Source organism: Arachis hypogaea, chromosome 1 (genome assembly GCF_003086295.3).
Source record: "Arachis hypogaea cultivar Tifrunner chromosome 1, arahy.Tifrunner.gnm2.J5K5, whole genome shotgun sequence".
Classification (NCBI taxonomy): domain Eukaryota; kingdom Viridiplantae; phylum Streptophyta; class Magnoliopsida; order Fabales; family Fabaceae; genus Arachis; species Arachis hypogaea.
The window spans coordinates 102,802,342-102,946,064 of record NC_092036.1 but is presented as its reverse complement, the minus strand read 5'-3'; the positions used below and the strand labels follow the sequence as shown (position 1 = coordinate 102,946,064).

General features: G+C 30.9%; 11 protein-coding genes, 3 long non-coding RNA genes, 1 other non-coding gene and 1 pseudogene across 20 annotated transcripts; 10 read left to right on the top strand and 6 right to left on the bottom strand.

Annotated features, from left to right (window-relative positions):
- Nucleotides 1–474: 474 nt before the first annotated feature.
- LOC112705329 (uncharacterized) lies at nucleotides 475–4,321 on the bottom strand. Of its 5 annotated transcripts, none has more exons than XM_025756164.3 (5): nucleotides 3,631–4,321; nucleotides 3,439–3,542; nucleotides 3,263–3,358; nucleotides 3,035–3,181; nucleotides 475–679 (listed from the first exon to the last, which is right to left on the bottom strand). In XM_025756164.3, the coding sequence occupies exons 1-4, from the start codon at nucleotides 4,029–4,031 to the stop codon at nucleotides 3,036–3,038; spliced, it is 747 nt and encodes a 248-aa protein (XP_025611949.1). In that variant the 5' UTR covers nucleotides 4,032–4,321; the 3' UTR covers nucleotides 475–679; nucleotide 3,035. The 5 variants fall into 5 exon arrangements, with proteins under 5 accessions (XP_025611949.1, XP_025611960.1, XP_072057605.1 ...); XM_025756175.3 differs by having other exon boundaries at nucleotides 3,035–3,178; XM_072201504.1 differs by having other exon boundaries at nucleotides 3,035–3,174.
- A 27,161-nt stretch (nucleotides 4,322–31,482) lies between these two features.
- On the top strand, nucleotides 31,483–32,148 carry LOC112762755 (carboxylesterase 1-like; annotated as a pseudogene).
- Nucleotides 32,149–36,647: 4,499 nt separating this feature from the next.
- On the top strand, nucleotides 36,648–39,333 carry LOC112705320 (endo-1,3;1,4-beta-D-glucanase). Its single transcript, XM_025756157.2, has 7 exons — nucleotides 36,648–37,024; nucleotides 37,482–37,503; nucleotides 37,974–38,100; nucleotides 38,404–38,494; nucleotides 38,599–38,688; nucleotides 38,775–38,875; nucleotides 38,963–39,333. The coding sequence occupies exons 1-7, from the start codon at nucleotides 36,877–36,879 to the stop codon at nucleotides 39,101–39,103; spliced, it is 720 nt and encodes a 239-aa protein (XP_025611942.1). The 5' UTR covers nucleotides 36,648–36,876; the 3' UTR covers nucleotides 39,104–39,333.
- A 3,111-nt stretch (nucleotides 39,334–42,444) lies between these two features.
- Nucleotides 42,445–45,267, top strand: LOC112705310 (endo-1,3;1,4-beta-D-glucanase). The gene is made up of 7 exons (XM_025756147.3): nucleotides 42,445–42,826; nucleotides 42,925–42,946; nucleotides 43,207–43,333; nucleotides 43,435–43,525; nucleotides 43,723–43,812; nucleotides 44,229–44,329; nucleotides 44,924–45,267. Exons 1-7 carry the CDS (start codon nucleotides 42,679–42,681, stop codon nucleotides 45,062–45,064), a joined length of 720 nt encoding a protein of 239 aa, XP_025611932.1. The 5' UTR covers nucleotides 42,445–42,678; the 3' UTR covers nucleotides 45,065–45,267.
- A 1,821-nt stretch (nucleotides 45,268–47,088) lies between these two features.
- Nucleotides 47,089–49,834, bottom strand: LOC112779467 (uncharacterized). Its single transcript, XR_003190720.3, has 3 exons — nucleotides 49,707–49,834; nucleotides 49,557–49,610; nucleotides 47,089–47,217 (listed from the first exon to the last, which is right to left on the bottom strand). It is a non-coding gene; the product is annotated as an uncharacterized lncRNA (long non-coding RNA).
- A 20,701-nt stretch (nucleotides 49,835–70,535) lies between these two features.
- On the bottom strand, nucleotides 70,536–78,862 carry LOC112705300 (uncharacterized). Its single transcript, XR_003155461.3, has 6 exons — nucleotides 78,452–78,862; nucleotides 77,937–78,042; nucleotides 77,541–77,838; nucleotides 77,163–77,414; nucleotides 76,875–76,963; nucleotides 70,536–70,804 (listed from the first exon to the last, which is right to left on the bottom strand). It is a non-coding gene; the product is annotated as an uncharacterized lncRNA (long non-coding RNA).
- On the top strand, nucleotides 74,194–76,102 carry LOC112705291 (inositol transporter 4-like). The gene is made up of 3 exons (XM_025756128.3): nucleotides 74,194–74,733; nucleotides 74,818–75,531; nucleotides 75,620–76,102. The coding sequence occupies exons 1-3, from the start codon at nucleotides 74,194–74,196 to the stop codon at nucleotides 76,100–76,102; spliced, it is 1,737 nt and encodes a 578-aa protein (XP_025611913.1).
- Nucleotides 78,863–80,157: 1,295 nt separating the features above from the next.
- Nucleotides 80,158–81,463, top strand: LOC112705283 (small ribosomal subunit protein uS8z/uS8w). The gene is made up of 4 exons (XM_025756123.3): nucleotides 80,158–80,303; nucleotides 80,479–80,616; nucleotides 80,733–80,893; nucleotides 81,107–81,463. Exons 2-4 carry the CDS (start codon nucleotides 80,484–80,486, stop codon nucleotides 81,203–81,205), a joined length of 393 nt encoding a protein of 130 aa, XP_025611908.1. The 5' UTR covers nucleotides 80,158–80,303; nucleotides 80,479–80,483; the 3' UTR covers nucleotides 81,206–81,463.
- An 8,101-nt stretch (nucleotides 81,464–89,564) lies between these two features.
- LOC112705272 (mitogen-activated protein kinase 15) lies at nucleotides 89,565–94,267 on the top strand. The gene is made up of 12 exons (XM_072201472.1): nucleotides 89,565–89,723; nucleotides 89,854–89,894; nucleotides 90,458–90,582; nucleotides 90,842–91,250; nucleotides 91,375–91,502; nucleotides 91,593–91,652; nucleotides 92,000–92,149; nucleotides 92,234–92,389; nucleotides 92,477–92,688; nucleotides 92,954–93,055; nucleotides 93,184–93,344; nucleotides 93,537–94,267. The coding sequence occupies exons 3-12, from the start codon at nucleotides 90,559–90,561 to the stop codon at nucleotides 93,818–93,820; spliced, it is 1,686 nt and encodes a 561-aa protein (XP_072057573.1). The 5' UTR covers nucleotides 89,565–89,723; nucleotides 89,854–89,894; nucleotides 90,458–90,558; the 3' UTR covers nucleotides 93,821–94,267.
- A 601-nt stretch (nucleotides 94,268–94,868) lies between these two features.
- On the top strand, nucleotides 94,869–98,453 carry LOC112705251 (uncharacterized). The gene is made up of 2 exons (XM_025756091.3): nucleotides 94,869–97,825; nucleotides 97,910–98,453. The coding sequence occupies exons 1-2, from the start codon at nucleotides 95,702–95,704 to the stop codon at nucleotides 98,339–98,341; spliced, it is 2,556 nt and encodes an 851-aa protein (XP_025611876.1). The 5' UTR covers nucleotides 94,869–95,701; the 3' UTR covers nucleotides 98,342–98,453.
- Nucleotides 98,454–98,625: 172 nt separating this feature from the next.
- On the bottom strand, nucleotides 98,626–105,358 carry LOC112705259 (uncharacterized). Of its 2 annotated transcripts, XM_025756103.3 has the most exons (15): nucleotides 105,045–105,339; nucleotides 104,841–104,929; nucleotides 103,696–103,777; nucleotides 102,889–102,992; nucleotides 102,627–102,753; nucleotides 102,438–102,532; nucleotides 101,795–101,918; nucleotides 101,609–101,689; nucleotides 101,269–101,367; nucleotides 100,517–100,675; nucleotides 100,360–100,420; nucleotides 100,191–100,261; nucleotides 99,886–99,930; nucleotides 99,445–99,618; nucleotides 98,626–99,346 (listed from the first exon to the last, which is right to left on the bottom strand). In XM_025756103.3, the coding sequence occupies exons 2-15, from the start codon at nucleotides 104,876–104,878 to the stop codon at nucleotides 98,789–98,791; spliced, it is 1,818 nt and encodes a 605-aa protein (XP_025611888.1). In that variant the 5' UTR covers nucleotides 104,879–104,929; nucleotides 105,045–105,339; the 3' UTR covers nucleotides 98,626–98,788. The 2 variants fall into 2 exon arrangements, with proteins under 2 accessions (XP_025611888.1, XP_025611881.1); XM_025756096.3 differs by having other exon boundaries at nucleotides 104,841–105,358.
- A 1,953-nt stretch (nucleotides 105,359–107,311) lies between these two features.
- LOC112705234 (glutamine synthetase leaf isozyme, chloroplastic-like) lies at nucleotides 107,312–110,820 on the top strand. Its single transcript, XM_025756074.3, has 15 exons — nucleotides 107,312–107,452; nucleotides 107,604–107,860; nucleotides 107,942–107,981; nucleotides 108,069–108,172; nucleotides 108,265–108,313; nucleotides 108,396–108,502; nucleotides 108,615–108,702; nucleotides 108,814–108,942; nucleotides 109,030–109,104; nucleotides 109,259–109,312; nucleotides 109,383–109,420; nucleotides 109,500–109,659; nucleotides 109,749–109,809; nucleotides 109,986–110,120; nucleotides 110,674–110,820. The coding sequence occupies exons 2-15, from the start codon at nucleotides 107,607–107,609 to the stop codon at nucleotides 110,730–110,732; spliced, it is 1,353 nt and encodes a 450-aa protein (XP_025611859.1). The 5' UTR covers nucleotides 107,312–107,452; nucleotides 107,604–107,606; the 3' UTR covers nucleotides 110,733–110,820.
- On the top strand, nucleotides 110,752–111,808 carry LOC112705243 (membrane protein PM19L). The gene is made up of 4 exons (XM_025756084.3): nucleotides 110,752–110,907; nucleotides 111,020–111,239; nucleotides 111,325–111,370; nucleotides 111,485–111,808. Exons 1-4 carry the CDS (start codon nucleotides 110,790–110,792, stop codon nucleotides 111,593–111,595), a joined length of 495 nt encoding a protein of 164 aa, XP_025611869.1. The 5' UTR covers nucleotides 110,752–110,789; the 3' UTR covers nucleotides 111,596–111,808.
- Nucleotides 111,809–111,947: 139 nt separating this feature from the next.
- On the bottom strand, nucleotides 111,948–112,019 carry TRNAP-UGG (transfer RNA proline (anticodon UGG)). The gene has a single exon. It is a non-coding gene; the product is annotated as a tRNA-Pro (tRNA).
- Nucleotides 112,020–119,889: 7,870 nt separating this feature from the next.
- On the bottom strand, nucleotides 119,890–122,927 carry LOC112705224 (primary amine oxidase). The gene is made up of 5 exons (XM_025756068.3): nucleotides 122,080–122,927; nucleotides 121,612–121,993; nucleotides 121,389–121,502; nucleotides 120,364–120,902; nucleotides 119,890–120,277 (listed from the first exon to the last, which is right to left on the bottom strand). Exons 1-5 carry the CDS (start codon nucleotides 122,871–122,873, stop codon nucleotides 120,079–120,081), a joined length of 2,028 nt encoding a protein of 675 aa, XP_025611853.1. The 5' UTR covers nucleotides 122,874–122,927; the 3' UTR covers nucleotides 119,890–120,078.
- A 3,259-nt stretch (nucleotides 122,928–126,186) lies between these two features.
- Nucleotides 126,187–128,316, top strand: LOC112705216 (uncharacterized). Its single transcript, XR_003155460.3, has 2 exons — nucleotides 126,187–126,680; nucleotides 128,062–128,316. It is a non-coding gene; the product is annotated as an uncharacterized lncRNA (long non-coding RNA).
- Nucleotides 128,317–143,723: the final 15,407 nt, after the last annotated feature.

Sequence of the window (143,723 nt, the reverse complement as noted above, 5' to 3'; positions counted from 1 at the left end):
TAGTTTCTAACGTTCCCAAAACCCGCGATTCGCTTTACTCAACTCGTATATTATCTATGATAACCCATTAGTGCTTTCATATACAAAATTCACTAGTATTAAGCCGGCCAAACTTAATACCAAGAATTATGCAATGCAAGACTAACAGCATTAATCAATAGATCGTCATGTGCATAAGGCTCTAATTCTCGTCATTCGACAAGACCTAATACATGACAAACGTTCAGAGTATGCAACTGAAGCATAGTTAGTCCATTCCTCAGGCTCTACAGGAAGGACTGCTCTGATACCATAATGTAACACCCTAACTACCAAAGCTCACGCTTCCGGCTGCGCAACTCTGATAGCTCGGACATTACGACGACACTTATACAATTTAATACTAAAATATGAGCCTATTTAAAACTTTAAACCGCAATACCGCTCCCAAAAATACTTTTGCTATACAACGTACATCTATACATACCATACAACTTTAAGAAACTCATAAAGAGTACATCCATATATATATATACATACATATATATAAATAATATTACAAACATTATCCAATACAAATCCTATCCCTCTTATAGAGTATATCAAGATAAAGGCGAAGGTACAAAAATAATAATCTAAAGCAATACAGAGCATCTCAATAACAAATAAATAAACTCTTCGTGACTTCAGCGCCCATATCCTGAAAGGGAAAAAATGTAGGGGGGTGAGAACATTACCTCGAAAGGGTTCTCAGTAGAGGGTTTTTGGGAATTACTGTAATAGGATACGTGAAGATAAACCGTACCAGTGATTAATAACCGTCTTATGCCTCTTTTCAAAAACAACGGTTTACAATAAAAGAGAAATCTGAAATCCTTTTTCGAAAAAGGAACCATTCAATTCTCAAAAACTCAAAAGTCTTTCAAAACGGTTTATCTATACCGAACCAAAATAGTCTTTCATATTTTTTCAAACCAGAAACACAAAACCGAAACCAACCGTCGGTCCATCTCAATCCAACCACGGCCCTAGGCCCAAGCAATCCAACCATCAATCAAATCACCACAATCCAACAGAGTCCCAGTTGCAAACACAGATAGGGAGTTCAAGCACAAACAAACAGTTACAACAAGTAGAACAATTAGCAGTTAATGACAAAGGCAAACCAAGTACAATATGCACACCCAAAAAATGTCACATAGATGCATATGATGCATGCCTGTCCTAGTGGCTGATGATATCATCTGTCGGTTACCAAGCCAACCCGACGTGTCCGGTAGCTAACCCAGACACAGTCTCTCTGTTGCGCATTATTATCATTAGAGGGTATCTATGCCCTGTCGCCATTAGAGGGTATCGGTGCCCTGTCGCCATTACAACCAGAGAGAAAATACAAGCATACTCGCTTACAACTTTCATCTCAGCCATTTGGCTTAAATTCACAAATCATTCAATTGTTTACATGCATTTATATTCAATCATGGATCACCATCCATCTCAGCCATCCGGCTCACGGTTCAATCCAGAACCAGCCAATTTATCAATAAATACAGCCCTTCGGCTTAAATTCATAATTCATAGCCAGCCATACGTCTTATAACTCATTCGGCAATCAGCCATAAATCAATATCACCCACAGCCATTCCGGCTCACAACAAAAACAGTACTTCTATCATTCAACATCATCAAATTCATAAAACCGGCATTTAAGCCGTAACTCACTTTTCTCAAGCCATTTCACTTTGAAATCAAATTTCAACTCTTTTCAGCCTTGGCTTTAAAGATCTCATTTCTCAAATCATCTCAGGCTCATAAGCCAAATTTACTCAAAATGAGTTCCCTTTTTAAAACAAAGCCACTCTCGGCATTCTCTCTCCAAAACTTCCAAAACCATGGCAAGTTAAGGATTTATTTCAAAGTATTCAAAACCACCCATCCAACAATGGGATTTTATAACAAAAGTTTCTCGGTAGAGTCCCAAGTCTTTAGGGAAGGTCAACTTACATCAATTCTTTAAAATTCATTGAAACTCTTAAAATCATAGATTCTCGGTTCAAGTAAATAAAACTGAATTTATTATGAAACTGACCATACAAAATCACAAGTTTCAACCCGGTCCAAAAATCAACTCATTTGAAATGGAACCGGTTCATTTGAATCAAACCACTTTCAGGTTTCTTTTTGGAACCCTTTTTTTTTCTAACTCTTCCAAAATGCCTCAAACTCAATTACTCAATCGAAAGTCTAGATTCCTTTAAAATCACTAAAAACCCCTTTTTGTATTGAAATCAACATTTGAGCATCATTCTTTCCTTCAGTGATTCAAACGGTAAAAATTGTTCATTTCTAAATGAGCCAAACTCAACGCATAAAGTTCATTAAATAAATTAAGCTTGAAAACATAATTATTCTCTTAATAAATCAAATAATACAATTTCTCAACTCCAACTCTTTTTAAAATAACTTTTCAAACAAGACTAGGATTTTGTAGAAATTTCAGCAACACCTCCCCTAAAACTTGGACTTTTGCCACCCGGTTCGGATCCCAATTAAACCGTTTCTCATTCCTTTTCAACAGCTCAAAACCAGAAACCAATTCAAAAGCAAGCTAAATCCAATAGTCGCCTCAGTGGCATATCTCAAGGAAACCAATTCAAAAATCAACTCAATATCAATCGATTTAACTCATTTCTAAAGCTTTAAAGAAACGGCTCAATAACAAATGATTTGCCCAAAACCAAATCAATTAAAGTAAACCAGGCTGAATTCGAAAGTGCATTCGACTTTTCACATCATCAAAATAATTAACTCAATTCAAATCAATCCTCAACGGATTAAACTCAGATATCAAAGTTTTAAAAGAATCAACTCCCAAAGCATTTCGTTTCACAAATCCACACAACAATCCATTCATCAAAATCAAATAATAATTACATTCATCTAGGACAATCAACATCACATAAGGCTTATACAATCACCAAATACATTGTCTCACATCAGTATCCATATGTAATAATTCCAATAATAAACTATAGTTTTTGGAAAGCGCCCCTACCTCAAAACGCAAACCATAACCCAAACTTGTTAACTGATTCCTTTTTGCTCAGCTCGAAATCATTGACAATTAGAACCTCGACCCTGCTTGCTCCCTCTCGAAAGCAGAAACAGCTACAAGCGGCATAAACAAACCGGATTCTAACTACTAAAACCATTAACATCGCAATCACTTTACTACATGGAACATAACACCAATGCAGGGCTTTCGAAAATCAAACATGCTTACCGGAACGAATAAAGAACGGCTGAACCAAACAGCGGCGGTCTCCGAACCGGTTCGGCGGCAGCTTTAACCGTAACCCGCAATAACCGGAGCTTGACCCTATGTTACAAAACCTCAGAATTTCTGGCCAAACATAACAGCATATTGATTTTCAAGAGCTTCGGAATGAAAATGCTTACCATGAGAAAGCATTAAAGACTGAATCAAACTACATAAGCTCCGGGGATGGTTCCAGCGACCACAATAGCTTCTCCGGCAGCGGCAACGTAACTTATGATAGCCACTTCATTAAATACAACAGTTTCAGTGACAGCTTCAAAGTAAAATTGAATTGGCAGAACTAGGAGGAACCAGAAACAGGGCAAGCTCACCAAAACGGCAGCGATTCTAATGGCGGTCTCCGACGGCAGACCACAGTGGAACCTCTACTCTGCGGTTTTGCCTCCCTTCTTCCCAACCTCCAAGAGAAACACCAGCCCCAAGCAAGGCTCGACGGTGGTAGTGGAGTGGCTGACCTCAACATTGGCGACGTCGGGGAAACAGCGACGGCGACCAAGGGGCACGAACGGCAATGTTGGGACGACGGCAACAGAGCCCTTGCCGTGATGGTCATGAAATGGGTCGCGACAGTGACGTGCCATACAGCCCCTCTTCTCGGTGGTGAACCTGGCTCGCGGTCGTTCTCTCTTCCTCTGCTTACCCTTGACGGCGACGACTCCGAGGGTAACGACGAGCAAGGACGGCGGCTCCTCGTGCGACAAATCGGCGGCATGAGTTCTGGCGGGAGTGGCTGCGACAAGGACGGCGCAGTGGCGGCGGGCTGTGAACAGAGGCAGCAGCGTGGCTCACCTCCTCTTCTGATCGCAGCTCTGCTCCCTCTCTCTTAATCCGTTTTTCTTCTGCATCCCTTTTTCCCCTTTACTGCTGCGACTGATTTGAGAATGGAAAGGCTGGTATCACTGCTGTTGGGTCTGAGAAGAGAGCAATTGGGGTAGGATTTCGGCAGCTGAAGGTTAAGGAAAAAGGGGTAGGAGTGTTGTGTGGAAAATTAGGGTTAACGGCATTTTTGTAATTTCATATAAGAGTAGGGATAATATAGTAATTGAAACTCAATTAAATCCAACACTAATTATATATAGAAAATACTATTTGTTCATCACTTTCACAAATTATTTTCAATAAAATGTCTAAATCAAATAATTAGAAATAGTATAATTAATTTCTCTATTTTCCAAAATAGTTGTATTAATATTTAAAATATTAATTATTTAATCCAAATCATATAAAAATCCTTATTATTTCACAACTACCAACTTGTAATGAATATAGAAAATAATCCAATAATTATAAATTGGGTAATAATCATAACTCATTTCAAATTCAATAAATCAAAACTTGCCTTAATTGTCTTTAATAAAATAATTTCTAAAATTAAGGCTATAAATAACTATATGATTTGAGACTTGATCATAAAAAGACTTTTCAAAGATTTGGGTCTTACAAATAAAAAAATAAAAAAATATTCTTGAAAAAAAATAGGATTTTAAAAGGCAAAATTTTTCATTTTTTTGAATTTTTAAATTTAAAAAATAAATTTTTTATTTAAAATGAAAAATAAAATAAAGTCCAGCAATATTAAGAAGACAAAAAAAAAGATGAAAAATTTTTATTTTTAAATTTTGAAACTAAAAAAATAATTTTTTTTACCAAAAGATAGAAAAATAAAGAATTTCAAAAATATACAATAATAAAAAAATTTAAAAAGGTAAATTTCTAAAATTAATTTATTTTATATTTGTGAAAAAATAGCATTATCTCGTGAATAAAAAAACCAAAAAATATTCTTGAAAAAAATTTATGATCTCAAAAGACAAATTTGTTTTATTTATTTGAAATTTTAAATTTTAAATTAAATTTTTAATTAAAAATAGAAAAATAAAATAAAGTCCAGCAATATTAGGAAGACAAAAAAATAGATGAAAGCTTTTTATTTTTAAATTTTGAAGGAAAAAAATAATTTTTTTACCAAAAAGTAGAAAAATACAGAATTTCAAAAATATACAATAATAAAAAAATTTAAAAAGGTTAAATTTTTAAAATTAATTTATTCAGTATTTGTGAAAAAATAGCATTATCTGATGAATAAAAAAATAAAAAATATTCCTGAAAAAAATTAGAATTTTAAAAGGAAAATTTTTCATTTTTTTGAATTTTTAAATTTAAAAATTAAATTTTTTATTTAAAATAAAAAAATAAAATAAAGTCCAGCAATATTAGGAAGACAAAAAAAATGAAAAATTTTTATTTTTAAATTTTAAAACTAAAAATAATTTTTTTACCAAAAAATAGAAAAATAAAGAATTTCAAAAAAATACAATAATAAAAAATTAAAAAAGGTAAATTTCTAAAATTAATTTATTTTATATTTGTGAAAAAATAACATTATCTGGTGAATAAAAAAACCAAAAAGTATTGTTGAAAAAAATGTATGATTTCAAAAGACAAATTTGTTTTATTTTTTTGAAATTTTAAATTTTAAATTAAATTTTTAATTAAAAATAGAAAAATAAAATAAAGTCTAGCAATATTAGGAAGATAAAAAATAAAACCGGTGAAAGCTTTTTATTTTGAAGTTTTGAAACTAAAAAAATAATGTTTTTACCAAAAAGTAAAAAAATAAAGAATTTCATAAATATCCAATAATAAAAAACTTTAAAAAGGTTAAATTTTTAAAATTAATTTATTCAATATTTGTGAAAAAATGGCATTATCTGGTGAATAAAAAAAATAAAAAAAATATTCTTAAAAATATTTAGGAATTCAAAAGAAAATTTTTTTCATTTTTTAATTTTTAAATTTAAAAATTAAATATTTTGTTTAAAATGGAAAAAAATAAACTCCAACAATATTAGAAAGACAAAAAAATAAGATGAAAACATTTTATTTTTAAATTTTAAACTAAAAAAATATTTTTTCCCAAAAAGTAGGAAAATAAAGAATTTAAAAAATATACAATAACAAAAAAATTTAAAAAGTTAAATTTTTAAAATTAATTTATTTAATATTTTTGAAAAAATAGCATTATCTCGTGAATAAAAAAAATATTCTAGAAAACAAATTATGATTTCAAAAGACAAAATTTTTGAATTTTGTGAATTTTTAAATTTAAAAATTTAATTTTTTATTTAAAATGAAAAATAAAATAATCTCCAACTATATTAGGAAGACAAAAAATAGGATGAAAACTTTTTATTTTTAAATTTTGAAACAAAAAAAATAATTTTTTTTACCAAAAAGTAGAAAAATACAAAATTTCAAAAATATACCAGAATAAAAAAATTTAAAAAGGTTAAATTTTTAAAATTAATTTATTCAATATTTGTGAAAAAATAGCATTATCTGGTGAATAAAAAAATAAAAAAATATTCTTGAAAAAAATAGGATTTTAAAAGGCAAAATTTTTCATTTTTTTGAATTTTTAAATTTAAAAATTAAATTTTTTATTTAAAATAAAAAAATAAAATAAAGTCCAGCAATATTAGGAAGACAAAAAAAAAGATGAAAAATTTTTATTTTTAAATTTTGAAACTAAAAAAATAATTTTTTACCAAAAAATAGAAAAATAAAGAATTTCAAAAATATAAAATAATAAAAAATTTAAAAAGGTAAATTTCTAAAATTAATTTATTTTATATTTGTGAAAAAATAACATTATCTCGTGAATAAAAAAACCAACAAATATTCTTGAAAAAAATTTATGATTTCAAAACACAAATTTGTTTTATTTATTTGAAATTTTAAATTTTAAATTAAATTTTTATTTAAAAATATAAAAATAAAATAAAGTCCAGTAATGTTAGTAAGACAAAAAAAATAGAAGAAAGCTTTTTATTTTTAAATTTTGAAACTAAAAAAATAATTTTTTTACCAAAAAGTACAAAAATAAAGAATTTCATAAATATTCAATAATAAAAAATTTAAAAAGTTTAAATTTTTAAAATTAATTTATTCAATATTTTTGAAAAAATAGCATTATCTGATGAATAAAAAAATAAAAAAATATTCTTAAAAAAATAGGATTTTAAAAGACAAAATTTTTCATTTTTTTGAATTTTTAAATTTAAAAATTAAATTTTTTATTTAAAATGAAAAAATAAAATAAAGTCCAGCAATATTTGAAAGACAATAAAAAAAGATGATAAAATTTTATTTTTAAATTTTGAAACTAAAAAAATAATTTTTTTACCAAAGAATAGAAAAATAAAGAATTTCAAAAATATACAATAATAAAAAATTTAAAAAGGTAAATTTCTAAAATTAATTTATTTTATATTTGTGGAAAAATAGCATTATCTAGTGAATAAAAAAAACCAAAAAATATTCTTGAAAAAAATTTATGATTTCAAAAGACAAATTTGTTTTATTTATTTGAAATTTGAAATTTGAAATAAAATTTTTAATTAAAAATAGAAAAATAAAATAAAGTCCAGCAATATTAGGAAGACAAAAAAAACAGATGAAAGCTTTTTATTTTTAAATTTTGATACTAAAAAAATAATTTTTTTACCAAAAAGTACAAAAATAAAGAATTTCATAAATATCCAATAAGAAAAAATTTAAAAAGGTTAAATTTTTAAAATTAATTTATTCAGTATTTGTGAAAAAATAGCATTATCTGATGAATAAAAAAATAAAAAATATTCCTGAAAAAAATTAGGATTTTAAAAGGAAAATTTTTCATTTTTTTGAATTTTTAAATTTAAAAATTAAATTTTTTATTTAAAATAAAAAAAATAAAATAAAGTCCAGCAATATTAGGAAGACAAAAAAAATGAAAAATTTTTATTTTTAAATTTTAAAACTAAAAAAATAATTTTTTTACCAAAAAATAGAAAAATAAAGAATTTCAAAAAAATACAATAATAAAAAATTAAAAAAGGTAAATTTCTAAAATTAATTTATTTTATATTTGTGAAAAAATAACATTATCTGGTGAATAAAAAAACCATAAAATATTCTTGAAAAATATTTATGATCTCAAAAGACAAATTTGTTTTATTTATTTGAAATTTTAAATTTTAAATTAAATTTTTAATAAAAAATAGAAAAATAAAATAAAATCCAGCAATATTAGGAAGACAAAAAATAAAACCGATGAAAGTTTTTTATTTTTAAATTTTAAAACTAAAAAAATAATTTTTTTGCCAAAAAGTACAAAAATAAAGAATTTCATAAATATCCAATAAGAAAAAATTTAAAAAGGTTAAATTTTTAAAATTAACTTATTCAATTTTTGTGAAAAAATGGCATTATCTGGTGAATAAAAAAATAAAAAAATATTCTTGAAAAAAATTAGAATTTTAAAAGGAAAAATTTTTCATTTTTTTGAATTTTTAAATTTAAAAATTAAATTTTTTATTTGAAATGAAAAAATAAAATAAAGTCCAACAATATTAGGACGACAAAAAAAATGAAAAATTTTTATTTTTAAATTTTGAAACTAAAAACTAATTTTTTTACCAAAAAAAGAAAAATAAAGAATTTCAAAAATATACAATAATAAAAAATTTAAAAAGGTAAATTTCTAAAATTAATTTATTTTATTTGTGAAAAAATAACATTATCTGGTGAATAAAAAAACCAAAAAATATTCTTGAAAAAAATTTATGATCTAAAAAGACAAATTTGTTTTATTTATTTGAAATTTTAAATTTTAAATAAAATTTTTAATGAAAAATAGAAAAATAAAATAAAGTCCAGTAATATTAGGAAGACAAAAAAAAACAGATGAAAGCTTTTTATTTTTAAATTTTAAAACTAAAAAAATAATTTTTTTACCAAAAAGGACAAAAATAAAGAATTTCATAAATATCCAATAAGAAAAAATTTAAAAAGGTTAAATTTTTAAAAAAAATGGCATTATATGGTGAATAAAAAAATAAAAAAAATATTTTTGAAAAAAAATTAGGATTTTAAAAGGCAAAATTTTTCATTTTTTTGAATTTTAAATTTAAAAATTAAATTATTTATTTAAAATGAAAAAATAAAATAAAGTACAACAATATTAGGAAGACAAAAAAAAGATGAAAAATTTTTATTTTTAAATTTTGAAACTAAAAAAAATTTTTTTTACCAAAAAATAGAAAAATAAAGAATTTCAAAAATTTACTGTAAGACTCAGAACCTTTGAAAAGTCTTTTTATGATCAAGTCTCAAATCATATGGTTATTTATAGCCTTAATTTCAGAAATTATTTTATTAAAGGTAATTAAGGCAAGTTTTGATTTATTGGATTTGAGATGAGTTATGATTATTATCCAAGTTTATAATTATTGGATTATTTTCTATATTTAAATTATAAAGTTGCTAGTTATGAAATAATAAGGATTTTATATGATTTGGATTAGATAAGTAATATTTTAAATATTAATACTGCTATCTTGGAAAATGAAGAAATTAAAAGTAATATTATTTCTAATTATTTGATTTGGGCATTTTATTAAAAGTAATTTGCAAAAATGGATGATAAAATAGTATTTTCTATATACAATTAGTGTTGGATTTAATTTGGGTTTCAATTACCATATTATTCCCAATTTTATGTGAAATTACTATATTGCCCCTAACCCTAATTTACACACACACACACCCTACCAATTTTATGTTAAATTTGTGGTTTCGGTCATTTTGAGTTTCAAGAAGGTTTTGATGCTGCGCGGTTTTTATAGATGACCCACCGGAGCTTTTGGCCACCGCCGGAGCTGCTGTCGGGCCGGTTCGAAATCACAGCTGCTTCGTGTTGAAATTTCGGTAAGAAATTATGTTTCGAATGCCCTCCGTTAGTGTCCCGTACGTGTATTAAAGCCTATACGTTATTAATGTTCCTAGAGTTTAGTAACTGAGGTTGCTTGTTGTAAATTAGAGCTGATTATGCTGCTGCGAATATGTGTGGGGTTGTGCTTTGAAGCTGCCTTTGATTTTGAGTTGAGGCGAAAAGAACTTATGAGGCACTTGGATTATGGAATTGCGTTTGAGGTAATGGTGCTTTCCAAAAACTATGTTTTATGTATTGGAATTATTACATATGCATACTGATGTGAGATATTGTGTATTTGGTGATTGTACCTACCTTATAAATTATTTGATTGACTCGAATGATTATGGATGTTGGTTTGGCTGAATTGTTGTGCGGATTTGTGAACTGTAATGTTTGAAGTTGATTCTTTAAAGATTTGAAATTTGAGTTTTATCTGTTGAGGATTGATTTGATTTGAGTTAATTATTTTGGTGATTTGAGAAGTCGAACACACTTTTGAATTCAGCCTGGTTTACTTTAAATGACTTGGTTTTGGATAAATGATTTGTTATTGAGCCGTTTCTTTAAAGTTTTGGAAATGAGTTAAATCGGTTGATATTGAGTTGATTTTTGAAATGGTTTCCCTGAGATATGCCACTGAGGCGACTTTTGGATTTAGCTTGCTTTGAATTTATTTCTGGTTTTGAGCTGTTGAAAAGGAATGAGAAATGGTTTAGTTGGGACCCGAACCGGGTGGCAAAAGTCCAAGTTTTAGGGGAGGTGTTGTCGAAATTTCTACAAAAATCTTAGTCTTGTTTGAAAAGTTATTTAAAAAGGGTTGGATTTGAGAAATTGTATTATTTGATTTATTAAGAGAATATTTATGTTTTCAAACTTAATTTATTTAATGAACTTTATGCGTTGAGTTCGGCTTATTTAGAAATGAACTATTTTTACCATTTGAATCACTGAAGGGAAGAATGGTGCTCTAATATTGATTTCAATATAAAAAGGAGCTTTTAGTGGTTTTAAAGGAAACCAGACTTTTGATTGAGTAATTAAGCTTGAGGCATTTTGGAAGAGCTAGAAAAATGGGTTCCAAAAAGAAATCTGAAAGCGGTTTGATTCAAATGAACCGGTTCCGTTTCAAATGAGTTGATTTTTGGACCGGGTTGGAACTTGTGATTTTGTATGGTTCGGTTTCATAATAAATTCAGTTTTATTTGCTTGAGCCGAGAATCTATGATTTTAAGATTTTCAATAAATTTTAAAGAATTGATATAGATTGACCTTCCCTAAAGACTTGGAACTCTGCCGAGAAACTTTTGTTATAAAATCCCACTGTTGGATGGGTGATTTTGAATACTTTGAAATAAATCCTTAACTTACCATGGTTTTGGAAGTTTTGGAAAGAGAATGCCGAGAGTGGCTTTGTTTTAAAAAGGGAACTCACTTTGAGTAAATTTGGCTTATGAGCCTGAGATGATTTGAGAAGTGAGATCTTTAAAGCCAAGGCTGAAAAGAGTTGAAATTTGATTTCAAAGTGAAATGAATTGAGAAAAAGTGATTTGTGGCTTAAGTGCCGATTTTATGAACTTTGATGATGTTGAATGGTGGAAGTGTTATTTGTTATGAGCCGAAATGGCTGTGTATGGTATTGAATTATGGCTGATTATCGAATGAGTTATAAGCCGTATGGCTGGCAATGAATTATGAATTTAAGCCGAAGGGCTGTATTTATTGATAAGTTGGTTGGTTCTGGATTGGACCGTGAGCCGGATGGCTGAGATGGATGGTGATCCATGGTTGAATATAAATGAATGTATGCAATTGAATGAATTACAAATTTAAGTCGAATGGCTGAGATGAATGTCGTAAGCGAGTATGCTTGTGTTTTCTCTCTGGTTGTAAGAGTGACAGGGCACCGATACCCTCAAATGGCGACAGGGCGCAGATACCCTCTAATGGCGACAGGGCGCAGATACACTCTAATGGCGACAGGGCGCAGATACCCTCTAATGATATTAATGCGCAACAGAGAGACTGTGCCCAGGTTAGCTACCGGACACGTCGGGTTGGCTTGGTAACCGACAGATGATATCATCAGCCACTAGGACAGGCATGCATCATATGCATCTATGTGACATTGTTTGGGTGTGCATATTGTTCTTAGTTTGCCTTTGTGATTAACTGCTAATTGTTCTACTTGCTGTAATTATTTGTTTGTGCTTGAACTTTCTATCTGTGTTTGCAACTGGGACTCTGTTGGATTGTGGTGATTGATTGATGGTTGGATTGTTTGGGCCTAGGGCCGTGGTTGAAATGAGATGAACCGATGGTTGATTTCGGTTTTGTGTTTCTGGTTTGGAAAAGTATGAAAGGCTAATTTGGTTCATCATAGATAAACCTTTTGAAAGGCTTTTGAATGTTGTCTTAAATGAACAGTTTCCTCTTTTAGAAAAGGATTTCAGATTTCTCTTTTTTTGTAAACCGTTGTTTTTGAAAAGAGGCATAAGTCGGTTATTAATCACTGGTACGGTTTATCTTCATGTATCCTATTACAGTAATTCCCAAAACCCCTCTACTGAGAACCCTTTCGAGGATGATGTTCTCACCCCCTATATTTTTTCCCTTTCAGGATATGGGCGCTAAAGTCACGAAGGGTGTATTTAATTGTTGTTGTGATGCTCTGTATTGTTTCAGTTATGGTTTATTGTACCCTCGCCTTTATCTTGATATATTCTGTAGGAGGGATAGGAATTGTATTGGTTAATGCTTGTAATATTATTTATATATATGTATGTATATATATGGATGTACTCCTTATGAGTTTTTGTAAGTTGTATGGTATGTGCCGATGTTCGTTGTATAGCAAAAGTATTTTTGGGAGCGATATTGCGGTTTAAAGTTTTAAATAGGCTCATATTTTACTATTAAATAGTATAAGTATCGTCGTAATGTCCGAGCTATCAGAGTTGCGCAGCCGGAAGCGTGAGCTTTGGTAGTTAGGGTGTTACATTATGGTATCAGAGCAGTCCTTCCTGTAGAGCCTGAGGAATGGACCAACTATGCTTCAATTGCATGCTCTGAACGTTTGTCATGTATTAAGTCTTGTTGAATGATGAGAATTAGAGTTGTATGCACATGACAGTCTATTGATTAACGCTGTTAGTCTTGCATTACATAATTCCTGATATTAAGTTTGGCCGGCTTAATACTTGTGAATTTTGTATATGAAAGTACTAATGGGTTATCATAGATGATATACGAGTTTTGAGTTAAGCGAATCGCGAGTTTTGGGAACGTTGGAAACTATTTCTCAAGGCTATTCAGTTGTGTGTTTTGGATTTTGTTCGAGTCGACCTGTTCTTTCATAGCCTAACTTGAAGTTCTTGTTTGCTAATCCTTTAGAAAGGTGGTTTGATTTTCCAACTCTATTCCTATATTCATATGCATCATTGTTTGATATTAAAGTGCATATGCTTGTTTGAAACCCTTGTTGTATCTATCTTTCTTTGTTTGAGTCCTTCTTGATTCATGTATTCCTTGCTATAGATTTGAACTTGTCCTACTGCATTGTACATTTTAACTCCGGATTCCGAGTCCATTATTAGTGAGATTGTTGATTCAGTTTTTCTCTTATTTGACAGTGATCACAGCCAATGTTGAGATTTTATAAAAATTGTTATTATATACTTATCTATATATGAAACTGAGATACTTATACAGTTTAACAACTATTTATTTCTAATACCTCGCTTGTGCTTTTACTGGTTTATGGAACTGCATTTACCTTAAAGTACAATTTGACTTTCTAGCAATTTCACAAATATTGAATAAATTAATTTTAAAATTTTAACCTTTTTAAATTTTTTTATTATTGTATATTTTTTAAATTCTTTATTTTTCTACTTTTTGGTAAAAAATTATTTTTTAGTTTCAAAATTTAAAAATAAAAAGTTTTCATCTTATTTTTTGTCTTCCTTATATTGCTGGACTTTATTTAATTTTTCAATTTTAAATAAAAAATTTAATTTTTAACTTTAGAAATTCAAAAATAATGAAAAATTTTGTCTTTTGAAATCCTAATTTTTTTCAAGAATATTTTTTTATTTTTTATTCAGAAGATAATGCTCTTTTTTCACAAATTTAGAATAAATAAATTTTATAAATTTAAAATTTTTAAATTTTTTTAATTATTGGATATTTATGAAATTCTTTATTTTTTTACTTTTTGGTAAAAAAATTATTTTTTTAGTTTCAAAATTTAAAATAAAAGGTTTTCATCTTATTTTTTTATCTTCCTAATATTGCTGGACTTTATTTAATTTTTCCATTTTAAATAAAAAATTTAAGTGTTAAATTTAAAAATTCAAAAAATGAAAAATTTTATCTTGTGAAATCCTAATTTTTTTTCAAGAATATTTTTTTATTTTTTTATTCCTCATATAATGCTATTTTTTCACAAATATTAAATAAATTAATTTTAAAATGTTAACCTTTTAAATTTTTTTATTATTGTATATTTTTTAAATTCTTTATTTTTCTACTTTTTGGTAAAAAAATTATTTTTTAGTTTCAAAATTTTAAAATAAAAAATTTTCATCTTATTTTTTGTCTTCCTTATATTGTTGGACTTTATTTAATTTTTCAATTTTAAATAAAAAATTTAATTTTTAAATTTAAAAATTCAAAAAAAATGAAAAATTTTGTCTTTTGAAATCCTAATTTTTTTTCAAGAATATTTTTTATTTTTTATTCAGAAGATAATGCTATTTTTTCACAAATATAGAATAAATAAATTTTCAAAATTTAACATTTTTAAATTTTTTTAATTATTGGATATTTATGAAATTCTTTATTTTTTTACTTTTTGGTAAAAAAATAATTTTTTTTAGTTTCAAAATTTAAAAATAAAAAGTTTTCATCTTATTTTTTTGTCTTCCAAATATTATTGGACTTTATTTAATTTTTCCATTTTAAATAAAAAATTTAATTTTTAAATTAAAAATTCAAAAAATGAGAAATTTAATCTTGTGAAATCCTAATTTTTTTCAAGAATATTTTTATTTTTTTATTCCTTGGATAATGCTATTTTTTCACAAATATTAAATAAATTAATTTTAAAATTTTAACCATTTTAAATTTTTTTATTGTATATTTTTGAAATTTTTTATTTTTCTACTTTTTGGTAAAAAAAATAATTTTTTAGTTTCAAAATTTAAACATAAAAAGCTTTCATCTTATTTTTTTGTCTTCCTAATATGGCTGGAGTTCATATTATTTTTCTATTTTAAATAAAAAATTTAATTTTTAAATTTAAAAATTCAAGAAAATGAAAAAATTTGTCTTTTGAATTCTTAAATTTTTTTCAAGAATATTTTTTTATTTCTTTATTCACTAGATAATGCTATTTTTTCACAAATATTTAATAAATTAATTTTTAAAACTTAACCTTTTTATATTTTTTTAATTATTGGATATTTATAAAATTCTTTATTTTTTTTACTTTTTGGTAAAAAAATTATTTTTTTTAGTTTCAAAATTTAAAAATAAAAACTTTTTATCTTATTTTTTTGTCTTCCTAATATGGCTGGAGTTTATTTTATTTTTCCATTTTAAATAAAGATTTTTAATTTTTAAATTTAAAAATTCAAAAAAATGAAAAATTTTGTCTTTTGAATTCCTAAATTTTTTTCAAGAATATTTTTTTATTTCTTTATTCACTAGATAATGCTATTTTTTCACAAATATTTAATAAATTAATTTTTAAAATTTAACCTTTTTAAATTTTTTATTATTGGATATTTATGAAATCCTTTATCTTTCTACTTTTTGGTAAAAAAATTATTTTTAGTTTCAAAATTTAAAAATAAAAAGTTTTCATCTTATTTTTTTGTCTTCCTTATACTGTTGGACTTTATTTAATTTTTTCATTTTAAATAGATAATTTAATTTTTAAATTTAAGTCAAAAGAATGAAAAATTGTCTTTTGAAATCCTAATTTTTTTCAAGAATATTTTTTTATTTTTTTATTAATCAGATAATGCTATTTTTTCACAAATATTGAATAAATTAATTTTAAAAATTTAACCTTTTTATATTTTTTGTTATTGTATATTTTTGAAATTCTTTTTTTTTCTACTTTTTGTTAAAAAAAATTATTTTTTAGTTTCAAAATTTAAAAAATAAAAAGTTTTCATCTTATTTTTTTGTCTTCTTAATATTGCTGGACTTTATTTAATTTTTCTATTTTAAATAAAAAATTTAATTTTTAAATTTAAAAATTCAAAAAATGAAAAATTTTATCGTGTGAAATCCTAATTTTTTTCAAGAATATTTTTTTGTTTTTTTATTCACCAGATAATGCTATTTTTTCATAAATATTGAATAAATTAATTTAAAAAATTTAACCTTTTTAAATTTTTTTTATTATTGTATATTTTTGAAATTCTTTATTTTTTACTTTTTGGTAAAAGAAATATTTTTTAGTTTCAAAATTTAAAAATTAAAAGTTTTCATCTTATTTTTTGTCTTTCTTATATTGCTGGACTTTATTTGATTTATCAATTTTAAATAAAAAATTTAATTTTTAAATTTAGAAATTCAAAAGAAATAAAAATTTTGTCTTTTGAAATCCTAATTTTTTTTCAAGAATAATTTTTTATTTTTTATTCAGAAGATAATGCTAATTTTTCACAAATATAGAATAAATAAATTTTATAAATTTAACATTTTTAAATTTTTTTTAATTATTGGATATTTATGAAATTTTTTATTTCTTTACTTTTTGGTAAAAAAATATTTTTTTCAGTTTCAAAATTTAAAAATAAAAAGTTTTCATCTTATTTTTTTGTCTTCCTAATATTGTTAGACTTTATTTAATTTTTCCATTTTAAATAAAAATTTTATTTTTAAATTTAAAAATGAAAAAAATGAAAAATTTTATCTTGTGAAGTCCTAATTTTTTTCAAGAATATTTTTTTATTCCTCAGATAATGCTATTTTTCACAAATATTGAATAAATTAATTTTAAAATTTAACCTTTTTAAATTTTTTTAATTATTGGATATTTATAAAATTCTTTATTTTTTTACTTTTTGGTAAAAAAATTATTTTTTTTAGTTTCAAAATTTAAAAATAAAAACTTTTTATCTTATTTTTTTGTCTTCCTAATATGGCTGGAGTTTATTTTATTTTTCCATTTTAAATAAAGATTTTTAATTTTTAAATTTAAAAATTCAAAAAAATGAAAAATTTTGTCTTTTGAATTCCTAAATCTTTTTCAAGAATATTTTTTTATTTCTTTATTCACTAGATAGTGCTATTTTTTCACAAATATTTAATAAATTAATTTTTAAAATTTAACCTTTTTAAATTTTTTATTATTGGATATTTATGAAATCCTTTATCTTTCTACTTTTTGGTAAAAAAATTATTTTTAGTTTCAAAATTTAAAAATAAAAAGTTTTCATCTTATTTTTTTGTCTTCCTTATATTGTTGGACTTTATTTAATTTTTTCATTTTAAATAGATAATTTAATTTTTAAATTTAAGTCAAAAGAATGAAAAATTGTCTTTTCAAATCCTAATTTTTTTCAAGAATATTTTTTTATTTTTTTATTAATCAGATAATGCTATTTTTTCACAAATATTGAATAAATTAATTTTAAAAATTTAACCTTTTTATATTTTTTGTTATTGTATATTTTTGAAATTCTTTTTTTTTCTACTTTTTGTTAAAAAAAATTATTTTTTAGTTTCAAAATTTAAAAAATAAAAAGTTTTCATCTTATTTTTTTGTCTTCTTAATATTGCTAGACTTTATTTAATTTTTCTATTTTAAATAAAAAATTTAATTTTTAAATTTAAAAATTCAAAAAATGAAAAATTTTATCGTGTGAAATCCTAATTTTTTTCAAGAATATTTTTTTGTTTTTTTATTCACCAGATAATGCTATTTTTTCATAAATATTGAATAAATTAATTTAAAAAATTTAACCTTTTTAAATTTTTTATTATTGTATATTTTTGAAATTCTTTATTTTTCTACTTTTTGGTAAAAAAAATATTTTTTAGTTTCAAAATTTAAAAATTAAAAGTTTTCATCTTATTTTTTGTCTTTCTTATATTGCTGGACTTTATTTGATTTATCAATTTTAAATAAAAAATTTAATTTTTAAATTTAGAAATTCAAAAGAAATAAAAATTTTGTCTTTTGAAATCCTAATTTTTTTTCAAGAATAATTTTTTATTTTTTATTCAGAAGATAATGCTAATTTTTCACAAATATAGAATAAATAAATTTTATAAATTTAACATTTTTAATTTTTTTTTAATTATTGGATATTTATGAAATTTTTTATTTCTTTACTTTTTGGTAAAAAAAATATTTTTTTCAGTTTCAAAATTTAAAAATAAAAAGTTTTCATCTTATTTTTTGTCTTCCTAATATTGTTAGACTTTATTTAATTTTTCCATTTTAAATAAAAATTTTATTTTTAAATTTAAAAATGAAAAAAATGAAAAATTTTATCTTGTGAAGTCCTAATTTTTTTCAAGAATATTTTTTTATTCCTCAGATAATGCTATTTTTCACAAATATTGAATAAATTAATTTTAAAATTTAACCTTTTTAAATTTTTTAATTATTGGATATTTATAAAATTCTTTATTTTTTTACTTTTTGATAAAAAAATTATTTTTTTTAGTTTCAAAATTTAAAAATAAAAACTTTTTATCTTATTTTTTTGTCTTCCTAATATGGCTGGAGTTTATTTTATTTTTCCATTTTAAATAAAGATTTTTAATTTTTAAATTTAAAAATTCAAAAAAATGAAAAATTTTGTCTTTTGAATTCCTAAATTTTTTTCAAGAATATTTTTTTATTTCTTTATTCACTAGATAATGCTATTTTTTCACAAATATTTAATAAATTAATTTTTAAAATTTAACCTTTTTAAATTTTTTATTATTGGATATTTATGAAATCCTTTATCTTTCTACTTTTTGGTAAAAAAATTATTTTTAGTTTCAAAATTTAAAAATAAAAAGTTTTCATCTTATTTTTTTGTCTTCCTTATATTGTTGGACTTTATTTAATTTTTTCATTTTAAATAGATAATTTAATTTTTAAATTTAAGTCAAAAGAATGAAAAATTGTCTTTTGAAATCCTAATTTTTTTCAAGAATATTTTTTTATTTTTTTATTAATCAGATAATGCTATTTTTTCACAAATATTGAATAAATTAATTTTAAAAATTTAACCTTTTTATATTTTTTGTTATTGTATATTTTTGAAATTCTTTTTTTTCTACTTTTTGTTAAAAAAAATTATTTTTTAGTTTCAAAATTTAAAAAATAAAAAGTTTTCATCTTATTTTTTTGTCTTCTTAATATTGCTGGACTTTATTTAATTTTTCTATTTTAAATAAAAAAATTTAATTTTTAAATTTAAAAATTCAAAAAATGAAAAATTTTATCGTGTGAAATCCTAATTTTTTTCAAGAATATTTTTTTGTTTTTTTATTCACCAGATAATGCTATTTTTTCATAAATATTGAATAAATTAATTTAAAAAATTTAACCTTTTTAAATTTTTTTATTATTGTATATTTTTGAAATTCTTTATTTTTCTACTTTTTGGTAAAAAAAATATTTTTTAGTTTCAAAATTTAAAAATTAAAAGTTTTCATCTTATTTTTTGTCTTTCTTATATTGCTGGACTTTATTTGATTTATCAATTTTAAATAAAAAATTTAATTTTTAAATTTAGAAATTCAAAAGAAATAAAAATTTTGTCTTTTGAAATCCTAATTTTTTTTCAAGAATAATTTTTTATTTTTTATTCAGAAGATAATGCTAATTTTTCACAAATATAGAATAAATAAATTTTATAAATTTAACATTTTTAAAATTTTTTTAATTATTGGATATTTATGAAATTTTTTATTTCTTTACTTTTGGGTAAAAAAAATATTTTTTTCAGTTTCAAAATTTAAAAATAAAAAGTTTTCATCTTATTTTTTTGTCTTCCTAATATTGTTAGACTTTATTTAATTTTTCCATTTTAAATAAAAATTTTATTTTTAAATTTAAAAATTCAAAAAATGAAAAATTTTATCTTGTGAAATCCTAATTTTTTTCAAGAATATTTTTTTATTCCTCAGATAATGCTATTTTTCACAAATATTGAATAAATTAATTTTAAAATTTTAACCTTTTTAAATTTTTTATTATTTTATATTTTTAAAATTCTTTATTTTTCTACTTTTTGGTAAAAAAAATTATTTTTTAGTTTCAAAATTTAAAAATAAAAAACTTTCATCTTATTTTTTTGTCTTCCTAATATGGCTGGAGTTCATATTATTTTTCCATTTTAAATAAAAAATTTAATTTTTAAATTTAAAAATTCAAGAAAATGAAAAAAATTGTCTTTTGAATTCTTAAATTTTTTTCAAGAATATTTTTTATTTCTTTATTCACTAGAAAATGCTATTTTTTCACAAATGTTGAATAAATTAATTTTGAAAATTTAACCTTTTTAAATTTTTTATTATTGGATATTTTTGAAATCCTTTATTTTTCTACTTTTTGGTAAAAAAAAATTATTCTTTTAGTTTCAAAATTTAAAAATAAAAAGTTTTCATCTTATTTTTTTGCCTTCCTTATAATGCTGGACTTTATTTAATTTTTTTATTTTAAATAAAAAATTTAATTTTTAAATTTAAAAATTCAAAAAAATGAAAAATTTTGTCTTTTGAAATCCTAATTTTTTTTTCAAGAATATTTTTTTATTTTTTTATTCACCAGATAATGCTATTTTTTCACAAATATTGAATAAATTAATTTTAAAATTTTAACCTTTTAAAATTTTTTATTATTGTATATTTTTGAAATTCTTTATTTTTCTACTTTTTGGTAAAAAAAATTATTTTTTAGTTTCAAAATTTAAAAATAAAAAACTTTCATCTTATTTTTTTGTCTTCCTAATATGGCTGGAGTTCATATTATTTTTCCATTTTAAATAAAAAATTTAATTTTTAAATTTAAAAATTCAAGAAAATGAAAAAATTGTCTTTTGAATTCTTAAATTTTTTTCAAGAATATTTTTTATTTCTTTATTCACTAGAAAATGCTATTTTTTCACAAATGTTGAATAAATTAATTTTGAAAATTTAACCTTTTTAAATTTTTTATTATTGGATATTTATGAAATCCTTTATTTTTCTACTTTTTGGTAAAAAAATTATTCTTTTAGTTTCAAAATTTAAAAATAAAAAGTTTTCATCTTATTTTTTTTTGTCTTCCTTATATTGCTAGCCTTTGTTTAATTTTTCCATTTTAAATAAAAAATTTAATTTTTAAATTTAAAAATTCAAAAAAGGGAAAAATTTTGTCTTTTGAAATCTTAATTTTTTTAAGAATATTTTTTTATTTTTTTATCACCAGATAATGTATTTTTTCCCAAATATTGAATAAATTAATTTTAAAAATTTAACCTTTTTAAATTTTGTTATTATTGTATATTTTTGAAATTCTTTATTTTTCTACTTTTTGGTAAAAAAATTATTTTTTAGTTTCAAAATTTAAAAATAAAATGTTTTCATCTTATTTTTTTGTCTTCCTAATATGGCTGGAGTTTATTTTATTTTTCCATTTTAAATAAAGAATTTAATTTTTAAATTTAAAAATTCAAAAAAAATAAAAAATTTTGTCTTTTGAATTCCTAAATTTTTTTCAGGAATATTTTTTTATTTCTTTATTCACTAGATAATGCTGTTTTTTCACAAATATTGAATAAATTAATTTTAAAAATTTAATCTTTTTTAATTTTTTATTATTAGATATTTTTGAAATCCTTTATTTTTCTACTTTTTGGTAAAAAAAAAAATTATTCTTTTAGTTTCAAAATTTAAAAATAAAAAGTTTTCATCTTATTTTTTTGCCTTCCTTATAATGCTGGACTTTATTTAATTTTTTTATTTTAAATAAAAAATTTAATTTTTAAATTTAAAAATTCAAAAAAATGAAAAATTTTGTCTTTTGAAATCCTAATTTTTTTTTCAAGAATATTTTTTTATTTTTTTATTCACCAGATAATGCTATTTTTTCACAAATATTGAATAAATTAATTTTAAAATTTTAACCTTTTAAAATTTTTTATTATTGTATATTTTTGAAATTCTTTATTTTTCTACTTTTTGGTAAAAAAAATTATTTTTTAGCTTCAAAATTTAAAAATAAAAAACTTTCATCTTATTTTTTGTCTTCCTAATATGGCTGGAGTTCATATTATTTTTTCATTTTAAATAAAAAATTTAATTTTTAAATTTAAAAATTCAAGAAAATGAAAAAATTGTCTTTTGAATTCTTAAATTTTTTTCAAGAATATTTTTTATTTCTTTATTCACTAGAAAATGCTATTTTTTCACAAATGTTGAATAAATTAATTTTGAAAATTTAACCTTTTTAAATTTTTTATTATTGGATATTTATGAAATCCTTTATTTTTCTACTTTTTGGTAAAAAAATTATTCTTTTAGTTTCAAAATTTAAAAATAAAAAGTTTTCATTTTATTTTTTTTGTCTTCCTTATATTGCTAGCCTTTGTTTAATTTTTCCATTTTAAATAAAAAATTTAATTTTTAAATTTAAAAATTCAAAAAAGGGAAAAATTTTGTCTTTTGAAATCTTAATTTTTTTAAGAATATTTTTTTATTTTTTTATCACCAGATAATGTATTTTTTCCCAAATATTGAATAAATTAATTTTAAAAATTTAACCTTTTTAAATTTTGTTATTATTGTATATTTTTGAAATTCTTTATTTTTCTACTTTTTGGTAAAAAAATTATTTTTTAGTTTCAAAATTTAAAAATAAAATGTTTTCATCTTATTTTTTTGTCTTCCTAATATGGCTGGAGTTTATTTTATTTTTCCATTTTAAATAAAGAATTTAATTTTTAAATTTAAAAATTCAAAAAAAATAAAAAATTTTGTCTTTTGAATTCCTAAATTTTTTTCAGGAATATTTTTTTATTTCTTTATTCACTAGATAATGCTGTTTTTTCACAAATATTGAATAAATTAATTTTAAAAATTTAATCTTTTTTAATTTTTTATTATTAGATATTTTTAAAATCCTTTATTTTTCTACTTTTTGGTAAAAAAAAATTATTCTTTTAGTTTCAAAATTTAAAAATAAAAAGTTTTCATCTTATTTTTTTGCCTTCCTTATAATGCTGGACTTTATTTAATTTTTTTATTTTAAATAAAAAATTTAATTTTTAAATTTAAAAATTCAAAAAAATGAAAAATTTTGTCTTTTGAAATCCTAATTTTTTTTCAAGAATATTTTTTTATTTTTTTATTCACCAGATAATGCTATTTTTTCACAAATATTGAATAAATTAATTTTAAAATTTTAACCTTTTAAAATTTTTTTATTATTGTATATTTTTGAAATTCTTTATTTTTCTACTTTTTGGTAAAAAAATATTTTTAGTTTTAAAATTTAAAAATAAAAAACTCTCAGCTTATTTTTTTGTCTTCCTAATATGGCTAGAGTTTATTTTATTTTTCCATTTTAAATAAAGAATTTAATTTTTAAATTTAAAAATTCAGGAAAATGAAAAAAATTGTCTTTTGAATTCCTAAATTTTTTTTAAGAATATTTTTTATTTCTTTATTCACTAGATAATGCTATTTTTTCACAAATATTGAATAAATTAATTTAAAAAATTTAAACTTTTTAAATATTTTATTATTGGATATTTATGAAATCATTTATTTTTCTACTTTTTGGTAAAAAAATTATTCTTTTAGTTTTAAAATTTAAAAATGAAAATTTTCATCTTATTTTTTTGTCCTCCTTATATTGCTGGAGTTTATATTATTTTTCCATTTTAAATAAAAAATTTAATTTTTAAATTTAAAAATTCAAGAAAATGAAAAAATTTGTCTTTTGAATTCATAAATTTTTTTCAAGAATATTTTTTTATTTCTTTATTCACTAGATAATGCTATTTTTCACAAATATTGAATAAATTAATTTTAAAATTTTAACCTTTTTAAATTTTTTTATTATTGTATATTTTTAAAATTCTTTATTTTTCTACTTTTTGGTAAAAAAATTATTTTTTAGTTTCAAAATTTAAAAATAAAAAGCTCTCATCTTATTTTTTTGTCTTCCTAATATGGCTGGAGTTTATATTATTTTCGAATTTTAAATAAAAAATTTAATTTTTAAATTTAAAAATTCTAGAAAATGAAAAAATTTATCTTTTGAATTCCTAAATTTTTTTCAAGAATATTTTTTATTTCTTTATTCACTAGATAATGCTATTTTTTCACAAATATTGAATAAATTAATTTTAAAAATTTAAACTTTTTAAATTTTTTATTATTGGATATTTATGAAATCCTTTATTTTTCTATTTTTTGGTAAAAAAATTATTCTTTTAGTTTCAAAATTTAAAAATAAAAAGTTTTCATCTTATTTTTTTGCCTTTCTTATATTGTTGGAGTTTATATTATTTTTCCATTTTAAATAAAAAATTTAATTTTTAAATTTAAAAATTCAAGAAAATGAAAAAATTTGTCTTTTGAATTCCTAAATTTTTTTCAAGAATATTGTTTTTATTTCTTTCTTCACTAGATAATGCTATTTTTTCACAAATATTGAATAAATTAATTTTAAAAATTTAACCTTTTTTAATTTTTTTATTATTGTATATTTTTGAATTCTTTATTTTTCTACTTTTTGGTAAAAAAAATTATTTTTTAGTTTCAAAATTTTAAAATAAAAAGTTTTCATCTTATTTTTTGTCTTCCTTATTTTTCATCTTATATTTTCAATTTTGCCTTTGGTGAGCAAAGAAATACTGGTTGTTAGCTACCATGTCAATGAGATTTTGGGCCTCTTCTACAGTTTTCTTGAGTTGCACAGAGCCTCCTGCTGAATGATCCAAAGCCTCTTGAGATTTCAATGTCAAGCCTTCATAAAAATTCTGCAATCGGTCCCACTCATTGAACATTTCAGGAGGGCATTTCTTGATTAGAGCCTTGTATCGTTCCCATGCCTCATACAAAGGTTTAGCATCCATTTGTGTGAATGTTTGTACTTCAGTCTTCAATCTAATAACCCTTTGAGGTGGGTAAAACTTGGCAAGAAACTTGCTCACTAGATCATCCCAATTGTTAATGCTGTCTCTTGGGAAGGATTTCAACCATTGATTAGCTTTGTCTCTGAGAGAAAATGGAAATAACAACAGCTTGTAGATGTTAGGATGCACACCATTGGTTTTGACAGTATCACAAATTCTCAGAAAGGTGGATAAGTGTTGGTTTGGGTCTTTCAGTGGTCCCCCTCCATAGGAGCAGTTGTTTTGAACTAGGGTGATGAGTTGTGGCTTTAGTTCGAAATTGTTTGCATTAACATTTGGAGTAAGAATGCTACTCCAACAGTGTCTAGGATTTGCAAAAGTATAGGAAGCCAAAACTCTTCTCTGTGGTGGATTGTTGTTATTATTGGTGCCCCTCCTGGTGGATGTGTTGGGTTTGTTGATTGTTCCTCCATGTCTTGGAACTCTTCTTCTGAATTCTCTTCTCCGACAATGTTCTTCCCTCTCTCAGCTCTTCTTAACCTCCTGAGGGTTCTTTCATCTTGTTCACAAAAGGTGGGTATAGCTCCCCTTGTCCCTGACATGCAAACCAAGCATAAAAATCACATAAAACCAGAAAGACAATAACACTTCAATCCATTGCTAGAGTGAAATGTTAGTTAGCTTAAGCAAAAATTCAAACAGTTAGTGTGTTAGCTAAAAATTAAAGGAACAAAAAAGAAAAAGTGCTTAATCTAGATCTCCACTTCACTTAATCATTGTCAATCTAATCAATCCCCGGCAACGGCGCCAAAAACTTGATGGTGTATTTTTTGGAAAACGAAACGAATTCCAAACACCTAAAACTAACTGGCAAGTGTACCGGGTCGCATCAAGTAATAATAACTCACATGAGTGAGGTCGATCCCACAGGGATTGAAGGATTGGGCAATTTTAGTTTAGTGATTGATTTAGTCAAGCGAATCAAGTATTGGTTTGAGAGGTTTGTAATGGACAGAAACTAAATTGCTTGAAATGTAAAGGGAGAGGGAAGAATTGCAGTAAATTAAAGAGAACAGAAAGTAAAAGTGTTGAATCTTAAAGAACAAGTAAATTAAATTACAGAAGCTTAGATTGCAAGAAATGTAAATGACTGAATCTTAAAGTGTAAGAAAGGTAAATTGCTTGAATTATAAAAAGGAATTGGGAGCTGGGATTGCAGAAATTAAACAAGCTAAAGTAAAATGACAATTAACAAAGAAGGAGAAAATGAATCTAAATGCAGTAGATCTAAACAAGAGAAATAAAAATGCTTGAAGAATTTAGACAGAAAGTAGATGTATCTTGATTGCAGAAGTTAAAAGAGAAATGGAGATCTCAGGAGTGGAAGAGACTAGAAAACAAGTCTAGATCTCAAATCCTTCCTTGATCCAACAAGAACAATTGCAAGAGAAAATGGAAAAAGTAAATTGTAGAAGAAGTAGAAGAGAGAAAGCAGTAAACAGAATTTGAAATGTAAATCAAAGTTTCTAGAATTATGCAGAAAGATTAACAAGAGATCTCAAGGTGAGATTGAAACAGAATTTCTTCAATTCTTCACCCAAGATCCAAAGCAAGAAGTAGAGAATGCAGGGGTAAGAACAAGGAAGAAGAGAGATCAATTCTCCTTCCTAATTCTCCAAAAGAAACTCAGATTCCAAAATTACCAAGTAAAATTCTAAAAGAAAGTAAAAATTCTTAAGTGAAAAGTAAAAAGTTCAAAAAGTGCTTTCTAAATCAAACTAGCTTCTATTTATACACTTTCTATTCTTGGATTTTAGAATTTGGGTGGGCTTTTTAATTTGGTGAAGAATTGAATTCAATTGGATTTTTTATTAAATTTTTAGCCCATGTGTTGCTCCCAGGAGGATGCTCTGCTCTTGTGGGGAGCGGAGCATTGAGGCCTGTGCTGGATCCCTTTGTTGCGTACCAAGGCTTGAGAGGCATTCAGGATAGCGCTCCACTCTTGTGGGGAGCGGAGCATTGTTGCCTTGGTGTGGGGTGTCTTGCGCGCATCACTTCCTCATGGCCTTGTCAAGTTGCGCGCTCCAAGCTCCTGGCCGTGTCAAGTTGTGCGTGTTGCACCAAGGAGTAGCGCTCTGCTCTTGTGGAGAGCGTAGCTCTCCCTTTGCTTTGGAGAAGTCCCAAGTTCGAGACTTTGGGGATAGCTTTTTGGTGCAAATTTCCTTGGTTTCTTGTAGCGCCTTGCTCCTTGCTTCCTTAAGGTGCTGTGTTCGATCCTTGGAGGTGGCATTTTGGCCAAGTGTGGCTCATTTTCCCTTGTGAGTAGCGCTTCCCACTCCCCCTTGCTCATGAGTTCGATCCTTGGAGCAAGCATTGGCAAACTATTTCCTTGGATTTATTTGTGAGTGAAGCCCGATAATGCTCTTGAGGAGAGCGGAGCATCATTCTTCTCTTCTTCATTTCTTGGCTCTAAATTGTGCTCCGCTCTCAAGGGGAGCGTAGCATCATGCCTTGCTTTCTTGGCTCATAGTTTGTGCTCCCTTGAGAGAGTGCTCCGCTCCTGAAGAGAGCTCTATGCATATGCCATGCTTTATTGTTTTCTTTGCCACACTTTTCTCTTCCTTGGGCCACGCTTCTTAGGCTACGCTTTCTTATTTTCTTCTTTTCTTCACCTACAAGTAATCAAACAACCAATTGAAGTATCACTAAATTCACAAGGTTTATAAATCATTTTAATATCAATTAAATTTAGCTTAAACCTCATGATTTAGTATCAATTAAATGGTGGTTGATTGATTCAAAGGAACCATGCAATTCCATTTCAAATTACTTATTTATAATGCAAGAAAGTGCATAAAATCTAATAAAAACAAAGAAAAAGACTAGTAAAACTAGGCTAAGATGACTTGTCATCACTCATCTTATTTTTTTGTCTTCCTAATATGGCTGGAGTTTATATTATTTTTTAATTTTAAATAAAAAATTTAATTTTTAAATTTAAAAATTCAAGAAAATGAACAAATTTATCTTTTGAATTCCTAAATTTTTTTCAAGAATATTTTTTTATTTCTTTATTCACTAGATAATGCTATCTTTTCACAAATATTGAATAAATTAATTTTAAAAATTTAAACTTTTTAAATTTGTTATTATTGGATATTTATGAAATCCTTTATTTTTCTACTTTTTGGTAAAAAAATTATTCTTTTAGTTTCAAAATTTAAAAATAAATAGTTTTCATCTTATTTTTTTGTCTTCCTTATATTGTTGGAGTTTATATTATTTTTTCATTTTAAATAAAAAATTTAATTTTTAAATTTAAAAATTCAAGAAAATGAAAAAATTTGTCTTTTGAATTCCTAAATTTTTTTCAAGAGTATTGTTTTTATTTCTTTATTCACTAGATAATGCTATTTTTTCACAAATATTGAATAAATTAATTTTAAAATTTTAACCTTTTTAAATTTTTTTATTATTGTATATTTTTGAAATTCTTTATTTTTCTACATTTTGGTAAAAAAAAATTATTTTTTAGTTTCAAAATTTAAAAATAAAAAGTTTTCATCTTATTTTTTGCCTTCCTTATATTACTGGACTTTATTTAATTTTTTAATTTTAAATAAAAAATTTAATTTTTAAATTTAAAAATTCAAAAAAATGAAAAAATTTGTCTTTTGAAATCCTAATTTTTTTTCAAGAATATTTTTTTATTTTTTATTCAGAAGATAATGCTATTTTTCACAAATATAGAATAAATAAATTTTTAAAATTTAACATTTTTAAATTTTTTTAATTATATGATATTTATGAAATTCTTTATTTTTTTTTGGTAAAAAATCATTTTTTTAGTTTCAAAATTTAAAAATAAAAAATTTTCATCTTATTTTTTTGTCTTCCTAATATGGCTGAAGTTTATTTTATTTTTCCATTTTAAATAAAGAATTTAATTTTTAAATTTAAAAATTCAAAAAAAATGAAACATTTTGTCTTTTGAATTCCTAAATTTTTTCAAGAATATTTTTTTATTTCTTTATTCACTAGATAATGCTATTTTTTCACAAATATTGAATAAATTAATTTTAAAAATTTAACCTTTTTAAATTTTTTATTATTGGATATTTATGAAATCCTTTATTTTTCTACTTTTTGATAAAAAAATTATTCTTTTAGTTTCAAATTTTAAAAATAAAAAGTTTACATCTTATTTTTTTGCCTTCCTTATATTGCTGGACTTTATTTAATTTTTTATTTTAAATAAAAAATTTAATTTTTAAATTTAAAAATTCAAAAAAAAAGAAAAATTTTATCTTTTGAAATTCTAATTTTTTCCAAGAATATTTTTTATTTTTTATTCACGAGATAATGCTATTTTTTCACAAATATTGAATAAATTAATTTTAAAATTTTAACCTTTTGAAATTTTTTTATTATTGTATATTTTTGAAATTCTTTATTTTCTACTTTTTGGTAAAAAAAATTATTTTTTAGTTTCAAAATTTAAAAATAAAAAGCTCTCATCTTATTTTTTTTGTCTTCCTAATATGGCTGGAGTTTATTTTATTTTTCTATTTTAGATAAAGAATTTAAATTTTAAATTTAAAATTCAAAAAAATGAAAAATTTTGTCTTTTGAATTCCAAAATTTTTTTCAAGAATATTTTTTTATTTCTTTATTCCTCAAATGATGTTATTTTTTCACAAATATTGAATAAATTAATTTTAAAATTTTAACCTTTTTAAATTTATTTATTATTGTATATTTTTAAAATTCTTTATTTTTCACTTTTTGGTAAAAAAAATTATTTTATAGTTTCAAAATTTAAAAATAAAAAGCTCTCATCTTATTTTTTTGTCTTCCTAATATGGCTGGAGTTTATATTATTTTCGAATTTTAAATAAAAAATTTAATTTTTAAATTTAAAAATTTAAAAAAATGAAAAAATTTGTCTTTTGAATTCCTAATTTTTTTTTCAGAATATTTTTTTATTTCTTTATTTACTAGATAATGCTATTTTTTCACAAATATTGAATAAATTAATTTTAAAAATTTAAACTTTTTAAATTTTTTATTATTGGATATTTATGAAATCCTTTATTTTTCTACTTTTTGGTAAAAAATTATTCTTTTAGTTTCAAAATTTAAAATTAAAAAATTTTCATCTTATTTTTTTGTCTTCCTCATATTGCTAGAGTTTATTTTATTTTTCGATTTTAAATAAAAAATTTATTTTTTAAATTTAAAAATTCAAGAAAATAAAAAAATTTGTCTTTTGAATTCCTAAATTTTTTTCAAGAATATTGTTTTTATTTCTTTATTCATTAGATAATGCAATTTTTTCACAAATATTGAATAAATTAATTTTAAAATTTTAACCTTTTTAAATTTTTTTATTATTGTATATTTTTAAATTCTTTATTTTTCTACATTTTGATAAAAAAAATTATGTTTTAGTTTCAAAATTTAAAAATAAAAAGTTTTCATCTTATTTTTTGTCTTCCTTATATTGCTGGACTTTATTTAATTTTTTAATTTTAAATAAAAAATTTAATTTTTAATTTTGAAAATTCAAAAAAAAATTTTGTCTTTTGAAATCCTAATTTTTTTTCAAGAATATTTTTTTATTTTTTATTCAGAAGATAATACTATTTTTTCACAAATATAGAATAAATAAATTTTTAAAATTTAACATTTTTAAATTTTTTAATTATATGATATTTATGAAATTCTTTATTTTTTATTTTTTGGTAAAAAGATCATTTTTTTTAGTTTCAAAATTTAAAAATAAAAAGTTTTCATCTTATTTTTTTGTCTTCCTAATATGGCTGGAGTTTATTTTATTTTTCCATTTTAAATAAAAAATTTAATTTTTAAATTTAAAAGTTTAAAAAATGAAAAATTTTGTCTGTTGAAATCCTAATTTTTTTCAAGAATATTTTTTTATTTTTTATTCAGAAGATAATGCTATTTTTCACAAATACAGAATAAATAAATTTTTAAAATTTTACATTTTTAAATTTTTTAATTATATGATATTTATGAAATTCTTTATTTTTTATTGTTTGATAAAAAAAATCATTTTTTTAGTTTCAAAATTTAAAAATAAAAAGTTTTCATCTTATTTTTTTGTCTTTCTAATATTTTTTTATTTTTTTATGGTATTTTTTTTAGTAAACTACCATTTGTACCCACGAAAGTTGAAAATACTGATATATCTACTCATAGAAAAAGGAAATTACCATTTGTACCCATAAAAAATGATTTTTACGAGCAAAATTATCCAAACCCTAAAAATTACCTAAAATTCTTAAATTACCCTTATCTTCACCACCACATCACCTCCTTCACTCAATCCCCTTTCTAACCCCAACCCAGACGGCACCTTCACCCGCCTCCAAAACTATCCAGAGACCGCTCCCTCACCAGATCCCACTCTCCCCATACCCGTTCTCTCCAAGGACCTTACCATCGACCAATCCAAGCACACCTGGGCGCGGATCTACCTACCCCGCCAAGCACTCAATACTCCCCCTAACCACCCCAACCTTCCCCTCATCGTCTTCTACCATGGCGGCGGTTTCATATTCTACCGTGCCAACTCCACCTACTTCCACGACTTCTGCGTCCGCATGGCCAACGCCACCCAATCCGTCGTCGTTTCCGTCGATTACCGCCTTGCTTCGAAGCACCGCTTGCCGGTGGCGTACGAGGACTCGGTGCAGGCGCTGCATTGGATCAGAGCCTCCAATGACTTGTGGCTGGCTCACGCTGATTTCTCCCGATGCTATCTCATGGAAGAGAGTGTTGGAGGAAACATAGCGTACAACACGGGTCTACGTGCAGCCGCGGAGGCAGACTAGATCAGGCCGCTGAAGATCAAAGGGATGATATTGATTCAGCCGTTTTTCGGAGGGAAGAAGAGAACTCCGTCGGAGCTGAGGCTAGCGAAGGACTTGAAGAGGGTTAGGGTTAGAAAGGTGATTGGATGAATGAGGTGATTGGGCCTCTAAAGGTGAGAGCTTTGGTGAGAAGCCGTGAAAGACAGTGTCGTAAGTGTGAAGGACGGCGGCCGGAGGCGGCGGTTTCAGCTGCAGTGGCATGGTTGATAATAGAAGCGAGAGAAGGTTTGTACCAGTGCTTGTGGGTTGGGAAGATGTAGGGCTTGGCTTCATGGTGTACTTGCACCATGAAGGTGCTCTTCTTCTCCGGAGAAGCGACAGCAAGTGTTGCTGTGACTGTGAGGATGAAAGAGAGGAGGGTGTGGCAAGGAGCCATTGGAGCAGCGGTGGGGACTGAGTGGGAAGTAATGGTGAGAGGGTGTTAGAAAGGGAAAGAGGGGTGGTGGCTGGGTGAAGAGGGTGGTGGTGGGATTTGAGATTAGAAAGGAAAAGAGGGGTGGTGGCTGGGTGAAAAGGGTTAGGATTAGAAAGGTGATTTGGTGAAGAAGGTGGTGTGGTGGTGAAGATAAGGGTAATTTAGGAATTTTAAGTAATTTTTTAGGGTTTGGATAATTTTGCTTGTAAAAATCATTTTTCATAAGTACAAATGGTAATTTCCTTTTTCTATGGGTAGATATGTCAGCGTTTTCAACTTTCGTGGGTACAAATGGTAGTTTACTCTTTTTTTTAGAAAAATTCAACTTTAAAGAGAAGAAAGAAAAGCCATGGTATATTTTACCATTTATCAACTTCAAATACAATTGTATACTATTCGTGCAGCACATATAACTCAATATTAAATAGTTAAAAACACAATACATTTCACCATATTTATCACTAAGTTGCTTTTAAATTCAACTGTATTTCATATTATAAAAATTAAAGTACGCAATTTGAACATGATCTTCCTTTTTAAAATCAGGATTTGAACAACAAAAGTTGAGAGTAATTTTTCATTAAAAAAGCAGAGCTCATCCACAAATTTAAGACATTAATATACTAAGATATATAGCTAGTTAGAACATGCATTTAGCGCTAAAATTAATATATTGATTCAACATAGACACTTGTTTAGAAGTTCCAAACTTTTAAGTTAAATTTAAGTTAATTAGAAAGTATTTGGGTGATTGGGTTTTCTTTATTATATTTTAAAATTATTTGGACATATTGAAACACTATATCAAACACACATTGACATTCTCCCATAATTTTTTTTCTCTTAAAATGGTATATTCATCATGTGATATCTAATAGTTATTCTTGAAATTCCTAAAATGCTTAATTTACTTTATTTCATTCATTGTCATATATTTTGTCATTTTGTACAACCTCAAGAAGATCATAGATACTCCAAAATATAAGTGAATATTTTTGCACTAAATAAGGGGAACATACCCAAATTTTAACATCTGTGATAATAGGATGCTGATATTGAAAAGCAAACACTTGTGCAAGATAACACTATAAATAAGACATAAAATATACAAATTTTCATTATTGGTATTGAGGAACTAATCAAAACAATAAAACATTTCATTATTGGTATTGATGGAACCAATCACAACAATAAAACAGCAAATCGCATCATCTATATAAAAAGAGAAACTTTAAGTATGAAAATTGAATTAGTTAGTTGACAGAGAAATCATCTTTCTTTGGCCAAATAAAATGAACACCTTAAAAACAATGAAAGAAGAAAAATAAAAAATACCACAACATTTCATTTGATTTTTAATAATAGTTAAAACAAACAAACAGCATTACCCTGCACAAAACTTTTCTTACATTCCTATATTACATTTCTTGAGCTTACCGATTAACTAAAATATGATCTTATTTTTTTTGTTTTTTTTTTTTCAATCATCAATTGCATTGCAACATTAATAAATGGCACGCTGACTAAGAATCTAGATACATATTCAAAACGGTGCCATAAATTTTTGGTACAGGATACTCTTCTTCTTTTTGTTGATTTACACGAGTTCACAAAATGCAACAATGATGACACAATTGCAACATCATTTTATTAAAATATTTTCTAAAAAGTGATTCGCAAAAGAGATAGTAATATGACTATTAAAGCAAACATAAACAAACAAAATCACTTGTAATTAAAATGCGAAGAACAAAAACTTGATCTAAATGAGTAACAATGTAATATATGCATGTATGTTTACATAGATATATAAATGTAGATGCATGTCTGTTGTTGCAGTCTCTTGAATCTTGCATTCTGTTGTTGCAGTCTCTTGAATCTTGCATTCTCTTCTAGCAGGTAATCGACTTTAACCAACATACTACACTATAGAATCTCTACAGAAATTTTAAGGACCAAATTATCATAAATTCATCATAATGTTACTCAAATAATTAAAAAAGGGAGAATTATCATCATACTGCAAAAGGAGGGAGACTCCACATACAAAAGAACTAAGAAAAGTGAAAATTAAAAAATATCTTAAGTTAAAAAAAACAAATAAATAAATTAAATAAATTTTTTATCCGACATATAAAGCTAAAACATTGAAAACAAATTATTAATCAAAATAAAAAATAATTAAAAAAAAGTGATATAATCCATAGCAAAATTTTAAACTCAGGTCAAACTACCAAATACTTTGATCATTTTGAAATATTTAACTTCAAACTTACATGAGGAAAGAATGTTGTCCCGAGAATCCAAATGTAAATGTATAGTGCCTTGCATGTCTTCCACTTGAATCTTCCATGTCTCCTTCACTATCTAAAGTTCTGAACACACTAACAAAGAAACAAAATTGCAAACAGCTGGTGAGCAAAATGCAAGAAGGAATAAGCTGCCAACTTTAAAGGTATCCAACATCATAAAAATAAGAATTGAAACCGAATTTATAAAAATTAGAGATAAATGAAAAATGGATATTGATAAAATGAGTGTACCATTGCTTGAGTTTGAGAGCAGCATGAACAATGTCCTTACCTCATCATCATTATGAACCTGAAATATCTTTGAAATTATTATTTTAAAAAATTTGGCAAACAAAAATACAAAATTAAGTTAGGACAGTTTTTCAAAAGGGTATTTAACCAATTCTCTTTATGCAAATATTTCATATACTTTTGGAGGAATTTTCACTTATAACAGAAAGCACAGTCCCTTTCTTCTTCCCTCTCTCATCATTAACTTACTCACAATTTTTTCTTGTCAGTCCTTAACTCTTATTCTCCCATTTCGTAAAATAAGCTGAAAGATTTATAAAAAGAATCCCCTTCAACAATAAAAGTGAATTTGTCTTGGTAATTGTGAATTTGTGATAATGGAATGTATCACAAAAACAATACAAAACGTATGAAATTCAAGTATGAAAAGTAATAATCATCTCAACGAAACCAATTAGAAATTGAACTTAAGTTTAAAATAGTCTTGGCAAAATTTAATTTGGCGTTTATCAAAACACTAAAAGGGAAGATAAAAAAAATAGTGAGAACATACAAAAAAGAAAAAGAGGCAGAAAGTTTAATAAAAGAATCACAGAAACAGAAAAATAGCAAATCAACGTTGTGTTTCAAATTCTATAGGAGTTAGTCATTTTAAATGATTTTGTCCTATTTCATTGTTTGAATAGAGCTAGTCATTTTAAATGATTTTTTTCCATTTCATTGTTTGAATTTGAACAACAATATTTCACTCAAGTTCAATAATTTCATTTATTTCCTTATCCATTAAAGCAAACAAATCCTAGTCTAATATTACATTATGAACAATTCAATTCATCTTATAAAACCTGCAAATAATAATAATAATAAATAAATAAAGGGTAAAGTACTAAATTGGTCTCTTAAGTTTGGGCGTAATTCTGTTTTGATCCTTAAGATTTAAAGTGTTTTATTTGAATCCAAAAAAATTTCATTTAACATCAATTTAGTCCCACAGTGAGGTTAAAATTAAATAATTAATAAAATATCCTACATAACAACAGTTCAAGAACAAAATCAATAATCTGAAGAACAAGTACAAGTTCCAGAAGCATAAAAATCAACCATTAATACATCAATACATTTATTTATTATTTTTTTATAATATAAATAAAATATTTTTTATAAAACTAAAGAAAATATTTTTCCATAAAATGCATTTGAACTCGAAAGAGTGATTTGGGGATTGCTGAAACCACTTTTGTCTTCGATTCAGTAGATAAAAAAAGACCTTACGACAGTTTAAAATATTACAGAAGAGAGTTCCAGAAATAAGTAGTTCCCTCAGCTTCAAATGGGTTAAAACTTAAAAAAAAGATATAAAAAAGGCACAAATTGTAAATAACAATAGATATGTAGGACATAATTATAATTACATAAGAAACACGAATCTCTTGTTAGTTATCTTTATAATTATAAATTGATTGATTTTAAACAACTTAAATATATTTAATAATACACAAATTTTTTTTTTTCAGTTTAATCTTTTGTTTTTAACAAGTGTGTTACGTTGGATGTAAGTGCTAACGCAACCACGTGTATTCTTTTTGTCTTTTTCATTCACAAACTCACCCAGTTACACCTTCCACCTTTTCGGTTCAAACTAGACAGATCCTACCTCCTCCCTTTTATTTTTATTTTTATAAAGGTCTCTCTTAAGCTGCTAAACATTTACGAGAATTTAAAAAATAAACAAGTATATTCCATTTTATTCTATCTCTGTTTTTAGGTAATCAGTAAAAAATTTTGTAAGCACCAAAAATTTCACCTTCTATAAATAAGTAGATATTAGAATTCAGAACCAGAAAACCCCCTCCAAAAACAATGGCAGGTGCAGAGTGCTGCTCAAACCCTCCTACCCTGAACCCAAATGCAGGAATAGGCCATGTTGAAAAGTTTGCTGGTCTTGATTCCTATCTCACCGGCTCTTCTCACTCCAACCTCGCCGTTCTTCTCATCTCCGATGTTTTTGGTTCGTGCTTCCTACCATCACATCCTTTCACTTTCCATCTTTTGCTCTTCTTTTGTTGATCTGAACCTTTTGACTTTGGTTGTCATCTATGCCTTTTTGAGTGCGTTGACTTTTTGGGTGTGGTTGGATTTCATCATATGCTTGTCTTTAAATCATTATGAATATGTGTAACTAATTAGTTTAAAATTTGTGGAATTTAGTTTAAAAATCAGTTTCTTTAAGGGTTTGACTATGCAGGATTGCCCAAGTCACTCATTAGTTCTTTATAAACTTTTCGATTTGAAAGTTCTGAAGAAATATTTCGGTCTGAGGTTTCTCATTGTGACATTGAGTTCACAGCATAATACGTTAATAAACCTTTCTGTCTTTCAGGCTATGTAGCATAAATTTATTGCAGGTGTTAAACATTTTATGTATAAATTCTACACTCACTTCACATGTTTCATTTCTCTTTCAGGGTATGAAGCACCAAATCTAAGGTATGGCCACTTCTCATGTTTGTTTTATGAAACTAATTTACTAACTTTTAATAGAATGATTCAAGAAATTAAATTATTGTTTATGGATTTGCTTTGACAAATTCAAAGTAATATACCATGTAGATCATAAGGAAGGATACTATGTTGATTGATATTCACACTACTTGTCCTTTTAAAACAAAAATGGACATATTAGCATAATAGTATAGATTCATGGTTTGTGAAAGATATGCTGTACATGTTATGTTAGATTGTAATATTCTTCATACATTATATACTCAATTGGTTTTTGGTACAGTGGTAGTGGTTGTTTATCCTTTCACTTAAAATTTCTGAAGGTTTTGATAAATTATACCACCAATAGAAGCAGGAGGCTAATCTGATTCAATCTGCTCTCATTGTCAATTATCTCTGTTTCCATCTCAATGTGTTCCTGTCCTAAATAACATTGTTCATCTTTTGTTGTTTAGGAAGCTTGCAGACAAGATTGCGGCTTCTGGTTACTATGTGGTTGTTCCGGACTTCTTTTATGGTGAACCCTATGATCCTCAGAATCCTAACAGACCTATAGGAGAGTGGTTAAAAGATCATGGAACGGTTAGTTCTTTTTAATGATTTAACATTATTTCTTTGTTCATAACTTTCTTTATTGAAGAAAAGTGTGTATTATTGGTATCATCATTTAATTCAAATTTGAACTTAGATAACTCTGATTTTGGAGGATATGTGACTGAGTATTACACTATTACTTAGTTACTTAATCTTATTATAACTTGAAATTGGCTTGCCATAGTACCACTGTTATGGCTGGTTTATAATCTTAATGCTAAGTATCTCAGATCGGCTATATATACCCAAGTTGTGACACCTTTGATGCTTAGCTATTCTATTATTTATTAGGATAAAGGTTTTGAAGATGCAAAACCCGTTGTTGAAGCCTTAAAAAGTAAAGGTATCTCTGCTATTGGTGCAGTTGGTTTTTGTTGGGGTGGTGAGTGCCTCTTATTATGATCCTTATTGGTGGTTGGATTTAAAGCTATCAACACAGCTAAGTTAACACTGAACTCACACTATATGTTCTCTTCTTTCTCTCAGCTAAGGTTGTGGTTGAACTTGCAAAACCTAAACTTATCCAAGTTGCTGTGCTGTTACATCCAACATTTGTCACTGTTGAAGATATCAGTGGTATGTATTTCCAATATTGTAATGGCAGACAGATTCTTCTCAATTCTAACTCTTTCACTTAATCATTGGCCTTGATACCTTTTCAGCTGTTGATATTCCAATTGGCATTCTTGGAGCTGAAATAGATCAAGTTTCCCCTCCAGAACTTATAAAGAAGTTTGAAGAAGTCCTGAAGGCTAAACCTCGGGTCAGATATATTTCCTTTCCTTCAATTTGTTGTCAACCGGTGAGACATGTGATGATTGATGAAACTGATTTTATTGGTTTGGTGCAGGTTGACAGTTATGTTAAGGTAGTTCCAAAGGTGGCACATGGTTGGACTGTGAGGTATGACCCTCAAGATTCAAAAGCAGTGAAGGATGCTGAGGAGGCTCATCACTTTGTTTTGGACTGGTTTCCTAAACATCTCAAGTGAGAAATTGTGTCAAGAATATATCACTTATGTTTCATTGCTTGTTGGACATGAATATTACGTTCATCTATCGTTATTAAACTTATGATATGATGCTGCTCTCCGTGGTTTAAGATATCAAGGCATATATATGTTTTGATGTTTAACACTACTATGATTGTTCCTTGTTTCTTTATAGTAACTTGAACTATTTCTCCATGTTTATGTTTATACATAATGGTTTTCAACCGAAAGGAACTGCTCAATAGTTAGTGCATGAATATGATTACATCGTTTACTTCCGGTGTTGTAAGGATTTTCTAATAATTAATATGGACATAATCATATAATATACACATTTTATACGAAAATTAATAAAAATAATTAATGTCATATTGATCTTCTCGATGATAAGTAGAATACACAATATTAGGTGAGTACGGGAAGATTATGCCATTTGAGTTATAAATCTCCATTTATTTATAATAGAGAAAATACTCAGTTTGGTCTTTAATATATTTGAGTCTCAATTTAGTTTTTAAAGTTTTAATTACCTCAATTTAATTTCTAAATTTTTTAAATTTTAATCACGTTACTCCCTGAAGTGGTTTTCATCACAGAGTCAATTGAAAAGTTTAAAAATTAAATTAAGGCAATTGAAATTTTAAGAACTAAATTGAGGGTCGAGTATAACTTGATGATTAAATTGAGTATTTTCTCTTTATAGTATGTTTAAGGAGCAGATATTATTAAGAGTTTAATTAATGTGTTACAAGAGGATATGATAAATTATTACTTAAATTTTTTTTATAATTTGTTAACTTAATTATACTTATCGTACATATTTTAAACTTCTTGTAATCTATATGTATATTATGCAATAGCAATTTTTATTTAAAAAAACTATCAACCTTAGCTTTCACCACTTATGATTATTTTTGGAAATAAAAAAAATGAATGAATGAATGGAGCGTGGAACCTGCAACTCCACAAGCTCACCTAACGACTGACTAAGTAACGAAAACAATTTGATTTTGATAATTTATTAAGCAGCCAATACAGCAAGGATAAAAGAAAAAAGCCGCCTGAATAGTGTCAGCAATATCAAATCCAAATCCAAATCCAGATCTGGTATAATAAAAGTAGCACAATCGTGGAGAATGAATTCTCTTTTGTTTTTTTATTATTTGTTTTTACAAAGTGTGATTTTTTTATTAAAAAAAGTTTAATACAATAAAATAAAAACTAAAAATATATTGTTATATATGGTATTGCTATCAATAACCAAACGGATTAATATTACATCATTTTTTATAACTCAAAAACGACGTATTCTTAATTCCATTAACACATGTCTTTGAGTTCTGGAATATTCTACTATTTTGTTCTAACTAAATGTTCTAAATAACTGCAAAAAATCCTATTAGCTACTTCTTTTGCTCAGAGTTACAACCAGACACTCCAATCCAACTCTCAAAAAGTCCTTTGACAGTTCCTAAAATAGCCCAAACTCTATCAGCATACGTCAAACAAGTGCATCACACCTATCACGTAAACTCACAGCTAAAAAATAAATGATGCACAGATTCTATATCTTTTTTACACAAGAATTCTGCTAGAAAGACAATGAGAAATTTTAACAATCCGTATACAATTGGCTGGTTATTTAGCCCAATAGGAATAAAACCACTTCACAAATCACCCTAAATCCAAAAATTTCCATTCAGTTTTTTCACAAAAACAACCATCCAAACCCTAATTACAAACCGTTTTCACCCCTAAATCTTTCTTCCTCCCAAGGCGGCAACCATCCCGTCCTCCTTCACTAACCATCCAACCCTCATGGCGTTCAGCTTCAACTCCAGTCCATCCGCCTCTCTTGCATGCGTGTGTCTCCATCGCCGGCAGCCAACAGCTCGGACGGACGCCTCCTTCCTGTCACGTGGAGGCAAGCCATTGTCGTTCCGGTTGCACGTTTCTAGTGCCTGGCTCGCCGCTCTCTCCCACGCTGGTACCCAGCCTGGTGGTCGCATTCTGCTTCCGCCGCCCTAGCATCGTAGATCGCCGCACTCGTGGACGCTGAAGAGCTCGGCCTCTTTACTGCAACAGCACCCACCGCCAGCCGTTGTCGACCTGCTACCAAAGATTAGTTGTTGAATATGTTTAATTGATGAATTTGGTTTTACTTGTAACTAGATGTTTATGCTAAGAATTTGTTTTCTCTCTTCTTTAACACCTCTGATTTAATTCTGTTCTCTTTCACAATCTTGTTGTCGTTGACTCTATCTACCTCGCAAATGTGCTGGATGTTCAATTTACTAAGTATGTAGATGGTTATTTTAATTTTTAATTGGATAGTTATTTTGTTCGATTCAGTTTAAGTATATACAATTAACGATGATCATTTCACTAGATAACTTGATGATTATTTTAATAACTACGCAAATGGTTATTTGATGACGATTCCACCACGATGACGGGAGTAGGAAGAGTGATTTGGGGGTGAAATACCTGAAGAAGTTAAATCACATGCGAAGAGGGGAGGTTTGCGGTATACGTAACTGCTGCTGTTGCAAATTCTTATTTTCTTAATTCAAAATGAAAAATTATTAAAAATTAATTAAATTAATTATCATCTGATCTTAATTTCTTTTTTGCTCCTATTGTACACATTATACACTAAATTTATTATCTCTTTATATTTTTTCTTTATATAATATTATCATTATGATGAATAAAAATGTAATTTTTTTTATAATTTTTTGTTAAGTGAGACAAAAAAAAATATGTAAAAAAAAATTAAATAATGAAAAATTCACTTTCTAATTTAGATATGGAAGGATAAATAGTGTAAGACGTACTTATGGAGTGTATGCGTATTTTACGCAGTTGTGATGTTAAGAGCAAATCGGACCCTTCAATTTATATTTTAAAAAATAAAAAAAATTTGCAGTACACAAATCGGACTGTCCGATTTGTGTTTTCAAAGTAACAAAAATTTAAAAATACAAATTGAACCCTCCGATTTGTTCTTCCACACAAATCGGACTGTCCGATTTATATTTCTAGCTTTTTAATAAAAAAATCGAACAGTTCATTTTCTTTGATTCATAGTTCAAAAAAAAATTATTCGCACATTCATGTCTAACACCACTTATTTTCAAAACCATGCATAATACCCACAAAATTTACATATCCAAAAAAATGAGCTGAAAAATCAAACTTTATAAAAAAAAAATTGTGAGGACAAATTTTCCACAACATTGTGTTACGTTGGACGTTAGTGCTAACGCAACCACGTGTATTCTTTTTGTCTTTTTCATTCACAAACTCACACAGTTACACCTTCCAGGCTTCCAACTTTTCGGTTCAGATCCTACCTCTTCCCTTTTATTTTTATAAAGGTCTCTCTTAGGCTGCTAAACATTTACTCAGAGAATTAAAAAAAAAAAAGCAAGTATATTCCATTTTATTCTATCTCTGTTCTAGGTAATCAGTCAAAAATTTTGTAAGCACCAAAAAATTCACCCTCTATAATAAGTAGATATTAGAATTCAGAAGCAGAAAAGCTCCTCCAAAATTGAGTGAGCGATAGAACAATGTCAGGCCCAGAATGCTGCTCAAACCCACCAACCCTTAATCCAACCGGAGGCGCCGGCCACGTTGACAACCTCGCCGGTCTCCGCACCTATTTCAATGGCTCCCCTAACTCCAACCGCGCCCTTCTCCTTGTCTCCGATATTTATGGCAAGCACCTCCTCATGCTTTACTAATTCTTCTCTTCACAGTTCATTCAACTTCATCTTTTTAACTTAATAATATGCTCCGTTTGCTTTGCATTGCAGGATTTGAAGCCCCAAATTTAAGGTATTCCTTTATTCTCTAGTCTTGCCCCTTTTTGTTTTCTCTCTCCCTCTCTCTTGGCATAGCGTCATGCATATATATATACGAGAAATTTTTTGGTCATCAATTAGCCATCAATTTTAAAAGTGTAGGCTAAAGTACGTTGTTGAATTAGTACACTAAAAAATTTGGATTGATAAAACAGTAAATTTTGATGATTCTCTAGCATTTCTCTTATATATTATGATTATGATAATATGTGTAGTTTTTGTCTGCTTGTTAAGGAAACTTGCTGACAAGGTTGCAGCTGCTGGCTATTATGTGGTCGTTCCTGATTTCTTCCATGGTGATCCCTATAATCCTGACAATTCTGCCAGGCCTTTACCTGTTTGGTTGAAAGATCATGGAGCGGTTGGCTCTTACTCTATGAATTATCACACTTGGTTCTGTAAAATTCGTTTCCTATAGCTGTATTATTTTAAGTAAATTTATGCCATTCTTTTTATTAATAGGACAAAGGATTTGAAGCTTCGAAACCCTTGATTGAAGCATTAAAAGCTAAAGGTGTGTCTGCTATTGGGGCTGTTGGATTTTGTTGGGGTGGTAAGTGCCTCTCATTCCACTTATTTTGGTATGCTTTTTTTCATTTATTATTATTTTTATTCCTTTTGTTAATAACATTGTAGTAGTCTCATCTCTCCTAAGTGTAATTCCAATTTAATTTCCAGTTTTAAACAGAAGTATGATACTAAATTGGTAATCAAACTCGAAGGATGTACTTATTTTCTTCCTTTTTTCAGCTAAAGTTGTGGTTGAACTCGCAAAAAACAGACTTATCCAGGGTGCTGTGCTGTTACATCCTTCATTTGTCACTCTAGATGACATCAAGGGTAAGAATTTTCAATGCTCTGATTCTTGATTTGCACTTACTTGTCCGGGGAAAATTTGTCCTCTTCTAATGAAGAAAGAGTGTTAAAATTAAACCTTTTTGTCATACTATCAATTGAAGCATGTTTACAATAATTTGTGCTGCCTTACATGATTTAGTATCCTTGTTTGTCCACCCCTACTTTATGAATACTTGAAATTTGAAAAGGCTTATGGGGAGTGGACGAAACTTTTGTCGGAATGACCTGAAATGACTCATCATGATGGAATGTGCTTCAAATGCCAGCATTACATTTATACTCGATAAACTTGTCATTGGTCTTTCTGTTTACATTAAGATACAAGGAGCAATTGCAAGCTGTTTTTTGGAAGCAGCGAATGGGATCTTTGAATTCTAAGTCAATGGCGGATCTTTCAGGTGTTGATATACCAATTGCTGTACTTGGAGCTGAGATTGACAAAATGTCTCCTCCAGAGCTTCTAAAACAATTTGAAGAAGTGCTTGCTTCTAAACCTGGGGTGAGATGATACTTTCATTTCTTTGGTGGTGTATTTACCATCATTTTCAGATTACCTTTATGACTTATTGCTAGTGGCACTTTTGTGTGTATTTTTCAGTTTCAAAATTTTATGTTCTTTCTTCTCCTTTATTTATCTTTTTGGGGCTTTCGGACTGGTGAGAATAAGTTGTAAATGATGCATCTATCCCTAATTAGTTTTTGTTCAAATTTCAGTTTTATACCCCTCTTCTGTTTTCTCCCTATTGTCTGAAACAATCATTGTCACTATCTTGTCCTTTTGAATGTTGAAAACATATGATCTACACAACGCTAAGGAAAGTTTCTACGATAAGAATTGGCATTCGATTCTCAATATTTATAACTTAGGATCTCTCCATGCAATATAATTGAGAAAGTAATTGTTTTTCTTGGTCTTTGAATTTGCTGGTACACAAGAATGAATCTCGTCTCTATATGCAGCAAATCTTTGTTTTATTTGTGTACATGTGTTTTTTAACTTATTTTCAATGTGTATTTTTTATTTATAGGTGACTAATTTGGTGGTTGATATTTTGTGTATATGTGTATGTTTTGGTTCTGTCTCCTCTTGCAGGTTGCGAGTTATGTGAAAGTGTTTCCCAAAGTATCACATGGTTGGAGTGTGAGGTACAATACCGAAGATGCAGTGGCCGTGAAGGCTGCAGAGGAAGCCCATCAGGATTTGCTTGTCTGGTTTGATAAACATCTCAAGTGAGAAAATAATTAAATCTCACATCATTCTGTGAAGAAACTTATAAATGGATTTACAATGCTGCTCCTCATTTCTCATAGCACTAGTTTAATATAAAAAATAAATGCTTAGTATTATAGTGTATTGTGGAACATGCATCATCATGTTGCTACATTTATGTACCTATATTTAGCTTTCATGAATTATCTTAACTGTGTTAGGGATAAGACAGAGTCGGATCGGAAGCAAGCCAAATAATTTACATGGAGAGTGACGGAATCAATATGCCAATAAAATAGGTCAAGGAAGAGAGAGAGTAACACCAATATTTTAACGTAAAAAAATCTTTAAAATGAATGAAGGAAAAAGCCACAGGCCAACACTTTGAAATATATCAATTATATTAAAGATAATTATAATATAGCGTACCACAATAAGACATTCTTATACTACAATTAGTAGTATCTAGTGAGTACTAGAGAGTATAAAAACTACTCCATTTCACCTGCTTCAATCACTTTGCTTTCGGTGAATTGATAATGCAAGTTATTATTAATAGTTCTCCACATTGACTTGAATTGTCATTTGTCTTTGATTTCTGCAAACATTAACCAAGTTCAAGCGATGCTTAAACTTGTCAATCGACAACAATTTGGTCATCATGTTGCTCGATTCTCAGTTGTAGCTATTTTTTGAATTGCATTAGTACTATTGTTAATTATTTCTCTGACAAAATAAAGTTGGATGTCAACGTGTTTAGTCTTTTCATGATAAATTAGGTTTTTAGGTTTTTAGCCAAGTGAATAGTACTTTTGCTATCACAATGTATAATTGGTACATCTAAATTTAATCCAAGGCTATCCAAAAGACTTCGTACCCAAATACTTTCTTTAACAACCTTAGTCAAGGTCATATACTCAGCTTTAATTGTCGATAATACCACCGTAGATTGCAATATTGCCTTCCAGCTAATAGTACATGCAAAGACTATATAGATATAGCCTGACAACGACTTCTTTTATCAGGCATAATTCATTTCACATCCTTCTAATGTACCTTTTTAGGATTGCTCATAAACCTGCTTACTATACTTACAGCTTGTGAAATATTTGGTCTAGTGCACACTATGGCATACATGTGACTGCCAACAACATTAGAGTATGGTATATGAGACATGTGCTCTACGTCCTTCTCAGTTTTCGGACAATCCTTTGAGGATAGCTTAAAGTGAGCAACTAATGGAGTACCAACTGGTTTAACCCGGTCCATATTGAAGCATTGTAGCACCTCTATAATATAATTTTTTGCGTCAACCATAGCCTGCTAAGATGCCTCTCCCTATAAATTTCCATTCCCAGAATTCTCCTTTCTGCGCCTAAGTTCTTCATCTCAAATTTCTTTCCTAGTTGGGTTTTCAACATGCTAATTTCAGCTTTATTGTTAGTTGTTATTAGCATATCATCAATATATATCAACAGAGAAATCCTTGAACCATCTGGAAGCTCCTTAGAATATATGCAATTATCATATTGGTTTTCGTTGTAACCAATATTAATCATAAATGCATCAAACTTCTTATTACATTGCCTTGGGGATTGCTTTAAACCATACAATGACTTCTTCAGCAAACAGACACGTTCTTTCTTCCCAGGATTAGTAAATTCTTTTGGTTGACACATGTAAATCGTTTCCTCTAGCTCACTACTGTTTTCACATCAAGTTACTCTAGCTCCAGGTCAAACGTACTTACAGTAGCTAATAGGACTCGAATAGATCTATGTTTCACAACATGAGAAAATACTTTATTAAAGTCAATACCCTCCTTCTGACTAAAGCCATTTGCTACCAGTCTTGCCTTGAACCATAGCGGTTCAACTCTAGGAATCCCTTCCTTTCTTTTGAAGATCTATTTGCATCCAATTACTCTTTTTCCCTCTGAAAATTCTACTAGCTCCCATGTCTGATTTTTATTAAGAGACTCAATCTCTTCTTTCATTGCGGTTAGTCACTGCTTTGATTCCATGCTGTGAATTGCTTCATGACAAGAGTTTGGTTCATTTCCTACCACGTCATCTGCCATAGCCAATGCGAAAGTTATAGAATGTGCCTCTGCTGAGTCAAATATAGAAGAAGATGAATCTTGATATCTTTTTGGCTTATGAATTTGTCGCTTCTCTCTGTCAAATTGAATACAACAGAGTTTTAAAATTTAAAACAGCAACAACCTATCTCTCAAAGTAAGCCTCTAAGGCAACAGAGTATAATAACAAAAATGAGAGAACTTCAACATAATAACCAAAATACAAATAGATATCAAAAGATCCTCTGTTCTGTCACCATCCCACAACTCACCGAGGTGGGTTACAACTTGCATATGAAAAATAACAACAACATATGGTATAAGAACCGGAGGTTCTCAGTATGGTAACAGTGCCCAATATATAAGATATAAGGTTTCGGAACGCTAAAGGCAATCCTAGAACTTCACATCAAACAGAGATTCAAGCTTAACGAACTATAAAATATAAACCATAATTAGAGTATTCTAACTTAGGGGATTTCTAAGTAATTAGTCACCGCTGTCCCACAGCCTTCGCCAACCTACCCTCCGTGCGATCCCATCGCCACCACCTACTAATCCTCCTCAAAGCCAGTAGAAAGCACAAGTAATGCAAACAAGTAAAGTACATATACACCAAGTAGAACAATTAACAAGTAGGCATATGATACATTTAGGCACAATTGAAATTAGACAAAGCATAAAAACAGATAGAAGATACATATAATGAATGCCTGTCCTAATGGCTCGTGATATCACTTGTCGGTCCATAATTGCCAACCCGACACATTCTTTCGGATGTCGCCTTTCAGCCACGTCCGAGGATATAGCGCCTGACATGCTTTTGTTCCGAGGATATAGTGCCTGACACACTTGCATGCATCATTCTGAGGATATAGTGCCTGACACACTCTTCCAGCAGAAAAGGTTATCAATCATAATTCAATACCAAGGATATAGTGCCATGCACACTATCTTTCGAAGGATATAGTGTCTGGCACACTTTTAACAACTAATAAGCTCATCATTCCTTTTCAAGATTCAACCTCATCATAAAAATCATTACTTTTCAATTTCTCAAATCCATCCTAAGCATTCTCATTTCTCAAAATCTATTCGACGAATACTTCACAACTCAACATTCACCAATTTCATCTACAAACCTTCTAAAACCTATGTCACCGGTTTTAAACTTATAACCAAAATATCCCTTTTTAATTTACTTATTGTGTTCTCCCTTGATTCGAGGTCTAAATACTAGCGAAAAGGTTTTAAACAAGTGTCATGAAAGTTTACAAGCTTGCCGAAAAGGTAAAACAGTTAAAAACAGGGTTTTATGTGAAAAATAGGGCATGTGCGTATGCATAGGGCCGTGTGCGTACGCACGCACCAGAAGGCTTTTCCGACCCGTGCGTACGCATGATGTTGTGCGTACATACAACTTGAAACACCTGCTCTGTTCTGTGCGTACACATAGAGGTGTGCGTGGGGACACATGTCAGATTTCCAAATTTTCTGCAAAATCACAGAATTCAGATTTTTGACTCTAACTTTCGATGTTCATAACTTCCTCTACAAAATTCTATTTTCCTCAAACTTTCTATCATTTTAAAGATCTTTAATCATCTTTAATTTGAAACAAAAATCACTCAATTTTAAAACCGAGACTCAAGTTATAATCCGTCAAAATTGGTTAAAAACAAGTTTTTACCCAAAAAGCACAAACCCTTAAAATTTCCAAATCCTTAACCCTAAACCAAGAGTTCATAACCCAAAACAGCACTCAAGTCATTCCACACATATCCACACACTTTCATTCATCTCAACAACATATCACCTCCTTAAACCATCAAAGTATTCCACAATGTATTATCAAAATCCATAATCATCATCAACCAACAACATCAACAACTAATACAAATTCTTATCAACATCAATAATCATCACCAAACAATATCTAACGTTAACCAAATCCATCATAGTCTTTATTCCTCAAATTTAACCTCATAAAACTCACATCATTCACCACTTGTCATCAACATCAATATTCATACTTCTCATTAATTAACCTCAACATTAGCAATCATTATCAACATTCATATTACCACAATCATCATAAACACTCATCAACATCAACCAACATCATAATATATCATTAACACCAATAACCATCATACCCCTTATCAACATTACAATCATCATCAATTATCATCAATTCAATCCTATCTTACGGTTCACTAGCCTAAGATTTACGAAACATTACATATTACATAAAGGAAATCAAAACCATACATTGGCCAACTATTCTCCACGCACAAAATCACTTCACCACAAGCTTTCCAAGCCTTCACTCAATACCAAACAACACCAAGAACACTCTATAACATGAAGAACAACAAGAATAAAAGCTAGTGTTTATGACATACAACTAAACATAGGGGTTTAGTGATATCTTACCTTTTCTAACGAGTTTTGGGGTAAAACTTACTACTCACCCAAGCTAGATTACACCTAAACAACAAAAACACAAAGAAACTCAAAATTCCAAAGCTATTTTCGAGTTTTAGACTAGGGAAGAAAATTGGAGCTAGAGAAAGAGTTTTTTACCAAGAAAACTTAGTTAGAAATGACAAACTCAACGAGAGCTTCGCGTGATCACAAACGGCTCGTCAATCGGAACTCCGTAACTCAAGATATGGCCAAAAGAAGGAGGAGATGAATAGTGAAATCTCAATCTCTCTTCCTCTCTTCATTTTAGCGCCCCTTTCTTCAAACTAGGGTAGAAATGAGCAGAATGCTCATTAAGGGTGTTTATATATATTAAACTTGGGCCCAACTTGGGTCCGGTCTAACTCGTTAATGTTTTTATGCCGTCTGGCCTACTTTGAGTCCAAACCTTTAATATTAGTGCCCGACTTTTAATTCTAAATTATTTTTTTGTCTTTCCAAAACAATAAATTAAATTTTTAAAATTTTATTTTTCTCAATATGCAATACTGGACAGACTAAAGCCGGTACTGCCGGCTTAAGCACCGGTACGCATTTTCACAAAAACTTTTCGCAAAAGATACATTTTTTTACTCAGAAAAATTCATTGAATTCAAATTTCACCGTTAAATTTTTAAATTAAGATGTCTAATTTTTTGAACCAATTCTTAGAAATTAAATTATTATTTTATATTATGTAAACGGTCGATTTTAGTTACAGTTCTTACACATACCTTAGAAATATGCACCTTCTTACCCTCGTCTCAAGTTTACCATCACTCACATGGACATATGCAAGGCAACCAAATACCTTCAAATCAGAATATTTAACGGGTCAAATGGAGCATACCTCTTGTGGAATTTTCAGATCAATTGCAGTTGATAGAGATTGGTTAATCAAGTATGCAGCAGTATTGACTGCCTCATCCCAAAATAATTTTGGAAGACCAACATTGATTCGCATGTATCGTGCATGTTCTAGAAGTATTTTGTTCATTCATTCTGCAACTCCATTTTACTGTGGTGTTCCTGGTACAATATAGTGTCTCACTATACCATTATTTCTGCAGTACTCTATGAATTCTTGACTACAAAATTCTCCGCAATTGTTAGTTCTTCGTCACTTGATCGACTGCCCGGTTATTTTCTCGACCATGGCTTTCCATTGGTTGAATCTTTCAAACACTTCATCTTTTTTCTTCAGGAAATAAACCCAAACTTTTCTGGAATAATCATCAATTAGTGTAAGAATATATCGAGCTCCACCTAGAGAGTTGACAGGGGCAGGACTCCATACATCTGAGTGGATGTACTCTAATATCCCCTTGTTATTATGGTTTTCAGTGCTAAACTTTTCTCGTTTTTGTTTTTCAAAGACACAATTTTCACATAAACCAAATTTGCATCCTTCAAGCCTTTTAACAAGCCTCTATTAGCAAGTATGGACATTCTTTTCTCACTCACGTGACCAAGTTTCATGTGCCACAATCGTGTAGCATCATTATCATTCTCTTCAGAGGATAGAACAACAGCATTTCCGCTTACTATGCTTTTCTGCAATATGTAGATCCCTCCATGTAACCTTCCTTTCATCACCACCATCAAACCTTTGAATATCTTCAAGAAATCTTCCTTGCCTATGAATTTGTAACCATTTTTAACTATGGTGCTTAGCGAGATTAGATTTCTGCCCAATTTCAGTACATGTCATGCATGAAGCAATATATTGGTCGCATCATCTGATTTGATTTTGACTTGTTCTTCACCTACCACTGGAATTAATTGGTTATCTTCTAGTCAGACACTTCCATCCCTATTTTTGTAGGAAATAAAAATATCTTTGTTAGGTGACATGTGAAATGATGCACCAGAATCCAGGATCCACTCGTTTTCGTAGTTACCAGTGAATATGGTTAGAGCAGAACCAGCATCACTATCTTCAGAATCATCAATTATTATGATGCAGAATTCTTTGATTTTTCCTTTTTTTGTGGGCAATATCTTATAATGTGTCTTAATTGGTGACAATGGAATTACTTTATAGATTTTTGCTTTTGAAACTTTGACTTCGATATACCCTTGCTTGAGCTTGTGGACTCTCTTTCTTGACTACGACCTCTCTGTAGTGGATCTAGATAATAATTTCTGATGTTCTTTTGTCAATAATGCATCTTTAATAATTTTGCACTGTGATTTCAGATCTACCATATAACATGGTATCACAGAAATTATCATATGACGAGATAATGACGTGAACAAGATCACAACTTGATCAACATCTTCGACATTTATTCCAGCTGTAGCAACATCGGATATCATCCGATTAAAGTCATCTATGTGGACTCTCATAAATTTATCTCTTGAATATTTAAATCTATACAATCTCTTCCTTTGGTATAGCTTGTTGGACAAGGTCTTGAGAGAATATTTTTTATCCAAGGTCTTCCATAATGAATCAACAATTTTTTTTCATCCATTACCTCTCGCAACACATTGTCTATTAGGCATAAATGGATTGTACTTCTTGATTTTGCCATTGTATCTGCCTTTTATCACCAGACAATGTCTTCGACAATTCTATTAATCCGTCCAACGCCTTTGCTATGCCTTGCTAATCTAGCAAAGCTTGCACCTGTCATTTCCATAGCTGGAAGTTATTGAAACCGTCAAATTTCTCTATTTCAAAATTTTGGACCGATATCTTATATCAAGGTAAAAAAAATTTTTCTAATGTAGAAGATTTGACAAAGCTGCAACCACAGAGCATTCAAAGAATTGAACCTTCCCCTTAAACTTAAGTGGCTCTGATACCACATGTTAGAGATAAGACAGAATCGGGGTGGAGGCGAGCCAAATATTTACGTGGAGAGTGATGGAATCAATATGCCAATAAAATATGTTAAGGAAGAGAGAGTAACATCAATATTTTAAAGTGAAAAAATCTCCAAAATGAACAAGGCAAAAAACCACAAGCTAGCACTCCAAAAAATATCCACTATATTAAGGATAATTACAATATAGTGTACCACAGTAAAACTCTTACTATAATTAGTAGTATTTAGTGAGTACTAGAGAGTATAATCAAATTCTAATGTGTATCACTCACAACTTTCAAAATTTTATCACATACTCTCTATAATATTACACTCGTTATTTTACAAAAGAACTCACTCAAAACTAAAAAACCATACACACACGAAGCTAAGAGAAATGCTTTGTTGCTTTTGTGTTTTGTCTGTTGATGAAAAATAAGAATTCATTGTGCTATATTTATAGTTGAAGATAATGAACCACAACAACTCCTTCCTTCCATTATTTTATTACTAATATCTTCAATAATAAAAACTATTACCCATGGTTCTGAAAATTAGACTAGACCATCTAGTTGGATTGTGAATCAGACATCTTTGCAGGTCGGGTCAATGTTAAAAACCACCATACACAAAATTGTCTGGAAACTACTGATTTTGTGTGCGTTTGATAATTTTGAATCATCGAATGAAAAATTTATTAATTTTTGTGTGTTTGCTATTTAGTTTTATTTTATGTAACTTCAAATTTTACAAAATTAATTTTTCAATGGTTCTAGTTCTATAAATGACTGAATAATATCATAAAATATATTTAATATTATAGTTGAAAAAATTATACTGCTGATAAAATGTATCTTATATTTGGGTTTAGAGGATACATGCACCACAGACACAGTGTTACTCCATTACTAAATGATTTAAGCTTGTTATATATTGTGCAGGAGGGTGCTTTGTTCAAGAATTTAACAGAACTCTCTTACGGTTATTCAGGCTTCATATTTTCGATTCTGATTGCTGGTTTGCACTACATTAATATCTAAGAATAAATTCTTGATTCATATCCAATAAATAATATATAATCATAGACTAATAATCTAATATTATGATTATCTTCTATTGAATATTTTTTGTTATTTGACTTTTGAATTTGTACTTGGATGAAATTATAATATTTTTATTGATGTAGTATTTTTAATTCAGATTACATTTTAAAGTTTATATTAGATTATAATTATATTTTAATGTGTTTATTTATATTTTATTTATTATTTTATTATAAAACGGTTATTTTAGTCCAATTACAATTAAATCAATTGAACCAATAAACTAATAACTAAAATAATTTAATGATCGGTTCGGTTTTCAAAACTTTGGCATTACCTGACGTAATTACCAAGTTATTCCTGGAAGAGATGTATTTGTTACTCATCCCCCCTTTTTTGAATTATATAACATGTTACTAAATTTAATAAATGGTTAAAGACGTACGTTATATTGTGAAATCAAGAACAAAGGAATACCATAGAAGTTGTTAGAGTATAATTAGGATCAATAAGATCAATTATCATCGTTTAATTCCACCACATCCTTAATCCAACTCATCAGCTTGTTATGAACATCAAGGGAGACAATATTCTTGCTGCTGAGTAACCTTATCAAATCCTCTGCCTCCTCCATATCTCCATTAAATTTTAAGTACTGAAAAATGGCAACTAAGGATTCCGGTAGTGGCCTCCACTTACACCCCCACTTCACAGATAGAAACTGCCTCTTTCATACATCGAACAACCATCGGAAAATTTCTTTGTGGAATATATCCAAGCAAGAGCCCTGACCAAGTCCATAAATTTGGCTTTCCTCCCTTCATGATTGTCCTATTAACAATGGCTTCAGCTTCCTCCATATTGCCCTTTCTGTTGTAAGCTGCTATCATCATGTTCGGAATAACGGAATTTTTGAAATACCGGTTTCTAGATTCCCACTCCTCAAAGATACTCTTCGCAAGTTCAATGTCATCCAACTTGAGAAATGAACTTATTACAGCTGAATAATAGTCTCTTTTAAGTAACTTCCCATCCATCTTATAAATATTCCACAACCTCATCACTTCTTCTTTCTTCCCTATTGTTGCATATTGAGTCACAAGGTAAGGAAATGCCTCTTTCCAGATTGTAGAACTCAGGCGCTCCTCTGATTTCTTTAAAACGTTAAAAGCTTTATCACGAAGCCCGAGTTTTCCATAACAATTGGCTACCACAGAATAAACACTCCACCAATCCGCATGTTGGGAATACGATGGATTATCTTCTAACTGTGCAAGAAGTTTGCCGATTCCCTCTATATCAGATTTGGCCGCATATGTGTTAATCAAGGTGACAAATGTAAATCTATTGAATTGAATACCCTCTTCCTTCATTTCAAGCAAAAAAATTTCCACTTTGTCAAAGTTTTGTGTTTGATAGTAGAGATTAAGCAAAGTATTTCTTGCCAAAGTAGACCTTGCGAAACCTAAATGTTTCATCTGCAGCATGATCTTTTCAGCTTTATCCACATCCCTAACTTGAGCATAGCAATTAAGATGAGAGCTGTAACATTCTGCAGCTCTTGAGTATTTCGGAATGATATCAAAATAAGATTTAGCTTCTTCTATTCCCTTGGCCTTTGCAATCAAGTTCAGTCTTAAACTAAAATCTGCAGATCCAGGTTCAGAGTATCCTTTCTCAGACATCCAAAATGATACCTCGAGGGTGATTTTATATCTTTTGCGTGACCTAAGTTGCTTGATAACGACTAGCAGTTTATCGTAGCTAAGAGTTCCGCCATCCTGAACCCACTGCTCGAGAATCGTAACCCTTTTCAATGTTTATCAGGCCTAATAAATCATTGTCACCCTATTCTTTCCTATATGATTTTCTTCAGAGCCTCCAGCTCATTGAACCTCCTCTGTATGCAGGCTTCCATGTATTAACACATCTGTTGGAAGATATAAATGTAATTGGCATTTGGTTAGGAGATTGCATAGAGTTCATGAAATAACCCAAAGTTGAATTAGACTGAATGATCAACTATATATAATACTGCTTGTTAGAACTTAGAAGATTAGAGTGGTTAAAGTTCAAAATTCGAAGCGATATTAATTAATTAAAGGTTAACTACTAAAAACGTCCTCGAAAGAAATTAAGAAGAGAAAGTGTTATAATAAGATTTTGGTTATATTTTTTAAACACACGGAAAAAAGTACGACTTAATAATAAGGTTGTTATCTCTATGTCATTTACATTGTTATTTTTTTTCAAAGATAGAATATAATATTATTAATTGGAAGATTAAGCAACAAATAGAATTGGTCCAACTTTGGACAACACAATAAAAGAAAACCAAAACAGGGTACTCCAACTTAACTTACTTTAAAACAATCGAGACTAAGGTACTCTCACTTAACTTACTTTACTAAGGTATTTCCACTTAACTTATTTTTAAAACAACTGAGACTAAGAACTCAATAGTTACTTCATCCATGTAATGTCCTTGTAGCAAATTCCTCTTCCATCTTATCTGCTATGGAGAAAACTTCAAAAGGTGAGAAGTTCTTATCTTCGAAGATCTTCATATTACGTACTTTCCATATTTGTCAGAGGGTGAAAGCCATCTTTGCTATTTTTCTGTTTCCTCCATCTTCTCTCATCATCCTTCCACTCACATGCACCCACCATTTCCAGAATATGTCGTCATGTCCATCCATTTCTGATGGTTGGATCTTTGCCAAACACCATATCTGTCTTGAGTGAGAGCAAGAGGCCAAGCAGTGGGTCACCGATTCCGAAGGATTTGGGCATCTAGGGCATTGTGGCAGAACTGTTGGGAATCGGTGGTTCAAATTCCACCGCACTGGAAGACCGTTGTGAAGAGCACGTCAGAGGAAATTTTTTACTTTGGGAGGGCATTGGATCCTCCAAAGAGCTCGCCACATTTGTTTCTGCTGACAATTTTCAGGTAGCAGTTCCGGTGGATCGTGGAGCATTCTAAAGCCATAGGTGTAACCAGATTGAACAGAGTACTGTCCATTTCGCTCTGCTGGCCAGGTTAGCAAATCTTCTCCTTCGTTTATTAGAGTTTGTAGAATAATTTGTGCAATGTCTGGTTGAAATGTTGCTTCTATAATGTCTCTTTGCCATTGTTTATTGTGATCTATTAGCTGTGAGACCCATTCAATTTGGTTGTTGGCAGTAGTATTGTTGTGAATTGAAGTAGGATCCACCTGTTTTAACCATTTATCCTCAAAGACCCTGACTTTTTCACCTCCTCCTATCCTCCATAGACAGCCTTCTTCAAGAATTTTCTGCCCTTCCAAAATACTGTGCCACCCCCATGACGGATTGTAGCCTATCTCTGCCCTTAGAAAGGAAGTGTATTTAAAGTATCTGCTTTTTAGAACTTTGCTCAATAGAGAGTGAGGTCTAGAAATGATTCTCCAGCCTTGTTTTCTTAGCATAGCTAGATTAAAGGCTTTTAAATCCTTGAAATTCAATCCCCCTTGAGTATGAGGTCTACAGATTATATCCCAACCAATCCAGTGTTCCTTCTTTCATTCTTCTTTTGTCCCCACCAGAATCTCATTATCATACGCTGTATTTTCTCAATAAGAGTCTCAGGTAGCTTGAAACACCCCAACGTATATATCAGAATGGCAGTGGCTACGAATTTTATCAATGTTTCTCTGCCGCTGGCTGATAAGAGGGATTTTTTCCAGTACTTTAATTTCTTCGCCACCCGATCCTTAATATAATTGAAGGTTGCTTTCTTTGATCTCTGTATCACTAAGGGCAAACCCAAATATTTATCTTGGTTCCCAACATGGGGAATGTTGAGAATATCAGATAAAGTCTCTCGAGTTTCAGGATTGGTAATTTTGCTGAAAAATAAGGATGACTTTTGTAAATTAACCACTTGTCCACTCACCTCACTATAAGATTGTAGGATCTTGGCTATGTTAGCACATGCTTGGGGTGTTGTCTTACCTACTATAATTGAGTCATCTGCAAAGAATAGATGAGTAATGTAATGACATCTGTAGTTCAAACGAATTCCAGTAATCTGATTTATCTGTTCTCCTCTGTGGAGCAGATGGGAGAGTCCCTCTACACAGAATAAGAATAGATATGGAAAAAGGGGGTCGCCTTGTCGCAATCCCCTACATGGCTTAAAATAACCATGAGGTTGTCCTTCCACAGCAACAGAGTAGGAAACGATCGTTACACATTCCTTCATCCACTCCACCACCTTCTACAAAAACCCAATTTCTCCATAATAGCCCAAACGAATTTCCATTCAACCCGGTCGTAGGCTTTGCTCATATATACTTTCAGCGCTAGTTGTTCATCCCCAAACCTCTTATTCTTCAAGAAGTGCATAAAGTCGTGAACAATCAATACATTATCACTAATGAGTCGGCCCTTTATAAACGCACTTTGATTATCGCTAATAATTCTGTTCATAGTATGTTGTAATCTATGCACAAGAATTTCAGAGATAATTTTGTAAAAAAATTATTACTAAGACTGATTGGCCTCACCTGGTTCATTTTGCTAATGTTGGGGTCTTTAGGAATTAAGCATATGTGTGTATGATTGAAGGCTCTGAGCATCTTCCCTCCCTCAAAGAAACTATGAACAACATTAAGAACATCCCTTTTAATAGTGTCCCAGAAAAACTGATAGAATTTTGCAGTGAATCCATCATCTCCAAGTGCTGCGAGAGGATTAATAGAAAAAACTGCATCTTTGATTTCTTGATCCGAAACTGGTCTAGTTAGCCTTCGATTGGTATTGTTATCTACCCTTCTAGTCAACCCCTCCAGCTCCTCAATCGGTTCCTTTGGTTTAGAAGTAGTAAATAGATTTTCAAAATATTGCTGTGCAATAGTAGCTATTTGTTCTGGATTAGTACCAACCTCACCCGAATCACTTTTCAGTCTGTGCAACTTATTTTTCCTGTTCTGCATACGGAATTTGGCATGAAAAAATTTTGTATTCTTATCACCCCACTGCAACCACTGCACCCTGACTTTTTCTTTCCAGAATCTTTCCTCCCTCTCATATTCATCTTCTAGTTTTGCCTCTAAGACCTGAATCATAGTAGTGTTAGCCCTTGCACCTTTATCCTTCTCTCTGCATTCAGCTTTGAGTTTAATTCAGCAATATTTTTCTTCAAATTAGTAGACCAATTTTTCTGCCATGCCACCAAATTGTGTCTACATTGTTTAAGCTTGCTGAATAATACAAACATCGGCGATCCTTCAATCTCTATATTAAAACTTTTTGATTGTAAAATAATATTCATTTAAAATTTTAGGAGATAAAAAATAAAATATTTAAAATATTTGAATCAAATTAAAATTTAATCTAAATATTAAAAAGTTAAAATAATACTCAACTCTTTATATATATATATATATATATATATATATATATATATATATATATATATATAATATATATATATATATATATATATATATATATATATATATATATATATATATATATATATATATATATATATATACTCACGCTACCACTATTGACTTGATACACTTTATCTTTCTCCATTTAAAACTAACTCGTAATTGGAAAGTTTGAATATAGTAGATTTATCAAAAATTAACATAATAATTAGGACTGATAATGGGTAAATTAGGATAGGGTTTGGACTCTATCCTAATTTTACTCGTGGGTAGAAAACTTTTATAAAATTCTATTCTATTTTATTAGTGGGTTGAGAATTTCTCAACCCTAACCCTACCTGCACCCTAAAGTTCTAAACACTACCCTATCCGATCCTACCCATAAAAAAATAAAAAAAATTTAAGCAAAAATATAAAATTTAACTATTCTAAATTTTATACATATTAATAAAATAGAAAATAAAAAATTAAGTTCAAATTAAAATTAAAGATAATAAAATATTAAAGAAATCTAACATAAAATTACAAATAATATAAGCACCAACTAGTTTAGTGGTTATTTTACGCTTTTATAAGAGGAAGATTGTGAGTTCAACACTCACTTTCTTCACTACATACCAAGGTTCTGAAAAACGAATCGGTCATCGAACTGTTCTAGCTACTGGTTCACTGGTTTATAGGTTCAACCGGTTCGACCGTGGTTAAACTGAAAAAATCGTTTTATAAAAAAATAATAAATAAACACACAAAAATATAATTATAAACTAATATAATCTTTAAAATGTTATCCAAATTAAAAGTATTACATCAACCATAATATTATAATCTCATCCAAATACAAACACAAAAGTCAAATAACAAAAAAATAAATAAATAATCAATCACAAACCATTCAATTATTCACCATCTTCATATTACATGTCAAATTGCTGCATAGAGAATACTAACATTTTGATGTATTTAATTTGATCACTGCCAGTCTTCTGTTGTGTTGTTCATTTAGCAATAGGGAGTATATAAAGGCAGGATTGGGTGAACTATAGAGATGGTGTATTGAGGCCACTGATAAGGTGAGCACCAATCAACCATTTGAGACCATTCCTTCTATTCCATATTTATATCATAACCTGAATCTGTCATGCACAGTATGTTGGTTCAGCCTGGGAGGAACTGAAACATATTGAGCAAGCTGTAGGATTTCTAGTAAAAATTAATTTTACAGAATTTTGAATTCATATTCAAACAAACAAACGAAAAGAAAGTCAATATTGCTCATCTTCCATTCAATTCTTAATCTCAGGTGTTGCATCAGAAAACCAAAAAAACATTTAATGAAGTAACAAAGGAGCTCTGCCCAGTGAGTGTCCTCTTTTCAATTTATAGCTATATGTAGATTGATATACCTCAATTCCATTCTCTTCCTAATAACAAGAACAATTAATTAAGATCAACATCATGAACAATTTATCAAATTAAGATCAATAACATGAATAATTTATCAAATCAACATTAATAACATGAACAATTTATCAAATCAAGAACAGCAAACCATAACAAGAACAATTTATAAAATTAACAAATTATCAAAAGGTCAAGAACAACATAACAACTTAACAATAATCTCAAGTTCACAAATCACAACAAACAACATCCAAAATTATTCAAAATTATTCACAATTATTCAACAAATAACAAAATCCAATTTAGTAAAAGAAAAATCAGTTCAGTAAACAACAATTATTAAACAAAGTTCACAGTTCAGTTCACACTTCACAGAGCTTCATAGCCTTCACACTTCACAGTTCAGTATCACTATATCAGATTATCAGTATATTAGACTTCAGTGACTTCAGTTCACAGAGCTCCATAGATTCAAACAATTATTAAATCATACTCATTAGGGAGACAGAGACATGCTACAGTTATTCAATCAAACAATCATTGTAACGAGGGACAGAGACAAGGAGCAGAGTGACCAAAACGCCTTCAGTTCACAGTTCAAAAAATTACTTGGAAGCTCGAAGATGCCTTCAACAGAGCATGCAAGAGGAAGACAGACTGACAGAGACGCCGAGTGACCAAGACAAGGAGCAGTGGTGGAGCACCTTTGAACTGAGTTACCAACAGATCTAGGGACGACGGCAGCGTGGCTGCGCAACGGAGGCTTCGACGTTTCCCAGGGTGGCTACGCGATGGAAGGGGAGGAAGCTTGCAATGGCTGCTGCGCGATGGAGGAAAAGGGAGCAAGCCCTGTCGCGACGGCGGTGGCACAAGGCGGTGGTTGAAATGCTGAATGGAGGTGAGGGACGGAGGTGAGGGACGATGAGATTGGGAGGATGGAGTTAGGGCAAATTGGAGGCTGGATCTGGGATTCTGGACATATGGAGTTACCGAGAGAGATTGAAACGACAGCGTTTGGACGCGCATTCAAAAAACCGGCCAGGTCACGGTTCGGTTCAACCGACCAGTTCTCGGCCGGTTCAATGGCCCGACTCCGGTGTTTGGATTTTGCGGTTTTGCTATTTGTTCGAATCGTCTTTCTTCACGGTTCACGATTCAACCGGTTCGACCGACCGGTTCGAACCGATTTTCTGAACCTTGCTACATACATAACCTTTACATATATATTATATAACATACCCTGAACCCGTACTCTACCCTACCCTACTCGCAGCGGGTCAGGTAGACAACCTTATCCGAACGGGTTGGTCCGGATTGAGTACCTACGAGTAGAGTATATATTGTCAGCCCTACAGATAATCTTGCAAATAAAGGACACTTTCAATATTTTGGACTTCATGTCTATTTCTTACAGATAATCTTGCAAATAAAGGACACTTTCAATATTTTGGACTTCATGTCTATTTCTTTACTTAACGATGATTCAAGAAAGGTGTCTTGTTCATCTCTAATTTTCTTTTGTTTGAACTCTAGTCGCGTTTTTTTCCCCAAAAAAAAACATCTATTATTACTAAATAAAATCATAGTGCATGTTATGATGTCTATATATATTTACCTAATTTATATATCAATAAAGCTTTATATTCAAGTAAAATATTTAACCAAGTATAATCAAGTTATTATAACTTTTTAAATCACGCGCCTCCTTTTCTTTCTTCTTCTTCATTTTCTTCTCTTTCTTTGTTTTCTTCTCTTCCTCTTTCTTTTTTATCTTCTTCTCCCCCTCCACCTCCTCTTCTTCCAAATTCACTCACACAGGTTCTTCTTCTTGCGTCTTCTTTTTTTTCTTTTCCTTTTTCGTTATTGTCATCACTAATAACACTAACATTTTGCAAATATCTTTATTAATTCTAATTTTTTCTGTTGTCATCATTAAATAATTTTGGTCCATTTCTTAATTTATTTCGATTCATTTGTATGTTAATTGAGATTCACTTGATGCTGCTTATAAATATTGACCAATTTTTTTATTTCTTAAGTAATGTCGGTTTATTTCTTAGTTTAATTGATGTTCATTTGGATCCAGAAATGAATTTGATGTGTTTTTGTTGATGATTGAATTTTTTTACTGTTTGTTCAAATCTGAACTAATTTAATTGAATAAAGTGGAATCTAATGCAATTGAACAAAGTAATAATGAATAATTTCATTTTTCTTTGCTAAAAAATTTGGTCAATACTTATCAGCAGCATGTGAAGTTCAATTAACACAAACACATCGAATTCATTTCTGGATCTAAATGAACATCAAATAAACTAAGAAATGAACCAAAATTATTTAAAGAATAAAAAATTTGGTTAATACTTATCAACTGCATCATGAACCTCAATTAACACACAAATGAACTTAAATTAGTTCAGTTTCGAACAAATAGTCAAGAAGACTCAATTATTAACAAAAACACATTTAATTTATTTCTGAATTCAAATAAATCTCAATTAAACTAAGAAATAAATCAAAATTACTTAAGGAATAAAAAATTTGGTCAATACTTATCAGCAGCATCAAGTTAACCTCAATTAATTCACAAATGAACAGAAACAAACTAAAAAATGAACCAAAATTATTTAACGATGACACTAGAAAAAATTAGAACCAATAAAAATATTAATAAAATATTAGTGTTGTTGATGATGACGATAACAAAGAAGGAGGAGGAAGACGAGAGGAGAAGAACAAAAACCTATGTGCATAAATTTAAAAGAAGAAGAGAAAGAAAAGAAAATAAAAAAAAAAGATAAAAATAAAAATAAAAAATAATATATTTTACGTTATTAAAACGTGTATATATATATATATATATATATATATATATATATATATATATGCTGATATAATAAAAATAATTTTTATTGAGTTTGGGTCTAAGTTAATTAAATATAATAATAAAAAATACTTAAATGCATAGTTAAACTACCATTTTGACACAAACTTATGGGCACCCAAAAGTTTGCCGAAAAACATAAGGCTAATTAATACTCTGGCGATGAACCAAAGTTAATTCTTCATATGATGAACCGAAAGAGACCGACAGTTCACAATTCCTCTCTTTTTAGTTAATTTTTTTTTATTTGTACCAGAGTAATCATTAAATTGAAAATTTAATGACTAATTTTTTAGATACTGTAAAAATAAAATAGACGATCCTCCTCCTAAGTAAGTAAGTTTTATTTTTATTTTTCAATAAGTACCGAATCTAAAAAAAAATAATTAAAAGACACAAATTTTTATTCATTTATGTCAACTTACGTTGATCTCTATGGTTAATTTAGGTTATTGAGATGTTATAATTACTATTGGATAATGCATTAGGATGTTATAATTATTAATGATGATTAGTGTGTTGGATTTTTTTGTGTGTGTTTGGATTATAATTTGTAAATAGAAATTTGCATAGAATTGATTTTACAAACTTAATTTTGATGAAAAGTGAGTTTGTGTTAACGTGATTTATGTTTGGTAATCTTTATATTAAAATGGATTATAGTAAAATAGATGTTGTTTGGATTATGCTATTCAAAATCACTCTTAGATGAAAAATTACTGAAAGAGATATCAATTTAAATAATTTTTTATATTATTTTATCATTTTATTTTAGATATTTGAATAGATCTTATTAATTCATTTTATAATAAAAACGAAAATAAAATACAGTAAGAAGTACAATAAAAACAAAAAAAAATTCATATCAAACATAGTATATAATAATAATAATTACAACCAACAACATGTATCATATGAATAAAGAAAAATTACAATAAGAAGTAAATAAAATTTATATGAATAAAATAAAATAAAAAAACAAAAAATTTTATACACAACATAAATATAATACAATAAAAGATAAAAAAATTTATATAAACAAAAAATAATAAAAATATTATAAAAATTAATAAAAATAAAAATTTATATCAACAATAGTTGTCGTACGAATAAAAAAGTACAATAAAAATATAATAGAACACTAAAAAAAATAATATCAAAATACTAAAAAAATAATATAAAAAATATTTATCGTATAAATAAAAAAATACAATAAAAAATATAAAAATCAAAATACGAAAGAGAGTACTAAAAATAATAAAAAAATTAAAATTTTTACCTTGTCAGAAATAAATCTAAAAAATTTTAATAGAAAAAAAAAATCAGAACGAAAAACATACACAACAAATGAACGAAGAACTATTGTGAAAATTATGGTTACTTGTATTTATTTTATAGAAGAGAATAGAGGGTAGGGTTGGTGGAAAATAAATAAATTTTTCATCTAATTCTTTCCACGGTAATCAATTTTGCTAACGTGAACGCAGAAGTTAGAAATTTTAGCTTAACATGAACGTACCTTAAGAGGTAAAAGCACTTTTGGGTTCAGAATTTTAACAAATTGTCAAACATAAAAATGAGACGTTCAAAATATTCAAACGAGTTCTTTAACGTGAATCCCAAACATACCCTTTGTATAATATTGGATGTGGTGGATTATGAAGTATTGATATTCTAATATTTGAGTTTAGATTTGAATTTATTTATAAAAAAAATATAAACCAAATTTATATATAACACTAATAATAAAATTTAATTTAATTATTCTTTTAGTATGTAAGTCTAAAGTTCAAATTATGATTTGAAATTAAAAAAAAAGTATGTTGGAATTATATTTTAATTTTAATTGATAAATACATAAGTTCTTTTTTACGTCATCCGTTACATCTTTTTTTTCTCATCAATATGACTAGTTATATTATTATTATAGTGGTAATTGTGCATGAGAATATGGTAAAACTGTATTTTTGTTTTAAAAAATTATAGTTTAAAGATTATATGGTAATTACGAGAACATACGGAGAAAGAAAATGTGACGGGTGTGAATTATTATTATTATTATTAGTGTATGTTCCCGTGTCTTACACGGGATAATACATAAAATTATATATATTTTTTATTAAAATTTAAATAAAAAATATATATAGTAATTATTATTATAAATATTTTATAATTTAAAAATATTAAAAATAATTAATATTTATTTTAATTAATTTAAATTTATTAAATGGTTATCTCATTTGCCCGGTTAAACAAGTATTTGAAATTTGAATTTCGCCTTGTATATATCACAATCCATTAGTTAGCGATAGATCCTTAATAAATAGAGTATCAATATCAATATGTGGTGGATTAATTCTCGACTTGTCAAGTTAGAAAATCCATAAAAAAATGTATTTGTCTTTAAAATAGATTAATTTTTCATTAATAGAAATACTTATGAATTTTTGTCTCTGTTAAAATTTACTTGGGACAATTTTATTTATTGTTATAGTATTCATTCTTGAAATCAAAACAATATAATCAACATTGTTACTTATTGAAATTTCACATTTTATGAAATAATTTTTAAATTTTCAAATTCATAAACTTATGTCATTACAAAAGTTATTAGATCGATTAATATATTTTGGTAATATGGTGTATCGAAACACCATCGTTGAGTATTTGTTAGTGTGGAAAGAAACCGATAATAACTTTTGTTATTCAATATATAAATTATTCTCTTGAAAAATAAATTAATATTTTTTAAACTTGTAAATACATTTTCTTCTAATTTTTTACACCATTTTATTTGACAATATTTACCATTAAAAATAGTAAATGACCATACTATCTTATAATATATATGATGTATAAAATAATTTTTTATCTTAAAATTAATTTTGGTTAGTGAAATAAAATTTAAAATATATTTTTTTATTTTCTTACTCAAATTTAAATTTAAATTTAGAATTGATTAACAACTCATTATTTTTTTAATTTCAATGAAAAATAATTTGGTTAGATACAAAATATTCAGCATTTAATAATTTCAATCATTTAAATTTTAATTACTGAAAATTAGATTAAAAATTAATTATAAACTTAATAATCGATATTATATATATATATATATATATATTAGTACGTAAATAATAATATCCAATGTATTAATTATTTATTTTTTTTTACAAAATTAATGTATAATTTATTGAAGATTGATTTATTATCCAAATTTTTTTTATAAACTTTGTAATATGTGAAAATAGTAATATTATTTTTTATTATTATTTAAAAAATTCTTTACAATTTTTTAATTATGTAATTAACTTAATTAATAATCTTTATTATTACTTTTATACTAAAAAAATGTCAATTTATACTATTTATATATTTTTTCACTAATAAATAAATAAATATTTGCACTATTATACTTATTGTCCTAGATGATAACTTAAGTTATTTATTTTGTATGTTAAATTTATTAAATGTTAAGATGAAAAATTAAATTGTTCAATAAATTATATAAATAGTCATTACAGAAAAGAAAAAAAATTATATATCATATATAATCATTCTTGATATATATAGTGTCATGTATATATTAAGATTCTCTATTTTAATTATGTGAGTGATTATTGTTATTTTCACTTTTTTTTTACATTAGAAAATAATATTTAAAACTAAAAACAGAGATAATTAATTTTTTTAATTTGAATTAAAAAATGTCTTGCAAATATATCTAACTTTTACATATAAGATCAACTAAAATCTATTGTTAGGGTCCCAAATCTGACTTAGGTTCATTATCTTAAAGGCTCAATGCAGATAAAGTCCACGCGTCCCCTCTTAAATCGGCTCAGATTGGATCTCCGCTGCTAGTTAGATATGGTAATGAGGACTCAGGGGAGCTTGAGAAATCCACTTTCCATCCCTCATTTCTATTTAAAAAAAAAACGTCTCCATTCTTTCTCCGTCATTGCAAGTTCCTATTTAATTACCCCTCAGAAAACGTAGATCTCTTCGGGTATCTACGAATATTCTTTGAAATTTTTTTAAAAAATTAACACAAAAAGACATAATATAATAAATCATAAAATAATCAATTCAATATAATTCAATACAATTTATAACATATTCGTTATAAAAAATAACATTTCAAAAGGAGAAAACATAAAAAAATAATGCAACATAATAACATTACATAATTTTTTAGGACGACACTGAGCGACGTAGTGACGGACTTGATGAGAGGTAGAGAAAGTGAGTTAGAGAGAGAGAGAGGATCAAGGCTAAGAATGAGTCTAGAAGAAAAAGGAAAAATTTGAATTGGAGGCAGAAATTAGGGTTACTAAATTCAAGAAATGAATTTACGTATATATAAATTAGAATAAATTAATAATTTTATATTCGTGTATATTTAATAAATTAGGGGTACTTATGTCCCATATCCCTATTAGGAGTGGCAAACGGAAAAGTCTGCCCTATTTCGTCAAAGTCCGCCCCGCCTAGTAAGACGGTCCTGAATTCCCCCCTCCCCCCCCCCCCCGCGTCTAATGGTAGTTTGGCAGGATCTCTTTTTTTTTTATAGACCATTAAATATTAAACAATATATATAATTTCACAATAATTTCTAAAAACATAAAAAAATTATAATTTTTAAATTCACGCACATTGAAGTCTTTATAATTATAAATATGTAATAAATATAATTATAAATCAATTTTTTTAAACAAAATAATAAAACCAGCATTGTCCAAAGAAAAAATATATTATCCAAAATATATAATTAAACATCTTCAAGTTCATAATCAATCAAGCATAAAATATAATTCAAAATATAACTTAAAACTTCTTCAATTATCATTTTCATCCTCTTGTAGATCAATAACATCATAAAAATTTGTAAAAAAAAATGGCTCTACCAAAATAAAAGTTTGGCCTAGTGGGAAAGCCTGTCCTGTCCTGCCGAAGCCCGCCAAATCCTGTGGATTAGGCGGTGCAGGGTAGGCAGAATTTTTAAGTTTGGTGGTCATAAATTTCTAACACAACCCACATTTTTTGGCGGGTTATGCTACCAACTCGATAGGTTTCGACCCGTTTGCCACCCCTAGTCCCTATCCATTTTCGCGTGGCAGGTTGTGAGGATTTCAGAAGTCCCCATTTAACTCCAAAACGCGAGTAATTCCTGCAAATACTCGTTTTTAGCTGTTTTTGTGATAATCCTTATTGCTAGCATTCATTGGTTCGTGACGTGGAGCTATTCTAGCCACTCAACAAATTCTCAGATAATCAAAGTTTAGGTTATATCATTTTTATAAAGTTACATGTATCCTTATTATAACAATATTAATAAAAGATAAATGGATAAACACTAAACTATTGTTTGGATATAAGATAAAAAATAAGAGGAAAGAAAATGGAAAGAAAAGTATATTTTTTTGTGCTGTTTAGATGAAAAAAAGAATGAAAAAAAATAGAGAAAAATTTTCTTTTGCTTGAATGGAAGGAAGAGTAAGAAGAGAAAAAATCATAATAGAGAAAAATTATATTAATGTTTTTATATATTATATATAAATTATAATTCAAATGGTAACTCTATATTTTTATTCATGTTTGCATTTTTGAATCAGTTTTCTTCGCAACTTTGAAGAGAAAAAATTTACGTGAGCTCCATATACACTTTTATGTTTTTCATTCAATTTCTTTGTTGAACCAAATAATAAAAAATTGATTTTTTCATCCATTTTCTTCTCTAGCATGTTATTTCTCTACAAATTCTTCTAATCTAAACAATGCATAAATATGTCATCTATTCTATTTTATATATATATATATATATATATATATATATATATATATATATATATATATATATATATATATATATATTAGGCTAATTTACGTTGATAAACCAAAGTTACCCTAAAATTACCTGAATCCCCTAAACCCAATAATGTTATCTAGTTATCTCCATTTATATTTCCATATAAATCGAATTTAATGAATTTGAATTAGGGTAATAAGTAGTAAATCTAATTTATATTTAATAATTTACTTTTAACTTATGGTAAAAATGTAAGATATGATGCAAAAAAAAAAAAACTAAAGCGACATAAATTTTGTACTAAGAATTTTTTTTAATTTTTTAGACACGTATCTATCTTTTTAAGTTATACATTTTGATTTATATAAATTAATGATAATTAAATGTACAAAAAAATACTAATTAATAAAGAAATAAAATTTAAGATAAACATATCCTGAACAAATTGAAATAAAATAAAGATATTTTTTGTTCATTTTTTTAGACACAACTATTTTATTTAAGGTATAAATTTTAGTTGATATAAACTAATGATATTTAAGTATACCAAAAAAAAAGCAATCAATAAAAAATTAAAACTAAAATAAGTCAAATATGTTCTGAAAAAAATTAGAATAAAATAAAAACTTCAATTATAACTATTAATCATAATCATATATATTTATTTTAAAATTTATACTTCGAAAATTCATAATATTAATATTTTTTATCTTTTATTTTTTTTAAATTTTAGACTATTATAATATTAGTTGTTCTCTAATAATAGCAATCTTTTTAAAAGAATAAACATAATCTCATCATTTTAAAAATATATAATGATTTTTAAAATAACAAAAAATTTACAATTACCTAAAATATATTATTTTTGTTTAATAATTGAAATTTAATTGCCAATATAAAAATTATATATAATATCATAAACAAATAAGTGTTTAATCAAAGAATTTAATATTTTTATAATATAAAAAATAAATTAAAATTTGAGTTTAATCATAGTAAATGCTCAATTTTAAATTTTTATAAATCAAATTTTATCATTTTTTTCTTGAAGTAACTTATACAATGAAAAATTCCTAACGCATTATTGATACTCAAATAATAGAAATAATATATTAATAAATAAAAAATATTTTTAAAAGTTAAATATACAGATAAAAAATGATAACTTGCAAAAGTATCTCTAGAATTTATTACATAAATATTAAAAATTATGTATTTATATAAATTAAATTATATTAAATTGTAAGATATTTAGATATTTAATTAAATTTAAAAATGAATAGTATGCCAATTCAAATAATTTAGATTGAAGATAAAAAAGATATATAATCAAATTATATCATATAACATAATATTTCTATAAGTTTCTTTTATAAGAGATTTAATACAAAAATATTTATCATCATCTGTTTAACATAACAATTTAAATTTAGGTGAATTGTTCTAAAAAATATATTTTTCGAATTATTTATTGTTAATATCAGGTCAATTTTATAACATTCAATAATGACATAAATGATTATATTTAAACTACAAAGTTAACCTAAAATAAAATATAGAAACTGATGAGAACAAAATATTAGGACAAAAAATGATTAAAAGTGTAAAAATAGAAAAAAAAATCAAATTTAAATAATGTAAAAAAGAATCTAATATTTAAGATGTGAATTGTAAAAATAGAGGGATACATATATAAAGAAGAATAGCATGCATGCACATAAACGTTTTTTCACTGTATCATAATTTGCTCCAACTATACAATGAATTCAGCGGCAGTCAGCAGCTTCAAAAGTTTGCATCGGTGCACCTCGAGCACATTGTCATCCAATTCCATCAGCAACGGTAATGCTTAAATTGAGACATTTTCGAGTTATAAACAAACAATCAATGAAACATTATTCATCCATACCTTCTCATTTATCCATAAAGAAATTTTACATAAAGAAAAAAAAAAGAAAAGAAGAGTTGAAATAGCAAGAGCGATAAAAATAATAATTCTTATCATTTTGTTTGGCCGTCTATATATAGAAGACCAGAAAATCATGATTATCTAACAAAATTAATTTGTATTTAATGCATTTAATTTGAATAAGCAAGAAATGATAATATTTTTGTTTAGTATTTAATTCACATTACTTGAATTTGACTCAATACATATAATTTAATTTAATTTAATTATTAGTTAAAAATATCTCAATTACTTATTTTATTTATAGATTTATTATTTTAATTATCAATAATTTAATCAAATCAATTAATTAATATACATAATTTATACCTAATTCGATTTAATAAATTAAAAAATACTACCAGAATATTAAAAGAAATAAATTAGGAAATACTATTAAAACAAATGGATATAAATTATAATAATTATGTAATATTTAAATATCTAATCAAATCAATTAGTTGATATAATTAATCTCATAATAAATTATATTTAATGAGTTAAAAGAAATAAATCGAGAAATACTCTCAGAAGCATGCCATTCACGTCAGCTTTATCATTAAGTGTAGAAATCTGATTTTTATATAATAGAATAGACGTTAATTCATATATAGTATATAAACAAATTTAATTAGAATAAATAACAATTTATTTATTTTATTTTAGACTTTATAAATGAAAAGACTAATTCACTAATATAACGAATTATAATTAATGTAGTATAATTAATTAAGTAATATAAATTATAATAAATTATATTAAGAAAAGAAATATTTAAATATCTAATTAAATTAATTAATTGATATAATTAAGTCAGTGTAATAAATTGTATTAAATGAGTTAAAATAATTAAATTGGGAAACACTCTCCGAAGCATGCCACATCAACATCATCATTAAGTGCAGACATCCGATTTTTATATAATAGAATAGATTATTATTATTATTATTATTATTATTATTATTATTATTATTATTATTATTATTAGAGTTCCTCTTCTCTATTGGCAACACTGATCCCCTTTGATTTTTCATCTCACCCCCTAACTTACTCCATATTGGCCTTGGAATTCTTTTTCTTTTTCTTTAATTGGTTATTTTCTTTCTGATTTTGGGTTACAAATTGGGCAAGGATGTTATTTACCAAAAATGGCCCACTATACTAATTACAATTAGCCACATCAGTTTAGCCATAACTAACCACTACAATAGTACAATTAGTCAACCACATCATCAATAGTGATGTTTCTGCGTCAACGAACTATAACTCAAATGACATAATCTTTTCATTTTTACCTAGAGGTCTCGGGTTCGATGACTAATTGGTTGTGGATTTGAAAATTAAAACAAACTGAACCACTGCTAAAAATATTATTGTTCCATCAATCATAAATCAATTGTTATTGTTTGTTTATGCATGCAATTAATCTCATGCATTTCATAACATCATGCAGAAAGGTAATTATTATTGATCCTAATTAACCATGTAAAGTTGCGATCACATGCTCAAAAGTACTTAGAAATATATCCTATATATCATTATTATTTATTTATATATAAAGGAAAAGTACGATCTAAAAAAGATTTGAGATAAATTAAATAGACGAAACATGTTACATACTTGTACTACAGAAAAAAACAGAGAAAAAATGAGCTTTGTTATGGAAACCACACCACTCTAATGTTAAACTTTCATTGTATCTCTCTAATTCGTGTAATTGAGATCGATCTTATGCAGGTGGAAGGAGTCACAGAAGGTCTCTCAGATAAGTTGTGGTGAGAATATATAATATGACCTCAAAAAACTATGAATATATAAAAAATTATTGGTACATACATCTATATATGGGACTGTTGTGGTGACTTTCGGTATACATCTATACATATTTTTGTTTGTTACATATATACATAAAAATGAGGATCTAAAAAATATTGAGATGTAACAAATGAAGGTAAAAGATAAAAACACAAGGGAGTGATATATTTAATATGATGCTAATTGGAATAGCATGTTACCCTTCTTTTCTCTTCCATATTCTCTCCTTAACATGGTTACTTGGAGCATAACCTCTTTAGAACACATTATCATATTCGACAATTTCTGGGGAACATATATTATTACCCTCTATCAATTTTTTTATTAAAAACTAATAATTTATCTTAAAAATATTAGAGACTAAATTAAAATTTAGTACAAATTATATTTTTTTTGAACTCCTCGACAAATAAATATTCACTCCAAAACATGTTTCGAATTGATTAATTAACTCTTACTATTGGTTAGAGATGGGAGAATACATTTTGAATATAATAAAATGTTGAAATTTTCAAAATATTCAAGTGATATTGGTCTCCTTAAAAGTGTATCACCAGCACAATTTCATGTCTTTTAGAATAAAGTAATAATAAAATTACATAACTTGAAGGGTTTGACTTTTATATATTAGTTAAAAAAAAGCAGCTATTTTATTCTTATTTTTTATTTTATTTTATTATTTTGTTAGCGAACTTAGTTTTACTTAGATTATAAATAGATAAGATACATGAAAAAACATATCAATTTTAACAAAAAAAAACAAAACAAAACAAGAATTGGATAGGATTAAGAAAACTAATATACCGTTAAGACACGTTTGAATATAACAAAGGCAAATTTTGGTGTCTTGTTTGTTAAAAATATGAATATATTAGCTGCCATTAATGTGAAAGATTTATATATAAAGGAGAAAAAATACAGAGTTTAAACCAATAATACAAAACAATAAAGGAAGCATAATACCACACAACTGATCTGAGAAACTTTTTGTAAAAGTTTAACATTAGAGTGCTGTGATTTTCATAATAAAGTTTATTTTCTCTCAACTTTTTCTATAGTACAAGTACGTAACATATTTTATCCGTTTGATTTATATCAATTCTTTTTTGGATTGTACTTTTCTTTATATATAAATAAATAATAATGATATGATAGGATATATTCCTAATTGTTTTTGTGTTGCTTATCACAACTCTACATGGTTAATTAGGAACAATAACAATTACCTTTCTGATAAGGTGTTAAGGTCGGAATAAGAAAGAATATATATTATTTGATTAATTATCGTTAAGATCAAATTTTACTTTATAATTGAACGTCTGCATGATGTTATGAAATGCATGAGATTAATTACATGCATAAATAAACAATGATTGATGGAATAATAATATTTTCAGCGTGGAGTGCAAGTGGTAGAGGTAAGCTAGAAATCATCAATAGGGTTGACATTAAATTAATAAGGTGATCAGTAAGAATGGAAGGAGGGCTAGAGGCAGCGAGTAAGCAAGAGTTCACGGAATTCTGGAAAAGAGCAACCAGTTCGCCTTACATCATGCGTCTTGCTCTATCGGCCGGAATTGGAGGTCTCCTCTTCGGCTACGATACCGGTGTTATCTCAGGAGCCTTGCTTTACATTCGCGAAGACTTTGTAGAAGTTGATAAGAAATTATGGTTGCAGGAAGTCATTGTAAGTATGGCTGTAGCGGGAGCCATCATTGGTGCTGCACTTGGTGGATGGATGAACGACATGCTCGGCCGTAAGACCTCTATCTTGGGGGCTGATATTGTTTTCTTTCTTGGCGCAATAGTCATGGCTATTGCCCCTGCTCCTTGGGTCCTCGTCGTTGGAAGAATTTTGGTTGGTTTTGGAGTTGGCATAGCTTCCATGACTTCCCCTCTCTATATCTCAGAAGCCTCTCCAGCTGCCATTAGAGGAGCTCTCGTTTGTATCAATGGTCTCCTCATCACCTTTGGCCAGTTCCTCTCCTACCTTATCAACCTCGCATTCACCAAGGTATATATACACCTACTCGGATAATAACTAAAAAAGATTAGATAATTTAACATATTTGACTAAACTACTTAACATAATATACAGACTCCTGGAACGTGGCGTTGGATGCTTGGGGTGGCCGGACTTCCGGCGGTGGTTCAGTTCGTTTTAATGCTGACCCTTCCTGAGTCACCGAGGTGGTTGTACAACCAGGGGAAAGAAAATGAGTCAAGGAGAATCCTGGAAAAGATTTACAGAGCAGACGAGATTGAAGGGGAGATAAAAGCAATGAGAGAAGCCGTAGAACAAGAGAAGCAAGAGGAAGGGTTGATCGGTCAAACTCTTGGAGAGAAAATGAAGGCTGCTTTCAGCAACGTTGCTGTTCGAAGAGGATTGTATGCAGGCGTGACTGCTCAAGTCGCTCAACAATTCGTTGGCATCAACACCGTCATGTATTACAGCCCAACCATTGTTCAGTTTGCCGGCATTGCATCAAAATCTACAGCACTTGCACTCTCCCTCGTCACATCTGGTCTCAACGCCGTTGGATCTATCCTCAGCATGCTTTGCATCGATAAATATGGAAGGAGAAAGCTCATGCTCCTATCCCTTATTGCAATAATCATTTGCCTCCTCACTCTCACCGGAGTTTTCTATCAGGCAGCTACCACCGCTCCTCCAATTGACAACGTTGACACCCTCAGCTTCGGTGCTAACGCTACATGCCAGACTTATCTTGATGCCCCTAATGTCTCTTCATGGAACTGCATGAAATGTTTGAAAGCTGAATGTGCCTTCTGTGCCAGCACTGGGGGCAATGTAAGTTCATCACTTCCATCTCTTTCAACTTATCTATATCTATGTATTAGTCTAATCTAATCTAACATAATCAATGAACATGATGCAGCATCTTCCGGGAGCATGCCTGGCGGAAACAAAGGAAGTCAGAGCGGTGTGCGGTGAGCAAAAGCGTGTGTGGTTTTCTGATGGATGCCCAAGCAAAATTGGAGTGCTTGCAGTTATAGTGTTGGGACTATATATCCTAGCCTACTCTCCTGGAATGGGATCAGTGCCTTGGGTTTTGAACTCAGAGATTTACCCGTTGAGATTCAGGGGAATTTGTGGAGGCATAGCAGCAGTTTCAAACTGGTGTGCTAATCTCATAGTGAGTTTGACATTCTTGTCACTCATCCATGCACTTGGAGCTGCAGGAACATTCCTCCTCTTTGCTGGGTTTTCCACAATTGGGCTCATTGCCATCTATCTATTGGTACCAGAGACCAAAGGGCTTCAGTTTGAAGAGGTTGAGAAGTTGCTTCAGAAAGGTTTCAACCCTTGCGATTGCACCAATCCAAAGACACACGAAGAGAAAGCAAGTGCTAGTAAATAAATAATATGATATGATGAAGCTGTTAGTTCTCTTTCTCCATGTATGTCGATTTGTATCCAACACACTAAATAAGAAAAGAGGCACGTTGTATGCATACTTTTATTTTTGTTTTCTCTACACATTTAGCTTTTTTTTTAGGGATGGATTCCTCGAAAATAATCTAAATTGTGTATTAGCATCATTGTATGTTCTGCTTTTTCATAATTAAAAAAAAATCATAAAACATTGTCTTTACATAATTTACTTTTTTTTTTACAATAAGTTAGTGAGGAATTATACTGCCACCATAACAATGCAAAATATTAAAATAGTCAAATATTTTTGTATTTCACACAAAAATTACGAATATATAAAGAATTCAACCTCTTATTTATTCTATTTATTTTTACTATTAGATTAAAAAGTGATAATACAAAAAGAGAATATAATTTTTTTTAGATAAAATAAAATTTTCTCATATATACATTAGAATGTTCAAATCATTTATTTTTAATTAAAAGTTTCTAATTAAGCACATAATTAATATATTTTAGAGAATTAGGTTAAAATTTTCATAAATTATTTTTTTCTCCCAAGTCTCCATTCCAGAGCTGAGTCCAATACCACCAGTCCAGCGAAAGAGAAAAATGGTAAGTCAAGAACTAAAATATATGTTGTTCAAGCAGTTCAAATTATGAATCATATTTATCTTCCAGACCTCTCTAACTGATGACATGCACTTTCATCGAAATAACAATGTGTGCATAAAGCAATCATGAGATTGAAAACTAACCTGCAAGATTGAAAGAGACCGGACATTCTTTATGTTTGGTACAACTAGACCATTTGGAGTAGCCATGGCAACTCCAATGTTGTGTGAACCTATAGCAAGTAAACCCATCTTGTCAGATCCAAATTGACGGCTAATGCCTCAAATAAACTATTGAATTAACAGACACCACATATCAACCAACTATAACCAGAAAAACATTGAATCTACCAAAATTTAAACACATTCAACCTTCAAAGAAGGCTAGCAAGACATATCGAGAGTTCAGCCTGTAATGTTTAAGAGACAGACCTTTGAATATGACCTCCATTGAATCCTCTTTGAAGCAACTATTCAAAGAGGGGTACTTGGTGAGGGCCATTGACAATGATTTGACTAATATTGGCAGAAAAGTGTGCTTGACATCTGGATAAGGATTGTTTTTCTGAAACGCTGTTTTAAGCTCCACTAGACTAGAGCATTGCAGTTTATCTCATCTACATAATGGAAATGTGGGACCTTGGCAGCCAGAGACATTGATTTTACATTGCTCTTTGGTATCCCCTAAAAGAGAATAGAGAATAAAATAATTAACTTCCAAGCTATTGCAACATTCAAGGTTGACATGTATCATTGTCTCGTAAGAAAGACACGAAGAAAAGGGGTTCAGATTCATATGGATGCTTTTACCTTAGGGGAAGTATCCAATCCTCTGATGGTGATTTATACCAGGTGTGAGGTGTCACACTCTATCCTTCTGCTCCTTGAGGCTTCTCTACATTATCAGCATGCAAAGCAGCAGATACATTTCTAATTATTCCCTTCTTAGCAGCAAAATTGAGCACATCTTCTTTCAATACCCTTCCATCTTTTCCAGTTCCACATACTTCATTTATGTCTATACCATGTTGCTTTGCAAGACTCCTTACAGCAGTTGTTCATAACACTGCAGCACGTTTCCCTTTTTCAAGATCAGAATCTAGTAGCTCTGCATTATTTGAAATATTTGATCAGAATCAAGTGACTTTGTAGTTTCTGAATCACCAACAGTCGCTGACAAATAGAGCAATGTAAGAATACAATCACCTCTTGGACATGCCATTTGAGAAGTTCACATTCTGCAATACCTTCACCAGTTTGTGATCTTACCGGCCGGAAGTTCTAGTGCAGGTTGAGTAGAAAAGCAATGCCTCTTCCAATGCAGAAAATTGAACGAATATGGTGAAATAAACACTCAAACTCACTCCAATTCACATAGAAAGGCTTCCAAAAATATATCAACTTTCATTACTTTTAATTATTATGCAGCCACCAATTATAACTATAAGTAATGGGCAACATCACAACAACACCTCATAAATTAACTGTATCAAAGTCTAAGAGCGAAATTGGTGTGACTATTTAGTGCGAAAATAGAAGGGGAAACAATTGATCAACCTAGCTAGCTAGTAATGACAGTAAGAATTAACAAATAGCATAAACATAACAAAAATCAATGCGATTCTTGATCAAATAAAAGGTGAAGCAACTGAGCATCTGCGAAAGAAGAGAATAAACAAGTTGGCCTGACGATTGAAATAACCCCAGATCGTGAAACTCACATCAAAATAAGCATAAGCTGTAGAACGAAGAGCAAAGGCAGAAGAAGAGAAGATGTGAGAGTGAGAGAGGTGAGGGCAGCAGAGCAGAGAGCTGGGAGGAGAACCCGGCGGGCGGAGGTCCAAAGCTTCCTGTGAGATATGCGGGTGAGCATCGTCAAAAGAGGTTCTTACGTGTAAACGACTTGTACTTTGGTTATTGAAAAGTGAAGAGTGCAATTAAAGCGCATAAAATCAATGCAAATGTATGTACATAAGATGTAAATTAATAAGTATATCCCATGATATGATGATACATTCATTCATCACGAAAGCATGGTGCTTTGTTACAAGCTGACAGGTTGCTGACTGATTGGTGTATTCACATGGATAAAGGACCCGCAGTGAAAGCATGGTGCTTTGGATAGGACATTTTCATTCTAAAAAAAATTATGTTAAGGTTCTTAAACTTTATAAACAAAAAAGATATATAGATTTTTTTGTTATACTTTTAAGGATTTAATGTCCAAATAAAAATAAGTTTGACTAAGATAGACTTATATTTTTTATTTTTATAAAATTTAGAAATTTTAATGTAATAATAATTTTTTTTAAAAACGAAAAACCTAAAATTTTTTAAAGACCTATATATAGTTGAGTATATACTATATTTTGTAATATTAAAATTTAGTTCAAATTAAGTGATTTGGAAAAGTATCAAATTAATGCCTAAATGACTTTTGAAATTGGGTGCATGTTTTAAAATAGTTACCAAATTTTAATTGCGCCAGTTATATCCAAAAGTTTAGTAAAATTACATTACATTAGTCTCTATCATTATGATGATCACTTGATGAATTTTTGTTGACATAAAAAATATAATTAATGTAATTAAGATCTCAGATAATTATTTTAATGCACGCGGCAATATCACAATGTTGTGGTCGAATTGTGAAGCGTGACTTGGCCCGAAATTTGAATCCTTGCACAGACCATTTTTTTTCACATTCCTTTTCATCTTGCACATGAATTTTTCTTTTTATTTATTTTATAATGATTAAAATTATACTTCTTTTCTATTACATTATTGACAGATAGAGTATTCCTCACCTACACAATCTGATATGATTCGAGAAAAAATGTATAGAGCGTAGTGAAAATAAGAGGAGTTGACTATTTTATGTCTCCTATCCCGATATACACGTATAGTTTTATAAGTCTTGATTTACGACTTATTAGTTATTACCACTTCATATTTTAAAAAGATTTGAATTTAGTAATTATTTAATTGAAATAAATATTTAGCAACAAATTAAATTATTCTTGTGCCTTGTTATTATAATAAATGTGAATTTTTCTTTTGTCATAATGATCCTGAATAAATTTTCGGTATACATAATTTTAAATAATCTCCCCTTTAATCTCGTCCGCTTTATAAATCTTTTTTAAAATTTTTCTCAACTCCATTTCATTTCTCTGGTTGTACAATCACTTCGGTGACTCATGTAAGGTTTGAATTCCATTTAAAGATTTTTTATTGGTCAATAGGTTACAATATGCACAAAGTAAAATTTAAACTCCTCACATTTATTTAAACGGACGAATGAACTAACCACTCAACAAATTTAAGTTTGTTGGAGAGCTCAATTTTTCCACCCTTTAATTTTTTTTTCTTTATGGAGAATGCTAAAGGGTGAAATTAAAGAAAAAAGCCCATGTTAGGAGAAGGTGTTTGGGCCCAGTGGGTGAGAAATAAAGGTCCATTCCCAGGTGCCGATATTCTAAACCCTAAGCCTCTTTATTTGCGTATTCTTCTCCTCACAAAGGGAGAAGCTTTCTGCAGCTGCGCAAACCCCCGAAGCTTCTCTTTCTGTTGGTAAGAGTTAGATCTTTCCCTTCCCTTTGTATCCACGATCCTCCCTGTTGCTTGCTTAGTACTACCTTTGTAATTGTTGCTTATAATATATAGGGAACATGTAATTGGTTTCTAACCTATCAATTTATGCTCAATTCTTAATTGATTGATTTATTTAATTGTGTGTGTGGTTCAGCGAATATGGTTAGGGTTAGTGTTTTGAACGATGCTCTGAAGAGCATGTACAATGCTGAGAAAAGAGGGAAGCGCCAAGTCATGATTAGGCCATCCTCCAAAGTCATTATCAAGTTCCTTCTTGTCATGCAGAAGCACGGTAACTTTGATACACTCTTTAATCTGTCCCTTTCTTAATTGTGTTGTACTGTGTGACATTTTGGTAAATCTTATTGTTATGTACTTTGTAATTAATTAATTAGTTAATTGATGTAGGTTACATTGGAGAATTTGAGTATGTTGATGACCATAGGGCTGGCAAAATCGTCGTCGAATTGAACGGCAGGCTTAACAAGTGTGGTGTAATCAGTCCCCGATTCGATGTCGGCGTTAAAGAGATCGAAAGTTGGACTGCTAGACTCCTACCCTCAAGACAGGTCAGCAATGTTTCCATAGTTTTGTGTTTGCATATTGTGATATTGTGCAAGACTTGTGAATGTGTGAACTAGATTAGTCAAAAGTCAAAACTTGAGTTGCTTAGGTAGTAGGTTTAAACTTTGTATCATTGAACCTTGTGAGATCCATTACTCCATTCTATTGAATGCATGTTGTTTGCATAACTTCTGAAATTGATCCCTCAATTTGTGCAGTTTGGATATATTGTGTTGACTACATCTGCCGGCATCATGGATCACGAAGAGGCCAGGAGAAAGAATGCTGGTGGTAAAGTTCTTGGGTTTTTCTACTAGGCGAGTATTTTTGTTTTTGATAAACTGTTGCCCTGAATTTCAATTTTGAGATGAAGTTCTCACCGGTTGGAGTGGATGATATTCTTTTACTTTCATGGTAGTATGATAGCAAGAGGTGTTTTTCGAGTGCACTTTGTTTGCTTAATATGGCTTCTTTATCATTATTTTTCTTATACCAAAATGTACTCCAGGATTGTTTTATGTTTTAAACTTTGAAGACTTGGATTACAAAATGGGAGCATTAGCGATGTTTTGATATTTTGCATGAATTCTCAAGTGAGTGGTTTTGTGGTTTTCAGAAAAGAAATTGATGTTTAAATGCCATAATCGATTAATCTATGTCTACTTTGCCCAAGGCTGTTCTTTTAGGCCGCGATTGGTTTATATTTTTCTTTTCTTGAGACAGAGACATCGACATTAAAGATATAGACAAATTATTAGTATATATGTATTGTGTTTGGTAAAACATTGAATAAGATACAATAAAATTAGAAAAAATTCATATTTTGTAAAAATTAATAAAGGATAAAAATAGATTAAATAGATTAAATAAAGCATCAAATTTGTAAGACTGGAAATTAAAACTGTAACCAAATTTGTAGAACAAGAATTATTTGAAACAAAGAAAATAGATTAAACTCATGCTCTCATGTATGAACAAGAACAAGATTAAACTCTACGGTCTTGAGTATATTCAATTTTGTTCTTCTATCTCATGGTCGTAATTAAACTTTGGAACTTGCCAATGAGTTTTGGCTCTAATGGCATCTCTCCCCCTCCCCACATCAAAGGTCAAGGGTTCAAACCCTAGAGAAAGCAATTGAGGAAAAATGTGATAATATGTGTGAGGAGTGTGTGGGTGTGTTGTGTACCTAGGATTGGGGTTGTCCAATCCACCGACCAAAAAAAAAAAAAAAACTTTGGAACCTTGTTTATATTTCCTTTTAATTTTGAACCAATCCATTCTATTCGTCATCTGTATATGAATGTGGATGAATGGTGAATGGATGTAACGTGGATTCTTAATTAAAAAGGTGGTTTAGCTCTTGCATTGCAGCCACCCATATGTATATAGCTTTCAATTGAAAACGAAGATAAGAATACAAAACCGCTTTCTTAATATCTTAAAAGGAGAAAAATAAGGATGGTTGGAAAGCTTCACGTGAGAATTTGTCCACCACTATTTGTCTGGGAAAAAAAAATGTTGGTATTGCATCCACAGCTCAAATATGCTGTCTTGACAATGTAGTTTGGCTTTGTACAAAGACAACAAACGGATGAAACAAAATTTGTGGTTTGAAGTTTCAACTTTGGGCTCATTACCCTTTATTTTCTTCTAGCATAGCCTTGAATAAAAGCTGCAGTTATAATATTTCCTCCAAGGTGGGAACTTAAAGAAGTATAGTTTTCATAGTGCACGGGACAGCGATCATCTTAATGTTCGGTTGAAAATGAATACACATGCAAGTGTGTGGTTGTCATCGTCAATAAAGGAAACAAATACAAGAATTTTAGCATGTGTGGGGACTAATTCATAATGGTATGCTGCATAAATAATTCTAACCTTGTTATGATAATTAATATCATACATTTCTACAAGAAAATATAAAATTGTAATCTACACGAATTCATGAGGTTCCTAGTAAGGTAAACAAGATTGAAATGGAACATACATAATTTAATGAGAGACCTCAATGTAAACATTTTTTAAGCTATTTCAACTAAAAAAACTAGATTAATCATTTAGAACAATATTATATAGCTGATGATTGAAGTACTATAACCGTCTTTCAGTTATCTATTACCAAGAATTGTCTTGGCCCACTATGTTATATAATTAGCAAGAGAAATCGATTTTTAGTAAAAAATAAAATAATATAAATTTCGTTATAAACTTACTGTGAGAGAGATGCAAGCATGCAGTACTAGTTGAAAATAGTGACTGACATATTTGTCTTCATACAAGAAAAACAATATGATACCATGAATTATTGCCTGATTAACCAACACAACACAGTAACAGTGAAGTATTATTTGATCTATAATGAGATTTAAATACCTTTCACCTTCATTTATGGAAGATGAACAAAGACTAGACAAAATAATTGAAGTCCATCAGTTGAACACATGTTACAATCCTTTTAATTTTGGTTTGAGAATGATTAATAACATAAAGATCCAAATCAGAGGGGGACCCATCAGAAGTCAATTATTTAGACTAATATGATAATATGATTTGAATAAACCAATAGACTAAACCTGAGATCTATCAAAACCAATTAAGGTGGAAGAAAAAGAAAATGAAACCTACCATTACATGCTTCGACGGCCAAGTAAAAGAGACCCACCATAATACGACCCCAAAAGCTAAAAGATAGAAAGCAAGTAACCTACCATTAACAACATAGCATGCATTATATAAAGTTATAATAATTAGATAATTGTATCTATAAAGCTTTTAGAATTTTGCATATATGATAATAGATTATTAGATGATTGCGTACAAATTTCTTACACTAACAATACATGTATTAGATCTTTACAATAATATTTCATATTATTGAAGTGTGTGGTCAATTATTAATTATGATATACGGACACTAATATAAATACAGAATACGATACGATATAAGATATATAGATATACGGATTTAAAATTTTTGTAAGATACAAAAATATGACATATATATAAAATATAAAGTATTTTATAGATAAATTATAATGATATCTTGATATTTTATTGATATTAAAATATAAATTAATTTTTTAATTATTTTTAATATTTTTTCAATTATATAAAGTATTTAATATATTTTTTGTTTTAATAATTAATAATATATATTATTTCTAAACTCATTTCAAAAATACATGTTAAGAATAAAATTGGACATGCTGACATGTGATGGTATTTAGTTATGTCCAAGTGTATACGGAGAAGAATTTTTTTATTTTTGAGTATACCCCAAATAGGTTCCAAAGAATTCACGATGTGATAGATTTGTCCCCAAAAAAAATTTAACGAGGATTTTGGGCTCGACTTTTTTCATTATATGCCAAATACGTTTCCAACCCAGTTTAAACCGGTTAAGACTAACGGTGACGTCCTACGTGTCAGTTAACTTGCTGACGTGTTCGGTTAAGTGAGACGTGTCACTCGTAGGACAATTTGGTCCCTGGCCTTTTCGAAGTGGACAAATTAGTCCCTAGAGTGGCCAACACTCCATCGCTACATCATCTTCCTCTTCTTCTCTTCCCTACTAATCTCCCTCCTCTGACTCAACATCTTCGCCATCCTCCGCTCCCTCCACCAGCACCTTGACATTGCCACCATGGCACGCACCTATCTCATTTTCTCTCTCTCGAATCTCGTAACAAACTCATTCCTCCACCCAATCCATATTTATCTTTGCGCACAAAGCATCACCCACTCTCTCACACAAGCCTCCTTCGTTGGCATGCTCCTCCACCTCCCTTTCAACTACATCCTCGTCATGTGCGTTTGCCTCTGCGTTGCTGGTGTTGTCGCTGCCTTCGTAACCTGTAACCTCTCCATCCTCCTTGCCCTCGTCAGATGTGCCTGATTCTCTGGTCTTCACCACCCCACGTGCTCATTCAACCCACTTCCTTTATCTACGTGCTCTCTTCCTCTTTAGGGTTCGCAATCTCCACTCGGGTGGAAAATGAACTTGACGCAACCACCCCTTCAGGACTAAGATCTCTACCGTGGTTTTCGTCTTTTTCGCTGTCATGATGGGCTTCTCATTGAAAGAGTTGGTCTTTCCTTCAAAACGATGTCGTTTTGCTGTTTTGGCTTCTAAACTAGGGATTAACTTGTCCACTTCGAAACGACGTCGTTCTGTTCTTATATGATACAACGTCATTTTGTCCACGTAGCCAGGGACCAAACTGTCATGCGCGTGATACGTCAGCGAGTTAAGTGACACGTAAGACGTTGTCGTAGGTTTTAATCAGTTCAAACTGGACTAAGGACATATCTGATGTATTATGAAAAAATCAAGCCTAAAATTCTAATTAAATATTTTTGGGAATAAATTATAATTTTTTTGGAGACCTATTTGAGTTATTATTTTTTATTTTTTATTTTTTATTTTTTATTAAGACATTATAAAATACAAAAAAAAATGTGTTGGATGAGTGTTAATAATTATTATCTGTCGACACAACAAATAAAAAAAAGTGTACTTACTTCATGGTTTTTTATTTTAATAAATAAAATAAATATAATATTTAACAAAATAAATATTTTTATGAGTATTTACCGATTTAAATTCTCTTACCACATCTCGTTTATACTGTAAACGAGATCAGACAAGGCAGGGTGACACGTATATATCTCGTTTGCAGTGTAAACGAGAAGTATACACTGTAAAGGAGATAGGTGAAAATGTGATCTCATTTACACTGTAAACGAGATAATAAAAGACAAATATTCAGTATCTATAAAAGGATGTGTAACTCTTGGTATTCTTCACACACATTTCATATCATTTCTTTGTCTCGTTTTTCTCTCAAAAACAAAGGTGAATGGCCAGTAACAATCTATTCACAATTGTGCTTGTTTATCCCAATTGTCGTATGAGAAATAGCGACAACGGGGTGACATTTGAGTGTCAGGATCCGATATTATTTCGCACTCAGCGTGTGGAGACGTTGTCGGATTTGAAGAGTTTGATATTGAGCAAGCTCGGTGATACACAAGCGAGGGAGGTAGGTAGGGTGGGGTATAGGTTGCTGGCACCCATGGGAAATGGAGTCTTCCGGTTTCGATTATTCTGATTTCACAGGGACGAGCATGTGCGACTGATGTTCGACATTCATGGGAGGATCATGTGTGAACAGGTAATGGAGCTATCCGCCAAGGTGGGTCACGGTGGTAGTGGGGGTTCCGTACACAAAACCTATGTGCATGACGACCGACCTCTCGCACCACCGCCCATTCATGTCACGATTCCAGAGCATGAGGCAAAGAAGGGTGAGGAGGAGTCAGACGAGGATTACGTGGCAGACAGTGCGGACAATGAGTCTTCCGATGGTGGCGATGAGGATGAGTTTGTGCCGGAGACACCTGCAGGGGCTGTGCCGCGCCATGTGCTGCCTCCACCTCACCCGATTCCGGCGCTATCGGCTATGCCAAGTGACTATCACAGTCTAGATCTGGACGCCATGCATGAGAGGATCCCAGTTTCTGACACCTGTGGAGTGGATTACAACCTAAACGGCGGTGTAGAGTTTCAGGTCGGACACAGGTTCAGAAGCCGAGAGGCAGTGATTCAAGGTGTGAAGAACTACAATATTCGCAGGAGTGTTGAGTACCGGGTGATCGAATCCGACCGGTTAGAGTACCATGTGTAGTGCCGTCAAGCCGACAGTGGGTATCAATGGAGCATCCGTGTGGCCCTTCGTCAGAATCTCGGATATTGGTAAGTTCACGTTTAATTGTGAATTTGAGTAGTTTTGTATGATATGTTATTTTGGTTAGAGATATAGTGTAAGAATAAATTTTTTGTTGTGATTAGGGAGGTTCGGAGGTTTGGTGGACCACACAGCTGTCTAGCACCCACCATGTCTCAAGACCATCGTCAGTTAGATAGCAGTCGCATCTGCATAGTCATATTGCCCTTGATTCAGTCCAACCCCTCTGTCACTATCCCGGTCTTGCAAGGTGTAGTCCAGGCAAGCTATCACTTCAAACCCTCATACAGAAAGGTGTGGATGGCAAAATAGAAGGCAATTGCACGAATCTACGGTGATTGGAAAGAGTCGTACAACAAGGTGCCAAAATTGCTTCAGGCACTACAGAGCTGTTTCTCCGGCACCATATGTGACCTACGCGTCAAACCGTACTATGAAGGACACCTCATGGGACGCGACTACTGCATGTTTGACAAAGTATTTTGGGCTTTCCCGTCATATGTCGAGGCCTTCAAGCATTGCAAGCCGTTTGTATCTGTAGACGACATGCATCTATATGGCAAGTACGGTGGAGTGTGCTTATTGCGGTGGCGCAAGACGGAAACAGCAACATACAACAACATACTGCCATGGGAGGCCTAGCGTCGAGGAGTTGCTCCACCAACTCCCACGTCTCCGTATGGTATCACCTACCAGAGTCAGGGAGGCAGCCCCCGACGGGGTTACCGTGTGCGCATAGGCCTAGGTGATACGCGACGTCCTGCAAGGTGATAGTGACCTCACCCCACGGGAGATGAAACATGTGCGTCTCTGGACGCCATCGCTCCATTAGTGCCGAAATTAGGAAATTGTCAAAAGTAAAATCCCTGAGGAGCACCGTATTGCCGAATCTGGCCTCAGGCAGATATGGGACGTTGGCATCCGGTGGAGGTAAAGTATGACTCACTCGTCGGGGCAGTAGGAGGTGAGGCATCTGAAGCATGAAAAAAAAAATTTAGCCTTACGAATACAATATTTCAACTTTCTTACCTACACATGTAAATAAAATATTATAAGAGAATTTAAATCGATAAATTTTCATAAAAATATTTATTTTGGTAAATATTATATTTATTTTATTTATTAAAATAAAAAATCTCTTATATATTATCAAAGAAGAAGGATTGGATAGGACGCGTTGATGAGGCATGTTTAAGACACGCACTACAGTTGCAAGACGCGTGTGGCTATGTGGTTAGAGATTTAGACATTGGTGGGCCCTTTAACTACTCTGTTCTCTAGCTGTAAGCTATTAAGCTGTTTTCTTTCTGTTTAGTATTTAACACACATTCAAATGACAAATCATTAAGAAAGCGCGTGGAGTATCATGACAGTTTTGGAAACTCATAAAAAAAAGTATAATTAGTTTAAGCTAAATAAATAAAAAATATAAAAAGCTTTTAAATGATTTATTATAATTGTTATGTATTTATTAATTATTTTGAAGTATAAAATATTATCCAATATTGCAATATAAATGATTGTTTCATACACCGGTTTTCCCAATCCATGTGACGCACATGCCATTTTAACTAAAAAATTACTATTAGTTTCACTTCTTCAACTTTCTCAGTTGGATTTTCTAGCTTAAACAACGGCTTAATTGTATACGCATAGTTTACTCACAGAAAATCTGGTCTATAAAAACTAACTTATAATTATCTTCATATATTAATTAAAAATAATTATATAATTTAATATATTTAACTAAATTATTATTTAATTAATTAAATACATATTTAATATATTTGACTATCAATTTTATATAAAATACAAATATTCATCTCCTAACAGGTAAAAGAAAAATAATTTTCTCCTAACTTGTTCCTTTTATTTTTGTGCCGTATATTCTTGTCCCTATCCTTTGTTATTCATTTCTCTGTTTTTGCTTTCGTTGTTGCAGATCAGTACACCGACCCCCCAATTATGTTAGAATTATCCATAGCCAAAACGGAACTTAACCTTGATCCATCTTTGGGTCCCGTTACAAATGAATCAAATAAAAAATAAACTAAACTATAATAGAGAAGAGGAAGAAAACCTATATAAACGATCTCAACATAAAGTTCTAAGCAACCTTTCAAAAAATAAAATGGTTTTGCTAGATTATGAATAATATAAATAATGTGTTATAAAAATGACTCAATAAAGTAAAAGAATATTTCACTTTAAATTATTTTTTTAATTCTAACATTAAAATACTATCTACACATTTAATAAATTGAACATTTAGTTATTATTAATTGTACATGAGCATAGTTATTGAATTGAACATAATTATTCATTTAAAAAGAATAACTATCTAATTAAAAATTAACATAATTATATTACATACTTATTAAATTGAACATCGACATATCTATTGTTTAAATTATTTAGTATTTTCATTTTCTCTCTATACTTTTCTAAAAGAAAAACATAAAATTCTAAACAAGATTGCACATTTGCACATGATAAAGAAACATTTTTATTTTAATTTAAAGGTTTTTTTTATACACTATTTAATATAAAATATTTTATATAAATATTTAATTGTATATTATTATATTAATAAAAAATTAATTTTTAAAATTTATTATTTAAATAAATAATCTAAATATATAAATATAATTAAATAATAATATTAAATTTTTATACTTTTAAGCAATAAAATTAATCACTTTATTTAATCAATATTTTGGTGGAGGTTAGTATTGATGCAATATGATACCTTTATTTCCGATTATCTATCTTTATTTATGTATAGTGAATAGCACGATAAAAAACACTTGAAAAAACAAAAAGTAGTAATGCAGTTTCAATTTCCCAATTGCTTTTTGACATTTTTGGATTGTCTTCTTCTCCTGTGCTTCCTTTATTAGTAGAAATTAAATCACAAAACAGAAATGAGTAATGTACTAAGATCCAATTGTTATAGTAACTTTGCATTGACTCTATTCTGTGCAACATAACACCACACATTCACACCCACAACCTTATCCAAGACCAGTTTTAATTACCCCCAATAAAGGGAAACAAAAAAGAATTTATGAAATTTGACTATCAGGTGGGTAAAAATGTCATTTTACAATACCTGCCATTTTAAAATCGAAATAAATTTTCGTAATTTATTTATTTATTAATATATATTTTTCATTTTCATTCGTTTTATGTGTCTCTCTCTCTCTCTGTTTCAGAACTCAAACACCATAGAGCCTTCTTCAGCTTCAAGTACACGGTCTCTTTCTCTTTCTCTCTCTCTCTGATTCGAAAGTTCGATTTTTTAGTTTTTCTTCAGTCCCAATTGTTCGTTTCAATCTCTGTAGTGTTCTTCTTCAACTTTTCCACTTTCTGCAGCACAAGAAAATCGAATCTTAATCTGCTCCGAAATTCCAAGCATTTCGCTTTTTTCTGTGCCTCTTTTGTATTATTATATTTTGTTTTATTCATTCCTTTAAGCGGTGTTAGTGATCATCGCCACAGTTGATAGATCCTTCAATTTTTTTCTTCCTCTCTGCTGATTCTCAGCTAAATTGCTTACAACAAAAAATGGTTCTTCCACGTGATCTGTAACATTGGCATTTTCAGCTACATTTTTGGTACTACCGCCAAATTGTCTTGGTTTATATTGTTCTTGTTTCCACACTTTTATGTTCATTTGTTTCAATTGCACTTGTCTTTTTAGCCGCCAAAGTGCCAAACTTTGTTGGGTCTGTTCTCATATTCGGCTGTCTTCAACTTTGAATTGAAAAGTTCTCTCTTTTGTCTATTTCTCTTTCTTGTTGGTGGCACTTTGATCAGCCCCTTTTGATCCCTGGATTTTCGGAGTAGAAGTGGAGTACAGTGATCTGAATTTATCTTTCAGCTTAAATCATTGACTGGTTTTATGCTTGGCTTCAAAGATGATGCATGATCATAGAAAAAAGGTAAGATTTCTCATTGTCTTCATTGTTTCTATCTGTTTCTATTTTGATTTCGTTGTGGACTTCTCGCCATGTCTGATGCAGAGGAAATTATGTTTATGTCTATGTCTGTGCTTCCCTGACCATAATCCAAAATGTATGAAACCTTGTTCTGTGTTCCTGAGTAAATATATGCCTTGGATATTTGAAACATAAGGATTTTTTTTTTTTTGGTTTAGGATGTTCAGTTGTTCACCAAGTTTATTTTTTTGTATTTATGCAGTCCTCTGTAGATGTAGATTTCTTTACAGAGTATGGTGAAGGGAGTAGATACAAAATAGAGGAAGTAATTGGCAAAGGAAGTTATGGTGTTGTTTGCTCTGCATATGATACACACACTGGAGAAAAGGTTGCAATAAAGAAGATAAATGATATATTTGAACATGTCTCTGATGCTACTCGCATTCTTCGGGAGATCAAGCTTCTTAGACTCTTACGCCATCCTGATATTGTGGAGATTAAGCATATTTTGTTACCTCCTTCTAGAAGGGAATTCAAGGATATATATGTTGTTTTTGAACTAATGGAATCTGATTTACATCAGGTCATCAAAGCAAATGATGATTTGACTCGAGAACATTACCAGTTTTTTCTTTATCAGCTTCTTCGAGGCTTGAAGTATATACACACAGGTTATACTTGCACATACACAGATTTCCTAGTGCAGCATTTCAGAATTAAGGTTTATTTTCTAAAACAGTTGCTAAATTATACGAACATTTTTGGCTGATTTTAAACTTCTTCATGGATTTTCAGCAAATGTTTTTCACCGAGATCTAAAGCCGAAAAACATTTTAGCAAATGCCGACTGCAAATTGAAGATTTGTGACTTTGGTCTTGCTAGAGTGGCTTTCAACGATACACCAACTGCTATATTCTGGACTGTAAGAAATTCTCTTTCTCCCGAAATAATCACCTTAAAACATGTCTCCTTCTCTTGTCATAATGCTAATGCAAATTTGTTTGCCTTTCAGGATTATGTTGCTACAAGGTGGTATAGAGCTCCTGAGTTGTGCGGATCCTTTTTCTCCAAGGTGTAATATCTATTATCACCTTTTATCTACAATCGATCATTAAAAATTGATCGCTTTCTCAGACATTTCCCCTTGAATATATTTTTTTTCTCAAACAATTTTGACAGAAATATGTTGGTCTTCAGTGTTCTCTACAATTATGAATAATTTTTTTTAAAAATATTCTACTAGCATTTTTCCCCCTTCCAGAAATGCATATTGTTTTTGTACTATTTACTTTCTACTGCTCAATTAAAATAGTAGGTTGCACATCTCTGTGAAATGATGATGGTTATATTTCATGTTTGTTACCAATTTTATTATCCTTCATTTGATTAATGTATGTGAATATGAATTTTGTCTTTCAGTATACACCAGCAATAGACATATGGAGCATTGGCTGCATTTTTGCAGAACTATTAACTGGAAAACCTCTTTTCCCTGGGAAGAATGTTGTCCATCAATTGGACCTCATGACTGATTTTCTCGGAACACCATCTCATGAAGCCATAGCTAGGGTGTGTTGTTTGATTTATCATGCTTTTAGTACTTTTCTGTTCTTTATGTTATTATGTAATATAACCACCATAGTATATCAACAGGTAAGGAACGAGAAAGCTCGGAGATACTTGAGCAGCATGCGTAGGAAGAAGCCAGTTCCTTTCTCCCAGAAGTTTCCTAATGCAGACCCCCTTGCCCTTCGTTTGTTAGAAAGAATGCTGGCATTTGAGCCTAAGGATCGACCTACTGCTGATGAGGTTGAATTTCCACCCATCTACAGTTCACTTTTTTCACCATCATACTTGGTTGGTTTTAATAGGCAATACTGTGTATAATATTTTTAGGCTCTAGCTGATCCATATTTCAAAGGCTTGGCCAAGGTTGAGAGAGAGCCTTCTGCTCAGCCAGTTACCAAGATGGAATTTGAATTTGAGAGACGCAGGATAACAAAGGAAGATGTACGAGAACTCATATACCGAGAGGCTTTGGAGTACCATCCAAAAATGTTAAAGGAACATCTAGAGGGAGCAGAGCCAACAGGTTTCATGTATCCGAGGTATTTTCCAAACCTGACTGATGTGTTACACTTTCGTTTTCTTAGCATGGTTTGAATATGTCTTCCAAAAACTTAAGCATTCCTTTGAATACTTGGTGTTTTATGTTGTTAATAAATCCTTTTGAAAACTTGGACTATGTTTTTTATTTGTTACAATGCAACTTATACTGCAATTTCATGATATGCTTTGCTTGTAAATTTGTATGTCTGTCAGAATTCCCGATCAGCCCTTGATTGTTTTTCTCCTTCTTTTTCCTATGATTAGTGCTGTTGACCACTTCAAGAAGCAATTTGCATATCTCGAGGAGCATTACGGAAAAGGTGGAACTGTTACTCCACCTGAAAGGCAACATGCATCATTACCCAGGTATTGTAATCAGTGTTACATTTCTGGAAAATCGACTTCCTTCTTTGACTACTATTCCTTTTTGTTGTCAAGATATCCATATCTGCATCTGTATTATCAGCCATAGTGATTAAAGTCTGTCAGTGCAGGCCATGTGTACTATATTCAGATAAGTCGAAACCGAATGTATCTGAGGTTGCAGAAGATCTCTCCAAGTGTAGCGTCAAAGAAAGTGAGAAGCCAGCCATAGATAGGAATGGTGTTATCCCGTTGACCAAACCTCCTTTACATGCTCCTCAAAATATTCAAGGTGGGATGCCAGCTTTTAGCATTCATTTTTCTTTTTCTACATCTTCCTTCACTTTCTTCTTTATTGCTTCTCTTACATGCATAGCAGCAGGCATTATTTGTTCTTCGTTAACATTTCTTGTGTTTGGATATGAAATTTATTAATGGATTCTTCTATTGAGTATTTGAAATTCGCTTCCATGATTCACTCCAGGCATAGCTGCCCGATCTGGGAGAGTTGCTGGTTCGGCGTTGAATTACAACAACTGTGGGGTAGCAGTGACAGCAGAGGCTGCTCAGCGGAGGATGGTTAGAAATCCACCTGTATCGACACAATATGCTGCTTCTAGCTGTTCATATCCTAGAAGAAACCCGAGCTGTAAAACCGAAAGGCCAGAAGATAATGGTATTGAAGGTTCTAACGGACTTCAACCGAAGCCTCAATACATGGCACGAAAAGTTGCAGCCGCTCAAGGTGGAGCTGGTGGTCATTGGTAGAGGTTTTACGAGTAATTTGTGGCCAACCACTGCCTTATGCCATGCGAGCTGATATCCGGGTTCTTGTCCCATTCCTGAACCAAGATCAATCATCTTGATTGAACAAAAGGTTTGATTGGCAAAACCTTGAACTGAATCTGGGTGGTACTGAAATTACTGGCAGAAGTTTTCTCAGATCTTAAAGCACGATGCTTCACCAATATGAGGTTTGGAAGGGGGGTTTCTATTATGATGAATTTGTTGCTCTACACTTGATTAATAAAAGAGAATACGAAGCATGAAATGGAAGCAGTGCAGTTGCTGCCCACAAATTTGTGGTGTTCTCTACTGAATAGATATATAAATTATAAAGTGTATTAGCCTTGAAATTTTGGGCATCGTAACAATGATATATTGTAGCCGTTTAACTTTCCTGCTTTTGGTCAGAATAATCGTTCTCCCTTGTCATGTCTTCTGTTTGTTCTCTCTATAAGCTGAATGGATGGTCATAAAAACTAAGCGAACTTGGAAATGCTTAATCACCATAATTGTCCACTACCACTTGTTAGTTAGCTTTAGCTCAAGACTTTTACGAAGTATTCAAACTCTCTTAAAGTGAGAAAGTGAAAGTTTAATCATGCTCAAAATTGCTGCACACTAAATTCTTCTTAAGTAAGAAAGTAAAAGCTTAATCATACTTAAATCAAGTTTGTGGGATTCACAGATAAAGAAGCTATAAATTCTCATGCTGTTTATACTTTGTAAGGGCATGCATTGTTGCACGCACTCGTTCAAAGTAGACAAAAATTGATTTTTCTTTATTAATTGCAATTAATATTGTAAAGTCCTCCTTATCCATTTCTATTTCTTCTGCCCACGCATCAGAGGAACACTTGAGGAAATATTGAACCACCTTGGATCCTCAAGTATTAGTGTATTACTCAAAATCAATCACCAAAAAGTGTATATATATGTGGCGTGCACAGGAACTTCTAAGATACAGTGGTCCCATCCCAATCCCAGAGGACAACCTTATTCTTTGTGTCTAATACATAAACTATGTCAATAAATTGCTAGGCGTGCACATTAGATCGGTTTTCTTGAAAAGAATAGACACAAGTAAGTTCTACAAATGCAAGAAAGAGTAAAATGCTTATTTAGTAGTTACTTTAAGATTGTGGTGCAAAGAAACAGGTATTAGAGTAATGTTTTGCCGGTCAATAATATGATCATAGTAATGGCAATAAGTTATCACTCCTTGTTCAATACAAGGATGTTAGGTGTCATTTTTTTTGTTTCTCATAGTTTCCCCCAACCCGGCAGGTCAAGGACTAATCCGTGGATCGAAGTTCCGTTTAAAGATTTGCCATTAGCCAATAGATTGCTGCATGCACAAGGTGAGATTCAAACCCCCAACACTTGTTTAAGCGGACTAGTGAGCTAACCATTATATCAACACATCTTGTTTATGTTAGGTGTCATTTATTTATGTAAGCTCATATACCAATTTCTTTTATAGTTAAACAAAGTCAATGGTGTATGGATTAGAAGAAACGTAAATAAACAGTCATGTACATATTTCATCTCTTGCCAAATTTCCATTCTTGTTCCATAAAGCTAAACAATTCACATGTCTTGGCAGCAGCATTATCCAAGTTTTGAATGGTTCACAAACATAGTTATATATTTGTTTATATGGGATGGGGATAATAATAAGAACTTAAAAAATAGAGGGTTACTTAGTAGGAACTACACGCAGCTTCATTCAAACAAGAAACTAGTTTCTGCATAGCCTAAAGAGATGGAACAAGTTAATTAACAAATTAGTAGTATTAGTAGGTATGTGTACTGCAAAAGCATAAACCAACTTCTTAGGAAAATTGACGTTACTCTTCTCCCAACATGTCACAGCCACATAAAACGCGTGCCTCTTCCCCTAAACTTTCATTTCTCATTCATTCTTCTATATATAGGAATAACCCAACTTTCAGTTTTAACCTCATCATTACATATTGTCTTCAAAGCTCAAACTTAGTTCATTACATATATACTATTGCCATGGATCATAAGCATTCTATGGAAGGAGATGCAAATGGAAGCATTAATCTAAAAGGTGATGAACTCCAAAATTTAAGCCACACATGCAGCCTAGACATCACAATATTCGAGCCTCTTGGCCACGGCCTTAGTAGCACTACTTCCAACTCTGTCTCCCCAACAAGCAACGCCACCGTTAGAGCACCGGAGAAGAGCCTCACCCTCTTTGCTCTGCAGCTAGCAGTGCTGGAGAAAGCAGCAACAGGTCTGGGAACTCTTGGTTTTATTTGGGCAACTGTTGTCCTCCTCGGCGGTTTTGCAATAACCTTGGACAAAACAGATTTCTGGTTCATTACCATAATACTCTTGGTGGAAGGGACTAGAATCTTCAGCAGGAGTCATGAGCTTGAGTGGCAGCACCATGCTACATGGTCCATCACTGATTCTACAAGCAACAGTTTCAAGAAAGATACAAAAGAGACCAGTGCGAGTAGTGGTACACCAAGAACACAAACTAGGATGTGGATCACTTCAGATGTTCCTCTTCTTCCATATACCAAGTGGTTCTTCATCTCAAGGCATGTCAGTAGGATCCTCTACTGGCTTCAGATTCTCTCTGCAACAGCTTGTGTGGTTCTGTCACTGATAAAGCTCATCAAGCATGATTATGTAGCAATATCGAAGGTACATTCTCAAGAGAGAAACCGGCAATCCGCTCTCACTATCTTCTATGCATTGGCTTTGGCAGAAGCTTTGGTGTTTTTAATGGAGAAAGCTTATTGGGAGTGGCAAGTTGGTTACTGCAAATTGTTGGAAAAGGTTAACATGGAGTGTGAGTTGGGGCAATTTGAATTGCCTTCCATTACAAGATTCTTCTATGATGCATACTCGAGGTGTGTCAATGGTTGCATTTTTGATGGACTGAATATGGACATGGTTAGTTTTTCTATGGATTTATTGGCTTCACATTCACCTGATGAACAGTTAATTGGAGCAAGAATTCTGCGGCAATTTTCGATCAGCCAGCGCTTTTCGGATGATACACTGCAAAAGATTGGGACTGACATATCTATGGTGGGGAGGCTAGTTGAGATGCTGAATTGGACAGATCACAATGAAGAAGAAACTAGGCTCTCAGCCGCAGAGATTTTGTCCAAACTCGCAGGAAAGAAACAGAATTCGGTCCGAATAGCCGGGATACCGGGAGCTATGGAGTCAATTTCATCTCTGCTTCAAACCAATAGGAATCATATTCCCGCGGCAGATGAGATTGGCGAAAAGAAACTCATGTTTGATCATCAGAATTACAGGTTTTGGACATTCAACCATTTAGGACTACTCATACTGAAGAAGCTAGCACGTGATCATGACAACTGTGGAAAGATTGGAAACACAAGAGGCCTTCTCCCAAAGATCATAGATTTCACACACGCCCAAGAATGGTTGCTGAAGAATGAAAATGTTGCTCCATCACAAATCCTAACAGTGAAGAGATCTCTGCAGCTGGTGAAGATGCTAGCCAGCACAATAGGCACCACCGGGAAGCATCTCCGCCTCGAGATTTCAGAGATAGTTTTCACAATCAGCAATATTAGAGATATCTTAAGGCATGGAGAGAAGCATCCCCCGCTTCAGAAACTGAGCATAGAAATTCTAACAAGTTTGGCATTGGAAGAGGAAGCAACTGAGAGGATTGGAGGCACAGGTGGAGTGCTTAAGGAATTGTTTAACATATTTTTCAATGGCAACATTTCAGAAAGACATAAGCATGTAAGGATCATTGCTGGTGAGGCCCTAGCAATGCTGGCACTAGAAAGCAGGAGTAACTGTCATCGAATTTTGAAATTGAAAGTGTTTCAAAGGCTTATTGAAGCATTGGAAGATCCATTACTTCGCGTCAACGCGGCAAGAATCCTAGGAAATTTATGCACATACAGTGATTCAGAGTGCTACAACCAGCTGAAGGGAATAAAAGCTGCAGCTCCAGTAGTAAGTGTTATTCTGCTATTACAGTTCACTTTTGTGTTTCTATCTTTACCAAATTTTGTAACTAAATCTTTCATCACTGAGCAGATACTCAAGGCGATAATGTGGGAAGAAAACAAGATTCAAGAAGTAATGATTGGACTAGCAACAAATGTTTTAAGATACCTGAGTTGTGACGAATTGAGGATCGTTTCGGAGGAAGCCGGAATAACGGAGAGTGAACTCGCAAAGAAGTTGATCAAGATTCTCAAGAGATACGAATGTCCAGAAACAAAGGTGCCAAGAATGAGGAGGTTCGTGATAGAGCTAGCCATTTGGATGATGAAAGATAAATCAGAAAACATAAAGACGTACAAGGATCTGGGAATGGAGGAGGTATTGGAGAGGGTACTGGAAACTACATCAGAGCTTGAAAGCTTCAAAGTATTCTCTGGCACTGTTGGACACAATAGGCACAATCTATCAGTTCAATCACTCGTAGAAACAGCACTGAAACTGCTACAACTGGAACTTAGTTAAAAGATCAAAACACACTACTCTCCAATCATTTTATACATGTAATTAATTGACTTGAATCAAAAGAACAAATAACAAAATGGTAGCTTGGTCTACACGTTACGTAGTCTCTTCACATTAACTGCAGTTGATGAATATGATTATATGAACTAGTTACAACACCCATATACATCTTTTTTGTATACACTTTATAAATAAATATATAAAAATACTAAAAATTGAAGACAATAAGTTCCAGAGCGGAAAAAAGAAAAGAAAAGCAAGAGAAACAGAACAAAATATGAAAATTTCCACCGACAAAGAATATTAGGTGATTTGATAAATGAGAATTCTAAACATGCTAACTTTACACACGGGCAACCTATTTCTTTTTGGTCAAACATGTTACAAACTATGATTTCTTAGTTACAAAACAATGTATAACCAACCATATGTAGGGAAGGTAACATCTTATCGGTTGTTACTATTTCGGAAAAGATCCCATCGACGCATTAGGCCGTCCATCACATGGCCGGCCGCTGGATTCTTAACAACAGTTACTGTGGCTTTGGTGTTATGTGATACATCAGTGTCTGATGAACTTTGTACACTTGTAGAACTATCACTTTGAGAGGAACCACTGGCATTTGCATTGCTGGACTCACTGACTGATGGAATGTCCGGTGCTGGTTGTGGCGGCGTTGGTGCTACCTCTAGTGAAATACCTGATCCTACAGACGCCAAACTTTGAGAATGGTTCGCTGAACTGGGATTCGACTCGGCTTTCATTGATATACAATCTTCAGATGAGGTGAAGACCATTTTAGATTTCGAATCTGTGCTGGGTTTGTCTAGAGAGAGTTCTGTCTCCTTTGATCTAGAAACCTCCTGCGAAGAAAGATGCGAGTCGTCTTTATCTGATGGCTCTGAAGATGCGGTGCCAACATTATTGGCTGCTGGTGCTTGTTCTGTCTCTGGCTTTTTCACTTCCATGTCCTTCAGTGACTGGATCACAGCTTCCATGAACATCTGAATAGTATGGTCAAGTCAATAATGAATAAAAACCAATAATTAATCTCTGCATTTATGTCAATCGGTGTTTAGACAAAGCCGTCGAGTTAACTCACTCTTTCTTCCTCCTCTGCACTAGATGGAAAGCCTGCAAGGTCTTCAAGTGGATATTCCACAAACTGATCATCGTCCAATGCGGCCGGAACTTGGGGACCATAGGAATTACCATTAGATAGTTCAAAGCTTATCATCGATGAGGATGATGGGGAGAGATCACCACCCTTCTCTTCCTGATTTGCAAGAATATCATACAATATGTAAGGTTCTCGATTAATATCTATATTGATGCCCTCTTCACTCTACATATTATCAAGGATAAAGAAGGGCATTCCACATACACATACACATAGATGATTGAGTTACTACAATATTCAACACAATCTATCATTATTAAGAATCGAATCCTGCATTTCAAATGTATCACAGCAATACTTGGCCTATTGTTCGTGTTACAATTCATACAACAGAAGAAAGGATAAGGAAGAAAATAGAGATACCTCATGATCACAATGTTCATCTTTTGAAGCAATATCAGAGGGAACCTGAAAAAAAAATCGTACAAAATATATCACTTAAAAAAAAACACTATAAAAGCCACATAGCACAAACAACCATATTTTCACATGTATAATAATACAAAGGATTTTAGCAAATTACACAAAAAACAATTAATGTTTTCGCTATGCGCCTATCAAAGTTTAACATTCATCACATAGTACTCTGCGGCAAAATAATATTTTGCTCAGCCATTGTGTTGGAATGCTGTTCAGACAATAAACTAAGTCAGCTAATAAATACAAACCTCCATCCTACTCATCGGTCGTCTTGAACGGACTTGCCTAATGGCATCTATCGTACTGCTTGAAGATGGTTCTGCAACTCGCACAAAAACAAAAGTTAAGAGATTTGCTCAAAAAGAAGTTGATTAGTACAGGAGCAATATTTAAGAGAAAATATGTACAGATAAGTACCTTTGTTCATAGAAGATGATTCATTGCTGTAGTCTACTTCATGAAGAGATCTCCAAACATCCTGAATGTAAACACACAATCAATTTTCAAAGACTTGGCAACAGAACACTGCAATTTGATAAAAAATAGTACCGAGGAGATGCATTGCTGATTTTACCTTACCGAAGTAATCATTTACATTGTCATAAAATGATTCCCCAACCTCATCCTCTGGAGGTTGCAAAACATTGTGAAAAAAGATGTTTATGGAATCAAAGTAAAACTGAGGACGTGGTGAATTGTGATCTCCCTCAAATTTAATTATGTTTTTGTCTCCCTGCAGTGCATAGGCACCCATGTTATAGAGATCAAAATGGCAGGGCAAGAAAACAATCCAGTAAGATAAAACTAAGGCAAATGAATTCTATATAAAGATTATTACATGATAGGGAATCCATATCTAGAAGGCATATTTTACAACTCCAAAAGCATCAAGCATGCTCTAAACACTAAAATTGCGTTTGGAAGGGAGACGGAGACTGAGAGACTAAGACTGGAGGACGGAGATTGAGATTGAGACTAAATTAAGTCTTTGTATTGTGTTTGGTATAAAATATACTGGATAGAGTTATGTTTTAGTATTATGTTTAATTTAAGATAAATATGGAAATTGAGAAGTGGATTTGGAATTTGAAAAGTTAAATGAAGGAATTTTTGAGAAGAAATGTTATTAAAGTTTCAGTTTCCGTCCCAAAAAATTTTAGTTCCCTGTGTCTCCACTTTATGGAGGGGTTTTGAATCCTGAGACTGAAATTTTAGTTCTAGTCTTTAACCACCAAATACAATACTGAGTCTCAATCCCTAGTCTAAGTCCCAGTTTCTGAAAACAAATGCTACCTAAAGGCCTAACCCATCTAGTGGCACACTCACCATGTAAGCCTCAAATATTCTATCTGAGTGATGGGGGTTTATAAAGTCATCGTCAATGGCATGCCCCAATAAAGCAGGAACAAAACAAGATTTTGCCACCTGTAATGCAAAACAAATAATGAATGAATAAGATGAAGAACATAAATAATGTGTAAAACCAAAAGAAATATAGTTTTATTAGTTTTCCCCAAATGTCTCCAATAAATTTCCCATCTCAATTCAGAGTAAAACCCAATAAATGTACAAAAAACCACATCACTTTAAAAGAAATTCAGCACAAATCTATCAGTAATAAAAGGATAGATCGTTAAAACATTAGTACTAACAAAGGAGAAATAACCTTAATGGTATTTAGGTCCGTTATGTCAAATTTTGCCTTCTTTTGAATTGCTCTTCGCATGTACTGGATTGCAAACTTTACCTATAACATTAGAAATCAAACAAAATCAGCTTAACAATAGTAAAGCTGTTACAAAATTATGATTCAGCATTAGTTATAAGTATAAAAACAACTATATATACTCACAGTGAACTTTGGAAGACGAACTTTATATGTATCTACAAGTTCCATCATCAAATCAACCAAATCAGAGAATGGACTATCTAAAACCATCCCTGCAATTGACGGATCCTCAGCTCCATACATAAGGCTGAAGAGAGTCACATAATTAATGGCATGATATACCAGTCAAAATGATAAGTTGAACCATTACATGCACTTAACAAGGAGAAAAAATTTATTCACATTGGAACAGAAACATACATAAGTTTTCAATTCAACAAATAAAATTACCTAAAATAATTTCTGCTCATGAATAATATGAAATCCTTAGTGCTACAGAGATACAAAAATCTACTTCTCAAGAATCACAATGATGGAAACACCCTCTTTCACAAGCCATTTCAGCCACCATATAATGGACTGTAATCCCTTCCTTTACGTTTCATATGATCCTTAGTTCCTCACAAATAACCACAAAATCTTGATGGAGGAAGTATTTAACAAATTAATGAGATCTCTTCGATGGAAACTAATTATGACAATGCATTAACTGTGAACCAAACCCAAGTTTTTTTCCCCTACAAACCCATTGTTGCTTAGTAAGCCATTTCTAACCCTCCTTCCAAAGAAAAAGGTCGAAGGTAGAAAGTGAATGATAAAAGCCTACCTAGTTACTGCTCCCATTGAGCGACCCCACAAGCCAATCAAAGACACATTTCCATCCTCTCGCAGATAGTTGACCACAGCCTTCAGATCATCCTTCTGAGAAAAGTCAACAATGATACAGTAACAACACTATGTCAATAATGATACAGGTATATAATATCTTTTAGAAGGAAGTTGGGCAAGCACTTACTTCATTCCACCCCAGAGTGACATGCTCCCCTCCAGAAAGTCCAGACCCTGAGAAATCCAGAGCAAAAACTGTAATATTTGAAGGAAGTAAAATTATAGCAGCTTCACTTGCATCAGCCCTACATCCACTGTCATGAAGATGTCAACCAGTCAGTATGATTATATATAATTAAAAACTAAGCAACATCAATTGGAAAACAATGTTCCATGGGTCATTCTCTAATGTCAAATTGGCCGTGAATTAAAAAAATCCCCAGAGTCACCTGTTTCCATGGCAATATATTACACATGGCAGAGGCTTTCCTTCTGGACTGATTATAGGCACATAATGACTGCATTTAAGAACATCACCTCGACTATTTTTTATCTGCAGAATATCAAATATTACATGACAAGATGACAGGTTGCCAATATGAACAAAACAGACTAAGGTTTAATTGTTTTTTTTTTTTTTTGGGGGGGGGGGGGAGTGGAGTAAAATCAACAAGAGAAGTTCTCAGTTGAACTGGAATAAAAAAGTAGAAAGGGTAAGAAAATTAACTAGGAGTATTGTACACAAAATGGATCACCAGTCATTTTAAAGATAAATCCAACAAAAAAAAAATCTTCTATTGGAATTTAAATGTGAGCATTTGTGTCATCCTACTATAACTTAATTTTTTAAAACTTAATAACTACGTAATTGTTTCATGCTGACATTCTAGGTAAGGAACGCTGTGTGGCATCCAAATATAATTTCAAGAGATGAAAAAGCAAGTTACAAAACTGTATATCTTTTAGCATAAAGCCATAACTCCACAATAACTATCATGTTCAAGCATATATCTACAAGTTCTAATGTCTTACAAGTTATAATATCCAATCTACGCTGAAATTTATTAGCTCTGGACTAAGTTTATAGGTTCATGATCCTCATTTAAGCCAAAATTGGCTGCCTAATAATTCAGTCTTTTGCCACGACTTTTTATGTTCATGGGAAATTACACAGAAGAAGAAACAGATTTACATTCTCACATAGCTAACATTAAAAAGCTTTACTGAAATTATGAAATCTACTTTTTCATGTTTACCTCTACATCCTTCCGTTGATACCATTTCCCTCTCAGCATGAACTCTTGATCCAATAAGTCGCTCTTAGGATCATATTCAGCTCTGCACCACGTCAATGAAAATGAAAATAGAGCAAATTAGCAAGGGAAGCACCCAAGTAATACAAGTCAATACAGCTTTCTGAAAATTATACAGAAGACAAGTGCATAATATGCATAATTCGGTCACAAGGCCAACATCTCAAGAGGATATGTCTTAGCATTATGGCCTGGAAAAGCCTTTTCTTTAACCCAATGTCTCCATTTATACCAATATAATACTCACCCACTTAGAGATAAAACCACAAATACCTAAAGACTAGAGTTATCAAAGTTTAGGATCTTCTTGTTACAGATTATTCCATTATCCATTATATAAAACTATAGATCTCACTTTCATAAAATTGAAAGCAATAAGAAATTGAATACTGGGTAAAAACAAATCAGATGGTGACTAAATTTCAGATATTCATTCACAAAAGGAAGAAACGGCATGCCTCATAAGATTGTCTAAATGGGAGCAGGACTTATAAAATTGCATGATCTAGTTATCCACAACACAGAAGAATAGATCACTAGCACAAAATAATAGTGTGTAAGAGATTCTTTCTTATTATTGTTATTTATATATTTTAAAAGGAAAGTGAAAAACTAATACCTGAAAAATCAGGAAACTAAGAAGTAAGAAGTTCCCCAAGGCAGCTTAAAAATAGATCTCAAATTCCCAAAAGAAAAGAGACAGTAAACAAAAGTAAATATGATGTGATAGCATAGCACCCACAAACAATATGATTTCTATGAAGATGCAGAGGAAATCAGGTTTTGAATCTACTAAAATCTGCTCTGGTTCCTCCCTATTGAAAAAAGAAGAGCCTAAAGGATTCACAATTCAACTAAAGATTAAATTAGACCTAGCTGAACTGGGGATTTGGAAAGACTAAACAAAAAAAAAATCAAAACTTCAAATTGAATTCCGTCTTATTCCAGCAGAACAATACGAAGCATAAGCATAAAGCATACATACGTTGGTGTCCGAATCTGGGGAATTTAGAAGAAAGAGAATATTTTGATTGAAAGGGGTGTCCAAAAAGAGAGATGGTGAGAGAAGCAAATAGAAAATTTGATACCTTGGTGGCCGGATGATGAAGTTGACAAGCTGCTCCATGGATTAGAATTGGATCAAGATGATATCTTTAAGTCCTATAAGCAAATTTGCCTTCAACACATATCGATAGGAAAATTAGAAAAATAAATGGAAGTTAAAATCGAAGTGGGTAACGGGAGAGAGCGTGAGAGAAGTGGAACAAGGAGACGGTGAAGGTGGTATGAACCTTTTTTCAGACAAATAAGTAAAAGAAAGAGAGAAAAAAACAGAGAGAGAAAGAGCGTCTTTTTGTTTTCGTGGGTCTCTCTTGTGTGTTGTGTTTTGTTGTTGAACTTTCTTCAAAATCTTGCTTGCACGTCGTTAATATTTTCTAATCTTTTTCTAACACATGTATCTTTTCAAGTTTCCCAATAATTAAATGAAATTATTAACGCAAGGACAAATTATGTTATTTTATACATTTTTTTAACTCAAATAGTTATATATTTTAAGGAAAAAATGATTGTTAAACTAATGATTGTATTAATTGTTTCTAAACACGGGGAATAAAAGGAACAGGAAAGGGAAAATGATAATTGATAACGCCAATGGGTTGGTGCCAACGAGGGGTGGTTCGTCGTGACCCGGTTGGTGGTCAGTGTCTGAGTCTGAGGTGGCTCTTGCAACGTGCAAGTGGACAATGGTGGTGGTGGCGCTTGTGTTTGCGACGGAGTGGACCGCCCTCACACGTCCCCATCTTCACTTTTAGATGAGTACAGAAAGATTATGTTATTTTAATTATAATTTATTAATTAAATTCTACTATATTTTAAAAAATTTAAAATAAGAAATAAATAATTATTTATATAAAGTATAGTAAAATGAAATTTAAAATTTATTTAGTTAAATTTGTAATTATTTATATATAAAATAAGTAACTAGAATTTAGAGTTAAATATTTTGGCCAGAGACCTTTGTTATTACTAAAGTTGATGTGACGATGGTGTGTTATTCAGTGATACCTACCATTCAAGAATCCTATTCCTGAGAAACGAACCACACAAGCTACTTGCATTTTTGGGTTTGAGATCAACGAGACAAAATTGATTATACTAGGTAATAGCAGCATCCTCGCACTGTTGCATAACATTGCTCTCTAGAAAGTAAAATCATTTTGATGGTAATTAATTACGAATGTCCCACATGCATGACCAATTTATAGTAAATAGGAATAGAACATAATAAACATTCGAGGGCATAATAATAAAAGCACCATACGGACCACAGGTTTGTCAGTCCGACCAGTAATTGTCATGTCTTGGGTGCAGCTCCTCCCAGCTTTTTCAGCTCATATTTGAAAACTAATAATTACAAAAAGTATCCCTTGACCCTTGTTGAGTTTTGCAATATTAGAAAAGCACCCCTATTTTGTATTCCTTTTCGTTTCTGACCCCACATTGTTAGTGTATCTTCCCACCTCTACCCCTTATTTTCCTTTCCTACACAGGGTTGGCAAAATTGTTGATTGAATTTTGGTCGGATACTAATAATACCCTATAATAATTGTTTGGATATGAGACATGTATGAATAGTAACGGTTTCATCATGTACTTGCAAATGTATTTAGGTTTAACTATTATCTTATTCTTTATAATTTTATCAAATTTTTAATTAAATTTTATATTCTTTTAATTAAACTTTTATATTATATCAAATTGTAATTAAATCTTTATCGTTATAAAAATATAAAAATTAACAAAATATTCTATTAAACTATACAGAATATTTAATTAAGTGTTAGGTATATTTATTTTATTTAATGAAATATTTTGTTAATTCTAGCATTTTTGTCACGACAGAAATTTAACTACAAAATCTGATATGACATAGAGACTTAATCGAAAAGAAAAAAAAATATAAAGACCTAATTAAAAATTTAGTAAAATTATAGAGATCAACAGAACAATTAAACCAATATATTCATATCGAATATATACAATTAAATATTTAAGATTAATTTAGAAAACTTACATACTTTTTTAATATTTTATATTTTATTTTTATAAATCATAAGTTATATTCCAAAAAAATATCATAAAAAATAAAAAATTATATATATATATATATTAAAATCAGTTATTAATAAAAAATATATTAAAATATAAACATATATTAAAAATAAATTAAACAACATATATATTTATACATAAATACATTAGTAACTAATTTTAATATATAAATAATATTTTTAATAAATAAAATATATATAAAATAAAAAATAATTAATATTCGAGACATATGTAGTTGTTAAAAATACCAGCCCTATTGTCATCCCTATCCCAAAATACAAGATACAAAAATTCAAAAAACAATACATGCATGTTGAGAATCCAAAATAAATTTGAAGTTGAGGCTTGTTTTACACGAGGCTTCCATGCAGTCACACTCTTAAAGTTCCTCCTGGCTCATGTCTGTGACACTGACACACGCCACCCAAAACAGGGTGCCATTCTAAACCAAAACAATTCAAGTTCTTTGGTTTCGAATATATATCCATTTTCACACACATTTCTTGATGAGTTTCTTCTTGGATGCTGGCATAAGAAATCTAGCAAGTACATGTAGTACAGTTTCCTCTTCTTGCTTGACACACTGGTAAGGATTAAGGAACATGCATGCATGTTGGGTCCGAATTGCATGCATGCCCATCTATCCATGGCTTTTATTTTTTTTTTTTTAATAATTATTTACATGAATCTCAACTCTCTTATAACCTTATTTTATCTTTCTACTTATTGCAAAACAGAACATGGCACAGATTTTGGTACCCTCTACACAATGGAAGATGAAAATAGCAGAAATCTACTCTACCTATACAACCCCCACTACCTCAAAAATGAGTTCTTTATTGTTGAGACAAAACAAGAAAGGTGCACCCACCAGCTCTAATAAGTTTCAGGTGCTGGCGATCAAATCGGAAAACAGTACCATCAACCGGCTTGAGAATCTACTTAACTTGGACATCACTCCTTACACCAATAAAATAATTGCTGAGTACATTTGGTATGAAGTATGAACTATTTCACTTCTCCAGGTTTTTGTTTCTATACTGAGTAATCCAAACCTCTATGTTATATAAAACAGGATTGGAGGGACAGGAATTGATATGAGGAGTAAATCAAGGGTATGTGATTCACAACCATTAATTGGCATTTGATTTATGCAGTCCATTGTTGTTCATGAGCAATCCAATTTTTCTTTATCTTCTCAGACAATTCCTAGTCCTGTTGAACATCCCTCTGAGATCCCTAAGTGGAACTATGATGGATCTAGCACTGGACAAACAACAGGTGTAGATAGTGAAGTATACCTGTAGTAAGAATTCAAACTAGTATTTCCATTACTTTTGCTATATACTATTGGAGTTACAGGCTTACAGGTTAATTTTAGTTTCTTAATTTGTTTAGTCCTCAAGCAATTTTCAAAGATCCTTTCCGGGGTGGTGATAATATCTTGGTAAGATCTCTTATGGACTTATATATATCTAAGAAATCTGATGGAAATGGCATGTTGATTGAATTTGATATGGTTTGTGAAGGTTATCTGTGATTCATACACACAAGAAGGTGAACCTATCCCTACAAACAAGCGACATGGAGCTGCAGAGATCTTTAGTCATCCCAAGGTTGTAGCTGAAGTTCCATGGTATCTTTTATAAGCCCTTCTCCATGTCTTTTGTAAAATGCAGACTCACAAATATAACTATAACAATCTGATGCTATAAAACATGCTGACATTCTACACTGACTGTTCTAAGGTTCGGAATAGAGCAAGAGTACACCTTACTTCAGAAGAATGTAAAATGGCCTTTAGGTTGGCCACTAGGAGGCTATCCTGGTCCACAGGTAATATCAATGCTGGTATTTTCTGTTCAGATATCATTCACAATTCACATGAATTTGTGAGGTTCATGATGAGTAACTAGCTAAATACTTAAATATGCCTTCATATGTTAGGGCCCTTATTATTGTGGTACTGGGGCAGATAAGTCGTTTGGGCGCGACATAGCAGATGCTCATTACAAGGCTTGCTTGTATGCTGGAATTAATATCAGTGGCACCAATGGAGAGGTTATGCCTGGGCAGGTTCTGATCTCAACATTAGGATTCTGTTTAGAGGTTATAAATACAAGAACTCGGTTTTTCACATTATCCTTTCCATGAACATTGCAGTGGGAGTATCAAGTTGGCCCTTGTGTAGGTATTGAAGCTGCTGATCATATTTGGTGCTCAAGGTACATCCTTGAGGTAATTGTAATTTATTATATCTGGCTTCTAAAATAATCAGTTATAGATATGCTAAGACAACTTAATTCTTTACATTACAGATTTCTGGTTCTGTTTCATGTCTTATGGACTTTGGATTCTGTGTATGATTTATTGTTCTTCTGTATTATGACAGAGAATCACTGAACAAGCTGGGGTTGTTCTCTCATTTGATCCAAAACCAATAGAGGTATCATTTCAACTACAATAACTATGCCATCTTTATAGATATGCTGAGGAATTTTATTTTTCCCCTGTAGGGTGACTGGAATGGTGCAGGATGCCACACCAATTTCAGGTTTTTGGACTTGCTTTTATCATTAATCATCATAGCTATCCTGAATAAGTAAGTTGATGAACTATCTTTTGCATTATAGTACCAAGAGCATGAGAGAAGATGATGGTTATGAGGTAATAAAGAAGGCGATCATCAACCTATCGCTTCGTCACAAGGAACACATTAGTGCATATGGAGAAGGAAATGAGAGAAGGTTGACAGGAAAGCATGAAACAACCAACATTGATACTTTTTCTTGGGTATGTAACTATGCATCAAAATCATGAATGCCTATTCTGATTGAAGATTGAAACTTTGATGAACTGTACTAAAAAGATTGAACTTGCAGGGGGTGGCTAACCGTGGTTGTTCAATCCGTGTTGGAAGAGACACAGAGAAGAATGGGAAAGGTAGGATTAGTGCATTACAAACAATACTTTTTGTTTGCAGGTGTTTGATTAGTCTAACTGAATGATGAATAGTGGAAACGTTTTGGATCCTTAATCTTATTCCAAAGATTTTTCAAAACAAGCAATGTAATAGCAAGGTCATATATTTACCATTTACATTTTCTTGGTCATCATAGGTTACATGGAGGACCGGCGCCCGGCTTCAAACATGGATCCATATGTTGTGACAGCATTACTGGCAGAAACTTCCATATTATGGGAACCTACTCTTGAGGCTGAAGCTCTTGCGGCTCAGAACACGAGCCTTAAAGGTCTAAAATAAATCTTTGTTTCGTGATGCCATCGCCTTTTCGCATCGACCCAAAATTGTCTAGGAATAAATCAAGCATGAAGCTGGAGTATCAAAACCTTATTAGTCCTGTTTGTATCAAAACCTTCTACTAATTATAAACTAGCCTCATGTTTGTACTATCTTAAAAATCTTATGAATGATAATGTAAAAGATGTTTTACACTTTTAAAGGATGGCTTAACAAATAAGCTTATGAATCTATAACTATTGTGCACGTGCTAACATCTATAGTGCATGTTATATGTAACTTTAGAAAATTCTGGCAAGAAAAGGTTCAATTTTGCGGCATTTGCTTTGTGCTGTCACTAAGCACAAACCAATATGATGAAATGATGATTTGTATAGACATGGTTTCTTTTCCCTTCTATGCTGCAAAATTAGTTATGCTCATTGGGATATTAAGTTAACATATATGGAAAAGTTCCTTTCCTCTTAGGGAGGAAAACCATATATTGATCAAAGAATACGAGCCATTTCTTTGCATTGAAGAAACTTCTTTTTAATTGGTGACAGCAAAGAAGAACCATGCAACTGGACTACCTCCTTGTATATATGTTGACCTCCCAAGCTAGACAAGAACATAGCAATTACAGAGTTTGATTTTCAGTTTTTGAGCTTCGAGGCGCGCCATGGCTTCCAAATCAGCAGCTCTCCTCCTCTCGGTACTGAATCTTGTTCTGTACTTCATTGTGCTTGTGATTGCTTCATGGGCAGTGAATCATGCGATTCAAAGAACACGTGAAACAGGTAAATTTTGTTTACTTTATGAGATGATGAAAGCAAAAAAAAAAAAAAAAAAAAAAAAAAAAAAAAAACTAGAGACAAACTCATGTGGTTTTGATCTTGCTTTAATTTGCAGCATCTGTTCTGTCCACTCCGGCACACCTGTTTCCGGTATACTTCCCAATGGGAAACATGGCGACTGGTTTCTTCATAATCTTCGCTCTCATTGCCGGCGTTGTGGGGTTCACAACCTCACTCACTGGATTGCACAACATTTCCAAATGGAATGCTTCAAACTTGTATGCAGCAGCCATGTCCTCAATGACAACATGGGCACTTACTTTACTAGCCATGGGGTTGGTCACCCTTCTCTGCTTTCATATTCCTAATTGAGTTGTTCATAAACATTGCTGACTAAATGCTTCTTTTCTTTTCTTGCAGATTTGCATGCAAAGAGATTCAACTTGGATGGACAGACTCAAACCTGGTAACCTTTATTTCTGGATTCTGATATAATAATTTCAATCATTGGGAAAAAGTGTCAAACATTTAGGTGCCCATAAAGTTAATAATCACTTTTTTTCTTCTTTTTGTTTCCCAGCGTACCTTGGAAATAATCACCATAATTGTAAGTGGAACCCAACTGCTAAACACGGGTGTTATCCATGTTGGAGTCTCAGAAATCATTTCATATAGAGATGGAAGAGTATGAGTTTCAGATTCACTGGTGGCCTGGTGCCATATATGAATTCTTTATGTCATATATGAATGCGTGATTCTCTTTGTACTTTTATCTGAAGTTGTTTTGTTTTGTTTATTTCAATATCTTAATGTTAATACTCATATTGTTTTTTTTATTTATTTCACCAAGCATATGTAAATGCATCATTTGTATTAATTATTAAAAGTACGAGGTTTTTGTGAATTCGCTTGTTTTACTTGTCATGTAAAATTGTAATTATGTAAAATTCGAAAAAGCAAAAGCATTCGTAGTGGAAAAGCATAAGGATGCTCTTTTCAATTTGGTTACAAGTAATTAAAAGTGTGACAATAAAATAGAAATTGGGGCATTCCGAGAATCGAACTCGGGACCTCTCGCACCCAAAGCGAGAATCATACCACTAGACCAAATGCCCGCTCATTTTAATATATGGACAAAGCTTAAGAAATATCGAATAAGTTGCTGAATATATTTCGCAAACTAATTGTTGTTGTCACTATCATCAGTTAGCAAGGAAAGTAGAGATTCTGTATACACCGCTGCATAAGTGAACCCTTCTTCACTTTTGCTTGCATGATATGAACGATGCTCTGTCTTGTGTTCTTTCACATTGCATTTCACCAATCCAGCACTACCACAGAGATTCTCCATGCACCCATAATTCAGAGAAGTTGAAGTCAGTTTCAAAATCAATTAGCACAGGCACCTCCGAGATGGTCCTTTCCGCTAGATCAAAGGCAACAATCACATTCATGTTCACGTCATGGCGAAAGGCCGACCAATGAATAGCCCCGTTGAAGACCGTTCCCATTCTCGCGTCATCAGAACAATTCATATAAAGAAAGTGAGTATATATGAGTACCCTCAAGATTGTTCCATGAATTCGCTCTAAGAGATAAAAGCTCAACATGTGTTGCCACGTCATCTGTATTTACATCACAAGATTCTAGAACCACCAAGTAATCATCAATTGATGAGTCATAACCAAAACCATAGAGATATGGCCAAACATCCCCATTTATGTTTGAAGCAATAAGTGACAGAGGTAGCTTCTTGTGAACACCTGTGGTTGGATTCCACAGGTAGATATCTGAAACAAGATCCGAAAGTAGAAGAAACCCTCTACACGAATTGATAATTGGAATTTGAGGATATGATAAGGGAAGTGGAAAAGTAAACGTTATTGTTGTTGTTGACGCAGAGTGATCATGAAGCAATGCATCTAAGTCTATGGATAGAGCTTCATTAGAAGAAGATTATAGAAAAATAATTCTGTTGGTGCATTCGGCTGCTAACTCAAAATGTGATATAGCAAACTGGGTGGGTGTGGTGATGGATCGGATTGTATTCGCAAATTCGCGGTAAATATTTGCATCTGATCCGAAAATTACAGATCTTATCCGATCCACAGTTTAATCGGATTGGATAGAATCCGATCCTTGGATTTGCAGAATAATATATATATATATATATATATATATATATATATATATATATATATATATATATATATATATATATATATATATATATTGTGACTGAAATAAACTAAAAAAAACAAAACAAAACAAACAAACAAAGAAACTGCTTAAATAGAGGGATAGTCTCATTTAAGACTACTCTTAAACTCCTCACAAGATGAAGGAAGCTCCACATGTGAAAGTTGTAACTTTATCGTCATCTTTGCCATAATATCTGTCACCGTATTTGCATCTCTCATAATTAAACGAAAGTCAACACGCCAATTCCAATGCATGATATCTCTTATTTTAAGTACCAATGAATCAATAAACCCAAAACCATCTTGAGTAACAAGATTAAATGCTTCTACACAATCTGTCTCACAAATAACATCTCGTTGACCCACATCCTAAGCTAAGAGATATCCTCTCCAAATAGCAAATAATTTTCCTTGAAGAATACTATTACTCTCAATCATTCCCAAACACCCTCTTTACCAACTCCCATTACAATCTCTAATAACACAAGCAAAACCAACACTATCACCCGAATCAAAATAACTAGCATCACAATTAATCTTAAAAGTACCAACGGATAGGGAATTCCAAAAACCATTTAGAGTAGAGGAAGGGACATACGTTGTAATTCAAAAATATTCCTAAACTCCTTTTCCAAAGTTAATGCTAGACAAATTACTTTTTTCGGAGGCCAAGTTTCATGAAGATTAAAGATGCCATTATTCCTTACTCGCCATATCCACCAAAGTCTCGAAAAGAACTTGAGCGGATGCTCTCTGCTATGATACAAGAACCAGTTCTTCAAATCCAAAGGATGACAAGAAATATCCAACCTATGCCAGACAAGCTAAACTTTTGGACAATTCCGAATACAATGTAAAATCGATTCCTGGCTAGAGAGATATCTTGGACACCTATCCGATGACGACATCCCTCTTCCAAAGCGAAAACTTGCAGTAGGAAGAGCCTCCTTAAGACACAACCAAGCCAAAAACTTGTGCTTTTCCGGAACAAGCTGACGCCAAAGCCAAAGCCAATTCTCCCACTCCTCCCAACCAAACAGCTGCTTACACAACCACAAGTAACCATTGCGTGAGTCATAGACTTTGGCAACAGACCCACACCAATACCAACCCACTTCTGGACCTACTTGTTCATCTGGATTGAGAATATTACCTTTTAGATTTTGAGATAAAGGAGAATAAAGAGTATCCAAATGCCACCTACCAACCGACCAAATATCCTGTATCCAGAGATTCGAATCAGAAATGTGAATATAATCCATCTTATTAGATAATCGTCCTTCTCTCCTCCAGCTAGAAAACCAAAAATTCTAGTTCAAATCTCCAATACACCAAGCAAACCTATCCTTCAACACTTTCCAAGCCTTGCAAAGACTCCTCCAAAAGGAAGAGTCCTTGTTTTTAGGATAACTAAAACAGTCATATAGAGATGATCGGTATTTGCCATCCAACAATTGGACCCATAACTTGTTTGGCTGCTTGAAAAAAGTCCAAACAAACTTCCCAAAAAGAGTAATATTTACACAATAAGGATCTCTAATCTCCAGACCTCTATATTTTTTTGGAGTAACCATTACCTTCCAACTAACAAGATTCAATCCTCTTCCATCAACTTGTCCTTTCCAAAGAAAATTCCTCATCATAGACTCTAATTTTCTAATAATTTCTTTGGAAAAAATAGAGGCCTGCATCTGGTATGTGAGAATAGCAACTGCAACAGAATTAACCAAGCAAAATCTACCAGCCCAATTGAGTAAACTCTCTTTCCAGCTTGCTAGCCTACTCCGAATCTTATTCAAGACACCATTGAAAGTTGAACGGGTCACCCTAGAATGGCTAAGGGTAACTCCAAGATACTTGCCCAAGTTCTGGACAAATCTGATAGAGGATACCCCAGTGAAAACTTCTTTCTTTGTTGCAGAGACATTCTTGGAGCGAAGTGCTTTAGACTTCTCCACATTAATCCTCATCCCAAATGCTTTGCAAAAAGTCTCTGAAACTAACATCACATTTTGCACTTGTCTCTTTGTAATTTTACAGAATATAAGCAAGTCATCCGCAAATATTAAGTGGGATATTCTTGGTCCTCCTCTAGAAATAGCAACGGGCTCCCACAAGACCAAATCAACCTGATGAGCAATAAAGCATGCCAATCGCTCCATACACAACACAAAAAAGTAGGGTGACATAGGGTCTCCTTGTCTAAGACCTCGACTAGGAGTAAAGTCATTCAGATGATTCTCATTCCAAAGAATAGACAAGGAGGAAGTAGTGACACAATTCATAATCAAATTAATTGTAGGAATAGGAAAACCAAATTTCTTAAGGGTATGAGCTAAAAACCTCCAGTCAACTCTGTCATAAGCTTTCTCCAGATCAATCTTAAAGGCCAATGTACTTTTCTTTGATTTAGTCTTCTTTAGTATATATTGTTGGGAATAAGTAGTATGACCACAATCCAATCAATCATGTGTCAAATAATTTGTTATTGTTATTATATTAAAATGTTAATATAATAAGGTCCTTGATTAAATTTAGAGATTTATCATTGTGATAGTGATCATGATATTGACAGATAAATCTTTTATAATTTAATCTAAATTGTTCTTGGTTATAGGATTATTAAAAAGGACATTAATAATCCGGAAAGATCAATATATATATATATATATATATATATATATATATATATATATATATATATATATATATATAATGGTCTTCATTGGATGAAGATTAATAGATCTCATTTATTAAATTATATATATAGATGGTACATATAGGGATATGACCATTGAACTTGCTCACTCTAAAAATTTCTAATGGTTATAATTACCGCATATTTGTCAATAGGATATTCTCAAGATGAAAATAGTAATAGAATTTCCTTTGACCTGCGACTATCATAGTAATTAACAACGTATTTATTATACTTTGATTCCGGACACCTAATATCCTAGGGTGCTAGTTGAATGGATATTGGGTATGATTTAAATACTTGTAGAATTAATGATCAGTCAATAAGGAATCCATCAACTCTCGGTAAAGAGTTTGAGCTCTATGATTATAATGAATGAGATGAATAAAACCTTGGCCAAGGGGATTGAATGAATGAAGAAATGAGTTTCTTAGGTCATTCACACTTCATTATGATAATGGTAACAAGTTAGAGTTTGACAATTAAACCATACTCTAAGGGTTAACCAAGAGCTGGAAAGATGGAAGGAATTATACTTTGTTCTTCTGAGGTTCTTAGTAAAAATATATTACTTCATACTATCGGGTCGTTGAGGAGTGTTGCTAGACGCCAACCTTGATTAGTAAATTTAGTACGACTAATTTACTACCCGCTTAGTATTGAACCTATGGGGTCACACACTAACGAGTGTTCTAACCTTTGTTATAGAATTATTTAATTATTATTTTGATTTGATCAAATAAATAATTATATTAATTCAAATGGAATATTATTATATTCTTTGCTAGCACCAAGAATATAATAATAGTATGATAATTGAGAATATTAAATGAGATTTGAGAATAATTAGTTATTCTATTTCTGAATTTGGATGAGATCCTAACTGATTCTGTTTTTAAATTGAGTTATGATATGATTCATAAAATTTGAATGATTCAGATTTGGAATTTTAAGATATAATTTAAATTTGAATTGAGAATCAAATTTAAAATCAGTAACAAATCTTATACTATATATATGTACGTCAAGAGTACAGGAAAGTCACGAGAATAAAACACAAGGATTTTATTCCTTTACCTCTACGCACATAAATATATGTGAGCCTAATTCTTGGAGAAGAATTTTATGGTGTGCAAAGAGTTGCAAGAGGTTTCTCAATTTAGATCAGATGTCCATTGGTCAAGGAGTTGACAGCAAATGTTGGTCTCGGTGTGGATACGCATAGTGCCTTCGTACCATCGAAGGAGAAAGTGAGTTTACTAGCGTACACAGGTATTTAGATCTGATCTACTATATACTGTTAATTATTGGAATAAAATTTAAGCACAAAATAGATCTTTAGGATTATCTTCTTTTCTTCCGCTGCGTGTTATGAACACATGGTAATCCTTCATATATGTATTTGGTATTATATTTACTTATTTGTATGTTTTAGTTAGTAGTTATTATTCATATATTATTTTATTTTATTTAAAAAAATTGATTAAAACTATTTAGGAATAAATAGGTTTAAAAGTGTAAAAGAAATATTTTTATTAAATTTCTTTTACATAAAAATATGATTAAAAAGAGAATGTTCAATCATGCAGATATACCTGATGTCCGATCCGATGTGCGGATCGGATCGGATCTGACACTAAAAAATATGAATATCATATCCGATCCGATTTGATGGGAATTTGCGGATCGGATCGAATTTTCAGTTATATCCGATCCGATCCGCATACGCCCTTGGGTGTGGAGATTAGAGAGAGCCATGATTTGGAGACACACTTGAAACGGATCAAAGAAAAAACAGCTTGTTATTCTTCTTTGTTATGCTCTAGTCTTTATTTAGTATCAGTAGTAGTGTATAGTAATTTTGGTGCACTTGAATGCAGAATAGGTAACTGCTCTATATATACGCGGAGACAGAGAACAAAATGTGTTCCTTCTTTAGCACTCTTCTTCTTTCTATGTAGTGAGCCTATCTTGCAATCTTCACATGTCAGTCGTTTTTCATGTGAAAATTGAATTTTTATGTTTTAAACGGCAGTTGAATTTTCACCTTGAATTTTATGTTTTTAACTGAGTGTGGGTGATTACCAAATCCTTATCTTCTTATGTTAGTGTTCAAAGAAATATGTATGGAGTCCGATACAGCGACCTTTCAGATTTCATTTACTTTTTCTAATAAAGAAAATGGCAAGTTGGAATCACGGGATTGGATTACCTTCCAAAATTTCTCTAAGCGAAAGACGAATCAATATAGATGGGGAAGATCCAATCTAGAATTTGCTTTCAGAAATTCCCATAAAGCATTGTTGTTAATTGAAGTGACAGAAACTATCAATCATACCTCCACCTAAACAAGTGTTTGTTTCAGTACGACGATAAATTTATATGTATCGATATAATAAAAATGTGAATAAATTAAAACACGACATGTGGATTATATTTTTCACATCAATAATTATTTTTTTAAATACATATTATATCAATGATTTTACTAAATCATCTTTATATTTTAATAAAATTAAAAAATAAATTTTATTTAATTTTTATAAAAAGACTTAAATATTCTTTTTTTAATATTGGACAAAAATAATCTTAATTTTTTTAATTTAATCAAAATTCAATTAATTTTAATTTTATAATTTTAAATTTAAATTAATTTAAAAATCAAAACTAAAATATATTTTATTATTCTGGTTCAATTATGAATAATGAAAAAAAGAGTGTTAGAGGCTAGCAATTTTTATAATTTGTAGCCGTCAAATAACCATTAATGATAATTTTAATAATGGGAGATTGGTGTAAAATTTTATTTAATGGTTCACTTTTCTTTTACTAGTTACATGTTGCCTCTAAACCTTTTCTAATGAAAAATTTGAGATTCAAACCCTAGATGACGCTTTTGATCGTTTTTCAGTCTCCCCTTTCAGCTTCAACAATCTCCTGTCATATCTTCCCTTCGATCATCACGATGGTTCCAACGTCGTTACAAAAATCGAACCTTTTGATCGCCGTGACCATCAACACCTTCAAAGCTCCAATATTGTGGGCCAAATTCAAGAGACACATGGCGGCTCCATCAACATCACGAGAGCTGCTGCCAATGCTGCCTTGGTGACACTGGAGAATAATCTTCCGGAGGAACACAACGGTGACGGTGGAATCAATTATGAATAATGAAATGTATTTTGGTTTTGATTTTTTAAATTGATTTAAATTTAAAATTATAAAACTAAAGTTAATTGAATTTTAATTAAATTAAAAGGACTAGAATTGCTTTTGTTCAATACCAAAAAAGATATTTAATTCTTTTTATAAAAATTAAATAAAATTTATTTTTTAATTTTATTAAAATATAAAAATAATTTAATAAAATTATTGATATAATATGTATTTTAAAAAAATAATTATTAATGTGAAAAACATAATTCACATTTCGTATTTTAATTGTTTTATATTTTTATTGTATCGATATCTATAAATTTTTTGTCCTACCAAAGTAAATACCTACTTTTAATCAATGGCATATATAAAGGTGCCAATAGATATATTCCAGGTCTAATAGCAACTTTTTTTTTTAATTTTAATCAATTAATATTAATTAATTTTTATTATAAAATTATATTTTTATTTTTTATTTTGGGGGAAATTTAAAGTTTATTATAGTATTATAGTAATTAAGATTTAGAATTAAAATTTTAAAAAATATAATTTAAGATAAAATAATGAATAAAAAACTGTATCCAAACAAAATATTTATCTAAATTTATCTAAATTGTTATATAACAACTCTTGGAATTATGCACTCTTTTTTCTTTTTCTTCTCCTTCTCTTTCTCCTCCTCCTTCTCAACTTTCTTCTTCTTCCTCCTTTCTTCTTCTCCTCCTCTTCCAAATCCACTGTTAGTTTTTATAATAAAGTTATCTACTTCTTCCTTTCTTCTTCTCCTCCTCTTCCAAATCTACTGTTAATTTTTATAATAAAGTTAGAACGAAGATATAGTTGCTGACTAATTCTGGGAAAGAAAAAACACGAAGGATATGTGAGCAAATTAAATGATGATAAGCAAGTACAAGAGGTTGCAAATTAAACTTGCAATAAGCCAATAAATTATTCAGATTTTCATTGAATAAGCCAATAAATTATTCAGATTTTCATTGAATAAGCAATACTGGCAAGTGGGAGAATCCAATATAATAAAACGACATCTCAATTACAACAAAATAAATATATGTATACAGCAGGGTAATTGAGGTCTTCAATTGGCGTGTGCTTGTTCATCTACTTGGGGCAGCCAGGCCATGTAAGATCGTTGGGAGAGAGGGTCTTAAGAACCGGATTCCTCTCAAAGAAATTGGTTGGCCTCAACTCAAATCCAGTGCTCAACAATGGCATTATTGGGAAGTCTTCTTGAGCCGGAACGTGATGAATTCCCACTACGTGCCACAACACAATGTCCGTGTTCTTAATATTTCTATTCCTGCAATTAAAGAACAGAGTAGGAGTAAGATTATCGATTCATAATGAGAAATTAAGAATAAAATGATAATGAAAAGGCTTATATACTGTTGGGTCCAAACAGCCAAGGTGTCCTCTCCGCGGCTCTGGTCAACGTAGAGTCCACCGGCCCACTTCTGGGATATGTTGTAGGGAGTGACCCAAACATTGTGGTTTGTGAAAGCGCCTCTGATTTGTGGGTAGTCATCCTCCGTCAGAAGGGGATGAGCTGTCGTTCCCGGAATCAGACGGTACCCCACGTCATTTCCGACTGCCGTCTTCTTGTTAGGGTTCACAACTGCCAGCTCAGCAGGGGCCATACCGATGGTGATCTTGCCGTCCGATTCGGTGTTGGCAGTTTTGGTCTCAACGGTCCAATAACTCTTTCTCTTGGAGCTTCCGTCTGTTACTCTAACCGTCTTCAAGCTGGTCTGCTCAAAAGAGTTCTCCACGCCGTCGATGTCAAGGTCAAGATGGTAAATGTAGAAGTGGTCGTGGTATATTCCCACGCTGTTTGCTGACACCAGTGTTCCGTGTTCGTCTATCTTAATCTCGCTCTTGTGCTTAGCCTCCACTGGCTTGATTTCCAATATACCCGACAGTGCGATCTGCAAACATTAACAATGTAACTAATTAGAGCTTACAAAAAGTTCATATTATGTTAAGTGAGTGGTGTTTTTTAACTTGAATATACCAAAAAGGGTTGCCCAAAAAAAAATGGAAAAAAAAAAAGCCAAAAGGCTGTAAATTTTTTTTTTTTTGTCTTCATCTAATATTAAATCATGTGATCTAACAACCAGTAATATATTTAAAAAGAAAAAAGAAACCAATTTTAAATCTCTACTTTTGAGTTTTGTACGGCTTAATCCCTTTATTTAAGGTGTATTTCTAATATGAGCAGCTATCATGCGGACTGAACTTTTCTTGGGGTCTGCAAGAAAACCACGTGATGCAAATGCCCATGCAAATTCTTTTTATTTATGTTATTAAAATTTTTTTTAATATGACTCATGTGGTACAAGTTAAAAATGACTATTAATAAAGAAAGTGATAAACTGATAATAATTAATATGAGCATGAAATGAGACACATACCGCAGGTTTGATGGAGCCACTGGCTTTGAACTGCCAATCAATGATGTTGTCGTAGTTACCCACAGTGACCACGCTTCTTACAATCAAGTTCACCTCACTCCTGGATTCTAGGATCTGATGTTCAACACAAAAGTTTTTAAAGTTAATTAATTTCCTATAGATATTAATTAACAGCCGCCCAAGCTTGCACGGTTATCATAAAAAATTTAATTAAATTACATACTGTTTCATTAGGGATGCCAGTTTCAGTGTGACGCCACATGATGTCGCCGTATTGTTCAAAAACACAGATAGCGTTCTTCAACAAGCTTGGGCTGCCGTCATTTGTGTGCACGAACACATCCAAGAACTGAGCATGAGAAGGGCAGTCACGGTTGGGCTGCATGGACACTGTTGACAGTCCGAACCCAAACTCGCCGGCGTCGAAGAATGTCTTGAAGTACCAATCCTCCGATGGGTCTTGGTAGGGCACAAACAGCTCTGAGATGAACCCTCTGTACATCACTCTCCTTGACTTGTGCTTCTCTAAATCGTAGATCGATGCCAGCGATAACACTACTCCTGCACGTGAATCAAATCCTATGTGGAACTTCCAGTTCGCCCAGCTGAGAATTCATATTAGAGAATCCATTAATATGTTGATGACTATTAGTTAGGTTTAGAGTGCAATATGTAATGAGAAAATGAATACCTAATAGAGTGACCCTTGATCTGGAAGCCAGGACCTTGAGGTTGATGAGAGGCAAGGCTGTGTTGCTTGGGACCGAAGGGTGGTTGCTGGTTAGAGAAGCGATAATCGGTGTTGTCGGCGGTGGGAACAGGGCGAGTGGCTCTGTCATGGTACTCAACGATCTTCATGAGGTCAAGGTCAACGAGTATGTAGAGCTCGCTGATAGGGCGGACATATATGTTGACGGTGGTTTCCTTCATGAAGCAATCGACCCTGAGGGATCTCTTGCTGTTGTCCTCGCCGTACCATCCGACGGTGAAGGTAGAGCAGACCACCTCAGAGAGGTTGAGTCCTCTCTTCTTGATCGATTCTTTGAAGGGCTCGTGACTCAGCGGAAGCAGTATGGCGGCAGTCTGCTCCTCAACGCTCAGCGTTGGGAAGCCATGGCCAGTGTGAATCTTGTCGGAGAGGATGATCTTCGGCGTCAGATCAATAAGGATCTCGTGGGTCTCACCGTTGATAATGACAATCGCGAAGGATTTGCGAGGGATGGTTATGGCTCCAGGCATCGAGTGTTCCCATGTGAGAACAGAAGTTTTGTCAGGGTCATCAAGGCCAATGTAGTGGAAGGTAAGGCTGTTCTTGGAGGTTGGGTACTTGGTTCGGACTATGGTTTGGACTGTAGTTATTTCTTCTTTGGTTAGAGGGTCAAGTGGGTGTGGGAATTGCAGTGGTGTCACTACTGCTGATACCACTGCTTCGAAGGAGAGGAAGGCCAACACTAAGAGGAGAATGAGCTTCTTGCTGGAAGCCATGTTTGATTGAATAGCTCAAACCCTAGCTGTGTTTGTAGAATGAAAGCTTCCCCTAAACCACTTATATACCCCTTCTGCCTTTGATTTTTATTATTTTATTGCCAATAATTTGAACCAATTATATTAGAGATAATATTTTTATATGGGAAAAGTATAAGTGAATAATGAAAATATTAAACAATGTAAATAATAGATATATCGGATGTTCATTTTACTAGTGTATGAATTTTGGTCCCTAAAGTTTAGTGCCAGAATCGAAATCGTCCCTCTTGTATTTTTTGATTTAAAATCGTCCTTAATATTTTTTTTCGTATTAAAATCGTCATTTTTAATAAAATTTTTTGTTTTATTTCTAAACTACCCCTACTTTAATAAAATCACCAAACCCTACCCACCACTACAGCGTCGTCACCAGCAACCCTAATCGCCAGCGAGCCACCATGACACCACCTTTCCTCCTTTTCCCCTCTCCCCTTTCTTCTTCCTCTTCTCTCATCTCTTCTTTGTCCCCTTACCCCACTCTCCTCTCCTCTGCCACGGAACAGTCGCCGAGCCCCTCACAGTGACAGCGTTGCCACCCAACCTTCGCAATTGCGCCCTTACCAGCGTTCCAACCCGTCACCACCCCCTGTCCGAACCCTAACCTAGCCAACCACCCCGCGACCCTCTACCCTCTTCTCCACCTCGCGTCTCCTCTCAACGTCGAACCACCATCGTGAACCAACCTCCCCATGGCCGAACCACTGACCCGTAGCCTCCACCATCGACAAGCCATGGCGATCCAACCCAGTGCCGCCACGGCGTCCAGACCCCTCTCCTTCGTGCGAAGCCCTTTCCCCTTTCCAGATTTTAATTTTTTTTCTTCTGTTTATTCTGTTGGTGTTGGTGTTGGTGTTGGGGGAGAGGGAGGAGGGGAAGTGGAAGAAGCCAGAGAAAAAAGGAAGAAAATGAAGAGGGTGTTGTTGAATTTGCTGTTGAATTTTTTTCTCTTCTGTTTATTCTGATTCTGCTGTTAAATTTTTTTATTTTTGCTGTTGAATTTTGCTGCTAAATTTGCTGCATTTGATGAATTTTGGTGGTGGTTGCAGTTGCGGTGGTGGTAGTGGTGGTGGTGAGAGAAAGGGGAGACGGGGAGACTTGGGGGGGTGGGGGAAAGGGAGGGAGAAGGGAGGGGGAGGGAGGAAAGGGAGACCGGGAGGCTGGTGGGGAAACGGGAGGAGGGAAGGGGAGACCGGAGGGTGGGGGTGGGGGTGAGGGGAAGTGAGGGGGAGGGAGAAAAAGAAAACCGGAAGGGGATGGGAAAAAGGGAAGGGAGAAGGGGAGACCGGAGGTGGCGATGAGAGTGAGGGAGGAAGAAGGAGAAAAGGGAGACCGGGAGTGGGTGGGGGAAAGGGAGGGAGAAGGGGAGACCGGAGGGTGGGAGTGAGGGGAAGGGAAGGGGAGGGAGGAAAGGGAGACCGGAAGGGGGTGGGGAAAAGAAAAGGGGAAATGGGAGACCGAAAGTGGCGGTGGAAGTGAGGGAGGGAGGAGGAAAGAGAGACCGGGAATGGGTGGGGGGAGGGAGAGGGAGGAAAGGGAGACCGGAGATGGGGGTGGGGGGAAGGGAAGACCGAAGGGGGGAGGGAAGGAAAAGGAAAAAAGGGGAAGATACTTTTGTCCAAAAAAAATAAAAAAGACGATTTTAATAAAAAAAAAACGTTAAGGACGATTTAAAATCCAAAAATATAAGAGGGACGATTTCAATTCTAGCACTAAACTTTAGGAACTAAAATCATACTTACCCCTTATTTTAATATTAAAATTTAAAATATTAATTTAAAAATATAATATATTTTTATTTAATTAATGATTATTCATATTATTCAATTAAATAATTATCCCTTAACATTCCCCTTTTATATATATATTCTCTACAATCAATAAAGATACACAGATCTTCTTATTATCATTATTTATTTTTGCATTGTGAAACTCGTGAAGAGAGCCCCTAAGATTATATACACGTTCTCCTTGCTGTCATATCCTTTTATTATTATACTATAGTATTATGTCTTATAGACTGTTAGTTTATGTTTGTCCTGGCCTTAAATAATATTATAATTCTTCATTGAGTATTGATAGGTTACTTTATCTTTTTGGAGCTTGCTAGCTATTTGTATACCTTTTCAAAATGTGTATTTTTCTAAAATAGTATCTAGATCAGAAGCATCTTGACAAAATGTGATAATGATTAATAAAAGGAGATTGAAGAATACAATGCTAATAATAATATAATTAGAAAGATGTATTATTATTATTATTATTATTATTAAGTCTAATTCTCGCCTTAAATTTGATCCATGATTTATTATAGAGTAATGAAAAATGTTAGGATAATACCTTTTATTAATATCAGTAAATACTTTATTTTTATATTATTAAAATTTTAAATTTATTATTTAAAATTTAGAATTTAGACAATATTATATTTTTAGGATATTATATATAAAAACATTTTTATTGTTTATATATTAATTAAAATTAATAAATTTCATTAGCTAGATAGCATTGTCCTGTAATAACAAAAATGAGCAATGTTAGAGAACCATCAACTCTTGTGATTGGTAGCCAGCAAATAGCCATCAATGATGATTTAATGATGGTGTGAGATTGGTGTGAGATTTCATCCAATAACTCACCTTTCTCTGCTGGTTACATGCTGGTCAAAATTCAACAAAACTGCTGCCCCTAGATTTTTCCAACAAAAATATATAAAACAGTAACCGGTTGGAATAAATATATAATTTGTACAAAAGATATTACTAGTATCTTAAACATCTTTTTTTTTTCCCTAATTTTCATGCAAAAATAATCGCATGAGTAAGAGAAGTTCTCAAGTTTCAGCCCAGCGGCCAATGGGAATTTATTAAGGTCACGCTTCAAGGCTTCAAGCAAACAGTTGCTTATAGTTGACTTGATTAAATGGTCATTTAAGCAACAAGCAACTTGATTGGCGCATCTTAGTTCTCAAATAATTCCAGATTAATATTTTTGAATGCCAATAATAAAATTTTGTTTCTGTATTCGAGATCACGTGGTAGTACGTTAATGTTAAAGGAAAATTTTAGAACCAGTAATTGGGGATGGCAGCAGAACCCGTACCCGCGGGTACCCGCCCCGCCCCTACCCGGTCGGGGCGGGTTTGAACCCGACCCGGAGCGGAGCGGGTCTGAACCGTGGCGGGTTGATGAGCGGGGCGGGGCGGGGTCGGGTTCAGGCTAAACCCGCCCCTACCCGCCCCGGAGTATATATATACCTTTTATGATTAGGGTTAGTTTGGAAACAGTTCTCACCTCATCGTCACTCTCACTCACTCAGTTAGCCAGTTAGGGTTAGGAACCCCTTTGCTTTGCCCTTCAGCTTTTTCTCACCGTCACTCTCACTCACTTGAGTCACTTCCTCTCCTCTGTTCGACTGTTCCTCAGCTCTTCTCCAAGAGACCAAGACCATAGTCCATAGTGAGTCCTCTCATCACTCATTCACTCTCAGTTTCTCAGTTTCTCTTCACTTCACCCTCAGTTTCTCTTCACTTCCTGTTTCCCCCAAAAAAAACCCTAGCCTCCTCCACCGCCGCCGCCTTCCGTCGCGCCCAAAAGCTTCGTCTGTTCGTCGTGCTCCAGCCCCTCTCCTCTCTCGCCGTTCCCCTGTTCCTCGTCCGTTCTTCTCGGCTCTCGCTGCTCAGTCGTGCTTTGCCCGCCGTCTCGCGTGGAGCTCGTCGCCGTCGTCCGCCGTGCTCGTCGCCGTCGTCCGTCGTGCTCGTCCCCGAAGGTAATGGCTTCTTGTCCGTCACCTTCGTCGAAGCTTCTTCGTTATTTTTTCATTTTTTTCAGAAATCATATTGAAATCCTGATTCCTGAATGATTAGATTTAGATCTGCACACTGCTGTAGTTCTTCGTTTTATTTTTTAATTTTTTGTTCAGAAATCATATTAACAATCCTCAATGCTCACTGCTCACTGGTCAGTGGTCACTCCTCATTCCTCAATGTTCAGAAATCATGTTAATGTTATGTTCTTCGTTTTTGGTTCCTTAATTTTCTTCTCTAATTTTACTATTTATTTATGTTGAAAAATTGGTTCAACGAGACTATCATCTATTTTGGAGATTTTTCTAATGCAGTCATGCAGATCATTTCAGAGAAGTTTTAAGTAATTACAACATTGATAAATTTGAAAAACTGAAGTCTAGAATGATTCAAGCTGTAGATGATATGCTTGGATATGAAATTCCATAGCTTTTAAAGAAATTCAGAAATCCTTATGATTAATTATTTTCTTTTCTTTAAAAGTTCTGAATTTAGATAAACAAGTACATTATCTGTGGACGTGAAAGAGTCTGTTTAGGCTTTCGTCTTCAAGAATCCCTAATGTTTGGGATTTATTAATTGCCATTGTCATATATGCTTTTTCTTGAGTGTGAGATTCTAATGTTTTAACTTTAAATTCTTTATAAAAATTTGATTGGTTTCATTTTCATTCTCTAGTGTCAATATTTGCCTATTTGGTTTCAGTACATAGTAGAAGTTTGTAGAAAAGGGAGTTCTTATTTTAAAAAATTTCTAAAAACAATTCTATGACCTGTTTTGTTTGCTTTATGACTGGATGAAAGGGCACCACCATATGAAGAGAGATTTTTATCATGTAGGCACTCACCCATAAAACATTGTAGTACTTTTAAGAGGGATAAGGGCGTCCGTAAATGGTGCTGATATGTAGCAGTAGCACTAAAATAGGGATGTTATCTAAGAAATCATCCAAACCTTCAGAAATATCTTTAAACTCCGTAAATAGCAAAAGTTTTTTTTTTAATTATGAAAAATCACTTTTTTAATTTTTTTGAATTCTCTTTTATATTAATGTTGTAATTTTTTATTATGGAATTAAATTAATAGTGATCAAACATTAGCTTTTTTTAATTTCAAGTTATTGATATTATATAAATCTTATGTTTGTATCAAACATTAGCTTTGGTTCTGGTTGTGGTTGCCTGAATGCCTGCTGCATAGTTCAATGACTATGTCAAGTGGTTTATGTGGTTTATTATGATTTTTAGTGTACTTCAATTTGTGTTTACTTATCTTAGTGGCTTAAACTTCCAATTCTCTACTCTTTTACTTATTTTATTAATTGCTATCTCTTTTGATTTTTAGGTTTAAATCTTGATCTTCAAACCTTTAACGATGATGAAGATGTGGAAAGTGATCAAGAATAATGATTGAAGACTTTTTAATATTTTAACGATGTAATTTCTTTATTTTGTATTTTAATTAAGTTATTTGACATTGTATGGACCTTTTTAAATTTCAAGTTATTTGATATTATATGAATCTTATGTTTGTATTTTAATTTAATTATAAATTTTAAGTTTGTATCTTAATTTATAAATAAATGTGTAAAAAATAAAATGTCATTTAATTTTTATAAGGGCGGGTAGGGGCGGGGCGGGTACCCATGGGGGCGGGTTAGGGTACAGGCGCCTACTACCCGCGGGTAGGGGCGGGGCGGGTAGTAATGGAATGCAAGGAGGGCGGGGCGGGTGCGGATAGGGCTAAAATCCGCCCCTACCCGCCCCACTGCCACCCCTACCAGTAATCTCTTTCCCTTAACATTTAGTTCATTTTTTTTTCCATTGATTGACAAATAAAAAAATGTTTATAATGTTTTTTTTTTATTTTAACTAATTATTGTGCTCCTAGGTTAACAACTTGTGAGTCTGTGATGTAAGAATTTATGCTGGTGAATGGTGATTCGCATATTCCTTCGCGTTTGACTTTTTTCTTTCACAGGTCGTGGTTTAAATTTGGAGAGAAATGAGAATCAAATCGATTAAATTTTAATTGGTTTGAATTTGTAATTTTTAGCAATTAGTTTCGAGCCAATCCAAATAGATTAAATTCGTATTAAATCGGTTTAGATAATGGGCACTGGGTTGAAAATAAAATTTTAAAAAATTTAAAAGAAAAATTAGAAAAAAAATAAAAAATTATCTAAATACTATACATATGTAATAATAATACTAAAAAAATAACACATCATCAATTTAAACTTAAATAAGTAAATACCTATCATAATTTAAAAGATTTTAGGATTAAGAGATAAATTTGTATATATATTATTAGATTTTATTTATTTTTTAATTAATATTAAACTAATCGACGTTAATCGAATTAGTTTAAATTCTGTGATTCCATAATCAATATCTGAACTAATTAAGGTCGAATTTAATTGGATTTGACCTGATTGTACTTTATTACCGTCGAATTTACAACCAATATAATCGAATCATCAGATTAATTTTAAACAAGAAATTAAATTATTTATACTTGTGAACATCTCTCATTTTCTGTCTAATGAATTTGTTTTTGTTGTATTTTATTTTAATCAAGATTGAATCAATATAAATGCCATGTAAAATAACATGAGTTCGTTAGGATGTCAATAATTTTTTGACAATATCAACCTTTTTTTAAATTATTTTATTTATCTTAAAAAATAATATTAAAAAATAGTTTATTTTTTCAATCAACATTAGTTAATTTTTTAAAATTATTTTATTTATCTTAAATTTATATCTTATATCATAATATTACTTATTCTAAAAGTTTAAATTAATAAAAAAATATATGAATTACTATTATATTTTTTATTTACTCTCGCTAACAAGAGATTTTTAGGTGTGTTTGAATTCTTTTACATAATTTTTTTATTTGTCTTATGCTTATTTTTTTTTTTTAATTCAATAAGAATCAAATTCTAAATTTTTTGATCATATAAACTTTGATAATATATCATAAAATTACTTTTCTTATATACATAAACAATATATATCTCACATCTTAAATCATACACTGTTAATTCTAAACTCTAATTTATAAATATTAAATTCTCAAAAAAAAAATTTAGAATTAGAGAAACAAATTGACTAATATCTATGAAGCACAGACACTTCGTTGAATTGCTGTGTCCGCGTGTCAGTCAGACACATTTTAGATACGACACTTATCGACATTCGTTCGACACGCGTGTCGGCCGTGTCCAACCGTATCTTGATAAAAAATAAAAATATCTTCTCTTGACAAACCTAAATACAATCACGTGCCCGCATGTCCAACCTTATTCTTAACATATATCGTTGAAATGAGTTTAGAAATAATATATATTATTATTTATTAAAACAAAAAATATTTTAGATACTTTTATATAGTTAAAAAACACATTAAAAATAGTTAAAAAATTATTTTATATTTTAATAGCAATAAAATATCAAAAATTTATTGTAATTTATCTAAAAAATACTTTATATTCTATATATATGCCGTGTCTCCGTATTTTATAAAATTTCAAAATTCGTGTGTCCGCGTGTCTCGTGTCGTGTCGTGTCCCGTATCCGTGTCAGTGTCCGTGCATCATAGACTAATATTAATAAATGAAAGTTTATTCCTTATATCTTTTATCTTAAATTAAAAATAATTTTTAATTAAAAATTAATTAATGTTAATTAACTAAAATTTCATTTCTTATAATTTTTTTAACAGCATATATAATTTAACAATTAAATGTATATCACTATCATATGTTGAGCCAACTGCGAAAAGAAAGAAAATATCGAAACAGACTTTGCTAATGCTCGGGCATGGACCAATGGGACCATGTATTGTGGAAGGAGCACTTGCGCAGTTGCGCCCACAAGATTTTGAAAGAAAAATAACAATAATAAAAGTAGATACATCTGTCTTTATTGTCATAATATTTTTGTTACTAGTAATAAATAAACTCAATTAAGTATTTTTTAAAATTATTTTTTTAATCGGTATTTTATTATATTAATTTAAAAAAATAAACAATTTCAAAAAAATTTAATATTTTTTAAATTTAAAATAGAGCTTAACTAAAATTAAAATCTTAAAACTCAATTTTAAGACCACCAAATCAATTTTAATCCTTCTAAATACTAAAACATTCTAAAATATGAAAACAAAATCATAAATATCCATAAAATCGATCCCATAAAACCTAGCAGCTAAATCGTCTGAAACGAGTTTTTGTCGTCGCGCTCCTCTCCGGTCATCGTGCTCCTCACCTGCTTCGTGCTCCTGCTCTGCGTCGCATTTCGCTGTCAGTGCGCTTCTCATCTTCACTGTATCCTCCGTCAACTTCTCATTAACACGATCTTTCTCTTTTCGCTTCCTTTGCATCAAAAATGCATCTCAACAATACACTATTTTTTTTGTTTGCCTTCTTTGCATAATTTTTCATCTCGTAAAATGTCACATTTTTAACGTTTTCTAGGTTAGTAGAGTTTTTTTATCTCCTATTCTTTTGTTTTTTCTGATTTTGTAAATTAAAAAATGTTATCTTTTTTAATTTATATGTTTAATTTTGGATATGTTTCAAGTTTTTTTTTTGAATGTGTATATATTGATAATTTCCGTTTGAACTACTCTGTTTGATATGAAATTTGTTACCTCCTTCAAATTCTGTGTTATTAGAATTCTTAGTCTCTCATTCCTTTTTTTTTGTTTAGTAAAAAGTTTAATCTTTCTAATCTATACATAATGTTGGATGTCTTTGTAGTATTTTTTTAAGATGTATTTGTGTTGATATTGTTTTTATACTATTCTGTTTGATTTGGAGTTTGTAATAATAATATAATTAAAATGTGCCAATACTTAATATTAAATGTATTTATGTTGTTCATTTAATTGTGAATGTTATTTCTGAACATTTTCATGCAAGATTGGGTGAACAAAAGATAAATTTTAAATGTGTTTTGAAAGCGTTATATTTATTTTTTGTTATTTTGAATGGGTCTTGAGAGTATATTTAAAATACTATATCAAATATCTACAATACATATAAAATATACTTGAACACAAATAAATTATGAACACATCCAAAACGAAACCATATTTCAAAATAGTTTTATCTCAAAGAATAATATTAGAAAAGAGTTTATTTTTTCAGTCAATATTAGTTAATTTTTTTAAATTATTTTATTTATCTTAAATTTTATATCTTATGTCATAATATTATTTTTTTAATTTAAACTAATAAAAAAATATACATACAATGTTCTTATATCTCTAACATACTCTTTCAAGTAAGAGACTATTCTTAAGTTGATGTATTTGAATTCTTTTACATATTTTTTTTGTTTGTCTTATATTTAAATTCTTTCTTTTAAATTCAATAAAAATTAAATTCTAAATTTTTGGTCATATAAACTTTGATAATATATTATAAAATTATTTTTTTAAATTTATTCAGCTGATAAAATAAAAGAGATACATACATAAATAATATATATCTCTCACATCTTAAATCATACCATTTTAATCCTAAACTTTAAATTATAAATTATAAATCTTAAATTTTTTAAAAATAATAAAATTTTTAAAATTAAAAAAAAGTTGTCAAATACTAATAAAATGAAAGTTTGTTTTTTATATTTTTTATCTTCTTAAATTTTAAATTATTAATTTTATTTTTAAATTATAAATTATAAATTTTAAATTTTTTAAAATATAATTTTTTAATTAAAAATTAATTAATATTAATTAACTAAAATTTCATTTCTTATAATTTTTTAACAACATATATAATTTAATAATTAAATGTGTATCCCTATCATGTTCAGCCAACTGCCAAAAGAAAGGAAAAATAGACTTTGCTAATAGTCAGGCACGGACCATGTATTGGGGAAGGGGGCATTTGCCCCCACAAGATTTTGAAAAAAATAATATAAAATAATAAAAGAAGTAGATATACATTTGTTTTTATTGTCATAATATTTTTGTTGCTGGTAATAAATCAATTCAATTAGATATTTTTTAAACTATTATTTAGTATCGGTCTTTTATTATATTAATTTTTTTAAAAAATAATACACAAACATTCAAATAGATTTTTTAATTTAAAATATAAATTAAATTCAAAAAAGTTTAAGTAAAATTAAAATTCTAAAATTCAATTTTAAAACCTTCAAATCAGTTTTAACCCTCTTAAATATTAAAACATCCCAAAACAAATCTTTAAATATCTATAAAATCTCATAAAATCTAGCAGTTGCATCGTCTGAAATAAGTCTCTATCGCTGCACTCCTTGTCCGTATCACATTCCTCTGATTATCCGTGCTGTGTTCTTCTGTTAGCGCACTTCTCATTTTTACTACATCATTCATCAACTTCTTATAGTACAGTCCTTCTTTTTACCGCTTTCTTTGTGCCAAAAATGTATCTCAACAATGCACTTTTTTTCTTTTTCACCTTCTCTGCGTCTCTTCACTACGACTTTTCATCTCGTAAAACGTTACATTCTATATATTTTTTAGATTAGTAGAATTCTTTATCTCCTATTCTTTCACTTTTCTGATTTTGTAAAAGATTATAACTAATATATGCATAATTTTAAATGTATTTCGAGTTTTTTTTATTTGTTGGTATTGGTAAATTTCTTTTTCACTACTCTATTTGATTTGAAATTTGTTACTTCCTTCAAACTTTGTGTTATTAGAGTTTTTAGCCTCTGATCCCATTCCTTTTTTTCTATTTAATAAAAGGTTCACTCTTTTTAATTTATACATAATGTTAGATGTTTTTGTGGTATTTTTTTAAAATGTATTTATGTTGATATTTTTTTTTCACTATTCTATTTAATCTAAAATTTATAATATTAATATAATTTATATGTGTCAATACTAATTTTGGATGTATTTATATTATTTATTTAATTATAAATGTGTTTATATTTCTGGACATTTTCATGCAAGATTTGTATGAACAAATAATAAATTTTGAATGTATTTCAAAAATGTTATACTTATTTTTTTATTATTTTAAATGGATCTTGAGAACATATTTAAAATACTATATTAAATATTTACAACAGATATAAAATAATATAATTGTATACAAAATCAATTATAAATACATCCAAAACGAAATCATGTTTTAAAACACGTTTTAAATGATTTTAGTGTCTTATTATCTTATTTTTTATGATGAAGATGGCAAAAAATACAAGTCATTAAAAAAATGAACAAATGAAAAGAATAAAAGTAATTATTTTTTGAATAAAGAGAGAAAAAAATATAAAAATATCAGTTGGTAAAAAAAATATTACATAATATATTCTATTTTCTTATAAATTTAAAATATAAATCTATTAAAAAATATTATAATTAATAAATTAAAATCAAAGGCCAGATGAATGGATAATATTATTAAAGGATAAATAGTATTTTTGTTATAAATTACAAAATATCTTTTTGAGGTTTATGTTAGAAAAATATTATTAAATTTACCATGTAATAATATTTATTTTTTAAATTTAATTTTAATAATAAAACTAAAATTAAATACGTAAATCGACTCAATAAAAAAGTAATAAGTAGTGATATATTTTTGAAGCTAACTGATTAATTAATTACCAAAGTAAGGCTTAGTTTTTTAATTATAAATAAAATTATTAGTATTTTTTGTCTTAAAAAAATAATTGAGATAAAAAAAAGTTATCTATCTATTACTATTCTTTATTTTAGAATTATATAATATTTTTTTATTTTAACTCCTAAATAATTTTATTTGTAACAACTGTTTTGGTTAATTAAAAAAAATTTATCCCATAAATATTATAACAAATGAATTTTATAATTTAGTTGGAAGTAGTTAATAGTAGAATAATTCTTTAAAAACATATATAGTATTAAATTTCGATATATTAATAATATAAATTTAATTTTTTTATATATTATGAATCACATTCGTTCTTTTTTATGATCATTTGCATGATGATTAAAGGTTGTAGAAGGTTTAGAGAATAGGGGTTGAATCTATGACCTTCTTTTGCTTTAATAAATTAAGCCTTTAATATAAAAATTACAGATAAAAACTGTTTGAACTGTACAGCAAAAATTTTATGAGACAATTTCAGTTTGTCTCATAAATATCAGAAAACAGAACTTAGAGAAAGAGAAGAAAAATGACATAGGCATGTATCCTGGTTCAGTTGCCTTATGCAATGCAACCTACATCCAGTCTCCACCACAACAGTGGTGGAATTTTCACTATAATAATTGTATTACATACACCAATTTCTTAGGATTCACTCAATCCTTTCTCTCTCAGGTTCTTATCTAACTTGACTTGGTTATGTTAATACCTAACTCTTCACTCTAAATGCTAACCCAACTTAGAAAGGGGCACCTCACAGGTACAAGACACAAGACATACGAAATAATCTAAAAGAAATCTGAAATCACTCTAGACTTTTTTCTCAAGTGTTTCACTCAACCTTGTGTCACTCATTGGCTTTTTCTGAATTCTCTCTTCAGCCTTTTACCTCTCAAGAAATTAAAGAAAAGATATACATTGAAAGTGAAATATAAACTGTAAAACATGAAGGAGTTTGATGCATTAATAGTCTCTGTTGCTATAAGTTAAACCGAATTCAGCTGACTTTGATTAAGTTCTTCATCTTGGCGGAATGCTTCTTTAACTTAGAAAACACTGTCCAAAATTAATAAACTCTTCACAAAGAAGCTCTTCAAACACACTCAAATTCTGGTTCTCTCTCATTGCCTTAAGAAAAATGAAGATTTTTTTCTTTTGCACCTCTTTCCAAGTTGCTGTATTGATCTCTTCTGAGTCAACTATTCGAGTTGTGTGCTTCCCAGACTTGTCATTTCATTTTCTTCAATTAACCCCCAAATTAGGAATTTCAAAACTAGTCATTTTGCTTCACCAAAGACCTCAGATCAACAAAGAAAAATGTTTGAATGGTAATCCAAATATGAACCCTTGAGCAAGTGCTTTGTCCTCAAGAAACAATTTTAGCCTTTGATTTACAGCAGTGATTATCAGAGAACATTTTCTCCATTTATCCCAAATTGGATTTGCAGATATTTGGAGAAGGAGTAAAGAAAGTAAATTGCATGTAAATAGAAATAAATCACCTTTATTCTCTGATTTAGCTTAGCTTGCTTTGATTTGGGTGATTAGACACTACCTTTTGAGTTTTACCTTTCTCTTTCTTTCTTCTCTGGTGAAATGAACAAGGAGAATGACGTGCTCTCTCTCTCTCTCTCTCTCTCTCTCTCTCTCTCTCTCTCTCTCTCTCTCTCTCTCTCTCTCTCTTCTTTTTGATTTTGACTGAAGCAAATTATGTGAACGTTGGCTTTTGGAAAGCTTTAGCTTGGTAGAAGCTTCTTGGACTTGGGTTGGATATATGTTCCATCTGGCCCAGCTGAATTCTTTGCTTTATTATTTTTGGACTTTGTTAACTAGAGACCTCACTAACAATCTTTGTTTCAATTACTCTATTTCATTGGGCTGCTATTGTTGTAAGTTTGGCCTGCAACATTACTCAAAACAATTAAAATCTAATTGGGTGTTTAACCCATTAGATCAATGTTTGTCATCATCAATTGAGTTAGTTAATTTATTAACTCAACAATCTCCCTTTTGATGACAAACATAGTTATGAAATTGATCAAAGAGATTTAATTCAATAAGATTAAAGTACTTCCCTTTAGGTGATGTCACTTGCTTTTGAATTGCTCTCCCTTTTCTTTTCAAGAGTTGCTCCCCTTGAATTTGTGCTCTTCTTTTCTTTCCTGTTTACATATTCACATAGGGAACACAACAATATACTATATACAATTTGTTGTCCATGGATGAAGCATTCAGCAAGATTTTCAAATAATTTCAACTGCTCATGAAACAGAGCCAAAAAAAATATACCAAAAACAGCAAGAACGAAAATGAGCAACAACAAACATCAAACATGTCAAGGGAGGAAATGCAACCAACTTTCAAACTTGCAGCAAACAGTTAAGAAATAGTCCAGATAATTAGAAAAGTAAAAGCAAAACTAACAGTTGTTAATCTGTTTACTATCATCCGAGACTAATAGGAAGTCTAAACACAAAATACAATAGTTCTATGAGACAATTATCAAAATAAAACAACATAGATAGTAGCAATGGAGGAGGCATCCTTAGGCATCCGAACCATCCTCCTCATCAGAATCAGCATGATCTTCAAGGTCAGTAGCCATGGTTCAATCCTCTTGGAGATTGTCAATAAACTTCATGAAAACTGCCACTCTATCTCTGGTCTTTCTGAGGAAGTTTTCATGCTTGGCAGCAAGTTTCCTCTGTTCTTTGCTCATTGCAATTAGATGGTTGGATTGAGAGACAAATTTCTGAACTACATCTTTCACTACTCCATATAAGAGTGATTTGTGTCCAGTGAAAGTAGAAGTCCCAGAGGTAGATGGAGGAGAGGATTCTTCTGGTTCATAGTCATCATCATCATCATCAAAAACCACCCTTTCAGTTCGAGTTGGTCCCTTTTTCTGCTGTTTCACTGAACCACCTCCTTTTATATATGAATGTCTATTTTCATATTCTTATTTGACAAATCAACACCAAAATGTTAAAAAATGCAAGTTAAGAACATGCCATAAAGAAGAGATTTATCTTTCTCACTTCTAACACAATCAAACATATACCTTACCATTAAGTAAGCAAAAGAAATTTCAATTTTTGTGAGAATAGCATACAAAACTAGAGTATTGCAGAAAGACACCGTTTGATATGAGCCACTTTGAGGAAGAATGATATGGTTCACTATGCGATACAACTAAGCACAGTTGTAATCAAGGACTTTGTGAGTTAGAGTGATTCCATCAATCAAAGAGATGTGTTTACACACATAAGCCAGAGCATCATTATAAGAAAGACCTACTCCTTCATCCCACTTACCTGAGGTGTATGCACAAGTACCAACATCAGTGTATTTCAAAGAATCACTGATGGTTTCATTGTTCAAATAAGGTCTCGAACTTTGACATAGGAGTGAATGCTGCCCTCATGATAGGTCATATTTGTATAAAATTCTTTGACTAAGACCGGATAAATTGGTTTTTTATTTTAAAAATGTGATTCCAGTCCAGAAATTCAAAAATTTTCAGCATAAACAAAACCTTTCTTTTTCAAATTTGGTAAATCAACCAAGAAGGTGGGACATATGGTACGATGAGCAATTCATAGAAATCACTGTTCATGGCTGAGCGAAAACGGAGAGGGTTATAGTTTGAGTGGGAGGTCATAAAGTGTGATTTTTGTGCAAAAGGATCAATGGAGGGCCCTTTAACTGATTTGAGAGAGATGCAAGGGGTTAACTCTTTGAGGACAAGAAGGATCAGACCTAGTTTTAGATCATGTTGGTTCAAGCACAGGTTCCTCAGCAGCAGGGCGCTTTTCTTTTGAAGTGCTTGGCTTGGAAGGAGCAGTAGGAGGTGCCATCGGCTTGGAGGAGGAAGGAACCTTTGAAGGGTTTTTCGTTTGCGCCATTGGGTCTGTACGAGGAGGAGAGGTAGGAGGAGATGGAGAAGGTGTGAAGGTCTAATCTTTGGAGCGAGTAGAGGGTCTAGATTTCTCTGGGGTTTGAGAATTTTTGCCCTTGGACTTTTTTGAATCACAGTTTTCTCCTCATTGGTGTGAACACTGGTTTCAAATGAAACAAAGCACCAATGGTAGTGGGGAAGAAACAAAAAAAAATAAAACAAAGCAGATTTAAAAGAAACTTTTTCACTAAAAGACAAAACACAAAATATCACACGGATAATGTAACACTCATTGGGCTCAGAGATAGTAGTGTTTAAGGAAACATATTAGACCAACGTAACTCTGAACTGAAGGGTTGGCCCAGAAGTTTCAGATCGTGCAAATGAGCCCAGAGAGTGATGTTCAGAGAGATGGTTCTTTATTTGTCCAGAATTGTCTCACCCACACCTGAGAGATAAAAACTTCAACAAATACATCAGCAATACGCAAATAATGAATCATGACTTAAAATCCCTAGATTAGTCGTAAGCTTGCAAAATCTGTCTTCAGCTAGAAGTTTGGTAAAAATATCTACTAATTGATCTTTTGATTTAACAAATTGAATGCTAATATTTTCTTTTTGAACAAATTCTCTTATTGAGTGAAATCTCATCTCAATATGTTTAGTTCTAGAGTGTAAGACTAGATTTTTGGAAATATTTATGGCACTTATATTGTCACATAGCAAGGGAATATTTTTAGCATTTAATTTATAATAAGCAAGTTGGGTTTCAACCAAATAAGTTGAGAGCAACATGAAGAAGCACCGATATACTCAACCTTTGTAATGGACAATGCTACTGTGGACTGCTTCTTACTTGACCAGACGTTTAGAGACTTCTCAAGAAAGCAGCATATGCCTGATGTACTCTTTCTATCCACTCTATTTCCAGCAAAGTCTGCATCACAATAACCAATTGCGGAAAATTCATCAATCTTAGGATACCATAAAACTAAAATTGGATGTGCCATGAACATATCTAATAATTTTTTTTAACTGCTGAAAGATGTGATTCTTTTGGTTTTGATTGGAATCTTGAACACATTCCAACACTTTGCACAATGTCGGGTCTAGAGGAAGTTAGGTACATAAGAGATCCAATCATTTCTCTATACCTAGTCTTATCAACATCTTTCTCAGTTTCATCATTTTCTAACTTTGAGTTAGGGTGTATGAGAGTTCCCATGGGTTTGACATTTTTCATACCAAATTTCTTAACTAGTTCCTTGGCACACTTCTTTTGATGAATAAAAACCAATGTTCTGAAAACCGGACCAGACCGGCCGGTTCAACCGGGTTAACCAGAAACCGGTCACCTAACCGGTCCGGTCCACCTATAAAACCGTGCTGCCAAAAACCGGTCAGAAAACCGGTCGAACCGGTGGTTAACCGGTAAACCGGACGAACCGGCCCGGTTTCTTCAAATACCGGTTTTTCCCCAGTCAATGAAAACGGCGTCGTTTGGTTTTTTTTTTTTTAAAAAAAAGAAAAATGCCGAAGAGTGAAGAATGCGTTGCAGCCAACCCTAAATCCCTAATCACTAATCAATTAAACTCTTCCAAGAAGGCAAGAACACTCCCACTCCCAAAGTCCCAACCCTAAGCTCTTCTAGGCTGGAGCTTCTGCATGCAAAGGAGAACCGACACCGTGAATCGAGGGTCACTGTCGCGGGTAGTCTGTCACCGTCACGGCTCGCCGCGGGTTATCGCTCACCGCCGCGGGTCGTCGCCCACTGCCGCGGGTCGTCGCTCACGATTCTATTCTCTATTTCGAGGCTCGAGCTTCTGGCCTTCTGTTCTCTACTTCATCTTGCAGTAAGTTCTGGTTTCTGGCTCTTTCTTCTGTTCTTGGCTTCTTGCTGTTTTCATTTTTTGTTCTGGGCTTCTGATCTTCCGTTTATATTCCTGTAATTTTTTTATTTTGTTTCTGGCTTCTGTTCTTCTGTTCATTTTTTGTTCTGGGCTTCTGTTCTTGACTTCTTGTGTTCATATTCTGTTTTTATTCCTGGCTTCTGTTCTTCTTCAATATATCAATTATTATATGATTAATGAAATGTTAAATAAATTTGTTGCATGTTGAATTTGAGAATTAATTTGATGTATGTTGAATTTGAGAATTTTGCTCTGCTCTGTTCTTCTATTTCATTTTGTTTTCAATTCTGCGCTGTTCAATTTAGATGGAACAGTCACAAAATGATCATCAACAACAACATAATGCTGTACAAGAAATTTGGATTTTTTATTTGCATTTTACAGAAATTTTCAATTTGTTTAGTGTGCAATAGCATTGCTATACTTTGTACTACGGTAGATAATTTTCTATGTCAATTGATAAAGTGTGTGTTCAGGCCCATTGTTGGTCCAAACCCTATAACAGAACTTTGTTATGAATGAATGATCTTGTTTTCAATGGATGCTGATTGTTGCTTGTGTGGTTTATTTGTTACAGAAAGTACAAAATGCTCTTTTGCAATCCGATGTTCACTCAAAATCTGCTTGAGTTTTTTATTTATTTTGAATGTTATATAGAATTTTTTGGATTCTAGATTCTGGATTTTTTTCAATGCTATATTCAATGTTGTGATTTGTATATTGAATTTTTTTTATAATTTCACTGTATATTTAATTAAACCGGTTTAACCACGGTTCGACCCCGGTTAGACCAATGAACCACTGAACCAGTCACTTGACCGGTTCAATGACCGGTCCGGTTCTCAGAACCTTGATAAAAACGCCATTTTTAGTTTGCTTAATTTGAAGCCCAAGAAAAAAATTAAGTTCACCCATCATACTCATGTCAAATTCACTTGTCATGAGTTTTCCAAATTTAGTATAAAGGGTCTTATTGCTAATCTAAAAATAATGTCATCAACATAAATTTGGACTAAAATGAAAGAATCATTATAATTTTTAATAAATAGAGTAGTGTTAGTTGTGCCTCTTTGAAATCCATTTTTCAAAAAAAAAAGAGCTAAGTCTTTCATACCGAGCCCTAGGAGCTTGTCTCAACCCATAAAGGGCTTTTGAGAGTTTGAAGACATGATTAGGAAATTTCTTATTTTCAAAACCAGGTGGTTGTACTACATACACTTCTCTATCAATTACGCCATTTAGAAATGCACATTTCACATCTATTTGATACAATTTGAAACCACAATGAGCAGCATAGGCTAGAAGAAGTCTTATGGCTTTCATTCGGGCAACAGGGGCAAAGGATTCATCAAAGTCTATCCCTTCCTCTTGATCATATCCTTGCACCACTAGTCTTGCTTTGTTTCTAGCAATGCTACCATCTTCTCCTAATTTGTTCCTAAATATCCACTTGGTTCCAGTCACTTTCTTTCCAATTGGCTTTGAAACAAGTGTCCAAACTTGGTTCTTTTCAAATTCACCAAGCTCTTCCTCCATAACCTTTACCCACGAAGGGTCATTAAGAGCTTCATGTATATTTTAAGGCTCAATTTGAGAGAGAAAAGCCAATTTTTTTTCTTCATTTACTTTTCTTGTAGAGGAACGTGTCTTGACACCTTGAGAAACATCCCTAATGACAAATTCATGTAGATAATTCTTTAAGAATCTCCACTCACGGGATCTTGTAGACTTAGGAGTAGTTTCGGTCACTGTAGGATCCAAAAAAGTTGTATTGTCGGAAATTTTGCCAGATTCATGAGACGAAATAGAATTGTCTCCTGCAGAATCTCTTGCAGCAGCTTTATCAGATTCAGATGGCCCAGAAATTTCTTTCTCTTGATTTTTGGATTCTCCTTCTTTGCCCTGAACTTGATTTCCTGCATCACAATCTTTCAAGATACTTTGAACCAAGTTAGTGTCACAAAAGATAACATGTATGGACTCCTCTATAATTCTAGCATCTTGATGATAAACTCTATTGACTTTGCTAGTTGTGAAATATCCTACAAATAAACATTTATATGCCTTTGGATCAAATTTTTCTAGATTTTCTTTGTTATTTAAGACAAAACATTTGCATCCAAAGATATGTAAGTAATTCAAGTTTGGTGGGTGACCCTTCCAAAGTTCATATGGAGTTTTCTTCAAGAATTTTCTTATGATTATTCTATTCAAAATGTGGCAAGCCGTGTTAATAGCTTTAGTCCAAAGGAGTTTTGGAACATTGCTTTCACAAAGCATATCTTTTGTCATTTTTTGAATGCTTCTGTTTCTTCTTTCAACAACACCGTTGTGTTGCGGTGTTCTTGGACAAGAGAAATTGTGTGATATTCCAAATTCCTCACAAAAGGATTCAAATAAATTATTTTCAAATTCAGTTCCATGATCACTTCTTATTAAGGCAATCTTTAAATCCTTTTCATTTTGAATTTTCTTGCTAAAAATCTCAAAAACCGAAAAGCTTCATTTTTGTGTGCAAGAAATAAAACCCAACCAAACCTAGTGTAGTCATCCACAATTACCAAACCATAATATTTACCACCTAAGCTTTGAGTTCTTGTTGGACCAAATAAATCAATATGTAGCAATTCAAGTGGTCTTTTGATTTAAATGAACTCTTTGTTTGTTTTTCGATTTGACAAGCATCACAAGTGATGCCTTTGTCAAATTTTCTCAAAGAAAGACCTCTTACTAATACTTTCTTGACAAGCTTGTTAATTTGAAACATGTTAGCATGGTACAATCTCTTGTGCCATAGCCACTTTTCAAATTCTTTAGAATGAAAACAAGCTAAATGTTGATCCTTTAGTTCATCAAGAGTAAGTCCATACACATTATCACAACGCTTAGCAACAAACAATACATCATTGGTCTTTTTACTCACAACACAGCATTCCAATCTTTTGAATATCACCAAATAACCCAAATCACACAGTTGATTTATGCTCAAAAGATTATGTCTCAAACCATTAACCAAAAAGACATTATCAATAAAAGTAGAATGATTGTTACCTACTTTTCCAACAGCAACAATTTTACCTTTTTCATCATCTCCAAAGGTCACAAAACCTCCATCATACTTGTTGAGTTTGATGAAGAAAGTTGACCTTCCAGTCATGTGCCTAGAGCATCCACTATCCAAGTACCACATATCTTTTTTTCTTCTTGGATGCTAAGCAAATCAGCATAAAATCCCAAGTAACCTTAGGTATCCAAATTAATTTGGATCTTTTAAAGTTAATCCACCTTGGTTGCTCAAGTGCATTAAAGTCACAAACAACATTGTAAGTTTGGTTTCCTACTTTTCTTCTTTCAATGAAGCATTGTAAGTAAGAGTGACCAGCTTTCTTACAATTAAGGAAATGATTTCCTAAAGCATGTTGTTGAAGTCAATTTAAATTTTGAAGCTGGAAATTATTAAAAGGTTAAAGTTTTCTGATTTTTTAGGAATGACCATTTCTCTTGACAAACTCATTTTTGTTATTTTTGTTTCTTTTTACAAAACCATTCAA

Coding starts and splice junctions, on each gene's coding strand:
- LOC112705329 (XM_025756164.3), bottom strand. CDS start 4,031: ATGCCGCCGATTTGTCGCACGAGGAGCCGCCGTCCTTGCTCGTCGTTA. Junction 3,543..3,630: donor TTAGAATCGCTGCCGTTTTG/GTGAGCTTGCCC, acceptor TATTTAATGAAG/TGGCTATCATAAGTTACGTT. Junction 3,359..3,438: donor GTCTTTAATGCTTTCTCATG/GTAAGCATTTTC, acceptor TTTGTAACATAG/GGTCAAGCTCCGGTTATTGC.
- LOC112705320 (XM_025756157.2), top strand. CDS start 36,877: ATGGCAGGTGCAGAGTGCTGCTCAAACCCTCCTACCCTGAACCCAAAT. Junction 37,025..37,481: donor TCTCATCTCCGATGTTTTTG/GTTCGTGCTTCC, acceptor TTTCTCTTTCAG/GGTATGAAGCACCAAATCTA. Junction 38,876..38,962: donor TCCTGAAGGCTAAACCTCGG/GTCAGATATATT, acceptor GGTTTGGTGCAG/GTTGACAGTTATGTTAAGGT.
- LOC112705310 (XM_025756147.3), top strand. CDS start 42,679: ATGTCAGGCCCAGAATGCTGCTCAAACCCACCAACCCTTAATCCAACC. Junction 43,334..43,434: donor GGTTGAAAGATCATGGAGCG/GTTGGCTCTTAC, acceptor TTTTATTAATAG/GACAAAGGATTTGAAGCTTC. Junction 43,813..44,228: donor CACTCTAGATGACATCAAGG/GTAAGAATTTTC, acceptor CGGATCTTTCAG/GTGTTGATATACCAATTGCT.
- LOC112705291 (XM_025756128.3), top strand. CDS start 74,194: ATGGAAGGAGGGCTAGAGGCAGCGAGTAAGCAAGAGTTCACGGAATTC. Junction 74,734..74,817: donor TCAACCTCGCATTCACCAAG/GTATATATACAC, acceptor CATAATATACAG/ACTCCTGGAACGTGGCGTTG. Junction 75,532..75,619: donor GTGCCAGCACTGGGGGCAAT/GTAAGTTCATCA, acceptor AACATGATGCAG/CATCTTCCGGGAGCATGCCT.
- LOC112705283 (XM_025756123.3), top strand. CDS start 80,484: ATGGTTAGGGTTAGTGTTTTGAACGATGCTCTGAAGAGCATGTACAAT. Junction 80,617..80,732: donor TCTTGTCATGCAGAAGCACG/GTAACTTTGATA, acceptor TAATTGATGTAG/GTTACATTGGAGAATTTGAG. Junction 80,894..81,106: donor GACTCCTACCCTCAAGACAG/GTCAGCAATGTT, acceptor CAATTTGTGCAG/TTTGGATATATTGTGTTGAC.
- LOC112705272 (XM_072201472.1), top strand. CDS start 90,559: ATGATGCATGATCATAGAAAAAAG. Junction 93,056..93,183: donor CAACATGCATCATTACCCAG/GTATTGTAATCA, acceptor CTGTCAGTGCAG/GCCATGTGTACTATATTCAG. Junction 93,345..93,536: donor TGCTCCTCAAAATATTCAAG/GTGGGATGCCAG, acceptor GATTCACTCCAG/GCATAGCTGCCCGATCTGGG.
- LOC112705251 (XM_025756091.3), top strand. CDS start 95,702: ATGTCACAGCCACATAAAACGCGTGCCTCTTCCCCTAAACTTTCATTT. Junction 97,826..97,909: donor TAAAAGCTGCAGCTCCAGTA/GTAAGTGTTATT, acceptor ATCACTGAGCAG/ATACTCAAGGCGATAATGTG.
- LOC112705259 (XM_025756096.3), bottom strand. CDS start 104,878: ATGGAGCAGCTTGTCAACTTCATCATCCGGCCACCAAG. Junction 100,421..100,516: donor TAAATGATTACTTCGGTAAG/GTAAAATCAGCA, acceptor GTTTACATTCAG/GATGTTTGGAGATCTCTTCA. Junction 99,347..99,444: donor GTGCAGAGGAGGAAGAAAGA/GTGAGTTAACTC, acceptor CATACTATTCAG/ATGTTCATGGAAGCTGTGAT.
- LOC112705234 (XM_025756074.3), top strand. CDS start 107,607: ATGGCACAGATTTTGGTACCCTCTACACAATGGAAGATGAAAATAGCA. Junction 108,173..108,264: donor GATAGTGAAGTATACCTGTA/GTAAGAATTCAA, acceptor TAATTTGTTTAG/TCCTCAAGCAATTTTCAAAG. Junction 108,943..109,029: donor GAGAGGTTATGCCTGGGCAG/GTTCTGATCTCA, acceptor TGAACATTGCAG/TGGGAGTATCAAGTTGGCCC.
- LOC112705243 (XM_025756084.3), top strand. CDS start 110,790: ATGGCTTCCAAATCAGCAGCTCTCCTCCTCTCGGTACTGAATCTTGTT. Junction 110,908..111,019: donor TCAAAGAACACGTGAAACAG/GTAAATTTTGTT, acceptor TTTAATTTGCAG/CATCTGTTCTGTCCACTCCG. Junction 111,371..111,484: donor GATGGACAGACTCAAACCTG/GTAACCTTTATT, acceptor TTTGTTTCCCAG/CGTACCTTGGAAATAATCAC.
- LOC112705224 (XM_025756068.3), bottom strand. CDS start 122,873: ATGGCTTCCAGCAAGAAGCTCATTCTCCTCTTAGTGTTGGCCTTCCTC. Junction 121,503..121,611: donor CTGGCATCCCTAATGAAACA/GTATGTAATTTA, acceptor GTTGAACATCAG/ATCCTAGAATCCAGGAGTGA. Junction 120,278..120,363: donor TTGGCTGTTTGGACCCAACA/GTATATAAGCCT, acceptor CTTTAATTGCAG/GAATAGAAATATTAAGAACA.